We start from the raw sequence: 143,138 nt of genomic DNA on the forward strand, positions 1-143,138 counted from the left end.
GTTCCATTAATTTCTACCTTTCGAATTTGGTCAAGCCTGAAAGATCTGTTCGAATTGATCAGTCATTACGGCGAGTTGCCCAAGGTGCTCAGAGAATGAAGTCTCCTGCTTGTTGTGAGCGGAGCTCACTTTTTCTTAGGGGACAGCAAGTTTAAGCTCACGCAGGCCACGGCACCTCCCTGCAGCGCGTGGGACTCGTGAGCCGACAGCAGCTACCAGACTCCCCTCCACACATCTCCTGGGAGGTCAGGGGCTGCTTCCGCTGAAGAAGGAGCTGGGCCCTGGGGATCCCTGTCTCCTGGACCTACTCTCCACGTGGCGGTGCCCAGGCAGTCCCCCCGTGGGCCGCTCTAGCTGCTGCCGAGAGGAAGTCTGGCCACTGGACGGTCCACCTGTGACCCTAGGTGCGCCCTCCCTGGTCTTTTCCATCAGAAAAAATAACAAAAACAACAGAGAAGCCGAAGTGCTCCTCACCCTCAGCCCAGCTCAGCCCATCCACCGGGCCTTCTCGACTACTCTGTGCTTAGCAGGACACACGCTCATTTTTTTTACATTAAATCCGCAGTGTGAGGCTGGAAAGAGGCGCTCACATCAGCAAGGGCAAGGGTGCAGACCGCAAAGCAAGGGTGATATTTATCGCTTAACACAAGCAGTAAAGTGAGGAATTAACATAACAAAGATAAGAAGCTAGTCCCAGGCCTAGTCTGAGCCACCCCTGCATCCTCTAACTGACCAGAACAAGCCACGCTTCACCTTAGCTCAGGGAATCTTAGACTCCTGCCCCTCAGAACTGTGGGGCTGCGAACGTGTGGCCTCCTTCCCAGATCCAACACAGCGTTTCACTAGAATAAGCCATGATGTTCCAGGGAAGGTATGTCAGGCTCAGTCTACAGATGAAGCAGCAGAAGTTCAGAACAAATACGGCTCTTGACCAAGTTTATTGACCAGGAATTGCTCTTCCAATGGTCTCTCGGCTGTAACACCGTGTGCTCTGCATTGTCTCGTGGGTGACAGAAGCAGAACCTCGCATGCTTGCGGAGGCCAGCACAGGAGGGAATGCCGTGGAAGCTGGGCAAGGTCTAGACAAGGGCACCCGGTGCGTCTCAGGGGGAAGGCCTGTTCAGTAGCGCCAGCCGAGCCCCTGTGGGGAGGCAACCCCAAGGAGACTGGGATTCACAGGAGCTCTGACAACTTTTCCAGCTTCAATCAAGTGCCCTCTAACCTAGCTAACCTATCCGCGGCTGGCTGCGGCCTTGTGCTCAAAGTGTGCAACCTCTCCAATGCCAAAGATCTATTTTTTAATGAAAATTTTGGTAAATATTCAGGGCTTTTGGGAACAAAGCTCAATCGCGCAATATGGCCTACGGATGCAGGACGGGGTGGGGGATGGGGCGGAACGGTGCTGCGTCTGCCAGCTGGAAACACCCCTGGTCGAGTACATGGATTTGATATTGCAGCTGACAAGACTATCACACTCACTCTAGTGCACAATCAGGTCTCAGCCGCAGTCAGTTTGGCTGCAGGGAAATAACTGCAGCTTAGGCCTTGGAGCCATCAAATGGCTTCTTGACACGATGGGGTTTCTCCCTGGCTTGACTGTAATTCTGAGTTGTGCTTCTACAGACAAACTTTTGCGCATCCATTAAAATTCTCACAGAGAAAGGACAAGAATCTGTTCTGTAATTACATGGTGTTTTCTATTTAAACTATTGTCCTTAAAGTGTTTTTGTAGAAGAGCTTTAAAAATTGCAATATTCTCTATGTAGACAGAGCAGCACCCACTATATACCCCACCGAAGCAGAAGAGCTCGGCGGGCAGCTGTGCTGAAGGCGCCACGCTTTAAGCACGCTCGGCACTGCTGTGACGACGAGATGCTGTCCAACAGAGGTCCAACCAGGCCTTCCTTTTGGGTGTTGACACATGTGCTGAGCGAGTCCTAGAGCCACAGTCCTCTGGGGCGGGGCTTCAGGGATCAGTCAACAGGAGCCCCCAGGGCTGTGGGGATGGGAACTCAGCCTGGAAAGGGCAAGTGTGGAGACACACACACCTGAGCCAGCAGGTCTGGAAGCACGTGAGCTATTGGAGGGAGACTCATTAGTACCTCGGTGTCCATTGGGGTGTGGCCTGCTGGGACTCATGGGGCGGGAGGCCTAGGACTGTGTCTGCCCCCACACCACCTGCTGTGCCCCACTGAATTCGGCCTCTCTGCCTGCACAGGACACACTCGATGCGGCGCCAGGCCCAGCGACACTCACCAGCACCCCCCGGAAAGCAGGTCGCCCACTCGTCAATAACCCAGTTCTTGGCGCTATCCCCAAGGGACACCTCCGTAGCGTGTGGTCTGGAGGCCATGTGGTCCACAGGGCCGCAGATATTGGTGGACTTTGAAAGCAGAAGCTGGGTGAGGGTCTGACCTCCAATCCGCCTGAAACAAGGGACACTTGGAACCCGGGAACACTGACAGGCCCGGTCACACCCTCATCCTGGGCCCTCTCGAGAATTCACTGAGCTGCCCAGGCACCCACAAAGCTTCCAGAGACAACTGAGAAGTAGGGTGAAGGCGAACAGTAAGTTTCAATGCCTCCCCAGGCTGCTCCAACTAGATGGGAGAGCGGCTGCTTCGCCAGGTCCGCAGAGCCTAGCACAGAACCACAGGAGAGAACAGGACAGGCCTCAGGGAAGACCTGAGTGAGCTGGAGACCCGCACTCCGCCCAGTGAAGAGCCACAGCGCTGGTCATCCACACTCACCAAATCCGGGAGCGTCAGGCAGGCGCCGCGAGCGGGAAGCGAAGGGTACGGTAACAGCCTGGAGAATGCAGGCGGCTCAGCAGCAGCGCTGGGACCCGAGCAGCAGCTGGAAGAAGAGCGGTGGGTCTCCCCGGCTCAGCAGGGCAGTCGGAGAACAATGAGGAAAACGGTCACCTCAGGGGCCTGTTAGCATCCAGGGGGGACCACGTGCATGATGTAAGGGCCCCAGCAGAGCGAGGGGTAAGGGTCAGAACTTATTTGAAGAAACAGTGGCTGAAAACAGCCCCGAAGTGGGAAGCCCGGAGTCCAGGCCCAGGAAGCAAGCTCCAAAGACGCTCCTGGAGATGCCACGGCAGACACGGCGGGGCGCACTGTCACCCGCGGCAGGCGAGGGAGCAGCAAGAGGAAGACAGCTCGTCACTCCCACGGCACCCGCCCAGCCTCTCAGCGGAGTCTCGCCAGGAACCGCATGCAACATTCAAAGTGCCGAAAGGAAGAAACGTGCGATAAGCGGTGTCGGATACACAACCCCAGGATCGTCACCTGCGCCAACAGGTATGAAGCGAGCATGCCTCTCCCTGCCTACGACAGCCTGCACGCTCCCCCCGCTGCCCTTCGCGAGTGACAACTCACTCTCCGCCGCCACTCAGGCCGCGATGTTGAGAAGCGTCCAGCACGGCCCGACCATGTCCTCCTCCCCCTTGCGAGGCACTTTTAGAAACTCCAAAGGCTGTGCCCTCTCGAGGATTTAGAGGAGTGCCAGAGCTCCATCTTAGTTAACAAAATAAAGCATAACAGTAATTTAGGATGACGACACCTTCGCTTTCAAGCGGAAAAGGAAAATGATCTAGCAGAGCAGGCCAGCGATGTATTCCGTTACGCTTCGCTGTCCACAAAGCTAGGCTGGACTCACTTGTTCAAAGTTGGTTTGGGAGATTTCGTAACGACTGCACTTACAGGTGACGAGAGCTGTCCACACTCACAGTCATCACCGTCTGAAGCTCCTGAGCACAGAGTTGGGTTGGGGTAAATGGCACTCAAGGAACAAATTGTGTAGCCGTAACATTAACTTCACAAGCTTGAAACACCCATAGGGGCTGCTTGTCCGCGTGTGAATCAGAATGATGTCGTCCACACCAGCTAAGAATTCACCTAACCCTCCAGCCTGTCCACACCATTACCCGTCCCCTCAGACTTCCCCACCGCCGCTTTCCTGCAGGCCGGCCGCCTGGCCTGGGCCGCTGACGCCAGTTTTTTCCAAGCGCCGCTTCACTTTTTTCTGGGAAAAAAATCATCATAATAAAAATGATTACAACTTATGAAGTGCTTTTCAGCTTCCCGTTGATTTACAAACATGAATTCATCACTGTCCAAGAACAGGCACCTCCAGCGCAGCCGTCCACTCCAGGAATAAACAGGAAACCTGCAGAGATTTCATCCTGGCTGCCTTCCTAGGCATTGACGGGGAGCAGGCGAAAGACGGTTTTCCACATGAGGGTTTCACTTCTCTCTCACTAAGCTGCAACTTGCTGCCTTTATTTAAGGAGTCGGCAGGTTTGCCTGTCTCCTGAGCTTTCCTCGGGAAGGGCAAGCGTCCCATAAGGTGCGCTAAGCACAATGCGAAGTGCACGTTACGAAACAGGAAAAGAATTTGACATCTCTGATGTGTTCTCCAGAACCATTAATCCCAAGAATTTTATTTTTATTTATTTCTTGCCAATCCAAATGGAACAGTAATTGAGGAGGACGACACCTTCACTTTTAAACAGAGAAGGAAAACCATCTAATTGGGCAGGACGGTAATGTATTTATCTACCCAAATCTGGAGTTCAGTTTACCTTATTATTTTAGTCGGGCTTATAAAAATTACTTATTTTCCTAAGAAAACCAAGGAAAAACAAATTGCACAGCAGTTGGGTTGCAGAGTAAGAGCTTCTCATACAAGCCTTAGGTCAATAAACTTAAACTTGTTCATCTGAGGGTAATCAGGAAAATAAAAGTGTAAGCTACGCTGGGCTCTGGTGATCTTCAGGCCTCGTTCCCTGAGAAGATAAAGGTGTTAAGTACTAGTAATACATGAATTTCTATACAGTAACTTACTCTTTTGCTAAGTTAGAATTCTCTGAACCAAAGAGCGAAAGCAAACTGGTGGCACACTCAGCTCATCAGAGGACGGACGTTCGCCACAAACAGCAGAAGAAAGTCGTCGCCTCCCAAAGAGTCACGGGTCATTCATCACAGCCCCCCACTCTGTCTGGACGCTCCTCCTCCATCACCAGTGGTCGCGCTGGGGTCCTCCGGGACATTCCAGCAGCTCCAGGAGGCGTGTGGGCCTGGGGGGCAGTCAGTGGACACGCTCCGGGCACCTGCGCCCCCGTCAGGTCATCCAGTTGGGAAACTACTCCATCATTTCGCCCAATGAAGAGCAAGAGAAAAGCTGGTAAAGGGATCTGGTCATAGGTCAAGAAACATGTTCTTCTGTGAAAAGCAGACACACATCTCCGCTCGATGCAGAATTGAAGGGTCGTGAAGGAACCTGAAGCTCCTGGCCCCCAACATCTCACCGCACCGATGAAGAGACTTCTAGAAGCAACCCCTCAAAAATGCTGCTTCAGAGATGCCCACAGAGTACAGGGGTGGGGGGAAGGTGGGGGGATGTGTGAGTTGACATGAGGCCCCTCAGGCCGCGGCCAGTGTGAGTGCCGCCCTCTCCACCTGAGGGAGTTCCGGGGGTGATGGTCTAGTCCCGTCTGCACCCTCAGATGCGGAACAGAAACGAGGCGACCTGCTCCCCACGCTCAGACGCGGAGTCGTCGCTGGGTCTCCAAGCTGGGATTCCGTTCCTCCATGACCGCAGCGCCTGCCGATCCTCCCAGTCAGTCATCAGTCAGTCTGTCTGTCTCTCCACAGAGACTGACACATGGGCGTGCCCACGTGGACACGCACATCTAACCCGAGCACTGCGCTCAGCAGGGCTGGGGCCGCACAGCACTGAATCGAGAGCACATAGCTGCGCACAAGGATACATCCCGCAGCAGAAGGCGCAGGACCTGCTCTTCCAAGGTGGCCGAGACTGACACCACACACAGGTCTGAGAACAGCGGACTTACGGGAGGTGGCGAAACCCAAGCAGATCCCAGGTCACGCTCCCTGCCTGCATTTGCTGCTCAGGAACACGGGTGCGCCCTTCTGTATCCCAACACGCGCAGCAAGAGGCGCAGCGCACGGTGGAGGGAAGACATGGGGCCATGAGCAGGGTTCGCCCCGGTACCCAGCTTTAGTTTGCCCGGGCACCCAGCTTTAGAGCGCCCTTCCCTGGCGTGGGCATGTGCAGGCGCGGCCTTTCCCGTGAGATGAGGACCGATTTATCCTGCTCCGAGCCAAGATGCTCTGGGTTAAGGGTGGGGTCCCGGGGAGCCGTCGTCTGTGCGCCAGCAGCTGGCCCAGGGACAGGCAGTGGGGACCACACGCACCTCCTCTGGCAAGTAAAGCATGCGGGAGCAGGCGCGCAGGCTCCGAGCCGGCCAGATGGCACCGGAACAGCCTGGATGTTGGCTGGACGACCCCAGCGCAGGCTGCCTCCATAATGGGGCACCCTCGGGGAGACAGAGGCCCAGGAAGTCCTTCTAAAGGGGGAGGTGCCGCTCTTCACAGCTACAGAGGGACCAGCCCCCAGATATTTTGACCCAAATGTTGCAACCAGGTGAGAGAATTGTGCCCCTGGATTTCGCTACTGCGTAAGACGGGCGGCACAGGGAGCTGATGACGTGTAGTGAGCACCAGAGACTTGTCCCAGCGCCGGTTTCTTTGGGAGAAAGTGAAACTGAAAGAGGCAGCTTTGGGGGGAGACTCACCGCGCCCGGAGCGGCTGGCTTCCCCGGGCAGGGCTCCTCTCCTTCCCTTCTCCTTGCCTCCGCGCGCTTCCTGCCACTGTCAGTACTGAGCCTCTAGAAGCGCGCGTGGGAGCTCCTGGCGCAGGGTCTAGTACTGGGTGCAACACGGCCCCGACTTGGTTCAGGCTTTGGAATCACTTACATTTTGTCCAGAATCCCAGGGTCGCTAACCAGGTGTTACTCCAGGCAGGAGCGCGGAGCGGGCGGCCGGCTCGGAGCAGAGACAGCGCGCTCAGCCTCGTCAGGCCACCTGTTGCCGGGGGAGAAGGGGCAGCCACGACCTCGCGGAGCAGCCTGGCGCCGCCCCGACGCATTTAATCGCGTGCGACCTTTAAAATTCAAAAGTGTTTAAAACGGTTTTATTAATGCACCAGAGATATGTACAAGGTCTTAATAATATACATCATTTTCTTTCCAAACAAATCTATGTTAAGAACACGCCTTGCAGCGACGGGACTGGAGGCCTTATTCACGGGATGATCTGCTTTCAGAAACCGCCCGGAGACGAATTCACCGTAGGAGTGACCGCAGAGCAAAACAGCAAAGAGGGACAACGGCGACGGGCAGGGGTTGGGGGGCACGTGCTGGGCCGGGCGCGCCTCCAGAGCTCAAACCTGGAAGACAGAGCGGGTGGCATCTGAGGGGGTGCCGGCCTTCCGCGCTCTCCACTCCTGACCGCCGGGTACCTGCTCACCCAACCCTGTTCTTGCAGAGCCGTGCCACCGGGAACAGGAAATGGCACATGCCTACATGGGCACGTGGGGCCAGGCAGAGGGCCCTGGCACGTGGGCCAAATGCCTGCCTCAGCACAGCCTGGCAGGGAGAGTGATCTCCGGCCAGAGACAGCGAACGCGTCCCCTGCGCGGATCCCTGCCCGGCTCCCGCAGACGTCCAGGGCCTAGAGCTAAGGCCAGGCCCTCCTCTGCCCGGCGACCAGCCAGCTTTGCCCTGGCTGGGGGCGGGGATGGGGGGAAGATGGGCCCCTCCCTGCGTCCGACGCCTGCCCGGGCCCTCAGAGGAAGGTTCTGGAGCCTATGCTGGTGCAATGAATCACGCACCGCGACCCACGGCTGTGTTTAGCCTCAGATGCGGGTCTGGGCGCATGTCGCGGTTTGAGGGGTTATTTAAAGAAACCCCGACTCCCTGCCTAGAGCCCACAGCTGAAGGTGGAAACGCAGGCCCGGCTTTTCCACCCGCCGCTTGGCAGAGCTGGAAGGACCACAGGCCCGGCCCCCCGCCGCGGCCCGAGGGCACTCACTGGACACCCTGGGGATGCGGATCTCCTCGCTGCTGCTCCCGTCCCCGCCGTCGCTCACGGTCCTGATGGCGACCAGGTAGTCCTCCTCCAGCGGGGCCAGCAGCTCGGCCGATGTGTTGTTTGTCTCCAGAACGTGAGCCTTGCCCTGCCGGTTCTGCCGGTACAGAATCTGAACAGGAGGGCGTGTGGGTCAGGGACACGGCGCCACAGCCCAGGAGCACACGGGCCACGCGGCTTCTCTACATTCGCTTAAGGGAAAAAGGCTCCTTTCAGCCACTGCCTCTGACATGAGCACAGATTTGTCTCTGTTGATTAAACAGCTCGAGGCTGTTCTCTGTGGAGCTGGCAGCGAACAGGCGCTTGTGCCCTCTGGACCCACTTCAAGGGGCTGAGGACGGGCGCCTGCCCAGAGATGAAGCCCGAGGCGAGGGCCTCTGCCCTGGCCAGACCCCTTTCGTGACGCTAAGGGGCCAGCTCCGACGGCAGCCGAAGCTCTGGACACCCCTGGCCTCCTCGCTCTCAGGGCCGCTGTCCACACACACCGCCATTCTGGGAAGGCCAGGGCTGCCGCGTGAAGAAAACACTTCGTGTGCGACACGGATTTCTTTCTTTCTTTCTTTCTTTTTTTTTTTTAATAGAGGCATGTTTTATTTATTTATTTATTTTCTTTTTTTTGTTTGTTTGTTCTGTTTATACATGCACTGGGTACAGTCAGAAGCGCGGGAGGGTGAGAGGATTCACCAGAGCCAGAGCGGGGAGCAGAGCAGGCAGACTGACAAAGTACACTGCTGAGGGGAGCAGCGGGCGGCAGGAGAGGTCTGCGCGCCATGTGGGACCCTCCTCCCGTGGCCGGGGAGCAGCCGGGGATCGAGCCGGCACCGCAGAGGCCGCGGGCAGCTTCGCAACCCAGCGCTCAACCGCTGCGCCACCGGGGAGGCCCACAGATTTCCTTCTTTCTTATGCTCCAGACACACTGCCGGCCTCAGGGTAGGACAGTTTCGGTGAAGAATTTGAAAACAGCGAAGTGTTTTCAAAACAGCCTGGTGGGGGTGTCCCCCAGCGCTACGGCACGCGCCTCCCTGGCCCCCTGGCAACCTAATGGGCGGAAGAGAAGCCGCGAGAAGGGAATGCCCACCTTGTAGCCCAGCACTTCCGACTCGTTCTCCATGGTCTTCACGTGCTCCCAGTTCAGACACAGCTTAGAATTCGCCAGCTTCCAGGCTATGTTAGCCGGGGGCTGGCTCGGAGCTTGGAAAAGACAATCACAGACCTAAGTGAACACGAATCAGCCCGCGGTTCCCCCAACCCGCCGACGCGCGGACGCGCGTCCATCCTGACGGGGAAGCGGGCCCCTCCAAACCTGCGGACGGGGGTGTCCGTGACAAACTCGACGTGAACCACGGCTAGCGCAGGGTGGATTTATGAGTCACCACCGGCGAGGCTGCTTACTTGGGCGCGTGTGAAAGCTGGCGGGCCCCACAGCCCCGCGCCGGGGCCTGCAGGCAACGAGCATGTCCAGCACCCCCAGGCTGCGGCCTTTACAGAAACCGACAGAGTCCTCTGTCGTCTCTTACTCTGAGCCGTGCCGGCGCTCTTGGGGGGAAGGGACGCCATGACGCAAGGTCTCTGGCGCACCTGACTATGACAGGCTGTGAGGATGGAAGGGAAGCTCTTGGAGCTCACGCCGGGCCTCAGCCGGGCCGGCTCTGCTCTCGCTGCTCCCCGTGCTCCTCTCGTCCTGCTTGGCATGTGGTGGGGCCTCACTGCCTGCCAGGCCTGCGGTCTGAAGGCTGCCCCGGCCCAGGCGGGTCTCCCCGGACAGAGCTGAGGAGTGACGGGACCTGCCACGTCTCTTTGGCCCACGATACAGCTGGACAGTGAGGACCACGGGTGCCACTGAGACAGACCACATGGGCAGCTGTGGCCGACTCGATGAGCACCCGAATGTACACCGTGGCCTTCAGTGCCCTGAGGGCATGTCATCTGGAGACAGGAGGCGGGAAGCAGGGAGGGCGGCTGTCCATCAGCTTTCTAGAGTAACGGATCTAGTCGGGCGGAGCAGCCTGCGTAGCAGGCGTGGAGGCCACTGATGGGAAGCCAAGCCCGGGGCAGAGCCGAGGACACCGTCCCGCTCTCTTCATTCCCAAGCTGGTGTTGCTCCACCGCCTCGTCCTGCTCTCAAAGGACTGAGACTCAAGAAACCAGAGGTTTACAACGATCCAGCTGAAGACAGAGGCAAGGCTAGAGCAAGACGTGCCTGCGCCTTCCTCGAATTTCTGAGGTTGAATGAGCACAATATTTTCCTCATTATAACGGAAATGAAAACAATTTTTTGAAAGTTTTTCCTCAACCTCTAATCTTTTAAGTCATGGGGTGGCCACACTGCTTGCCCACAGCCCCTGGCCTCCCAACCCTGATGGACCGGACACCCCTGTTCACCCATGTGCCTGCGCAGGGGCCGGAGGGACGCGGTGGTGTGGCAACAGGCTGCCTCACGCTCAGGTCCACACTCGACTGTGTCTCCTCACGCTGGCGTCCAGACACCCCACCATGCGCATCTTTAGACCACAGGGGTCAGACTCTTCAGCTGCACGTGCCTCCCCAGCACAGAGCGGGGCACACAGAGAGCCGACAGTGCACACGCTCACGTGCCAGACAGATGCACGCTTGGGAGGACCGGGCCCGCCGTGTGGTCTGGGCGGCCATCCTGGTTCAGTGACCTGTGTCTTGGGCCGAGGGCAGACCCAGCCATTCTGCACGCCCTAGATTCGAGACACCTGCCAACGCACAGCAAGTCGCTGGCCTTGTAATGTGCACAGGACGCGGACCGGCCAGACCGTGACACCGCGGCCCCTGCCGGGACTGGGGCGTGGCAGCCCGACCCCGCATGCGCTCCAGGCATGTTGGCTGGCTCATCTGCTCTGCAACGCTGGGTGGGAACAGCAATAGTTTTATAACTATTCCTTCTCAGCTCATACCAAAGTGCCTTTTCTAATCTTTTCCTTGGCTATAAAACGGATAATATAAAAGTCCTCACCAGATACCACAGTTTTAATATCTAGTATACTCTGGCGACACGTTTCTTTTATCTCTTCTTTAAAATGGAGTGCTAACATTTAACAGCATCGTACAGTCGACACGGAGAAAACAAGCTCACTCCTTGGATGTCACTGGCAGTGACGGAGTCTTCTGCTATGTCTGCTTCGTTTTGTTTAGATTAAAAAAAAAAAAAAAAGTTCTGTTTCAACACTTAGACTCTGTCGCAGAAGCTCCCGGCAGGGAGATGGCCTGGCGGTAGCCCCGGGGTTTGCATCATCTCACCCTCTGCCCGACCTGGAGGGCGGCCCGGGAGCCAGTGGCCTCTGGAGGTTATCTGGAAGGCTCTACCCCTTGCTGTCTGGGAGGTAGGAGGAGGCGGGCTTGGGGTCAGAGACGTGAACCTGTGTCCAGTCCCCCAAGAGCTGGGGGTCCCCACGTTTCTCAATCGAGGAGCAGGTGCGCTGCAGCAAGCCCAAGGAGGAGGCCCAGCGTGGACGGGCGGGTTCTGCTGCTGGCCTCAGGCGCATCTGCTCGGGCCGGGAGCGGCCCTGGGCACTCACCTGCATCTCTGCCGACAGGGCCTTGTGAGGACACGCCACTGCCCGCATCTCACAGGGGGCGGGGGGACATGGAAGGCTGGGTGGCCGCCCAGCCGGGAGGCAGGACCAGGGCCCTGGCGGCAAGGACACGGGGCCTCTGCTCGGCTGCAACCCGTCTGCCCCACTCATGCCCAGAACAGTCTCTCTCCTTGAACCCCGACAGTTTCCCTTGATGGTTAACAGAAAGGCTCTGAGATTATCTGCATCTGAGGGACAAAGCACTGGACCGAACCAGATGCCAGGCACATGGCGATGGGGAGGGGGGCCACTCTGACCTTGGCCCTGAGGGCAGGTACTCACGGGACTTCTTGGTGGTGGCGTTGACCGGGGGGCTGGAGGGCCCCGTGCCGGCTGTGTTGAAGGCCCTCACGGAGGCGAAGTAGACAGTGTTGGGTCTCAGCCCTGTGATGTGCGTGGTCGTGACGTTCCCGCCAACCCGCGTCCTGCCAATCATGGCCTCTCCAGGGTCATCTGTCCAGTACAGGACCTGCTCGTGGAAATAACCACAGGCATTCATGGCCTCCACCCGAGCAGCGCGGGACGAGGGGTTCTGAATGCACAAGCCCCACAAGCAAACCACCGAGCCTCACGCGGGTGGGAGAGGAACGAGGCGGCCCAGGCCTGGGGGAAGGTGCCAGCCTGGTTTCCTGGTTGCCCAGATCAAGCCTCAGGCCGGCTGAGCCTCCCAAAGGTGCAAGGCTCTGCAGGGATTGTGCGTGAGTGTCCTGCTGAGGGTCCTGCGGGGCACACTGGGAGCCCCCACATCAGTCCCAGCAGCAGGGAAGCAGCACGTCTGACAAGGGGGGCGCCTCCCGCCCCACGACCCAGCTCAGCTGGAGCACACATGTGGAGAGAAGACACACAACGCCCTGCGTGCCAGAGGCGCTGCAGAAGAAAGAAAGGCTGAAGAGACCTGGGGCCGTGAGAGGCTGGCCGGGCAGGGGAGACCAGAGGGAGGCGCCCGGGGATGCCACCCCACCTGACTTTCTGCTCGGACCAGAAAGTTCCAGAAAAAGCAAAGCAAAAGGGTGCAAGGAAAAACGAGGGGGTTCATGGTCATCCTTGAGTTCTAGCTCCAACGTGAAACCAACCTCATCACCCCCAGAGTGCGTGTCAGCGAGCCTGAGGCCATCACTGGGCCTCAGTCCTCAGCTTGCGAGCAGTAGGGCTGCAGGCCCTGGGCAGGTGCGCGTGGAGCAGCCCAGGCAGGGCCTGTCCACAGCTGCAGAGGGAGAGGCCTTGCCCAGCTCCCCACTCAGGGAGGACAAAGCCACCTGAGCCAGGCGTGGCGCCTCCTTCCACGCCAGGACACGCAGTTTCCGGAAAACCTGTTCTGTTCTCACCCCTGCTGCCTGGCCCTGGTGTCCGCCTTCTAAGCAAGCTCCAGTTCACAGAGCAGGCGCCACCCTGAGGGGCAGGTTGGCAGACCAGAGCCCTCCCCAGGGACAGCCACAGCAGGCGGGAGCAGCACCGGCTCCGGTCAATCGGCCACGAGTGGAGGCTGTGGGCCGGTGGGCGGGAGGGACGGTGCTCACCTCGTAGCCCAGCACGCGGCCGGTGTTCCTGTTCCAGGCGATGGCGTGCCAGGACACCTCCACCTCCGAGGCCGAGGAGCTCTGCGCGGATGCCCCCCGCGGGGCCAGCCGGGGCTCTGCCAGCAGGAGACGGGGACGGTCAGTGCAGCCCGGGGCCGCAGAGGCCAATGGGCGCTCGCGGGGCCACTCACCGTCCTCCCCCGAGTAGATGATGGAAGCGGGGCTCAGGGGCCCCTCGCCCTCCAGGTTGTAGACGCCCACCTTGACCTCGAAGGGAGAGAGCGGGGCGATGCTCTCGTTGCAGTAAACCAGCCGCGAGGCCTCCACGGTCGGGGCGCGCTCTGCGGTCCAGGCCGCGGCGCCCACAGGCCGGAACAGCACGACGTAGCCGAAGCCCTCGCCGCTCTGCAGCTCCTCCGGGATTGACTGGGGCAGAAGGGCCGACCTCTCAGTGCTCAGAGAAATACCGTCCCGGGCTATGAGAATTCTACTGACTATTTGCATTTCTTTTGTAGAGACAAACAAGATACTTGTTTAATGCGGTACCGGGGAAAAAAATACTTTTATTTAAAATGCCAATTAGGAAAATGATTCCAGCTAAAAGCACTGAAATTCGTACGTGGAAATGGAAGAGGCTGAGGTGTTTGTATCCCTTTCTGTGATTACTCCTAAGTCCCTGTAATAACATGGTTTAGAAGATTGCAAGCTTTTATAAGTTAAAACAAAATTTTGATGTGAATTTTTAAACTCAGCACAAATTAACTTACTACTTCAAGGACTGTGTTTTCATTTCACAGCACTTTTCAAATATACTTGTAAGATCAGGTAAAATGATCGCTGTGTGGCATTTGCTAAGGAGGAGAGTTTTGTTCAAACACAAGTATAAAGGGCCTCCCAGTACTTGTTTAAACATGTCAGATAATCACCTGAAATAAGCAAATGAAAATGAATCTGTGCTTCAATTCAGACAAATATCCCACCAGTTTACAACAAAGTTGTATTCAAAAATCCACAGACGGCCTCCCTGGTGGCGCAGGGGTTAAGCGTCAGCACTATGAAGCTACCCGCAGCCACTGCGGCCTGAGTTTGATCCCTGGCCAGGGAGCACCCACAGGGCACAGCAGACCTCTCCAGTCTCCCCTCTGCTGCCCTCAGCAGTGGATTTCAGTGGATCCGCCTGTTCTGCTCCCCACTCTGTCTCTGGGGAGTCCTCTTACCCCCTGCACCTCTGGCCTGCACCCCAGCTCTTGTATGCATAAATTAAAAATAAATAAGTCTTAAAAAAAAAAAATCCACAGACTTCACTTCATTGTTCCCATGGAAAATGTCCCAAATTTTCTTCCTTTTTCTAAATATACTGATAGGATACGGTGCTCTTGCACATCATTTCCAGGACCCATCTCTGAGGTCATCCCCAGCCCGGGATCCCCACTCACAGCACCCCCTTATCTTGCCACTGGGCACATTTGATCACCAGCTGGGTGCCAGCACCGGAGCCATCTTGGTGTCCCCTGCCTGGGCAGAGCTGCGCTCTAGAGTGACTAACAGACGCCCAATTCTTCCCCTGCTGAACACGACGCATGTCGGGGATGGGGTGTGATGCAGCAGGAGTGCAGAGCGCGTGGAGGCACTGGATAACATGGAAAACAGGCAGCGTTTGGCTGCGGGTCGAGCATGAACTGGCAGGGAAGGAAGTGGGAAAACGGAGGCCCAGGCCTGCGGCGGGGGGCCTAGCAGGGCCTGTGGGACATGGGGCCCTCGCACTCAAAACGCCTGGGAAGCTCCTCAGGGGCGAGCTGGGCAAGGCCGAGGCCCCGTGGGCACCACCGCTCTCCCGCCAGCAGGCAGCCGGCTGCGGTAATGCTGGGGGCGTGTGGCCCCCAGGGTCCAGGAAAAGCTCCGTCCCCAATGGTCATCCAGAGGACAGAGAACTGCCCCAGCAGGGGCTGGACAGGGCCCGGAGCGCGGCATGGAAGAGCCATTCCGAAGCCACTGGGCCGCACCAGGGCATTCACCAGCCCCCGCGGGGTTCGTTCGGCGCCCCGTTCGCCACTAAAATCAGAAAAGGGCCCCCAACCACGGTCCTATGAAAGGCCCAGTATGTGGTCACTTGTCACCCCAGAGTGCCCCTGGAGTCAAGGCAGGGCTGCCGGCAGGCGCCCCCTCCAGCCTCCCGCCCCCGTCACCAGAGTCCTGTGGGGCCAGGCACCGAACAGTTGGGAGAGGAAAACCACTGGCTTCGTCGAGAGTCAGAATTCTGTGGGACGAAGCCAAGCCGAAGGTTGCAATTGGTAGGAGAACGAGACTCTGCTCGGCAGTTGCGACGACGCCCGCGAGAGCGGTGCCTCTGCCTGCGCCCCGTCTCGACGCAGAGAGGACTGGAAGGACCCGGAGGACAAGGGCTGCTCCACCCGCCTCAGCCGGCTCAAGGTCAAGGCCAAGCAGGGTGGCGGCTCCATTGGTGAGAAAGACGCGGCTTCCCGCCCCGGCCTCGCGCACACGGGGACGGGCCTGGCCCTGCTCTCTCCGACGGAAACAAGACGTTCCCTCGGTTCCCTCTACGCCCCCCGACCCTCTGTCTGTACAGATTCTCGACACGATCGAGTCACTCCCCTAATCCGCCCGGCATGCTTCCTGGCCAGCCACCTCTTTTCCTGCAAAATGACTCAGCTGGACGGAAACTTACCTCCCACGTGACGACGAGCTCGGAGCGGCCTCCTCCGCCCCCGTTGACGTTGGTGGGGGCCACGGCAGGGGCTGGGAGCAAAGCAAGAGATGGTGTCAGCCCCGGGCCCGGCCCTCGCCTCCCCAGCCCCACGCAGCTCGTGGCGGGCGGACGCTGCGTTTTTAATGAACATAAATTATGTTTACACAAACCCAAAGTTCTAGAGACAGGACACAGTTGTGCTTGATACATGAGCACCCTGGCTCCAAAATTAATTAAAAATCGAGTAACATCGTGTGTCTGACATTATTATGCACCATCTACTAATTGGCAAAATGATGTTCCGTTCGGATGTGGCGGTGACGCTGCTGATTTAGGGCCTAATTATACACTTGTGCTGTAAACAAGTTGCCGAGGCAGTTTATTAATTAATTATTTTTTCCATAAACAAACTAAAATACTTTTTCTTTTGGTTAGTCATCAGGACATTCTAACATTGAAAAACAAACCCTTAACAACGCATCGAAGTTCCTGTTCAGTGCGGGAGGGGAGGGCTCTGAGCGGACGCCGGGCCGGGGAGCCTGCCAGGCACTGAGTGAGTCAGGGGCACAGTCCCCCAAACCGCCCCGCGAGGACCCGCAGCGAGTGCCGGATGGTGGGAGGAGACAGGCAGCCCCTGCACGCGGGAGGCCACGGAGCCAGGCTGAGCCACGGCCACACGGAGACGTACGCTTTCTGTTGTTATTTTTTCAGGAAAAAATGGCAAAAATATCCTAAATCTGCGATAATGGAAAAGTCTGCAGGATATGCTTTTAAGTGTTGGATTATATGCAATTACATATATTTGACTGTATTTAAGTCAACATGGTGGGCGGGAATGCCTGCAAATGTCTGTTGCAAAAATTGAAATAAGTAAAGTCTGTTCATTCCAGATCTCCTCCCACCCTAGAGACCCTTCAGATCCATGCAGATGGCTTGTGTGATTTATCCCGTTGCAGAGAGATGTCTGACTTGCCAATGAGGCAGTGAAGGAACCATCTTGCTCTCGCCAGCACCTGTCAGACACTCTCCATTTTCATATTCAGAATTATTTGTCTTCCTTAATCCCCATCACTTATTCAGAAGGTCACCGTGCGCCTCCATCCTACTGGCTAAGCCTCAACGCCGCGGCCAGAGGCAGCGTGAGTCCCTGGGGCCTGGGGCCTGGTCTCCACCCAGCGACCGTGACACTATCTCGGCCACTATGCAGTTCAAACACATAAAGGAATGGTTTCCAGCTGCTCTTTCAGTTGCCCTTTTTACAAAGCCCAACTTCTGGGTAGGAAAGTTCCGACACAGACTCCATCTTCACATGCGCCACGGAACCCTAATGCCACATTGAGAAGTGGGGTCTGGAGCCCTCTGACCTCAGGTGGGCTGGGCTGATCGCGGACATATGTCTCCTTACGCTCTGGGGTGTCAGCGGCTGACACAGGGGAGGAGGTCAGCCGAAGGCCACCCCACCGGCCACCAGGACGTCGCCAGGGAGCGGTGCCCCCTGCTGTGCTTGGTGAGGCTCCTGCCTGCCCGGCTCCGCCCGGCCTCCTGCTCGCCTGGACGTGTGCTGGCTCCTGGGCGCCTGCACACGGCTGCTGGGGGCTCGGCAACCTTGGCCTCCTCTAGCCATGGGCTTCTCCCCGCAGCTCTGGGCTCCCAGCAGGAGACCCCTGAAAACCTGGCCTGACAGAACATGCTGGCCCCAGGCTCAAGATGACAACAAAGCAGGAACCCCGTCCTTTGGCGAGGGCGAGATTTACGGTGTCTGGCAGCTGAGCGAGCGTCACGTGGGCACGTGTGTCTGTCCATCTAAGGGGTGGCACCAGGCCGCCCTGCACTCCCTGCCCGGCTGAGGACATGCAGGGGTCTGCTGCGAGGAGCTCAGAACCCCCCTCCCCCATGACAACAGGGCTCAGCAGGGAATGGAGGGGGCCTGGGAAGACTAAGAAGGTGTGATTTCTGAACTGCTCCCTTTGGGGTCCCTGCCGGTGCCCTGCTCCATGGCGTCTCTGTTCATTCTTGGCCAACATTGTAATGAAATCAGCAGCAGGTCACGTGCATTTACAAATCTACAGATTCTCTGCTGGGTTTCGGCTAGAAAACAGATGAGAGGAGAGGAGAGCTTCTAAAGGCTCTTCCTTTTGCCGCGCCTGCTTAACGATAAGCATCTCTTACTGAAGGCAGCGCTCGGGAGATAATGCACCTTGCTTTGCACGCATAAAAACGTGAAAATGAGAACCACCAGATCACTGCCTCTGATGTTGAGCCAAAACATGACAAGACTTGTAACAACACTCCTGCTTGTTTTCTTTAAGAACCAGACCACAGGCTGATTCTATGTCATGGCGACTGTGCTGCTGAGAACACGGGAGTGGACACGGGAACTGGCCATACGGACTCGATGGAGTACTACACAGCTATTAAAAAGATGAGCTAGTGCCTTTGGGGGCAAAATGGATGGACCTTGAAGTGATTATTTTAAGTGAAGTAAATCAGAAAGTGACAGACACTCATCTGTGGACTATAAATAAGCAAGAAAAATACACTGGCAAAGAGCAGCAAAAACAAATCTGGGCATAAAAAAAAGGTCCAGTCCACCATAGAGAATAGGTGGGGGTAGACGGGGTGGGAGAGATGAGGGGATCGTGTGCACATGTGGAGGAGCAAAAATGCAGCCCCAAACGACAGCAATAAAACATGTATTTCATTGAAAAACAAACGAACGACCATAAAGGCCCTTCCAGGCTTTAGAAGACAGGGCCGCTCACCGGCCGCCTTGGTCCTCAGCAGTTCTGAGGGTCTGCTCGGCTCGCCGATGCCAATGCTGTTCCCGGCAACCACACGGAACTCGTACTCCACCCAGGGACTCAGGCCCACCACGGTGGCGTTGTACGTCTCCCCACTGAGAATCTCTGGAACTAGAACGAAGGAGACACTTCAGGAACCTAAGCCGGCATGAAATCGCTCACTCCCCCAGAAGCCCACCCTGTGCACTTCCCGCAGTGACCCCAAGAGCATGACTGACCTGTGGACACGGCCTGCCAGCCCACGGAGAAGGCGGTCCGCGCCTGGACGGCGAATATCTGGACAGGGCTGCTGTTGTCGGGACCCGGCCTCCAGCTGAGCTGAGCCCTGGTGCTGGAGACATGCTCCACGCGCACGCCCTCAGGGGGGCCCGGTGGACCTGGGGACAGATTTGTGATGACTGTCGGGAAGGGCTGGGGTGGCTTATTTTTACCTATGGTGCTTAGAAAGTAAGACGCCGAACGTAAGCGTCCCTGGCGCATTAACTGTGATAAAGCTGCACTGTTGTCACTTAGCTCACACGGGGGCGGGGCGTGAGCAGCACCCCAGGGGACCTCATCTCAGAAGCCCAGAGCAGTCCTCGCCCAGGCTTTTGGGAGCCCATGCAGGTGACGCAGCTGAGCCAGCCAGGCCCAGGGTCGCCGCCGTCCACCCCGTTTACCAAGGCGCCTCAAACGGACCCAAGCCCCAGTTCAGGGCTGGCCCCGGCCCAGGTGCACTTGCTGGTGGACACACAGCCCAGGCCGTCTGTGCGCTCCCACCAGTGCCTGCGCCCGGCTGGAGACGGGAGAAGCCCAGATGCCCCACCCCATGGGGGATGTGGGGTGGCAACCCGCTCCCCCAGAGCTCACCCCGGACAATGACGTCGGCCGCCGCAGACAGGCTGTCCAGCGGGGAGCTGGCTGTGCACACATACTTCCCGGAGTGGCTTAGCTGGATGTTCCTGATCATCAGGTCCCCGACAGAGGCCTGCAGCGGGCGGGGCGGGACGAGACTGATCACGCCGCAGCCTGGGCAGCCCGAGGACGCGCACCCTGGAGGCCGGACCTCGGCCAGCCCAGCCTGGTGGCCACACCCGGCCCCCCTCACACCTGCGGTCTCTGCTGTAGAGCACGCATGTCTCCAGGAGAGACAGGACATGGAGCCACGTGCCGCGAGTGCTTGGGGCCGCCACGCAGATGAGCACGAGGGTGAAGGATGCTGATTTGTGTGAGAGGATTCACCTCACTAAGCACTTAAAACCCAGCAACTTACCCCCCCAATCCTTTCAAAATGAGAGGCGCCTCTCCGCAGGTCTATGGCGGCGCCGTTGAAGGACCATCGGAAGGCGACGTCCACGGAGGGGTCGTGGGAGGCCTGGCACGGCAGCACGATGCTCTCCCCCACCGTCACGTCCATGCTGGGAGGCGGGGCGCTGAGGACCGTCCTCTCTGTGGGGGGACAGACGCTGGTCAGGGGCCGGTGGGCCAGGTCTGGGCCACCGATGCGGTGGGTTCTGTGAGCCCTCGGAGAGTGAAAAGACGACTTGGAGCCAACACGTCCCAAAGGAAGCTATTCAGTTCCCCGTCAAACATTTTTGCACTAATCATGTCATAAAATCCTGGACAGTTTCATTCACGCTTTATGCGAAGCTCACGTGGACAGAAAACGGCGGCTCTCAAGGGCAGCGCTGGCGCGGGAGGAGCCCGCTGTCCTCAGACCTCACTGCTTCTTCGTGCCGAGGCTCCGGGCGGTGTCACCGCGCCCGCTGCCGGAGACACGCTGTGTCCCCGAGGCCGTAAGGACCCGCGTGTGCAGGGAGATAACCGCGAGCTTATACTCACAAGGGAGCGCAGGATAGATTTTTCACTTTTGCAGAGTCGTGACAACCGTCTCCCACCCTAGTTAAAAACCCGCTGTGAAGCGGGAAAGCGACAGGCCTCCTGCTCAGCCCCGAGCCCGGTCTGCTGCGCCGACCACCCTCACCCACGCCAGCCCCACGCGGCCGCCTCGAAACCTGCACGCCACAGACTCACGCTTCAGAGGACAGCCCCGTGGGGCCTCAGCTGAGAATCCTACATTTTCCTGCTTGAGAGACATGTGGTGATCGGAAATGTTCGACTTTTTTTTTTTTAATAACCAAGCAATGCTGAGTTAGAGGGTGAAGAACTGACCGCGAGGGCAGTGGCTCGCCACGCAGATGCCCCATCGCACCCGATAACTTGCCGTAAGAGATGAGCGTCCAGGGCTTAGGGATCTGGACAAACTACTGCGCAAGAAAATGGCACATGAAGTTTCCAAGCAGTGAAAGGGACCCCTGGCAAATCTCTCTCTCAAGTCTGTGTGCAAGGAGAGAAACTAGAAGCTTCATTTCCCTCCTAGTTCTTCAAGCTGCTCCAGGCCCGGGCGCGGAGACTGAAGGTCTGTGTCTGGGATCTGGGAGCCCTGAGCTCCGTCCTCACAACGCTGGGCTGGGCGCTGCTCCAACATTTTAAAATGCCAGGTTTCCTTAACAAAGACCTGGGGTGGGAAGCAGGAAGTAATAATCTCAGGTTTCAGGCACACGCTGGGAAAAGAGCCGGGGAGAAGACAGCACATTTCTGAGGACAATGGAGAAAGCAGAGTTCAGGCTGCGCACAGATGGGCCTTCACGGGCGCGCGCCTCAGCAGTTACTTGTCTCCTCCTCGTTAGATCAGATGCATGCAATATTTATTCTAATCATTTCTGGGAAAAAGTCTGAAGAGTGGTTTTGTGGACAAGCTCAGTTTTAACCACAAGTCTTCACGTCTCTGCCCCAGAGTGAGAACAAGAGGTGGTGGGCTTCGGAAGAGCCTTCTCGTCTCGGGGGTGTGAACCCCGCGGTCTCTCCGGGAAAGTCGAGCTCAGTCTCATTCACACTTGTGGGAGGAGCCAGCTAATTGCACGTGCTGGTGGAGCAAAACTGCTCTGATTCACAGTTTTACATCATGCAATTAAGGCAATTTTCAAACATTAAAGATGACAGCCCCCCTTTCCACATGGTGGAAAGTGGGGAGCGTCCCCGCCACCCCCAGCTCATGGTTGTGCGGGATGGAAAGGTGGACTCAGGGGCCAGCAACGCCGCCCTCCTAGCCCATGAGGCTCACGAGCAGTCACTACTTTGTTCAGTTATTAAATAACATTGATGGAGAACTGCCATGTCCTGACATCGCTAAATATTAGAAACAGAATGAGGAGGAAGAGGAAAAGAAGCCAACCGTTCACCTGGGAGACTGCAGCCCCGAGAGCAAGGCCCAGATCAGCTCCGAGAATGAGGTGGTGGTGGGTGTGCCTGGGCTGGAGGAAAGGCTCCAGGGAATGGTTCCATTGTACTCCAAGGTTTCCCCGCAGGGCCTGAGGGGTCATTTCACCTGGGAGAGGAAGGCAAAGGCTGGCCAGGTAAGGCGCTGGTGGGGGGCAGGGGGGGACGGGTGGGGGGGTGTGCCCCTGCAGGCCAGTCCTCCCCAGAGGAAGCCTGGCATCTTTCGAGCTTCTTTCCTTGAAATAAACCAGAGGGACAGTTTCTATTTCATAGCATTTTATTCTTCTTGCATATTCTTTAAGTAACTCTAGAAATTCTAGTCCGATAGTTTAAAAAAAAATCACTGTGCATATAAATTTCCTCAAACTGTGAATTTCCTGGCCCGCCATGACACTGACTCAGCCGTCTGCGCGGGAGCCCGGGAAGTGGGCTTCTGACAGTGGCTTCTTCAGGTGATTTTCACGCAGTTTGTTGCTGGACCATGTTTTGAGAAATATTGCCTCAGGTTTTGAAATCTGAACCTGAAATTTCTACTTAAGCAAAACACAAGCCAGCTAACACACTGCCACCAAGTCTCGCTCTGCACCCAGGACGGCGTCCTGTCTAATACAGGGTCACTGGTTAGCAGCGCCGCAAGGAAGTCTAGATGGATTTCCAAGCCATCCGACTGGAGCTAATTCTGTGCACTGGATCTGCCGTGAGTTTCCCAGCACAGTTTATTTAGCATATTCAAAGCTCCAAGAACGACTGTTTTTAGGAAACAGCATAACTACATTTACCAGTTTATGAAACATTTTTAATCTATGTGACATCTCTTAATTCATTCTGGGGTACAAGCAATTCAGAGAAACAATATTTGGAAATTTCACTCCACGGCTGAGGAGTTAACACACAGTTCCTATGCACGTGCGCGTGCGAGCGTGTGCAGGCAGCTGGCATACACGCGACATTGTATTGAGTCAGCCCTGTAAGTCTGACCTCTAAAACATTTGGGAAAAAATGTTGATTTTTTTTCTCTTTTTAATTATTTTTTTAAAGATTTATTTTCTTTATGTATGCATACAAAGGCTGGGTGCAGACCAGAGATTTTTTTAAGAGGAGAGTCTTGTTATGCTAACAAAGTCCCTCCTTGACCTGAGGGATTTGCTTCCAGCTTATCTGTGGTGGCATCGGGGATGACAGGAATGCGGAGTGTCTGTGGCTGGTGGGCAGCTGGGAGCGCCTTTTCTGTGTGTTTGTGACTTCGAACTATTACACAGGAAGGCAGCAGTGGAGGTCGGGAGCTGCCCTGAGGAGGCGCATTTCCACTCAGCTGCCTCGGTGATGGGGCGGAGTGCCAAGAGGTCACAAGTCACGGAGCCTCACATTTCAGAACTTCAGCAGTGACCACTCTAGCCTCTTCCATGAGATGAACGCCACGTGTAAACAGCTCGATCTAACGATCCTTTCCTCACGTACAAGAAAAGTCTAACAAAATAGTGAGCTCATGATGAACAGCCGCTCGAAAGCCCATCCCTCAAACAGCCAGTGATGTTTCCAGAACATCGTCAATGCCAAGCACCTCAGGAGACATCGGAACTTGTGGTCTCAAAATGTCTGTCAGAGCTGCTGGGCCTGGTGTCTCGGCACACCCAGGACACATCCCAGTCCGGTGGCCCGGCCGGCGGCAGGTCTGCTCCCTGCTGCCTGTCAGGAGCCAGGGGCCGAGTGTGTTATTTTTGGTCACTTTGTACTTGTCTTGTGCACCTTGAACTCAACTGAAATCTCAATCCGTGGGTGAAAGCTCCGTGTCATGGCTCAGAGTAAATGCTCACCAGGTGACTGAGTTATTGGCTCCCCCAGAAGATGGACAATGTGTAAGAAAAATGACCAGGCCTTGTCCTTGGAGCAGACAGATGATGCAGCCTCTGCCCGTCCATGGCATTGGAGGGAAGTTGCCAACACTGATATAAAGGGGACGAGAGCAAAAAGAGCACTTCCACAGGCGCCACAATCCTGTTTTCTCTCACGGGGTAACTTGTGGAGACTAGAGATACCTTTAAAATGTAGCACATCTTCCCTGGGCGTCTCCCATCAGCCCGCCAAGTCCTGCTCCCAAGGCCGGAATTCCTTTCCCCACTCAGATGCTTCCGTGCGGCCCTGCCCCTAGGCCCCAGGACTCCACCGCACCCCCGGGCGCGGCCTCTCCCTCTGTCTTCACTGGGTGGACATCTCTGTTGGGAATGGAATTCTTACTGGTGTGTCTTTTGGTCCTGGAAGCACTTTCTGGATTCCCTGGTCCCAGTTACCATGTCAACAGCCAGCCTCACTGCTGCTCCCTTGAAGGCCGGGCCTCTTTCCAGCAGGCTCTCCCCGCCTTTGCTTTCCCTACCGAGTGCTTGTCCAGGCCGTCCTGGGCAGTAAGCCTCACCGGGCTCAGGGCTCCTGCAGGACAGCTGCTGCCCTTCTGGGTCTTTAATCTGGCAAGTGTTTCCTTCAACACCGCCCTGGCTCTCCTCCTCCCTCCCGGGACCAGCGGTGTAGATGTCAGCCGAGGGCGCCCTGCTCCTCCGTCCACCCAGCCCCCTCCACCCGACGGCTGTCCCGCGCTCTCCCCGCCCCGTCCCATCTTCCCTCTGGTCCGAGCCGGGCGGAAACCAACCCAGAATCTTTAACTTTAGAGTTTGTATTTTTCAGATGTCCAACTGATTTTTAACACATAGTGTTTCTTTTCTGAAATTCTCCATGCCAGCCTTTATTTTTTGACCACATTAATCATAATTAGTATTTTTTTTCAGCATGTGGCAAACCGTTCTCATCACGGCAGCACCACGCGACCCTGCGACTCCAGGCATCGCCCCGAACACGGACGCGAGGCTCCCGCGCCCGCCCACAGCAGCAGCGTCCAGGCGGGGGCGCGGGGACCCGGGGCCGGACACGCAGCCTGGAAGTCACAGACATGGCCACTTGCTAGACAGAGCAGCGGCTTTGGGGACAAAATGGATGATCTTGAGGTGCTGACGCTCAGCGGAGTGAGTCAGCAAGAGAAAGAACATTCTGGATGGTCTCACTCACGTGTTGTTACACATCACCAGAGGAAAGAAACTGGCAAACATCAGGAAGAATTCATGGACAGCGTGGGACAGAAACTGGTTGCCAGAGAGGGCTGCAGAGGGAGGGGCGGGGGAAGGTGAAGGGTGGTGGGAGTGGGCAGGCACGCGGAGGGTAGAGCTGTGCTGCCCAAACCCACAATGCAAACAAGTGGCAAATCAATGACATTCGCACGGAAATCGTGATTATTTAAGTGCCTACTCCTCGGCCTGGAGCCCACTGTGCCGGCCGCGTCCCCCGGCCCCTGGTGATTGGCCGTGGCCCCCAACTCCCTGGAGCACGTCACTGAAGGCATCTCGGGTCAGAATGAAAATGTTTTTATTTTGTATGTTTCCCCCGAAGGTCTGCTTTTCAAGCAGATGATTTCAGAAAGAGTAGGATTCAGCCAGATACCGTTATGCGTGGCGTCTGAACCCTTGTCATGTTAGGGGCTGGTCAAGTCTGCTGTCCCTGTGCCGGGACCAGGCCCAGGCATGTCTCCGCTCACGGCACGGAAGGTGCTAGCTGCCCTCAGCCTACTGGGATCCTTCTGCACCGGTTCTGGTCTCCCTCGCGCAGAGCGCGCACCAGCGTTTCTGCTCAGCTGCTTTCTGCTGCCCGGGTCTCACATCCCTGGTTCGCGCTGCTTAGGAACTTTCCAGAGATGCAAACCCCAAAGGCACTGGACCCACCAACTGCACCTTCTTGGCCCCCCACATCGTCACAGACACCCCGGCTGTTGTCACAGCTCCTTCAAAGGGAGCTCTGTGCTTCTTTTCAAAGATCGGTTGATGCTGGCATGATGCTGGTGATGAAGCTACTTCAGCCAATGAGGATGGTTTCAACACCATTGCTGACGGTCTGTGACAGACTGGACAGGGCTATTCGGGCCATTTATCAATAGGCTTCTAGACAACAGCTTGGAAAACATGGTAATTGACACCAGTTGCAGAAAACAGTATTATTTTGAACGGAAGAAGAATCCCTTACCATAGAAACAGACTAAATGTCCACGCAATCGCTTACCCAGAGCCATGCAGACAGTGGCGACCCGGACGTCCTCCGCAGTCAGTGGAAAGCCTCGTGAAGACGCTGAGCTGGCCAGTGGAGGACTCCTGCCGCGAGAGGCACAGGGTCTCACCCGCAGATTTGCAGGAGCCTTGCAGCTTCCAGCAGGAGACACAATGGGATCCAGATGGCCACTTTTGAGGCTCCGGTGGGCTTCTCCACCTCAGCATTATTAACATGTTGACACTGGGCAGGCGAGTCTTTGTTGCATGAAGAGTAGCTAGATTCAGAACGAGGTGGGAGGCGATCTGGGCTCTGTAGGGTGTTTAGCAGCGTCCTTGGCCTCATCAGCCCACCTGATGCCACAGAACAACCAACTTTCTCCACGTTGCCAACCATCTCCAGGGTAAGACCAACGAGAACCTCTGTGCTCCGGCAGGACCCGGGCAGGGCTGGCAGCCACGGAATGGGATTTGGTAACTGGCATAGCAGGAAGGGCTTGGATTCGAGATAATTCTTGATGCTGAGGCCACCTGCTGGACAGCTGGCCCTGGAGCTGATGATGTCAGATTGGCCAACAGGTCTTCCTGCACCAGAGGGAGCAGCGGGGCAGAAATTCCTTCCGCCCTTCAGCCCCTCTGGGCTCCGGGAGGAGGGGATGACTGGGCGCCTGGAGTCCCTGTCACGGCAGGCGCCCACACCCCTTGTTGTCCCAGGGAGCAAGGAGCGGAGCGGCTGGGCTGGCTAGAGCAGGAGCGGGGTGTCCCGCGTGTGGGGCGCGCCAGGTCACGGCCGGAGCTGCCTCCGCAGCCGGCCTTGGGGACTAGGGGACAAGACAAGATGCGGAGAGTCTCCCAAATGCTCCCCAGGGAACCACCCAGGCCCATCCTCCAGCCCGAGGGTCAATGGCCAAGGCTCGGCACCTCCCTCTGTCTGGGAGCGCACAGCCCAGAGCACACACTCCCGGACACTCCTGACAAAGCACAGCGGTGGGAACAGAGACACCCACTGGGGACGCCAAGGAGGAGGCAGGAAAAATCAACCAGGACAGCACAATTAGCGATATTTTCAGGGAGAGGGAAAGAGAGCGAAGTGTCACATAAAGAAACAGCTGGAGAATCACAATGAGAATCACTTAAAAATCAGACACTTTAAAATTTAAAAAAAATGGTTAAATAAAAACTCAGTAGAAAATCTGGAAGACAGAGTTGAGGACATCTCCCTGGAGGTCGCGCAAAAAGAGCATGAAACGGGGCCTGGGCGAGAGAAGCAGACAGTGCGTGACCAGGGACGTGTGTGTCAAGACCTCGAACACACTCTCGCGGTAGAGCTGCAGCTAAGCAGCTTTAAATAAGTGAAATTTTAGAAGTACACACACACGCATGTGCACACTTAACGTAGAGTAGCGGTTTAGGGATTCTGACTAATAAATAACAGGGATTTCAGCAGAAGGAATGGACTAAATAATTCAGACATTCGGAGCGAGGACCTAGAGCTTCCGCGGAGACGCTGCGCCCGGCACAGGCAGGGCTGGGGATAATGAGCCGCCGCCGTCCTGGGCTGAGCAAACAAGGCTGAGGGCAGGAGGGGAGACCCGCAGGGGAGCGCAGGGCCGGGACATCTCAGCTCTCGGGCAGAGTGGGCCTCAGAGCTCTGGCAAGTGATGACTTTCAGTCTGGAATTCCATTTCCAGCTGAACCATCGATCTCAAGCTTAGAATACAGGCGTTTCCAACATGAACGATCTCAAAAGTGGCATCTCTTCAAGTTTTTCTCCAAAAACGCACAGAAGACGCATTCCACCAGGACGAGGGGGAACGCCAAGCAAGAGCGGGGCCTGCCGTCCGGCCTCGGGCTGACACCCAGGGCGGGCTCACGCCTTGGGACAAGTCAGGGTTATGCTGCGTAAATATTTGCCAAAACTCAACAAACGCACACTGCAGAATGACGGGTGGAGCCCCTCAAACAGCGCTCTCTGCCCGGGACGCAGGCTGGGGGCAGCTCAGGGCCGGCAGCCACTGCCCGCTGCTCCCTGGGCCCCACAAGGCCGCGGAAGGCGCGCGCAGCCACCGCCGCACAGACTCACCGGAACATGAGGAGGAGGACGAGGTGCGGCGACTCCCTGACACGCGAACCTCAGGTGCCTCGTTTGTGCACGCCCTGCCTCAGTCTCCCCTGTGTAAGAGGGAGAAACTGCTACCTGCCTCTAGGTGCCGTTCGGAGAGTTTGAGAACATGCGTGAGGTGCCGGTGGGTGTGGGGCCGAGGCGACGGGGACAGCAGGGGGACCAGCCCCCACAGAGCAGCTGACTCGTCTGCCTCCCCCACAGGCGCCGGGGCCATCCCCACGCCCACAGCCCACGGACCCATGGCACCACGGACCCACGGCACGTCGTAACCCAGAGGAGCCCGCCCCAGTTTTCATGAAAGAACCACAGAACAAAATCTGGACCGACCATGGGTCTCATCTGGTTAAAAAAGCCCTGGCCCATGAAAAGGCGCGCGCCCACAGAGCACGATGCCCGCCCCTCAGGCCGCGTCCCCGAGCTGCCCCACAGCGGCTCTCCCGGCCCGGCGCGCCACCACCCCGACCGCAGGCTGCGGACCCGGCACACGGAGACCGAAGGGCACGGGCCTGGGTGTGCTTAGGGAGGCTCCTGTTGCTTTTTTTCACTCGAATAAATCGCAGATTCAGGCCACACTGACCCACTCGCCATTAGTTCACTAGCACAGAGGCGAAGAAATTTCATCCTGACCAGAAAAAAAAAATCACTACAGATTTGCCTTTTCCTTAAAACTCATTCACCCGTGATCCCGACATCAACACCGCCTGCCCGTTCCAGGGCCTGAGGGCCTCCCTGCAGAGAGCGAGGCCACAGAGCGAAACACTCTGGAGAAACAGAGACCCCGGGGGACCCCGGCCGCTCTCCAACTGATGCATTCCAACGTGTCCCTGGTTTCCCCGCCGCTCGCTCGGGGTTCACTCAATAAAGCTGGGTTTCTCCTTAAGCCGCGCTCAACTCGCCAATCCCTTCAACGGCCTTTCAAAGCCATAAAGCCTCCAATTATCCACCTCCTCCCTCCTCTCCGCCAGTGGCCGCCCCGCGCGAGAAGCGGACAGGCCGGCTGTCTGCGGCATAATGGAGACCTCCATCACCAAGAATAAACAACGAAATGAGCAGCAATAAACTTAATTTGCACATTAGATATGCTTTTCCAAGTTCCGACATTTCAGTGGAAAATAACGCCGGAGCAATGAGGCCTATCATTGAACATCCGGGCCTTCTCTAGAGGGGAACGCAAACAAATGTTGCCTACGAGCAAGATCAAGATCGTTTTTACAGCCTGCTGTTCCTCTGCTTTTTAATAATTTTCCAAACTCCCGATCGAATGACTCCCCTTCCCCCTGACCTCCACCCACCTCCTGGCTCGTCCACTTGCTGCCGCCTCCCTGAACCCTGGGAACACAACCCCGGCCCCCCCGCCCCCCTGAGCACGGCCCATCCGGGGCGTGGCCAGCCTCTCCCAGCCTCGGCAAAGCAGGCGCTAATTGCACTCACGATGCTTCTCAATGGGAAACTGCCTTTCCTGCTGCATTAGTGAAACAGAAATTCCCGACATACCGTGCAGATAACTGCTGAATCCTCTTAGCACAGATAAGCCGTATGGGCTAAAACCTAAGCTGGAAACATCTTACTCTTGTAACTATTATCTTTTTACATGTTATCTAACAACAGCATTTCTTGCATGACTGAGGCTGATAAGTAAATTCAAAGAGAGATGATTGTTTTATCAGCTTTACGGAAATTTCTCATTTGCTCCTTACCACCCTATTACCAGGAAGGTCACTATATGCTGATTCTGGCTTGAGAGGTAAAATTATGTTTGACTCCATGATGACAATCAGATAAATAGAGATGCGGACACACACACACACACACACACACACACACACTCTACAGCCAACCACAGGGCTGTGCTCTCAGCAGTTGAGAAAATGGTTGATTCAATGCACAATATAGTAATTATTCCTCAGAGAGTGAAGCTTCGAGTTTGTAGGCTGTAAAGTAACTCTGGGGGTGCTGTCCTCGACATGGGGCGTGAAAGGAAATGGAGGCAGCGGTCCAGGGAGGAGGTCGAGGGACGTCAGACCCGCATTCACACAGCAATGTGCTGAGAGAGACCCTCGGGGATGCAGGTGCAGCAGACGCAGGGCAAAGCAACCTCCCACCCGTGCTGCACAGGCACTTGGCGTCTGTGCGATCGCACTCCTGGGTTAGCACTTCTCTGCCGTCACGCGCGGTGCTCCCACTCACGCCGCTCACCCTGGCTCCTGCCAGCGACAAGGAAGCACAAGACCTCAGAGTCCCCTGAAAATGGGGTGAGGTCAGGCCAGGAAGGCAAAGACAAGCAGCCGGGGTGCCGTCAGGGTGTGAGTGGCGATGGCTGGGCGCTGCGGGGCTGACCCCGGCACCAGGAGCCTCCCTGGGCTGGCCCTGCCACGGCGCCGCCTGCATGTCCCCGGCTTCCATCTGTGCCCCGGCTGCGTCTGTGGGGAGAGACGGCCACAACCGGAGTGGGAGGAGCGCGCTTCCCCTGATGCTCTTCACTGCGGAGCCATCTAAGAAATTTAAACCCTGAAAAATTAAAACCATCTCCATTTTAGAGCGGAGGGGCCAGCTGGGATTTCCGGTCAGCATCCACGGGGGCCGTCTCTGAGTCTTTACTGCGCAGATCACAAAGCCAAAGGCCTAAGAAACATCTGGGAAGGAAAACCCGCGCAGCTCAGTCTGTCTGGAAACACCCTTTTCTTAGTCTGGGGCCCGCGCCGCCTCCACGGTGCACTTTAGCAACAAAGCCACAGCCCCGGGCACCGGCCAGCGGCCTCCCGCGACTGTCTTTCCTACTACTAGCCGCACCCCCTCTGTTCCGTATTGCAGTTGCACCCGGCTTTCTCCCCCCTTGGGAGACGCCCGCTCCGCCACTTCTCCGCCACCCAGTCCCGTCTTCTGCTGGAATAACATGAACACACACAGCCGGCTCCCTCTTTGGGAATGAGGTCACCAACCTCACCTTCTCCCTCCGTAATGGGCGAGTTATTTCTCCAAACATAAAGCAGTCACGCTTCTCAGTACAGGGGGGTCACCCAAATTCCGCTGCAGAACCCCCCCACTGAGCATAGCTGCAGCACGCCCCCGGACGCCAGGCCCGTCTCTCTGCACGCCCGATGGCGACACCATCCCACAGGAATGAGGGCTTTCGAATGGGCCACCCGGGGGGGATTCCGGCCAGGCTTGTTGCTCACATCCCCCTGGAGCTCGTCGAACAACTGCCTGCCTCATGTAATGCGCCCGGGACAAGGCGGGTGGACTCGCTTTCAGGGGGAAAGGGGTGACTGTTGTCCCTGAGACATTGTCAAGGACCGCTGAAGCACAGCAGCAAACTGCTTTTTATAGAATGTATTTATTTTAATGGAAATGATGATAAAGCACCAATTGCTGAATTTAATCATTTGGGCTTAATTAGCTGTTCAAACTACTTTATGAAGACGGTCGTTTTTATCATGCAGGAGGCAGAAAGCTGACAGCTCCCATAAACATGCGTGTGTCAAAGCTGAGGTTCAGCACTGCAAAGTGGCCAGGACGGGGGAGACTCGGCGCCAAGTCCGGGGCCCCAGGGGGCGCAGGGGCGCGGCTGTGCTTTACAGCGGAGGCCAGGACCGTGGCTTCCTGCCCAGGCGTGGCCGCGTCTGCTGCGAAGGGGCAGGTGCCAACTCCCGGGGACCAGGGGCTTTCACGCCTCCTCTGCCAGGATGCTACCAGAAGCGTGTGCCGGGGCCTGGGCTGCACCAGCGGCACTCCTGGAGCTGCGTGGCCAAATGGTCAGTCACTCCTCAGATACGAGGGCCTCTCAGAGAAGACCAGCCCAAAACAGTATCCAGAAGTGACTGTGTCCCACCCGGCGGCATCTGTGGCAACTCAGACGTGAAGGGTGCAGGCGGCCATTCTAATGCTGGGGATCAAGGGCTCAGTGGACACCGGGCCGGACGCGCACCCAGGCTCCCCAGGACAAGACAGCAGAGTACCTTTCACCACCAGGCTCCCTGTGCTCCTTGCCACGCCAAACTGGTTGGTGGCCACACACGTGTACCCTCCAGCGTCCGCCCTGGTGACGTTGCGCATCCGGAGGCTGCCGTCTGCCCCGAGGGACACTCTGCAGAGGAAACACAAGCAAGGGGGCAATGCTCAGCGCCACGAGTCGCCCGCTGACCTGTGTTTCCAGACATGCCACGGCCATAGACGCACCCCACACGGAGGGCTCGCTGCTCCCCCACGAGCACCCACTGAATGGGCAGGTGGGAGCATGCGGTGGCCCCGCTGACCCCGATGGTGGCACCCACACTGTCGGCCCCATGCCCACTCAGCAGGGCCAGGCGCTCCGCTGCCCGTTGTCTGACTCCCAGGGACGCGGCTGTTCACCAAGCGCCCTGAGAAGCCGCCCCATGAGAGCCGAGCGTGGCTGCACAGAAACGGGGCCGTGTCCACCTGGGCGCCCCTCTGGGCGCACCCGCACATGCGGCTGCTGCCAGGGCGCCTCTGTGGGCTCGCCCGTTGGGGACTTTGTGGCCTCCCTCCAGGCAGGACGGAGGCTGCGGGGGTCAGACAAGGGGCTGCGCCTCTCCAAGCACTGGTGGGGGCTACGCCCCATCACCCATAAAAGGTCCCCTAACATTCCCAGGAGACTCAGAGCACCAGATGCCACGCGGGCAAGCCCTGATCACCACACATCAGCTTCAATCAGCAAAGATTACCTTTATTTCTAAATAAGGATTGATCTTGTTTTCATAAGCTTGATATGCAAAAAATCTACAAGAATAAAAATGTTATATTTAAATTTTAATGAAAATCACCAAATTGATTTATCATGTATTAAAAAGAGATGATTAACAAGACCATTCTCCCTGGCAACCTAGGCTAGAGCCAGGCAGACATCGAACTCTAATAATAAGATTTTCGGACATGATAAATAGTATGAATATTTCAACTTTCTTTTTTTTATTACTGAGAGATGTTAAAATATAGCAAAAAAAGAAAACCCTCCTTCTTGAGACAATGTAGATGGAGTCAAATCACTTACCGCAGTGCTAATTTTATGGTGAATAATTAAACAACAAAAAAGAAAAGTGTGACTTTCCAGTTTGCACATATCAGAACACGGCTCAACAGAAATTATTTTTACAAGTGTTTTCTTCTTCCTCCCTGTGCGATGGGCAAGTCCTGTGGAGGAAGCTGCACATGAAGCTGATCTGGAACATCCCGGCCAAAATCGGAACACCAGACTGGGTTTTTCTACTCTTTTTTTGGGGTATTTTAGAGCACACTTTGAAATGGAATCTGAGGAAAGGACATATTAATAAAAAACATTCAAATATTCTCTCCCCTTTTAGCAAATAACCTTTTCTGGCATTTAAATACAAAACACGACCAGAAATGTCGATAAACTTGGCTCTCTGAAAAACGGGGCACATTCCAGTGATGAAAGTGCTTGAATGACCCGCAGAGAGAGCAGCGTTCTGGGGAGGAGAGCAGAGGACGGTCGCGTAAACACCGCACGTGTTTACGCCAGGACTCGGCTGGCAGTGCACCGCGAGGGCCAGGGTTCTCGGAAGTGTGGCCCGCAGAGTGCATGCGTGTTGGGGTGTGGTGGGGCCCCCACAAACTCAACAGCAACTTCAGTGCGCAGCTGGGAGTGCGGCGACGATGAAACCTTTCAGAAGTGTACCCAGGAAATATCTCCTCAGTGCCCGTGCCTTCGAGCACAGTGGGAACGTAGGAGGGGGACGCTGACGCCAGAGGCGCTGTCCCGTGCCAGACTCCCCACGGGAGCCTCGGACATGATGCAATGGGGCTGCGGTCTCTCCACACGGGCCGCTCCTAAATAACCTCCGTGAAACTGAAAGTCACTGAGTCAGACCGTGGGGTTCACCGTTACCATCAGCCCCAGCTTACACACCAGGAAACAGAGGCACAGGGACAAACAGAACTCACCCCGTGCCTCGAGGGGGTCAGGGCCCGGTTCTGTTCATGTCCTCCTGCTTCTCTGCAAGTTTTGAAAGCGCCGTTAATATGATTACTCAGAGCATGAACCTGAGCAGGGCCAGAGGGGGATGGACGCATGAACAGGCGGACAGAGAGGCGGGTGGCTGTACCGACTGGCTGACAGGCCGACACAGACATACTTTCATTTGCATATAATGACCTTTAATGTTGGAGGGTCTTGATCTGACTTCAGGGAGCCCCTACCTCCCTGAAACACAAGCTATGACGTGTGCACGCAGTGCGTTTCCTCAGTTGGAAGCTTCTGTGAGACCTTAAAGGCGACTTTGGTATCCCTGCTATGGGAGAATTTTACCCATAAATTTTTTAACATATGAGGTCAAACAGTGGCGATGCTGATGCCAGGGTCCTTGCCTTCTCCACCCTGTGCCACTGGGTGTTATTAACAGAGTAGCAGGTAGAATGTGGGGGTTAAGTGCCTGTGAGGGACTCTGAGCCCCAAGAGTTACCACCTGTCTGTGGGGCCAAGTGACCCAGGCCCAGGCCTTCTCATCTTCCCCTGGGGAGTCAGGGAGAGCCTCGTCACACCGGGCAGGCTGCACAGAGGGCTTGGGCTGCTTAGCTCGGCGTGGGATTCCTGGTCAGCAGTCAGGAGGCGCTAAGGAACCAGCCTCTCGCCCTGCCAGCTTCACCGGCACAGGCCCCAGGGGGTGGGGGTGTTTCCTTCAGTTTGAACAAAGGGCCTGAGAGGCTGTGCCGGGCTTTCTGGAAGGAGCCTGAAGCCAGCACCCAGCGCCAGGCTCCACGCTTCAGAGCCAGACTTCCGTGTGGCCCCCGCGCTGCCTCCAGCCTGGGACTTGGCCACACACAACCTCCCAGTTTTATGCGGCAACTGGAGAGAAGGTCGTGGTGGGACGGAAGGACCGACGTGCCGGCTATTAATCTCACTCTCGCTCCCCGCTGATGCGAGCAGTTGGCCTTTGCTCTTCTCCCAACTCAGCCCAGCAGTCGGGACTCTTGCTCTGGTTCTTACCCACGCCTGGAGGCCAACCCGGTGTCCGCCTGGGCTCGGGAGGCCCTGCAGGCTGTCCTGCAGGTGGAGTGGCCAGGCCAGGGGCACCCGCGTCGTCGGTCTCAGCTCACCGATGACGCCCTACCTGGGCGTCCATCCTCAAACACTCACTTAACCAGAGTATCTCAATTGTTCACACGGATCAAATGGAAAATTCCCCCCAAATTACCAAAGCTCACTATTCCATTCAGATGATTAAATCACAAATGAGGGCATTTGCATTTAAGATGTGCCGTGAAAAATTAGCACGAAAGTCATTTCCACGTGGCGGTGTGTCGTGACCATGGGCAGCGGCGGCGCTGACAGCGCCTGGTGAGGTGGCACAGTTCCCTGACTGCACCCGGCCACGGACAGGTACAAACTGACATGGGCTGACGTCAGAGGCGCGAGGAACCTCGCGGAGACAGAGCCACCAGCACCCACGACGCCAAGGCCGGCTGACACGGGGGAGGAGGCCACAGGGGCGTGGTCATCGGACCTTCCCGCCCTCGCACCGCTGGGGGTGACAGGAAGAAAGCAGCAGAGCCGCCCACTGGCCTTCGTCCGGCCCTCGGCCTCTGCTTGAGGCGCTCCTGAGGACACAGCAGCTGGGGACGTGTCGGGAGGCCAGTGCGGGCGGGACTGTCACGGCCGCGCTTCTGTGTGCCCACGAGAGAGCTGGTCACGGACGCTTCACGCACAGCAACACTGACGCCGGCTCAACTCCGAGGCTAAGTGGCCATGTGTCCAGTCTTTCGTTTACCCACATCTAAAACACAGGTTTCCACGTGATCTAAGTGCACGGGAAGCGCTGACCCCGTGTTTGGCGTTGACAGTCGCCCCTCATCAAGTTTGAGGACACAGAAGACCAGCGGCAGCGAAATTTTTGAGCTAAGAGAAATTAGGACATTGGGTAATTACAATTTCTTATTTCTGAAACTAGAGCAATACTGCTCTTTTTATAGCGATATTATTAACTGGAATATTGCTTCCAGTTCTGTCTAAAGATAATACTGTAGACCATGAAATTTTAATTGACTATCTAATTTTTCTAATATCTCAAAAATGTAAAATAGATTGGATTGAAATGAATGAGATAAGAAGTGGAAAAATGCGTATAAATTTTGACTCTTCACAGTTTAGATTTTAGATAAAATGTCCCACTGGAATCCATTTTAAATCAAACATTGATAGAACAGTTTCATAATTTCAGCACTTGGCTACCTCTATCTCTGCTGATCGCACTCTCATCTAATAAGCTGTCTTTTCACAAGTCCTCGTTTAAACAAGCCACAGGGATGGCCGACCTGGTCTCCACAGCAGTAAATACCAGGCTCCCTCAAGTCCAGGGGAAGAGTCTCCTTCCCCTGCTTCATAGCAATACTTTAAAAGGCTGTCGTGCCAATCACGCCCAGGGCATCTCTCCCGCCTCTGGCCAGGGCACCTTTAAAGATTTAATCAACAGATTTGTGAAAACCTATCTCATCTGACCATATAAAAACATCACAGTAGGGAAAAAGAATACAAAAAGAGACGACGAGAAAGAGGCTGAAAGGAATATTCTGGAGAGAGATGGAGCTGCCCCCCCAGACCAGCCGGAACACTCCAGAAAGTGCATTATCAGACGCACTCGACTCCTCCGCTCCATCTGCATTTAGTGGATCACAGACGTTCTCCTCTGGGAGAGCGGCGTGAGGGCACGGGCGGGGGCACGCACATGCCTCCCAGGCCCGCCCGTGGAAACCCAGCATCGGCCGGATCCTGCAGAGAGCCGGCGCTCGCTCCTGCCCGCCCCCTGGAGCCTGCTCCCAGGTAGCCCCAGTCTGCAGACAGTGCCCAGCCTGGGCCTGGGGGCGGAAGCCCTGGGTCTCTGGGCTCATGGCCAGTCCCTGGCCAGAGGGTAGGACGTGAGCTGCAGGCTGCTGCCTCCACCTGCCCTGCTCGGGGGTGTCGTGGGACCTGGCAGGGGAGCAGCTTGTCCACGGCACACCTGCCACCAGTCCCCTTTTCCACAGCGCTCTCCCCCAAACAGTACAGGTGACTAATTCTTCCATAAAAGTGAGCTGTCTGCAGGCGCCGAGTGGCCTTGACAGCCAGGCCTGGTCTTCTGGTCCCGAGTCGGGGCTTTTTCTACCAAGTCACGATACTGACCTGCTTTCAAATGTTTTTTTAAGACCTTTTAACGTAGAGTACTTTTAGGTTCAGAGCAAAACTGAATGAAAAGTGCAGCGATTACCACCCCCACCCCCGCACGCACGGCCTCCTGCCGTCCCAGTCCCAGCAGAGGTGACGTGTTAGCGCCCTGAGCCGGTGGATACACCATCATGCACAGTGATGTCTGCTGTCAGCTTCCTGTGGGTCTGGAAAAACGCGCAATGAGATGTCTCCAGCACCAGTGTCACCACCGCCCCGAAGCCCCCGGGCTTCCCGGTTGTCCACCCCGGCCGGCGTCCGCTGGTCTCACCGCTGCAGGCCGGCTTTCCCCAGGGCCGCACGCTGGGGTCAGCCCTGGCTTCAGGGCTCCTCTGGGAGGCTGTGAGGCCGACAGTCATGTCCTCACAGCTCTGAACAGGACTCCACCTTCTGGTGGGACAGGTTTGGTCGCCTGTTCCCCTGGTGAGGGGCCCCTTGGTTGCTTCGGGTGTTGGCAACTGTGAACAAAGCTTCCCTCAACTATGGTGAGGGGGTTTGGGCACATTTTTAAGTGGAGTCCCGTGGGTAAACAGGCAGGCGGGGAGGTCCAGACAAACACAGAAGCACATTGCCTTTTACAAGAACCCCGAGTGTCCCCCGTGTCTGGGTTCCACCCCCAGGGCGAGGGATGCTGTGCTGGCCTCCCCAGGCCTGGGCTGCTGGCGCTCTGGGTCAGGGCACTCACGTCCAAGCTCGCACTTCCCTGACACAGCACGCCGCAGGTCCTCACAGGCCCACCTGCTCGCCCACACCTGCTCTGGGAAGCTCTGCCCCGGCTCTGGCCCATCAGTTTGGAAGAAGCTGCCTGTTTTGTCATGGGTGAGTCCTGTGAGTTCTGTGTGCATCTCAGCGAGCAGTCTTCTGCTACATGCGTCTCCTGCAAATACTTCCTCTCGGTCCGTGGCTTGATTTATTCCAGTAACTTTGTCTTCCATAGAGCAGAAGTTTTCAATTTGAAGGAAGTCCAGTTTCCCATGCCCTTGCTGCGGGCCTGATGGGTGCTACAGCTAGAGGCCATATCCAGCCCCAGGCCATCTGGTTTCCCTTCCGCCTTCTGGAGATTCTGTAATTCTGTGGCATTTAGGTATGTGGTTCATTTTGAGTTAATTTTTGTGAGCCACCCTCCCAGAGCAGGGCCGGGCGAGGGCCAGCAGAGAGAGCCGTGCGAGGGGCAGACTCGGCGGCCGTGGGCTTCTGCTCTCAGGCGCAGGCGCGCAGGGGGCGTTGCCAGAATCCGTCTGCGGCCCCGTGTCTCTCCGGCAGGCAGTGAGCGCGAGTACTTGGAACAGGCTTTCTAGGGCTCTCTCAGTCATCTCTGGGCAGTTACCCGTTACTGGGAGTAAGAGTCAGTGACGATGACATTTCAGAGCAGACAGAACCGTACACAAGGCTTATAATGCCGTCTAAAAAAGTACATTTTCCCACAGAGGAATTTCCAAGGTCAAGAGCTAAAAATCATTCCTCCTTGTATTCGCTGTAAAAAGCGAACCGTCTTTCCACATCTCATCTTACTCTGAGTCTTCCGTGCGCAGCTGCATGTTCTAGCAGAGAGAGGAGCTCAAGCCTCCCCCGGCCCCCCCGCCCCTCAACCCCACTGCGAGCTCACTTCTGCTCAGGCCACCCAGGGGAGGCTCCAGAAAGGCCGTGCGCCACCCAGATGGAGGCGCGGGGACGCCTTGCCCGTGGCAGCTCGAGGCCCTGCTCCAAGGGAGCGGCAGGTGGGCAGGAGGAGAGGCCTCTGAGGCCTCTCCTGCCTGCGCACACTGTCCTTGGGGCACACACGTTCATCCCACTGTGACCACTGGGCCGGGCCCTGGGCCGGGCCCCATCGTGGGCACACCTGGGCCAGGCTGTGCAGGCTGGAAGACATGGGGGGGGGGGGAGTCGGGTGCGGGGGTGGAAGGTCTCCCTCGAAGGGGCTTTCCTGGGTCTACTCGGATCAGGAGAGGCTCCCCAGGGCAGGACAACCATGAGAGGGTCCACAACTGGTCAACTCCTCCCCGTGCTCAGCAGGTGCAGCCGGCCTGGGACTGGTGCAGCCGCCGCCCCCGGCAGGCTCACGGGAGGCAGCGCCTTGTCCGGGCCCCGCTGGCCTGCTGTGTGTGGAGGTGCAGGGCCCCACCCTCAGCAGAACAGGGGCAGTGATGTCCCCTGGGGGCAGAAGCCCTCCCAGCCCCTCACAGTCTGACACACAGGGGCACTGCACACCCTCTCCTGTTCCTCTTCACCTGGCCTGGGCCTTCACTGGGCCTCAGGGAGGGGCTGGGCGCCCCTGGGCTCTGGCACATGTTCCTGGGACCAGGCTGCTGGCCGGCCTCTCCCTGGACTCACTGCATCCATGGCAGGTACCCCAAGGGACGGGACGCAGAGACCCAGTGACCTCCACGGCTCCCCCCTACTGGGCCATGTGGCGCACTGCGTCCTGGGGACACCGGCATGACCCCTTCCCAAGGCCGGGAGCTCCCGGGGCGTCCTCGCCCTGACGTCCTCCACATGCGACCTCCGCGGCTAGGCCAGGGAACGGCCTTCACTTGCGCGGGGCCAGGACTCTGGGATCACACAGACTCGCGTCACAAGTCACGGCTGCTCCCGGGAGACGCAGCGACACAGCGTGAGGCCCTCCTGGGGACGCCCAGTCGGGAGCACGGCCCGCTGCGGAGCACTCACAACGGTACCGCCAAAGGGACGCGTTTACCTCCCGCCTGGTGTCAGGCTCTCTGCTCCTCTTTTCCAGGTCAGAGTCGCGCGAGGAAAGGCCTCTGGCTTGCACTCGATGGCAACATCCCCACCGACTTGGACCACCGAGATTTTTTTAATGGGGTTTTTGGAGAAATCAGGAGCTGAAGCTAAAAACAAAATTACAAGCAAAGTTGTCAAAGTGCTCCCTTAACCAGCAGCGGGAACCTGGAGCAGGAAGGGACTCATGGGAAACCGTTGCCCTGCCCGGGCCCTCCAGGCGCCAGTCTGACCCCCGGGCCTGTCGCCCGTGCGGTGACGCTGACACTCGCGCCAGGGGGCAGCCTGGGACCAGAGGGCAAGCCCCGCAGAGCAGGGCCATTCCAGGCACGGAAGAGCCACCCTCTGCGCCCTCCCTTGCTGCCAGGACCGGGCCACGCGGGGTGAGACGCTCAGGGCAGCTGCCCGCCGTGGCCTTTCCAGCAAAGGGATGGACGGGTCCTCAGGGCAAAGACAGGGAGCGCGATGGTTAGGGGAACCGCTGCACTGACTCCGCCCAGGAAAGCCCTGGAGTGTGTGAGTGTGTGTGCGCGAGTGTGTGCACGTGTGAGCGTGACCCAATGAAACAGCACGAGATAACTCGGACGCAGGAGACGCAGTGCTGTGCTCCTCCAGGCAGGCCCGTAACAAGCCACACCCGAGCTGTCCACCGCCCCCAGAAGCAGGCTGGCCGAGCAGAAGAGTAACTACTTTCACGGTTTCACCTTCCCGCCCACAGGAGTGATGGGAACAGCAGGAAATGGGGGGACGGCTCAGGTGCATCTGAGTCCTCCTGCCCCGGCGCGTGGGTACCGAGAGGCTGGACACCCTCCGAGTCCAGGATGCTGGACCGTCCATAGCCCTGCCGGCCTCCCCACCCCGGCCTCCCCTCACCCGGCCTCCTCCCACCCCAGCCTCCCTGAGGACATCGCCTCAGCTCAGGACGAGGCAGTGGCTCTGAGGGCAGGTGACGCCCAAGCCTGGGCCGTGACCATCAGGTGCCTCACAGCGGGTCTGTCCGCAGGGACACCACAGGCTCTGCGAAGGCAAGGGTCACTGGGTCCTGAGAGGCGTGTTCTTGGACGCACTCCACAGTGACCTTGCGTCGGGAGCAGTGACCCAGAGAGTGAGCAGGCGAGTGACACCCGCCACGCGTAAGTCCGTGGAAGTTTGTCTCTTTTCTATCAGCCCTTCCTCTCGCCGCCTTCCGCCCCACCCCTGGGAGCATCGTGGGAGGACTCACATCAACGACTCATTTACTGTGTCAGACACCGCTACGGGCGTCCCCAGATATCACCCTCAAAACCTTCTGTGTCCACGTTCTCCGCCTGGGGCCTGGGTGGCCATGTCGGGGCCCGTCAACAGCGTTAGGGCCCTAGAACCTCGGCCTCCCTGACAGGCAGACAGAAAGGGGTCCGCCCCCCACTGCTCCCCGCCTGGAGGGTGGGTCTGGCTGTAGCTCCACCCTGGAACTGGGGGCTGCAGGCTGGGAAAGGCTTACAGTGCAAGGTCCACCCGTCACCACGCCTGGACTTGTTGCCAAGAGATACAAGAAACCCATTTGTTACATCCTAGAGGTCGTGTTTTCCTGTTATTTTATTTGCAAGTGAAAATATTCCCAATGGATATTTGACCGAATCCAGACCCTCACGCTGGGTCAGCTTCAGGGACCGCTGCGGGTTCCAAGGCACCCCAGGGCGGCTGCTCCAGAGACCCCAAGCTCGGCTAAGCGGAGTCATTATCACTTTCCATTTTGAATAAAGCTCACTCAGACACTTTCCCATTATTTCAAGGGAAGCAATTTCAAATTTACAGAAAAATTGAACCCTGATTATGTATAATCATAGCTTGCTAAAATGTCATTTTGAAGTTGTTGGTTATAAATGGGTGACTCACCTAATACGCGCAGCTCCGCGTTCGCATAAATGATCTGGTGGCTGTTCTCCGCGGCGCACTGGTAGATGCCAGAGTCCGACATGTTCAGGGAGGTGATGGTCAGAGTTCCGTTTTCTATTTGGATTCTTTCCTAAGAAAAGAGAAGCCGTGTGAAGATCTAGCCGGACACAGGGGGGCACGCTCCTAACCGGGGCGCTCTGACATGCTAGGGTGTCCCAGAGACAGTGTTAGGTGAGCAGCAGGCCCACGGCAGCTCCCTGGAGTTTAAAAACTGGAAATAGGCTGACATAACTTTATGTTATCTCCTTTTTTTGAAAATTGGCTTTCTGCGTGGATGCAGGTTAATATTCTGCTACATGGTATGTACCCTCATCTGAGACACCCCACTGCCTGAGACTGCAGAGAACCTGGCTGACCATGATGTCGGTCAGGGTCAGACGATGACCAGACGCCCTCGACTTTCCACCCGAAGGCCCTCAGCGCACTCGCAGCGTGGCAAGTTGGTGATTTCCTAACCGAGTCATGTAGCTGAAGGAACCAACGCCTCCCCTCAGCCTGCCGGAATCTGAAACAGCCAAAATCTGTGGCAGAGCCCCATTTGGGATATAGAAATACAATTTGGGGTGCACAAGACAAAAGGATTCAACAGCGCACACAGCACTCAGACTGGACGCGCCAAGTTGCCTGTTGCACCCTCTCGAGTAGTAGCCACAGGCTGGGAAGCAGACCTCGCTCCATGCCGGCGGTGGGCGAGGAGGGAACCCCGCTACCGGGAGGGACAAGGAGCGGCCACCCCACAACAGGTGCTCTCGGGCTGCACTGCACGTGAGAGGTGAATCAGAGAATCAGCATGACTGTTCTGATAGTTTGATGGGAAAGACAATTGTTTCACTTTCTATGTATTGCAGGAGAAAGCGTGCTCGAGACTGATGAGCACGACAAGTACCCCGTCGCCCCGTCCCTGTGGGCGTAGAGGAAAACACCAGTTTTCATAAAAACAAGAACTGGGTAACAATGACTAAGAGCCTGTGTCCTGGAATCAGACACTAATTCCAACACTGACTAGCTGATGGGCGATCCTGAGCAGTGACTTAGCCTCTCTGAAGCGCATTTCCTTCATCGCCATAAGGAAACAGGACGGGCGACTCTCATGAGGCGGCAGCGAGCATACAAGGTGATGCCCGGAAACATTTCCCACAGGGCTTGGCGCGTGTGAGCCTTTCACAGACACTAGCTATGACGGTGGTGGTAAGTGATGGCGGTGGAGACAATAATGACGGTGATAATGACAACGATGGTGATGGTGCTGCTGCTGCTGCTCGTGGCGCTAATGGCAGAGGTGGTGGTGACGGGGGGGGGGGGGGACATGATGTGCTCATGGAGATAGTACTTGAAGGTGCATCTAGCACTGGCTAGTGTGCAAACTTGCTCAAGTCGTCTTCTCTACTCTTAGTGTCCTCATTTTAAAAATAAAGACAATAGTCATGGCTACTCTGAGTTCAAGGATTCAGCAGTGTCTGTAAAGAGCAGACAGGTCGCTCTGGAACACCGCCCGGGGCCCTCAGGAACAATGCCCTGCGCACGGAGGTGATGGGTAACGCCCACGCAGCTGCTTACCTCTGGGCTGAGGCGTTCCCCGTTCTTTAGCCACGTGTACCAAGGCCTGGGCTTCCCACTGGCTTTGCATTCCCAGAACAAACTGTCATGGATAGACAGGTATGTGTTGTGGATTTTTTGTTCCCATTCTGGAGGGGCTGTTTCAAATGGAGACAAGAGCAACTATTTGACAAGTCAATCATCCAAGACATCATGCTGCCTCCCCAGGACTGCAGGCATCAGCAGAACCAACATGGAGCGCTCCTGCCCACACGGGGTGTGAGGGGGGACACCGGGGCCTCCATGTCGGACGACAGCAACCCCGTTGCAAACGTCAGCGGCCTCTGGCTAAGACTAGTGTCACTTGACATTTGGTGGTACCTACATGACAACTCAGGAGTGGGGGGAATGGTCCATATAGAACAAGGACAGAGTAATTCCTTGCTAAATATGAACACAAAAGTCAAGTTAGAAAACGTATACCAAAGGTGACCCCACAGCGGGCACAAGGCTACTGCCCGAGTCGGCATAAACTACCAGCTGATACCCGGTGTACCTGGCACCAGTCACAGCTGCAGCTTAGTGGCTCAGAGCAGAAATAAAATAGGTTGCCCGTCTGCCCGTCTCATTTCAGTAGTACGGCAATACTATCCCCTCCCCCCAAATAAGAACTTTGGAGTCACACAAAGCCTCAGCACCTGGCCTGAATTCTGGGCACAGGTTTTCCAAAACTTGATCTTCTAGTCTGAGAAAGATCTACATATTACCAAGGCAAAAGGCAACCAGCAGAACTGATGTGAAAGTGTCATTTAGGTGGAAGTTGGCGTTGCCCTCACTATGGTTCATGGACACAGGCAGGGGTAAGTTTAATGGGTGAAGATCGACATTTCTCCTACAGAGATGATGGCAGGCTGCCTGGCGGTGCCCAGAGACCCTCCCTTTGCAGGGCCTGGATATGGAGGGCTGGGTGACTCGCCCCGGAACCTCAGGCTGTTACCTGGCAAATCTTTAACACGTATCATTATGGTTAATTCTCCGTCTGACCCTTTATAGTAGATGCTGTTTTAGATCTGTTTGGTGACGGGAGCAAGAAGACATAGCAAACAGAAACCAAGCTGTGAACTCTCGAGCAGCCCCTAAAGGGCCTGAGAATGTGGCCCGAGGTTCGGTGTCCGGGAGAAGCAGAGTCCACGGGGAAGTCAAGAGTCAGAGCAAGGGTCAGGGACTGACGTGGTCAGCGACATGGGCCATGGCCAGGGAGTCCTCATAGCTGCCTGCAGGAAAGAAGGGCAGCGTCCTTCACGACTGCCGGCCACAGGCGCCGGGGCGTGCAGGGTCACCGCGGGGTACCTGGCTGTGCGTGCATAAGTACCACGCAGGGCCCTGGGGGACCCCAGGAACCTGCCGGGAAACAAGACCCGCTTCCTGCGCCCGGGCCAGGACTGCTGGGTCACACCTATGCTGGCGGGACCCACACGCTGCAGACGTGCTGCTGAGTCCACTCACGTCCACGTGCTGTATGATTCGTAGGTCGTCACGCGCTGCCCTGACGCGTGGCCGGCGCAAGTCCTCCGGGAGAGGGTGTGTTCTCACAAGGGCTCCACAGGGAGCTGTCTGGCTTGCTGTTAACGTGACAACCGCACCCCAAGCTGCCTCCTCCACAGGCACGCTCTGGGCATCCCAGGACTCCAGAGAGAACACGCTGAGGTCGCTCCCCGCCTGGACAGGCTTCGCATCCCAGGGCCAGCGCAGGCGCGGGTGGGGCAGTTGCTTTTCCTGGAGAGTCCCCACACAGAGGGCTCTGGGCGGCCACTGAACACACTCATGCAACGGGACTGAGAGATTCTTTTCTGGAAATGCTCCCGCATGAGTCGGCTCTCACGGACCAGGGCCGCTCTCTGCTCCTTCGGCGACACACTGACAAACCAAAAGGCAAACGAGAAGCCACGTGCTGGTCTCCTGGCGAATCACCCATTACTCCCCAGGGCCAGTGGCTGCTCCCGGCTCACGGGCGACCTGGGTGAGGACCATGTGTGAGGCCTGGCGGGAGTCTCCTCAGAAGGATGTTCGGAACTTTTTCCTTTGGATCTGACAACTATTATCTGTGAGATTCTGCTTTGCTCATCTGCCGTTTCTTCCCTATAACATCACTGAAAATTATTTCTAATTTTTATCATAAGAATTATATGAATCAATCTTTGTAAAATCTTCCACGTAAGCTAACAGTTGCTATAGGAGAAATGCCTTTATTTTTAACTTCCACTTTACAGATACTTCCATTTCTGGTTAATCTTTTGATTATATCTTTTGTCTATTTTACAGAAAAATGAGATCCTACTAACAATAAACCAAAGTCTTTTAATATCTGGTGCCAGTAAAAAAAAAAAAAACCTCCCACTTGCATCCTTACTATTTTATTTAGAAAGGATGCCAGATTTCAAAAGCTTTCCTCTAAACAGGAGTTGCTACTGGAAATAATACACATATTTAGAAATATATTACATATAAATAAATACATATGCAGAGGGATAACCAGTAGGAAATCAGATCCTATATATAAAATAGCAGTTTTCATTCCAGGTTAAAATTGGAAATTCTGAAGGAAATGGAAAGTAATATAATGGAGCTCAATATGTGCTCCCCATAAGACTCCCCGCTGGCCTTCCTGCGAGGTAATTACAATACCTTACTCTTTCCTAGTTATCAAAAAATAATGTTTTTTTTCTCCAGTTACTTTATCATTGATTATAAACATGTCATACAGAAGAGCATTTTTCACTATGTATTAATACAGCGTTTCACTAGTATCACTATATTAAACTTAGCGAAGAAATTAAGAGTATTTTAAAAAGCTCCAAAGATTTTGTTAACACTGGGTCATATATTATGGTTTATTTGCTATTTTTTAAAAAAGAATTTTTTTCACGTAAGTGTATGTTTTGTCCTGGATGAAAGAAAACATAAAGGCAACTTCCAGATGAGATATGCTTCCATCATCGCTCCTAGTCCAGGCGAGATCCTGGAATGTGTTACTTTAATGAAGTAATGACTGCATTTTTCTATTACTGCCTGTGAGTTGACAAAATCTCGGAAACATAAACGTGGGAACGGCTCGGCAGCGCGAGGCTGCATCTGGCGTTTTCCCCTTTGTCTGTAAATTCTACTCAGGATTATAACTGTGATGGGGGCAGAGCGTGCTGTGTACAGGGACTACCCCGGGCTCCACGCCACTGTGTGTCATCAATGGCGATGGCTTTCATCTGACACTGCGGGGTCTCCCGCAGTAATGGACACTGGCAAGCACGCGGCACAAACACCCGTCCCTGCTGGCCACGCGCAGACCCTGCGCCCGGTGTGCCCTCTCCTAAGCATGCTGGGGCCCACCTAACAGCTCACACTCCTGAACCCCATCTGCTCACCGTAGGAAATGAGCTGGCCCTTGGCGAGGTTGCTCCCGCGCAGGTTGCCCGCGGCGCACTCATAGACGCCCTCGTCCTCCGGCTGGAAGCTGGGGATCTCCAGGACGGCGTGGGGCCTGCGGCGCTGCGCCTTCCCGGGCAACGGGCCTCCACTCAGCCGCCGCCAGCTAATGTCGGGGACTGGACTAAACAGCGACACCTCATTAGCACGTAAAGAGCCTGGATCTTCCCGAAAAAAGGATTAGACAAGCAGGTACTGAGCGCAGCCTCGAGGAAATGGGCACTCAGGCCGCGGCCCCGGCTGGCCCGCCCGGCACGCAAACATCCACCACTCACTTGGCCGGCAGCTGCCCCACTCGAGGAAGGTACCGGTCACAGGCCATGGCCAGGGCATACAGCCCCGCCCCCACACTGCTCACAGGCCAAGGGGACCCCTGGGCAAGGAGGTGCCCTTCTAAGGGGCCGGGAGTGGAACCCAGGAAGTGAGGGTGGAGGGAAGTGGCCCTGGGGGGGAGGTGACGCTGAGAGGGTGCCGCTCCCTTGAGTCACTGGTCCCACGGCCGCCTGAAGAGTCCCCTGCGGCAACCTCATGAGCAGGCGGCAGGCCTGGGGCGGCGCCGGAGGATACGGTGGGTCCACAGGAACTGGGGAGCGGCTGTGTGGGCCTCTGCAGCCTGGCTGGACATCGTCAGCTCACGCTGGCCTGTGAGCACCCTGTCTCTTGTGGCACCTGCAGAGGCCGACCCTGACATCACGCGTCTGGAAACTAGTCTCCTGGGAGTATCTCTTAAAATAGCGAAAATGCATTTGCTAACGTGTAATCTAGCAGTAAGGGTTGAAGTTAGAAACTCCTAGCAAGGGAGGCCTGACTCCAGCAGATGTAGTAGTGAGATGTGCTGGCTACCACCGGAGGGCGTGCCCCGGGAAGAGGCACTGGCAAAGCTGACCCCCCTCCTGTATCATCTCCCCTTCCCGCTGTCGAGTGATTCTCCAAACCCTTGGAGATTTTCAGATGCTTTAAATATCCTACTCTAAATATATTCCAGGTACGTAATAATAATAATAGAGAATCATTTTGCAAAGCCAGATGAAAAGCCTTGTAGGAGCACAGGCTTTCTTCAACAAAAGCTGCGTGGGCAACGAAGCAGGGAGCACGCCGGGAGCTGGCGGGGGTGACTCAGCAGAGGCCGCAAGCGGAGAGGAAGCGCCGGGAGCTTCTGCTGGCAAATGGCCGCGGGCCTCCGTGCACACAGGCGCCAGGCCACAGCCACGCGGCCACGGCCACGCACTGCCAGCGCACGTCTCGGCAAACCTCCCCGACTCAACGTCTGAGTCATCTGTTTTTCTCAGAATTAGCATATAATTACAAATATAACTTTCATTTTGATAAACACAAAATAATTATCATGACGAGTTTACTTTTTTTCCTTTGAAAAAGCCCTGCCACTTACCGAATTAGGCTTGTCGCTGCAGAAAATGGTGTGCTCCTGCCAACGATTAACGTGAGGCAATTATCTGCACATTTATTTTATGGGACACCAAACAGGCAAAAGTGAAGTTCTAGAAGGAAATGGATTCACAGGAAGTCGTCACCGAGCTGGGTGAGTCCTGTGTCTGTGGCATCAGCCAATTTTTCAAAATGCGCGTGGTGCACAGGGGAGCACAGGCCACTGTCTGTGGGGAGGACGGACGCCTTGCCCTAGTTCCCAGCGCTTCCCTATAATAAGCACGAACGCATGAACCAAACGTTCTCAGAAAGTTTCCTGACGGAGAGAAAAGCTGGCTCTGCGCTGTCATGAATCTTGCCTGGATTCATGCTCCTTTGTTGCTTTAGGACAGTGTTATTTGGGGCGTGTGACAAACGCATGCACAGCAGGGGCCCCCCGCCCCCCATGTCACCCAGGCAGGAAATGGGGTGAGCACCGAGCATCCCCAGGGCCAGTCACCGCGGATCCTGCCTAGGCCGACAAGCCAGCTCTTACCATGACTAAGTATCTGAGCCTCGGAACCAGTACCTGAAGCCTGACGTCTAATAATGACCGTCACAACATCACAGCACAGGCTGTTCACCAGCCACAAGGCGTGTGGCAGGCGGGTGTGTGTACACAGGGGGTGCCCTTTATTTCATCTCTTTCCCTGGAACTGAGAAGGCTGAGCTTGGATCGATGCCCCTGTGTCTCTGCTCAGAGCCGAGGGGCTAACTCACAGCTCAGCCCAGACTCCAGGCTGCGCAGGGTCCTCCTCCGGCGCCCTTGCTACTCATGATGTTACACAAGCGGACCTCCATTTCAAGTGACCGGCAAAGTGGAGGCCAAAATAACAAGGCCCAGAAATTCCAACTTTTCTGACTTTCCTAAAGGCAGAAAACTCAGCAATGGTGTCGGCATCTCCCTGATCACCCCGAACGCGCAGGGTGAGCGCTTTTCCCTCAGCAGTCACCGCTCCCCACCAGCCGCTGCCACCTGCGCCCCTCCCTGCAGAGAGCTGAGCAGCGAGGGGCCTCCTCCTCCAGGTGATGGGGGAGCAGGGCTCCCCAGGACAATGCCGTCCGTCCCATTGGGGCTGTAAGCACCAACACCCCTCTGCTCCGCTCCCCTCTCATCTGTCTCAATTCTCCACTCTCCTTGGGTTCTTCCTAAGAAGTATTTTAATAAATCACCTTCAAAAATGTCTTCTTTCAAGGTCTGCTTCTTGGAAAACCAACTTATTAGGACCCCCAGCCTGTTCTAATTCTGCTCCACTTTAATTACAGCACCGACGCCACGGAGGCTCTGAGGATACCTAGGCCAGGCATGAGAGTGACAGGGAAGCAATGGCGGGAGGGGAGGGACAGAGGAGAACAGAGCAGGGCAAGTTTCTCATTAAAAACAAAGAACAGACACTACATTTTTCCTATCTCAACTGTGTTTGAAGTGATAAAGCTCCCATGAGCCTTTCAATTACGGAGAAGGTTGTAAGATTTAGAGTTGGATTCTACAGAAGAACTTTCAATTTTGAAGACCGGTGTAAGACTCAGAGCCCTGGACTCCAGGTCTGCGGTGGACACATTTGGATTTTGTCTATATTTTGTTTTCCCTCGAAACCCAACGCTGCATTGAGGTGGGAGGGCCACACCGCAGCTCCAGGACGGAGGACACGCTTCAGTCTCGCCTGGCCCAGGACCACCATGTTACGGAGACCAAGTCCACCCAACCGGAGACCAGCAGGGTCATGCTGGGATGGCTTAGCAAGAGCTACTGAAGAGGGTCTTTCCCCTGGGGGCCTTTCTGTCAGTGGGACTGGACCTTGGCTCTCCTAGGTGATAATTCCCCACCAATGGAGAGAGAGTCCTGGAAAGCCAAACCTAACACAGAGGACAGGAATGTCGTACGCCCAGATCAAGCCATTCCCGATGCCGAAAAAAGCCCTCTTGGAATGCTATAGTTAGAAGTGCTTTCTTTTATGAATCCAACTTGTTGGAGTTGTTTTTCTTGCTGCTTTCAACCAAAAAACTAAGAACTGCCAACACATTCCGAATGGTCGGATTCAGGGCCCTGCTGGGTTACTTCCACCTGTGACTGAATTGCAGGACAGGGGCAGTCCCTTCTGGATGGTGTATGTCACACTTTAGACACCTCAGGGTTCTCAGAACAACTAAACTATCAAAAATAATGATTTGCTCGTTTAAATTTAAAAAAAAAAGCCTTATCAATTGCATTTTGTGGCTTCATTTCATGTTAACTAAATTTCTAACAGGAGCAAAATCAAGCAGTTTTAAAAGATTTCACAGTTGCTAATTAAATGCTGAGATTTTCCAGGTTTGTTATGTAATTGCTAAATATGAATGCCACGATCCCCTTGATTATCACTGGTGGTGTGAGATATAGCCAGAGAGAACAAATGTAAGACACGGATTACATAAAAATACATATGCATTTTAACGAAAAGTTCCCATTTTATCCCAGAACTTCTTCTGAAGCATGAAATGAACCTCCTGGCTTCACACCCATCTCTCCTCTGCAGCCGCCCCGAGTGGGCAGTGGGCGGGAGAGCTGGAGTCGGTGGGGAGGAGACGGCGCTGGTAGGAGCTGTAGTTTTAAATGCTTGTTAACTTTTCCAAGTTAGACCATTCTGTGTAAATAACAACAATAATCATTATTATAAAACTATCATAATGCGGTATGATTTATGCACATGAGCAGAATGCAGCTCTCACATTTATCGGCTGTGCTTTACTTCATCTTTATCAGCACGGATTTTATGAATAATGGAACGGGGAAGAAGAATTGTGCACCGTTCACAGGGTTATTAGGCAGAATACACTGGATCATCCCGCCACGTGTTTAAGAGCTATCCAGCACATGATGCACGGTATAGTGGGCGTTAGTAATTAATTGATAAAATAATGTATCATCATTATTATGTTATCATTACCATTTCAAAAGCAAGAATCCCAGCTTCTATTCGCTGGTTTTCTGTTCTCTGTTAAGAATGCCACGTGACAGGCTGTGAGTGTGGGGTGTGTGTCGCTGGCCGTGAACCCCGCTCTCCTGCCCAGGGCCTGCCCCTCATTGCAGAGCTCGGCTCACTTCTGCGCCAGGACGGCAGGGGTCCCTCGAAGGGCTGTTGAGCCTGGCTAACCACCTGGCACCACCGCGGTGGAGAGGAGAGGAATTCCAGCTCCCCAAAGGAAACCATCCTGTGTAAGAAACCTGCGCATTTCTTGCGAATACCACGCCCATTAGTTGAGCGTGTACTAGGCCCAGGCGCTGTGACAGATGGCCGCCATATGTCATCAGAGCTAAACACGCAGCTGGCAGCTGCTAAAAATTCTAATTACCTTTTTGGAATGGAACTCACGTTTAGACAGGTAATTTCTGCTAAATTATCACCTGCCAATTCTCCTCTACTTAGGGTTCCGGTACAGGCTAATTTATTGCGATTCACCTTCCAATTCTTGGTGTCGCCGCCCCCTCAGTTACCACCCGGGTCGCCTCCCCCCCTCAGCATTCTTCTCAGGAATCATCCAGTTCCCGGGCTGACGGTGACAGAGGCGCCATGTTTGCGGTGGATCATTTTCTTTACGAGCCAGCGGTCTGTTTACATCTAACACATCCCCATGTGCAGGTGCCACGGAGCCGGGCCTATGGGGGCTCCAGAAGGCAGATGACTGCTGCCTCTCCCAAACACACCGACAGAGGAGGGCCATCGTCACCCTAACTCACGTACTGGCGTCTTCTGGCAACATTTTGCTTGTAGCTCCACTTCCCCAGCCTTTTTTTTTCCCCCACTTTCATCTTCACAAATACACGGAGAACCCGAGCCTGCACAGAAATCCCAATAAAGAGACGACCCGAAGCAGCCTCTCAGCCAAGTGTCCTCAGGCGGGTGTTTCAAGGCCTTTTCTTCGTCTGTCCCTATTTTCTGCGTCAAGTTGGCCCGGAATGTGGGTCCTCACAGATGGGAAATCTTACTAGATAAGCAAAGTTTTCTCTACTTTCTTTCTTTCCCACCCCACTGGTTTCCTGCGTGTGAAATAATCAGCACCATCGGGCAGAATTTTCACTCCACCCTTTCCCATTATTATGTTCACTGAGTGAGCACCCCATTAATTGTACCTGCAGACAGAGACTACACCTGGTAATCACCTGGGTAGCTCGACCTGAATTAGCAGCCACATTCAAGCTCTCCACACTCTGGCAGGAACTGTGCTTCGATTTTGTACCTTGAGCCCATAAATAGAATTTTCATTACTAGTGCTATTTGAGAAAGCTTATATTTCTCCCCTGGATTTCTTAAACCTCATTATCCACAGCTTAAATCCAGGCTATACCAAGTTTTAAACTAGGAACTGGTACAGAGAACCAGTTTCCTAAGACGCTTATATTTGGATTATTCTTGACTTGAACCTCATTTCAGAAAATCCTGTCAGCCATTTTTAATCGAAGAGAGGGAAGCAGAATGCAGAACCAGCAAAGAATGCTTTTGTGGCGTCTTCCGGCCGCTCAGCTCACAGCTTTCATTCCCCAGCCTGAAATATTCATGCAAAGAGCTTGGAATACAAGACTGTCCTATGGGGATACAATATGGATAAATTCATGAGTTCTGTCAAAAAGCAATCTCACTGTTGTGGAAAAAGGGAAAACATATTTTCTGAGCGATCTAAATGTAGTCATGATCCCATCCTAGCGGTCAGCGTCCACACGGCGCTTCCCGGGGGGATCTGTGCGAGAAGGCCCAAGTCTGGTGCTTAACTGACAGCTGCCACAGCCAATGGCAAACCACAAAGGTTTCCTCGCGGCCACTAGCACGGGGTCAAGGGAACAGGCACATTTTGTGGCTGGAGGTGGATTCCCTACCTCCTCTGAGCCTCGGTTTTCTCTTTACATTAACTGAAGAGGATACTGGGTCCATAAAAGACTCCCTGAGGTCAAATGAGGCAATAACAAGGAGACAACGTTCTGAAGTGGAAAGCTGGGACCCCAATGAGGCTTAACAAACCGTCTTATCACCACATAGAGACAGGAAGTTCCTATAGTCCAAAACTTCCTGAAGGATTATGCTGCCACTTTCTACTTCTCTTAACTAAAATACAAAAAAAAAAAAAAAAAAAAAAAAAGGATAAAACTTCAAAGACGACAAAGAGATGGCTAATGAGCATTTGGAAACATTCTCACTAGCTCCTGCTATCAGGGATGTGCAAATCAAAACCACAGTGAGCACAGCTCACACCTGTGAGCACAGCCAGCTCGGAAGGACCGGAGGCAGCAGTGTTGGCGAGGCCCCTCGTCCACCGTGGTCTGGCCCAGCTCCCCAGGAAAACAGTGTGGAGACTCCGCAAACCATTTACAATACATCGACCACATGGTCCAGCCAGTCCACGCTCAGGTCGCTCCCCAAAGCAGACGCTAATTCAAAGACAGGTATGACAGTGAAATAAGTCAAAGGAGAAAGACAAATACAGATGATTTTCACTCATATGTTGACTTGAGGACAACACCACAAGGGGACAGATAAAATGAAACCAAAACGAACCCTAGAAATCTGTCTGCGGACCTGAGGTGACCAGAGGGAGGGTTGGGGGGCACGGGGAGGCTGTCGAGTGACAGTGGGCCGTGTGGTGGGTGTGGTGACTCGGCCCCAGGGCACGGACGGCACTCCACCTCCGGGTCGTGTGCAGTAGCGCACACTAACGACACCTTACTAAAATAATAATGAATGCGTACTTATTTACACACGAAGCATCAGCTGGGGTCCCTCCCCTCAGTGTGGGGGGCTGTGAAACACCATGTCCTTCTGCAGTTCGTCGACAGCTTGCCCAATAACCGTCCATCGACACCTAACGTTGCCGTAAGTGAACGACCATGAAGCCACACCGCTGGGTGCAGACAAAATGTTAACTTGATCAAGGCAGGGGCGGTTCGAAAGCACGAGCTTGTGTTCCTTCAGACACGCGAGGCTTGACGCAGTCAGCTCACAAGCGCGGACTTCCACGCAAGAACAGAGGCGCCTCTGAGCACCCGCGAGCTCGCGTTCCCACGCCGGGACGCACAGGGCTTCTCTGAGACGAGGAGACTGGGCAGGGCGTGGCTGGGTGAGGCCAACGAAATTAAATTTAAGTAAGAAGGAGAAGGGCTGTGAGTCCAAGTGGGGGGATGGAGACTGAGCTCGGCACTGTCAGGGGCGACTCCACGGACCCAGCACGGCCACAGGGGCCCTGAGTCTGCCCCAGAGGGGCCTTTAGATGGAAACTGACCACTGTACGCAGAGCCCTTCACTGGATGCGTTTCCTTTTGTTCAAAGGCCAGAAGGTGAAATCTCGGAGCCTCGGGTCCTTTGGGTTTCTCCAGCATAGTGACGTGGTTCTGGAGAGGAGGCCGGGTCAGCTGGAAAGAGGAAGCCAGAAACTTCCATTCTTCTGGCTCAGTTCTAACTTGGATCTGAAATCTTTCTCTCCTGCAACTGCCAATTACTTCAAAGCAAGAACTGCAGGTCTCCTGAGAAAGGTGGTGATAGACTGGGGCGGAGAGGCTGGAGAGCCGCTTCCAGGAGAATATATATCCTTCTTGGACGGGTTTTGGAGACTTTAAATTAGTTTAATTTTAGAAACGCTTCTGTAAAAATCCAATTTCATTTCTTTTTAAAACATAAAGAAAGACAGGCGTGTCTGGTGTTGGATGCCACACGTGCTGGGGCGCCAGTCCTCAAACACCCCCCTTTTCAGAAACCTGAGTGTGTCCTACTCCATTACCCAGTAGTCCTGAATTCCGAAAAATACCGAGGACCTTACAGTCCTTGAGTGTCCTCATCCCGACAGCAAGGAAGGAAACAGCAGGGGAAGCTCAGGGCCAGAGGGGAGGCTGAGGAAACCACCCTTGAGGCCCGACCCCAGGGCAGGCACCAAGTGAGCGCTCAGGCACTGCTCCCTGGCGCAGACGGCCGGCGCACATTTTTAAGAATTTTAAAAAGCATTTTACAAAAGAATATGCATTTTATTATCACAATCTCACTAAAAATAAAACCTGGGAGAATAACGTGCATATCAGAGTATTAACAGTGTCCGTGCTCTTAAACGCAGAGACATCTTTATCTTCTTCCTGCTGCACGTGATTTTATAATTCTCCTAAATGAATGTGCTTGACTTTCACAGTTAACACGAAAACAACATGAACCTCCCGAGGATCCTGTTCTAGTCTGTGTAAGGAGGGTCAAGGGTGCCCCCCTCACCCCCCCAAGCCCCCGCAGGGCCTGGGAGCACACGCACACTGCGCCTGTCTGCTCCAGGCCCACACACAGCATCTCAGCAACCTCCCAGGGTGTCCTGCCCACTCTCCTCCGCTGCACGCCCTGGGGCGAGTGACCACTGGCCCTGCTGCTCCTCTGGCCCCAGGCGTCCGCCCTCCCTCTAGCGCCACCAGACTCTTGTCTCCCTTATCTGGTGAGAGGATTTCAGTAGAAAGGCATGCGTAACAGGAAACAGGAGACAAGCAGATAAAATTAATTAAACCAAAAGCTGTCTCTTTAAACGGTTCAATAACATCGATTAATCTCCAGTTGGGTTAATTGAGCAAGAAAGAGGAAAGACACAAATAACTAATATCAGAAATGAAAAACAGGCTATTATTCCTGATACCACTGGCATGACAAAAGATGGCTTAGATGAGCCAAATCTTTAAAAGGTATAATTTACCAAAATTCTTGCCAAGAAAAAGAGATACCCTGATTAAAACTGCTGAAGAAATCTAATCAATCATTAATAATCTTCAAACAGTAAGCACCAGGCCCAGTTAGTTTCACTGGTGAGTTCCCCAAATTCATAGCAAACAAGTGATAACAATTCTCTATAATCTAATCCAGAAAACAAAAGCAGAGGCAACAATTTCGAACTCATTTCATGAGGCCAGCATTGCCATAACACCAAGAGAGAAAAGCTCAGACCTAAGTCTTTCATTAACACAGATGGAAAAATATTCAGCAAGTGTCAGCAACTGAACCCAGTGGTGTTTTAAAGATTCACACACACAATTAAATACCACTTATTCCAGGTATGCAAGATTTGTTTGATATTGACAAGTTAATTTTGCAATCCACTACTTAGCAGGAGAAAAATCACAGATTCACAAATACAGATGCAGAAAAAGTAAATACTTATTCATAATAGAAGCTCATGGCAAACTAGGAACAGAGAAGAAATCCTAATAGGAAACTAATGCAAGAAAAAAGAAAAAAAGGTAAAGTGAAAAGAAGTAAAGTGGTTATGACAGTGGAGGATGCGGGGTGCTCTGCTGGCCACCCCAAGGGGAGAGAGTCTACGGGTTTAACAAGGCTGTGAAACAACGGTGCTTCATTATAAAGATCAATAAAGTGGGCGTTGTGGGTATTGTTCACAAATGGCAATGTGAAAAATTTCGAAAGATTGAAAATGGATAATTCAGAGCTAATAATAAGCAAGTTTATAAAACAGAAAGTTAATATACCCAAATCTTTTAGATTCCTTTCTGCCAGCAATGAGCAACAGGAATTTGAATTAAATAAATAAAATACTATATACAGTATGATTTACCTTAGGATCAAATAATGAAATACTTTGTTTAAATCAAATATTAACAGAATCCACACGCAGAAAATTACAAACCTGACATGAAAGCAATAGAAGGGTCTAAATAAATGGAGACATATTTTACATGTGTGCAGTAAGACTCAATGTTACTAGCATGTCAAATCTCCCCAACTTGATAACGTGCTTCGGTGCAATCCGTCAGCACCTCTTTTAGCTACTCTGTGGGTGCGGACACCCTGGATCCACAGCACACGGGGAACGTCAAACAAATAACCAGCCAACATGCTTCGGGCGACGGGTGAGCACACACATCCCTGACTTTAGGTCTCACTGTAAAACAACGGAAGTTAAGGCAAAGTGACAATGGCGAAATAAAGAAAAAGATCAACAGTCCACAGACAGACCGACATCATGGAGTCGCCATGCCTTTGACAGAAATGCAAAGACAATACAATGGAGAAGACAGTCTTCTTAAGTGTAGAATGTTTAGAAATCCTTAAGAACAACCCTTTCAGAGAAGCTCACCCAAAATGGACCACAGACCAAAATGTCAACTATAAAACAACTTCTAAAAGATAACAGAGGAGAAAATCGAGACAGTTGTGGATTTAGCGACAAGTTTTTAGGTACAACTACAGCATGATCCTACTAGCAAAAAGGCAGTAGGCTGGTACCACTGCGGTTCAGGGCCCTGCTGTGTGCAGGACCTCGTGACGAGAAGGTGAAGAAAAGACTCAGCTGGGGACACGTGTGCAAGCCTGCACTCGATGGAGGCCTTGTAGACACAGCAGGCCAAACTCAACAATAAGAAAACATGCCGATTAAAAAATGGACAAAAGTGTCTGGACAGACACCCCCCCCACACACACACAAAGGTGGCCAATACACTAGGGAATTAAAAATTAAAACGAGATGCCACTGTGGAGCAATTAAAATGACTAAAACGACAGCATCCAGCGCTGGTGTAGGTTAACAACAGCTCGGTCCTGACTGGTGGGAACACACGATGCTCGGCGAGGTTGCACTGGAAACGTGCTGGCCGGAGCCAAGGCGGCCGACAGAGTCTGGGTGACGGGCGGGAGCTGAGAGGTGACAAGATTGCACGCCGAATGGGTGTGACACGGACAGCACACGCGTAGGTCCGTGTCCACGCAGGCAGCACATGGTCTGGAGCTGCCATCTTCAAGGGCCAGATAAAGGGCATCCCGGCAGCAACAGTCACTCTGAGAACCCAGGGGCCGGTTCCTAGGCCCTTCTCCAACAAAAGAACCCAGACTCCTGGGGGACAGCGCTGACCACAGGACGGGGCAGGAAGTGTACCAGAAAAGCCGGACTGTCGTGGAAGGCCGGAGGGTAAGGAGGCACCCAAACAAATAGACAGAAGCAAGACAACGGGGAACGCCCCGCACGCTGGTGGGCACATCCCGGGCACGGGGCCCAGGGAGCACCCGAGGGCGACACAGAGGAAGGACACCTGGGGGCCAGCGCAAGCATGGGAGGAGTGCACTGGAGTCAGGAGTGAGTGGCGAGTCACGGAGCAAACAGTAAACTGGGAGGGAGAAGTGACAGGCCTCCCGCGCAGACGGCTCCCGCCCGTCAGATCCCGCGCAAGCCGCCCCGCGGAGCGGGCCAGGAAGCGACTTCACAGCAGAGGATCCGGGTGCACGACCTGAGCCGGGCATGAAGGCCCCCCGCGGCCCGCCGTCATCTTGTCGAGTTGCAGCCGCGTCATGGTGTGGGGAGAAGGGCCCCTCCTCCTGCTCTTCCTCCTGGGGCCACAGCCCCAACCTACACAGGACACGAGTATCAGGACAGGACAGGCCCAGCGAGGGCCTCCTGCGGGAGACGCATCACCTTCCCACTAAACGGCCCCGCAGCAAACACATGGGGGGTCGAGACAACCAAGGGGGGCCGAAGAATACAGGCCACGCGGGTAAAGGGGGGCTGAGGAAGGAAAAGGGCGCCAGGCAAAAGCCCCGGGGATGTGGATGACGCGCGTGGTTCAGTCAGCAGCGAGCGTTCGTGCGGGCCCGGCCCCGGACCGCAGGCGCCCCGCCAACGGGAGCGGTTCACAGCGGGAAGCTGTCGGCAGGGACCTCCCTGCACTACCGGCTCCATTTTTCATATCTGAAATTGTTGTTTTAAAAACTCTATTAAGAAAAAAACAGTGGTAAAAGGCTCCACCACGCAAGCGTCTCCTGTTTGTGAGAGACAGAGCAAGATGTCTTCGCTGATAACCTGAAATTAGCTCCCCCGGAGGAATCGAGAGTGACCCTCCGAACTCAATTTAACCAAGGGCGGCCTGGAGAAAAGATAACCAGCCGGCGCCGAGGGCAAACCTCCCCGAGTCTCCCCTCACTGAAAGTCTGCGGAGAAAAAGTGGATCCCAAGGAAAACGTGTAGCCGCGTGTGGCTCCCCCAGCCCGATGTCCACGGCCGGCACGTCCCTCGGGACTGTCCTCGGCGGGCCCTCCTGACGGGCGGGCGCGAAGGGCTGCAGGAGGACGGGGCCGGCAGGGCTGAGGCGCGGAGCTGACACACGCGGGCGCGCTGCCGGCCACATGGGAGGGGGGCGCACATTCCTCAGAAAGGTGAAACACAGACTCTGAAAGGTGAACCCACTATTCTGAGCAAGCCTTCCGGGGCTGCGCCACACGCACTTATGCCACAGGGACCCGCCCGGCCACCCCTGCGTTCCTTAGAATCCTGGGCCAGTGACGCTCCGGTGGTTCCCAGGCCCCGTGAGCTGTCGCCCTTTATTTTATGGGCGCCATTTTGAGCAAGGAACTCTGGTTAGGACGTAGGCAGATGCAGTCGTGTTCCCAGCCCTGACAACAATCTCCAACCTCTCTCTCGCTCACAGCCGTCACCTCTCTGTCACCGATCTACTATCTCTCTACCTGTCATTTATCATTTCTCTATCCTCATCCATCTACCCACTTATCTATCAGCTATCTAACAATCACCTGCCTCTCTATTATCTGTCTGTCTGTCTGTCTAATTCACGCCTTTGTGAAACAGATAGCAAAGCTGGCCATTGAGGCCCAGCCGTTGACAGGAGACCTTAGAATTTAATCCCTGGTCCCACTGAATTCAAAGCTTCCCCCCACCTGAACACAACGCTGCCTGAAGGGCTAGTGACCCCAGTAACAGGCCCCTCTCCACGCCGGTGCATGCGGGCTTTCTCGGTGCGGATGTTCCTTCTCTCCAGGACTGGCCTGAGGCCCGCACCTCTCACCACAGCCAGTGGGGCGGTGTCCCAGGGGCCCCCCGTGCCACTTTACCCCGGCAGTACGATGTGACGAGAACACGCACAGCTCCTAGCGAGAAACTAAAGATCAGGTTTCGTTGTCTATTCTAGGGTGAGCGTGACAGACTGCAGAGGAGAACCTTCCAGCTCTACCCAGTCAGCTCAACGAGGACACAAAGAGCCAAGCTCAGCATTTTTAGGCTCCCAGATAGCAACTATTACCTACCTCTCTGGTTGTTTACAAACAGCTGGTAAAGGTCTGCAAACTCCGAAGGTGTCCAGGTTGGCTGGAAAACACTGCCACTGTCCTGAGTGGTCAGTTCCCTGCCCCAGGACGGGCAGTGGCCCCAGATGGGTAGGAGAAGAGCAGACATCTGTGTCTCATCCAAAGCCCCGGAACCCACAAAACATCTCGGTGAGACTTAAACGTATAGTTTGACATGAATAGCCAAGCTAGGTACCTTTTCCTTTATAAACTAGAACAAAATCAGCAAGACATACACGCATTCAGAAATACAGTCCTTTGGGTGAAGACTCAGCACACAGAGCACATCGAGCCCGCTCCGAGTTTTATTCACACGCTAAGAACATTGCCAGCAAAGTCACCCAACTGAGACTCAACCAATGGGGGGGCGGGAGGGAGGAAGGGTACTGGCCGATTCAGGGGGTGACTTGGGGACCTGGTTCCCTCACTGGCACAGGGCGCCCCCGATAGGGACATGCATGTCAAGCAGCCGTGGGCATCTGCACGCACCCACAAGAGCCTCTCGGGGAGCTCACAACAGTTAATTCACAGCTCCAATAAGAGTTAAGAGTTAAGAGTCCGCCGTGTTAGAGAACTGAGACAAAACTGAGAGTGGAAACCTCAGACCACATTGACTCAAGCCCAACACGGAAGCACGTCACACACTCGAATGCCCCGCAGCACACCAGCGTCCGAGCTGTGGGCGGGGCACTCCCTCCCAGAGCCCACACAGTCAGGGGGTCTGTCCCCTGAACGGGCGCCCCGTCTGCCTTCCAGAGGCCCCTGTCTGTCCTCCTGGGTGACAGGCTGCGACTGAAGCTGCCCCCCACCCTCCCGCACCGTCTACCCCAGATTTCCAGAAATGGCAGAGAGGGCACTGCCACGAGCAGGCCAGTAGCTGTCACTCGTCGGGGCTGAGAGATTTTGGAAAACACTATTTCTTCTCATTAAAAGGCAGTTTGAATTTTAAAAAGGTTATCTTTTGAGTTTTTATTTTGAATATATTAAATGAAAACTTTACTTGTGGCTGAAACATTAGGAATGACAGAGACTAAATGGGAAATATGTCCATCATTCTATTCCCGAGATAAAATCTTTTTAACATTTTGCTGAAATTTTTTCAAACCCTTTCCTAGGAAGACATTTACAGAACTGAGGTTAAGTGCATATGACATGGGGAATTAATTCACATTAAAAGGTAATTTGATGTAAATACCAAATGGCATGTGTGTGATTTTTAAGTCAGAATGAGTGAGTTGCAGATCTGAATTCCAGATTTGCAACTTGTTGACCAAAGCCCTAATTGGTCCTAACTCTATTCCGCTTACCTTCAAAATCATCATCCCAAACAATCTTCCCGGCCACACTGGAGTAACTGGACTGCTTCTACCCTCCTGCTGGAACAATTAGAACACCAGCAGACGTAGTTTTGACCCCAGCACTGGGCAACACAGAACAGAGATTCCTGGAAGGGACCCACGGGGCACACGGTCCACAGGCCCTTCCGCATCAGACGAGGGCAGGAGCGCAGACGGGGACGCAGGGGCTTCACAGGGCTGTAGGGACCCAGGAAAACTCAGGGGCGCTGGAGTTGCTGGAGGGCACCAGAGCAAAGGCTCCAGAACCCAGTTGAGTCTCAGGAGGCTGGAAAGAAACATGTTCAGAGCTCAGGCTGGGCTGAGGAGGTGGCAACAGCAGCTTAGGAAGAGAGATCTGGAGACCCGGGCAGGACAGAGGACAATTTAGAAGAAAACTGGCCTTCGGCTGTGGCCTACCCTAGGTCTACCCTGAGGAAACTAACACTAAGCCTCAGGAACGTGGAGCAGGTTCACACAAATATAACTCCAATCAATAAAACCCAATTATTTCCATAACAACATCACCATTCATCACTCAACAACACAACATTATGTCTGTAATTCAATGTGAAATTACTGACACCATAAAACGCATAAAATGACAACTGTGATGAGGAGAGAAACCAGGTGGTAGAAAGAGACCCCCAGATGACAGGATGAGCGTCAGCTACCGCGGCCCCAGGGCATCAGCAGGCTCTCGTGTGACCGCGGGGCCGGCAGCTCAACACCAGGCCTCAGCAGCTGCTAATTCAAAGGTTCTGGGGAAGCCCAAAGACAATGGGCCACACTGGGAAAACACAGTGTGGGGGATGTGAAAACACAGCAGGAAGCAAACAGCAGAGACAGCCCGAGTCCCAGATGCACACGGAGCCTCACGGGCAGCGGGCAGCTTCGGCTACCTCGGTCCCTTAGCGGACACATCACTGCAGATTCCAACAATAAAGACATGTTCAGAGGCACGGTGTGAAGTCACGGACCACGCACCAGAACCAGACTCAAATACAGCAGATATTCTGGGAATATCGGACTGGAAATGTGAAGTCGCCAGGTTACGTGCGAGGGCTCACAGTGGACAACCTCAAGACCAGATGGGCCATCTGAGCAGAGAAGGGAATTCTAAGGAAGGGCCAAGTATCTACTCGCAATTAGAGACGTTTAATAGAAAGGAGCAAGGCCTCTGGCGGGCTCACGGCGTGCTGGTGAACGTGGCCGAGGAAGGAGCGGCGAGTACTGACGCCGAGAAGAAACTCCCCAAGTGAAAATAAAAAGAGGAAACAAATGAAAGAACAAAAATACCTGACTGTCCAAGGGCTGGACACCGTAACAAAAGGTGGGAGAGACATGTGATGGACAGACCAAACGGCAAAGAAAGAAAATTAAGCAGTAGAAAGAAATCTTGGAAGAAATACTGCTTGAGGATTTTCAAAAGGAGACAGACGCCAAAGCGCAGATGCAGGAAGCTCAGGGGACCTGGAGCGAGAGGAACACCAAGCAATGCCCACAGTCACGAGGCTGGGTGCTCGCAGGAGCAAGGGCCGCGCGGCGGTCACGCCGGGGTGTCCGGTCCACGGCAGGTCACAAGGACCAGTCAGCGCCGCAGGAGCCACCTCAGGTCCTGGAGACGAAGCAGTGGCGAGAAGCAGCGCTGCCCGGGAGCCTGCCTGACCCGCTTTGTCCTCCTCGCTGGTCACCCGCTGACCCCCGCCTCCCCCGCCCCGGCTCTCCTGCTCCAATTTCAAACTGGGCAAACCCCGTCTCAAGGCCAGTACAGCGTAGACCACACAGAGTGGCCAGCGGCTGGCGACCAGACGAGATCACAGCACTTCACTAAGGACTTTGGCTTCACTCCTCCCGGCCCAATGACTAGCCCCGGCTTAACGTTTACCCCACATCTGACAACGGAGGGAACGGCGTGTCTCCGGAAGTAAACAGCGATTTAAATGGATTTGCACAAAGCAGTCCCCATGTTTGGGGAAAAATGACTAAAGCCAAATGCTGCACAGCAGTATTTTTATGAGAAGATGTCAGAAAATATGATTACAATCATCATTCAAGAGTCTTTGTAAAAACACTTGGCAATAAACCTACAAGTATAGATTTGTCATTTAAAAAGCAAGAAGTTTGATTTTGTTATTTTCAGATTGTTAATTATGCCTATCCCATAATTTGTTTTCCCGGCAGTATGTTGTTTTCATGTTTGTTAATTTTGCAAGTTTAGAAGAATTGGTATAGTATTTGTAAATGTCAAATTTTACAATGGACTTAAAAGCGTTTTCAGTGTTTTGCAATGTTTCAACTATAATGCAATTTGTTTTCTGCAAATTATTGGCAAACATTAATAAAAACTCCTTTTGTTAGTAGTTCGTATTTGTGTAACATTTTCCAAAGTAAACACAGGGTTTTCTTATACATTTTTCTCATCTGAAGAAGAGAGAGACGCATCTGCACTGTCCACACAGAGCAAGGAGTTGATTCGCAGGCATCTCAACGCCATCCCGGAGTCAGTGGGCGCTGCAGACTTTCCACTTTAACCTCTGGGATTGAACACGCCACGTCCGTGACTTAAGTTAGTGGCCGTGACGTCAACATTCCTTTTGTCAGAGAAGCCGTCAGGAACGGGTCCCATTAAATCACCTGTTTCCGCGGCATTTTCGATGACGCGCCGGTAAGCAGCTCTCACTCTCTCCCTGCTCTTTCCTCTCCTGTCACGCGGGACGGCTTGGTGCATAAATTTAACCATAAACATATAATTTATCAATTAGATTTTGTACATAATCAGATTTGCTATTTTGAGGGGTTTTTACGATTATTTGTCTTGTTCACATTCCCCAGGTCACGTGTGGCAGTGCCAGCTCGGTGACGCTGTGCAGACACCTGTGTGCCTTTCCGATCATCGATTTCACCACAGCACGTTCCCTGGTGGTCAGATTTCAATGCGTTGATTTTTCCTACCACCAGGAGGTTGATATGAAATGAGAGATGCTTTTATTTATTTCTAAATGATGGCTTTTGAGAACTCCCAATTCACCTCGCACAGCCCAGGTTTCACGGTCCTGACCGGAGTGTTAACTCCTCCTACATCCACATTCCCAGTGAACCCACCGCACTCGCCCATGGCGCGGTCAGAGTTAGTGGGTGGAGCAGTGGACTCTAAACGGGGGTGGGGCAAACCCTCCTGACCCTGCGTTTTCCTTTCTTGCACTCACTCCTCGACCTCACAGAGAGCTGGGCTAAAACAGGGTGTGTGCTGTGCGTATGGTGTGTGGTGTGTGTGTTTGTGTGTGATATGCATGTGGTGTGTGGGGTGTGGTATGTGGGGTGTGTGGAGGCTGTGTGTTGTGTGTATAGTGTGTGGGGTGGGGTGTGAGTGTGTGGTGTATGGGGTGTGTGGTGTGTGGGCTGTGGTATGCGGGGTGTGTGGGGTGCATGTGTGGTGCGTGTAGTGTGTGGTGTGTGGGGTGTGGGGTGTGCTAACATCACCCCTGGGCGTCAGTGCAGGGAGAGGCACACAGCCTTATGAAGTCCAGATCTTCCTTTTCCAGTGACTCTGTGGGGTTGTATGTTCTCAACAAGATGCAGAATTTCATACATTCAGCACCTGCTGCATGCACCCTGCCAAGACCACGCCGATAGCGGCGCGTCTCTCAGGCTGCAGTGGGCTGAGGCTGTGAGGTCGGTGTCCCCTGACACAGGCCTCGTCACACGTAGAAGCTCGGGCTCTGCGTCTGGCCTCGAGCAGGATGGTGGAGCGTCGCTACCTGCACAGCAGGCCAGAGCCCAGGACTTTACATCTGACGTTCACGCTAGAAAGCGAGCTGGGGGCAGGGCCTCCGGGGGCCAGGGGGCAGGACGCATGCTGCCGTGCCCCACGACTGGGAAAAGTGGCACTGGATCTGCAAGTTGGGGGGCAGTTGGCTTGAGTCTCTCGCACCTCTTTAACAAGAAGAAACTGAAGGGGCTACTCACTCCCCCTGAGCCGCAGTTTCTCAGACGTAACAATAAACGGCGCGGAAGCGGCAGGCCGGCGAGGGTCGTGCCACGGCATGTTACATGCCCAGTCAGGGATGCCACATGGAATTTACTTTCATCAGGTTCCTGAGAACCAGCCCCAGCGGTGTTCACAGCACCCATCAGGTAAGGCGTGTTTCAAACTACAGGACTGCGCGTTTCCTACAGCCGGAGGACATGGGATACGCTGCTAATGCTCCATCAGGGGCCACCTTCCGCTGGTCTTCTAGAATTTCATCTAATTCTCAAAGTCCTCTGCTGACATCTTACTGTTTTTGTAAACTTTAGTTTCTGAAAAATCTTGAAAATGGTAAAAGCCCATCATATCTTAAAAGACAGACCGCTAAATAAAAACTATGAGTTAAATTTGCCTCCATTTGTCACTGTCTTAAGAATAAGCCATCACAATTCAGTCACTGGACAGACACCACCAGCCAGCACTGTCTGAGAAGAAGACACGGCGCCTTAAATACAGGACGATGAATACCCTGAGACATTTAAACGTCTACAAAATTTCATCTAGAAAAGAAACTAAAACACGGCACAACCAGCCCTGGAGAACGGCTCAGTGTCTTTCCTCAATGAGGTGCAGGCCTTTGAGGGGAATTTCCACAGCTGGGAACATCACTTCATGTGTGTTTTCACCCGTGGCGTCCACACGAGGAAGTGGCTGGAGTAGAGGCAGCCCTGAGCGCCGCGGTGAGCGTGTCCCCTGGTCACACAGGCCGTATGGACAGGAAGACCCAGAGCCCCGGGGAACCGTCACCCCCGGAACGCGCCAGAGCGGAGGCATCAGGTCCCCCTGGAGGCACATGAGCACCATGGACAGGCCTGGTAGGAGGCCCGCAGGCGCTCTGGTGACCAGAAAGGGCAGCGCTGGCCGCTCTCCGTCCTGCCTGGGCACTGGGTCTAAGAGCTGGAACAGGTGGCGTGAGTGTGGCCGGAGGCCCAGGCGCGCTGGGCGTTCTCCGCACAGATGCAGCGGGGAGGCGGGGCCTGTCCTGCCAGACCCTCATCTGACCCTCAAAGTGCCCCGCTCCAGGCGGTTAGCGCATTCCGAACTGTCCCCCAGGAAAGGAGGCCTCTAGTGAGTCCCATTTTAGAAACGAGCAGTGCAGGTTTGTCATTTGCCAGAATTCCTGATTATTCAGGACGGACGCCCTCCAGGGGATGCCGTATTTCTGGACACAGGTCTCTGGGTTGCCCGTCCACCCCCACACCCACCCTCTGCAGGGCTGGGTGCGCCCCCTGGGCCCCTCTGCAGGGACCTGTGGAGGAAGTGCAGCCCCGGTCACTTTCAGAGCAGTGTGCAGGTCTGCTCATTTCCCAATAAGAAGACCCCACTTTGTCCAGCATTTGAGAGCTACTTGGCACTTAGCTTTAGAGCAATGCTTGAATAACCGGAAGTTAAACAAAATTAAAACAACCAGGAAATAAAACACAAAACAACCTTACTTTCCAAGGGCAAAGCATTCCAGTTTTACAGTTGAATCCTTTGCAGCTTGTATAGTTTCGGGAAAACGCACTTCAATCTTTGGTTCATATTCCCCCATCACACCTGTTAAATATCAAAAGAGCTAGCAGCATTTCTGGAGAACACAAGTTTTCTAGAAGCAAATGCTTTGTTAACCAAAAATCTGATCATTTTTCTCCTCCAAATTTACAGCATTTTTCTACATTTGATTGGGTGACAGAGGGTGAGAAAACTCCGTGATATGATTTTAGGACTTCATTCTCCTCGCCCCTAACTAAATATCTAGGGTTTACAAGTGCCGGGAAAAGTATCCGGAGCGCCCCGGGCTCCACGTTGGCACCCTGGGGAGACAGCGTTTCTCCAGCAAGAACTGAATACACCGCCTGGAACGTGCCTTGGAACGGGGAAAAGGCTTCTTCCCTGGGGTGCCCAGGACGGCCCCCCCATTGTGGAGGCCACGGGCAGCCCTGCTCGGGGTTGGGGCGCTGTCTCAGTCCCTTCACGGAGCCCAGCACAGAGCCTCTTCCTTGAGAGGCTCTGAGAGTCCTGCCACGGGCCCTACCAGACAGTCCCACTGATTGGGTCACAGACACATAAATATGCTGTGTCAGCTGGACCCGTTTACGGCAAAATCACGTTTCTGTGTACTTACAAATCATGTTTCTCTTACAGTTTGAGATTTTCCAATAAAGCTTTATGCACGGGAGCTGAAAGCATGGGACGGAGGCTCACGCATGCCAGGGCTCACGCAACAGGGCGGAGCTGTAGGCGACCCTCGTAAAAGAAAGGGTTTCATCAGGACCAACCCAACATTTTTTTTGAAATGTAATCTTTTTTTTTTTTTTTGACCTACATGCCAAAATTTAGAGCAATACCTTTCTAAAATAAATGATTTTCTGGTGGTCAGAACAATTGCACAAAAGAAGAAATGTGCAACATACATTAAAATTAAAATACCTCCTTTCAGACCTTGTTCATTCCCATCATTCCAAGAGGTTGCGTGAGGAGGGGGGTGTGTGTGGGGGTGGGGGGGGTGACCTCACTCAGCTAAGCTAGTAGGACATAAATTGCCTCTCGTCTACTTTTACCGTAATTTGCTGATGTTGACGGAGGGGGTCGGGAAGGGAGGAATTAAGAAGGGGAGAAGCAGAAACTAAGAGTGGAGAGGAAACGATGAACGTGACGGCAGATTCTCCGGGCATGGCACCTGCCGGGTGTGGACAGAACGCTTGCTGACGGGAGAGCGTGGGCTGGTGAGCACACCTGGCAGGGGATGCATTCTGAGGGGAGCCCATGCAGACGGCCCCACAGGCAGGGCCACGGAAGTTCTGTCCCGAGGACGCCGCGTGGGGCCGGGCGCCAGTCTGCCAGACAGAGCGAGCAGGGCCCAGCTGTCCTGCGCTCCCGAGGGGAGAACTAGATGAGGGGTGGGGTTTCGCGTTCAGCATGTGTCATCAGGTGCGCCAACAGACTCCCTGTCCTTACACTGCCCGCTTGAACGTTTCGTTCAAGAACCAACTCGCAGGCTCTGCTTTGAGGACGTCCTTGGGCGTCTGCCTCTCTGTGCCGTGCACCCGCTACCCCCGACGCTGCTCCCCAACTCATCCGACACCAATCTAATTCCGCTCGTGGGGGGATGTAATTGGTATGAGCCCTGGGCTATTTTCTCTGGGGAAGGTTCCCAGCTAACAGTGGTGTGACTCCCTTTCCTTGGAGGTGATTTTTCTGGTTGGCCTACCCGGTAAATAAAAGGTGATCGAAAAAGATAAACATGGGAAAGAGAGGGGCGACATATGTGCACGGAAACAGCAGCCAGCAGCTGGCTGGCCGCACCCCACGTGCACATGGCACACCCCACAGACGTCGTCGTCGTACAGAAAATATCCCTCAAGCCAAGACCACGGCCCGCGCCAGTCACAGCTACTGCGCCACGAGGCTGATTAGGAGATTTTCTGATACGTTTTGATGAGACCTGCTCTCCACTGTGTCTGTGAACTGAACCCCAACTCACACGCGGGCGGCCACACTGACAAGAGAGGCGGGGGCCCGCAGCCTGCGGAGCGCGGTCCAGAGTCCCGGGCTCTTACCGTCACTGCGCAGCACCAGCGGGGTGGGCGGTGCGCGGACGCTCCTCCGGGCCTCCCGGCTGGTCACCCAGCAGGTATAGTTGCCCACGTCGGAGGGCTGCACCTTGGCGAAGTAGAGGTTTCCTGTCTCCTGGGAGACAAAGCGCCTGCTGTCCTCCTGGACATGTAAGGGGCTGGCGTTGAAGGTCCAGGCATAAGACAAATCTGGAAAACAGAAACACAGGCGTGGGCCCACCGGCCCCTTCTGCCCCGCGGGTCTGCGCCCTGCGTCTGCATGTCACAGCACCACGTGCCGCCCTCCGTCCGGCCCACGCTGTGTTCGTGGGGCCGGTGCCACCAAGCCTGCGTGCAGAGACATCCCACGTCAGCCCCAAGTCATCACCCTGCCTGTCACTAGCCTCGGAGGACGCGATGACAGGGCTCACCAGGACGCACCATGGATGATCGTGTTTCGGGAAGCTGTAGGTGACACAGAACATGGGCTGGAGCTGCCCCCGGGTTTCCGCAGTGACACTCACTACGAAGCAGCATCCGCAACGTGCACACAGGATGCCCGCATCAGGCTCCTTCAGAGGCACCTGCTGGAACCTCGCAGGGAGACACAAGTTCAAGGTCTCCGTCGCCTGTCCTGGGGTCGCTCGCGCAATCATCACACAGTCCGATGGCGTGTCCCAAACCTCTTCAGACTCAGCGCACAACACAGCAAGAACTGAGCTTGTGAAGAGAGACTCGCAATGTGGGCAACTGTGCTTGGGCAGAGGCTTGCAGGGAGCCCAGAACCGGGGTCTGGAGTGGTCTCTGTGCACCTGAGACACCCCAGGACAGCTCCATGCTGACCCAGCACGGTGGGCGGAGGAGCCGCGTCACCTGGGCTGGGCACCAGTCATCCACCTCTGGGGATCTTACAGGCGTCTGTGGTCTGCTGAAGCCAGGCATGGCACACACAGTTTGCAGCTAAACATATATTGCGTGTACCTAGGATGCTATGCAGTGCTAAAACGTACTTCCATCGGGTGTGACCATCACAGACCCCTGTACCCACCACCCGGTGCGTTCCCAGGGAGCACACCCGCCTCCTCAGTCATGCTGCGCCCCTTCCTGCCCAGCCCGCCATGCTGCTGCCCAGCATTCGTCATTACAGATCATTTCCACCAGTACCGGTGTCATAACACTGAAATAAAAACTCGGCATGCACCATCTTCCTGCACTTGGCGACCTTCGCCTGCGACGGGCAGCTCGTGCCCCTCCCACTCCGCGGCACTCCCCACCTCGCTGGCCCCTCACCGCCAGCTCAGGACGCGCGTCAGGGAGTGTGGGCTGCGCCATGGGCTGTTTCTAGCTCTTGGGACCATTATGTTTAGGCTGAACTACACATAAACTAGCCAGAAACTCCTGAGCGAGGGGCTGTGGTCTCGTGGCTGACGCTCTACGCGTATCTCAGGAACCACCTGTGCCTGGAAATTGGCCGGGCCGGGCTGAACTGCTGTGGGGCGGGCAAGACTGCAGCAGGCTCCCGAGGCCCGGAGCGGGTGGGGCCGTGGGTGCTGGTGGGGCGGGGATACGCCGGGTAGAGGCAAAGGTCTCCACCTGCAGACGGCCCTGGAAATCACAGTCCCCGAGAGCACCTGGAGCCCTCAGTCCGCGGGTCCAGGCAGAGGCTGAGGTCACAGGTGGCATCTGCTTGAGAATGTTAAAGCCTGGTGCAGAGGCACGTGGGGTGGAGACAAAAAGGCTGATTATTTCTGATGTGCTCGGCGTCCGCCCTGGCAGGACGCGGGCCTGAAACGTTCTCACTGGCTTCCTGGATCCAACGTCTCTAGAGGAGGAAGCAATACAAATTGGCAGCTACTCCGTCCTGGGATCTGATCTGTATAGAAGAATTCTTGAGAAGGCGGCGTGCAGGGCTGCTGCCATCTTTAGCAGCTCCGTCACTAAGCGGAGAAATAAAGCGCTAACAACACACTCGGGGAACTGGAAGAAGAAAGGAGGTGGAAGGAATTAGGAGGAAGGAAAAATGAATCTACCAAAAATGGTTGTGAGCAGGAGGACGAGCTCCAGTGAGGAATTCCGAGAACAATTCATGAGTGACGCCAATGAAAGGGACTTCACGGCGCAGGACGCTGACGCGACCCTCAGATGAAGCAGCTGGTGGCGCCGCAGCAGCCGCGACGCCACCGCTTCATGGAATGTGAACATGAATAAAGTGGGGGAAGTGGCCCCGGACCAGCTCCGGCCTGGCGGGGACACGGCCGTCAGGCGCGCGAGGGAGGCCCTTCACCCCGCGGAGCCCGTGTGCCCCTCGCCCGGGGAAGGCGAAGCGCGGCGAGAACATCCTCCTCATCCGAGGGGTTCATCTTACCCCGGCCGCTGCCACCCAGCCTGTGCCACACAGGCCGGCCCTTCTCCAGCGGCAGCGCCGAGGGGCTGACGAGAACGGTCAGAAGTGGGGAGGCCCACGAGGGAGGGAAATGTGAACAGCCCCTTTCCTTTCCCGCTGGCTTCCCGGGGACAAGCCTGCGAGACCCCTGGCCGCTGCCACAGGCACGTCCCCAGCAGAGACCCGACCCGCTCCGGCCTCCACGCCGCTGTCCAGTCCCAGGACCCCAGGACGCACTCGCCTGCGGGGCGTGGGCACCAGAGGAGCCTGGCCTGGGCCCTCTCCCCGCAGGGGCCACAGCAGCGCGGAGCCAGGACAGCTCTGGGCCCTCCGGACTCGGGTGCCAAGCTGCAGCTTTCCTGCCCCGCAGGCTCCCCCGGCACCCTCTGCTCGTTCACCCCAACAGCCAGGGCAGTGCTGTTCCACCTCAGCCAGGGCCGGCTTAATGTGTATATTTTTTGATGGGAAAAGAAAAAGCACCTTGCAAATTGGAAGTTTAAAATCCTTCCCATTTGGCTTTTCTTAATTAAATGTATAATTCATGAGCCACTTAAGTTGAAACCATTGAATTTTTAAATATTTTCTCCCCCCGTATGACATTTATCTGTTGTTAATGATGGCGATGCGGCCCGCGATGATCCAGCAGTCACAGCTGGGCTGAGCTGCAGCCCTCCGGAAGCGTCTGCATCCCCCGCGCGGCCCCGCGGCCTGATGACTGCCAGAGACGGCCGCCCGGGGCTGTGGACGATGGAGCGGGCTGCAGACCCCCTCCCCGAGGCGCCCAGGGGCAGATGTTCCAGCCCACACCGCGCGATGACACTCCAGATGCAGACCGTGTGAGCGCAGGTGGGCCAGCACCGGGTGTGGTCTCAGAGAGGAGGCCCCGGGTGAGAGGCGCCAGCCCGCCAGGGTCTGTGGGGGGCAGAGCAGGGCGTGTCTTGGGGCAGCAGATGAACGAGGAGAATACAGAGTTGGCAGCAGCACAACGTTCAGCTCTGGCGGACAAGCCCTCCCTGTGGCCACTCCAGAGCGCGTGCCCTGCACGGCGGCGACTCCGCGCTGCGCTCCCAGGTGAAGCGTGCCGGCTCTCGTGGCAAACCACAGTTCAGTGACGGGTGCTCAGTGGCCAACACCCAATCCAAGGAAAGTCACTCCCTTGCTGGGCTAAGGCACAGGCGTGGGCAGAGCACGTGGACGATGCTATGGGAGAGCTGCCGGCCGCTCCCCCGGGGCCTGAGCCGCTCTGTCCCCCGTGACTCTGGACCACCAGCCCCTCGGGGCCGAGGGCAGAGCCTGCAGAGGAGGCGGAGGCCAGCGTCTCCGCCCACTCCGCGTGTCTTGAGTGTCCGCCCCCAGCGAGGCGGAACAGGCCAGGAGGCACTGGCCAGTGGTGGTGCGTGGACAGGCTCTCCCGAAGCCCACACACAGGCCCTCCGCCATGTCCACAGTCCCTCTTCGCCACAGCGACGCACTCTGTCAGATGGAGACACTTCCTCGACAGTGTGGAGAGCGCTCAGCTTCTCCCTGAAGTGACAGCCCCGCTGCTGTCTCCCCGGCCCGGCCCCTGTTCAGGCACCCTCCAGGCCCGAGCTCCCGCCTCCACTCCTGGGCACGTGAATCATCCGGGCTCCAGAGGTTCTCTGACGTCAGACACCCGCATGCCTTCAAGCAGCTCCCCAACGCCCCCATCCCAAACCTGATCCATCCCAGTAAATGGCTCTTCATTCGTCCAGTTGCTCGCCCCCAAGATTTAGAGTTATCTTTTCGCCCACTTCACGACCTACATGTTGTCTTCCAGAAGTTCTTCCAGCTACCCCCATGAAACATGCTGAGGATCCACCTACCCACTTGCCCATGCTATACCCCGGGTCCGAGTCAACATCCTCGCATGTGCATCATCACAGACGCTTTCGGATGGCCTGCGCTCATGCTGCCGTGTGGCCTAAATTCCTGCCAGAGAAAGCAGCCCGTCCGCTCACAGCTCACAACGCAGATGCATCTTACAGTGAGATCCAGAGGCCCTAATAATTCCCGAAAGTCCTGCCTTAGTGCCTCATCCGCTCTCTTCTTTGCTCATTTTGCTTCCCCCACACAGGCCTCACCGGAGGACAAGGTCCTACCACAGGTCCTTGACGTGTGCTGTGCCCGCTGCTGCCTGAACTCGACTCAATGTCGAATTCTCTCGTCCTTTGTTTCTTCCTCAAATGTCAACAAAGTCCGCTTGGACCTCAGAGACGACAGCAACCCCACCCTCGTAATTATTCTCCCTGAATTTTATTAACATCTGACATGCTTATTTTGTTTATTATACTTGTTGCAAGACTCATGGAGTTAAGGACTTTGTGACATCGCCCACCACTATATGCCTAAAACTCAGAAAAATAATAGGCGTCTAGTAAGTGCTCAGCAAATATTTGCAGAGGGAACACACAGTGCAGCTCCCTGATGGTGGCCGTGGCCAGCGTTGGCAGAGTCCTATGAATCGCCACCGCCAGGCCTATCTGCCTGTCACCCCGTCACACAGAGTGACCCAAGCAGCCCACAGCCAACGCCACTGCCACGTACTCCAGAAACAGCACCAAGGGGGGGAGAGAAATGGGAGGAAGGAGACGTGAAAATTTAACACTTTTTCCTCAATATGATTTTCCTCTTTGTTCTGCAACACAACTTAGAGGAGGCTTTGCTGGAATGATTTTCAGCCCGAGTCAAATTGTCAACATTTCTGTTGACACCAGAACATACTCAGGGTCCACAGCAGTGCTATCTTCCGCCTGCAGACACAGATGCTCCAAACTACAGGCATAAATTCATTTCTTCTACCAACCTAAGCCTGCATCTGAGGGGGAATGGAACATTTCCTCTAAAACAAATTTTAAACCTATGATTTTTATGAGCCCAGGATTGAGAGTTTTATATCCAGACAATAAAGGAAAAGAATGTGCTTTTCTTTCGGTATGGCGAAGCTATTATTCACAGTGAAGGTGATCTTAATTATTTTAGACAACACATATCATTTCTTCGCTGTCATTTTAAAATAAAATTTCATGCAAGGCTGGACTAACGCATTGTGTCCACGGAGATGTATTGACTGCGCATTTTCATGCTCATGCAAAGGCTTCGGTTTCAAGGGTTTTATGTTCGTTTCCAAAATGTGGAGGAAACACTGCTTTCAGCCTATTGAAATGACTTCTGCGGCATCTTTGTTACAAGGAACGGAGGCTGCGGCTGAAACCTCACCCTTGAGGTGAAAAGACCTCACTGCCGGACAGCACAGAGTTTAACTCAAGGCTCAGGGACCTCTTCCCAAAGGAGTCAGCGGTGTAGAGACTGTATCGCGTCCTCCCGTCTCATGGACCTGTGAGTAGAGGGTGACTTAGAACCTCCAAGAGCAGAGTAGATAAAAGACAACGTCTGTCTTCATCCGATGACCATGCTGGGCTCTCACAAGCCCCAAGCAGCCCCCCAGGCTGCTTCCCTGAGATGGCTGTCCGAATTAAGAATAAGAACAACAGGAATAGAAGGGGTTTTCTGTGATAGTTTGAGCAGTGAGGGAAATCAATCCAGTACGAGGGAGAGGGCTTGGGAGAAAGGAAAGTGATATTCAACAAAGACCCTTAAATGTTTCTAGCTGATACATGGTTTCCCCTCCATGTGCTTTGCACAAAATTTTCAGTAAAACTTACTTCTCCGTGAAATATCCTGGAGTTGTATTTTTTTTAGGAAAATAGAAAAAAAAATGGCTGAGACTGGGTCTACAGCAGATTCAGTAACATCCACGGAGCTTATTTCCGGCTAGAAAATAGGATTGAGGAAGTGAAAAATTTCCACTCCCAGAGCCAAGGGAATGGTTCCTGTTTTGTTTTGAAATACTACATTTCTATGTGATAATGCAGAATGGATAGATTTTGCGTTCTGGATCCCATGGCTTAGTGTCTTTCTCTCTCCATCACGGTGCCTTCTCCCCCGGCATTGTCTCCAGTGCGCCCCACTTCTTCCCAGAGGCATTTGTGGTCTCCTTACAATCTGGGTGGAAAGCACCCCCGAAGGTGATCCACTTGGAACCAGCGCCTCGCTGCAGCATTTGGAAGGAAGAACACCTCTGTCACTGCTCCTGTTCGCCTGGCTGATGCTCACTGTTCTATTCCACCGAGCCGTGACTACGTGTGTCTGTAGGAAACCCATCTGCGTATATTTTTCTTTTCCTCTTGTTGTCGGAGTGATCTTCACTGGTAAATTTGTAGGATTCAGCCTAGTTGATAACATTCCTGACTCACAAGTTTTTTTACTAATAAAACATACTGAAACATATTGCTAGACCTGCTTTTTAAAGAAATATTTTGCAAATTTTTTGTGACTACACTAGAGGTAAAGCATAAAAAGCCCAAGGTGTTCTGATCATACCCAGGTCAACATGAGTTCCCACTCCACCCAAAACTGCTGCATACACTTTTTTAAAGTGCACTGCACATCTATCATTTTCAAGAATAGACCATTCCTGGGGACACAAGCCAACTGTCAATAGAACCACAAGGACAGAAATTATACCTAGTACCTTTTCTGACATTTATGTCATGAAATTAGAAATTAATTATAAAAAAAGAAACCGAAAAATCAATGAATTCATGGAAACTAAATAGCGTGCTACTGAATAACAATTGAGTAAGAGGGGAAAAAGGCAAAGCAGAAACTTAAAAAAAAAATCTTCAGAAAAATGAAAATAGCGACACAATCTACCAGAACCTACGTGGCGCAGCAGAAACAGCCTTAAGGGGGAAGGAATGGAAACACAGGTGCACATTCCAGAGCAAGAACAATCCCAAATAAACTAACATTTCGTTTAAAGCAACTTGAAAAAGAGAAACAAATAAGATTCAAAACTAGTAGAGTGAAGGAAATCATGTAAATAAGAAAGGAAATAAATGAAATAGAGCTCAAAAAGACTATACAGAAAAAGCAATGAAACTAAGCCTAGTCCTTTAGGAAAATGAATAAAATAGACAAATCTCCATTTAGGCTAACAAAAAAGACAAAAACATTGATAGTCACACATGACAGAGGAGAAATCTCTACGGAGAGCGTAGAAATACTTAAGACCGTAAGAGATGGCTCTGTACGTGACAGTATGCCAATAGCTGTGATATTGGCGGGGAAGGCGCCCGTCTCTGGCCCTAGCAGTCTGCTAGGCCAGGAAGACACACAGATGAATTGAAGAAAATGGTAACAAGCATGGAAACTGAAACAGTGATAAAATGTTTTCTAAAATAAAAGGCACAGGCTTTACTTACAAATAAATGTTTACAAACTTTCAAAGAACTGATGTCCCTCTTGATCAAACAGTTTTACAAGATAAAAGAAGGTGCTGTAGAGGTCACATCTCAGGCTGTCACTGCCATGAGCTGAGTCCGATCCCCAGCCAGGGAGCTGCCCACAGGGCGCAGCAGACCTCTCCCGTCTCCCCGCTGCTCCCCTCAGCAGTGTGTGTCAGTGGATCCGCCTGTTCTGCTCCCCACTGTGTCTCTGGTGAATCCTCACCCCCAAGTGCCCACGTGCACCCCGTACCTCCAAAGTGTGGCGGGGGTCCGCAGAGCAGCACCACCCCCTGACCTTCTCGGACGGACACCGTGCTCCTTGCTTTGGTTTCAAAGTCATCAATATCTTGGAAAAGAAAGAAAAGAAGATTTAGAATTAGGTTTGTTTTGTTTTTTAGGAAAAGAAATCTAGCCCCAGAGCGGGCCCTGCCAGTGAGAGCTGCGGTCGCTCGCGCCGGGCAGGGTGCTCTGAGGGGTCCTCACGGTGGGTGACTCCGCCCAGAGCATCCACAGTCTCTGTCCTAACGACCTCACCTCCCACATCCGCGTCACTCTGCACACCTTGCTTTTTATTCATGACAAGTGAAAAGCTGGTGAGACAGACGTGCTAGATCTGATAAGTGCACTGAGTGACGGCGCGTACTCAATGTTGAGTAACAAAAATCTTTGACCGGGAGGGGTGCTCCTTCAGAGGTGACCCGCTGGGCACCTGGGCGGGGGCGAGGAGGGCTCATTAGGCCATTCTGACAGGCGGCCTGCGGGACCCTGGGGTTCACTGTGGGTTCTTGGAGGAGGCGTTTGGCAGGGTCAGCAGAAACACGGTCAGTCAGGGCTGTTGCCAGGGCTAGCAGGAGGGGCCAAGCCACTGAAGCCCCAGGTGTGAAGGAGGACGGGGGCCACAGGAGAGCACCCCCACACGGGTGCACACGGTGGGGCGGCACCTCACCTAAGGAGGAACTCGCAGCCTAGTTAGGGCTGAGGCTGGGCCCTCCGGAAAGCGCAGTCAGTGCCGCCCTGGCCAGGAAGACCCCTCGGCCACAGTCAGCCGCCTGGGGGAGGGCAGGAATCAGGACCCCGCTCCCCGGACCTTGAGGACATCCCGTGTGCCAGTGTCGGGCACAGCAGGATGGTGGGCACCCAGGGGTAGCCGTGGCCTTCCAGGGAGCGCACAGGCCTGCGGCCCTCTTCCACAGAGATACCTGAACAGTGGCGCCGCGCAGGTGCTCAGTGCAGTGGCTTCATGGAGCCTGGCGAGGCCTGGCCGTGGGGGCCGGAAGGAAAGTGAGGCTCGAGAGGCTGGTGCTGACCAGACTCCAACATGCAGAGCACAGAGGAGAGGGGTGTAGGGAGCCCCGCCTCGCCCTGCATCGTCCACCGGCACACGCACCCCAAGGCCGGGTCAGCTCGCCGAGGCTGCTGTCTGTCCACAGGCCAGTCTGCTGGGCAGGAAAAGCTGCTGTCCCCCCAGACAAGGGAAGGGTGAGATGCCAGGTCCAGCCCGGCCCTTGTGCAGGCCACCAGGTGGAAAACGTGACTTTCCGCATCGGAGCGAGGCCGCTGCGGCCACAGACCCTCTCCGTGGAGAGGCCAAGGCGAGCAGCCCAGCCCTCCCGAGCTGTGTCCTGGGTCCTGGGGGCTCCGGGCAAGCCAGAGCTCTCGGTGCTGTGATGACCTGCCCACACAGGGTTCAGCGGCACCCAGAACCGCCTCTCCTCCGGCAGCCTCGTGCCCGCCTGCACCCCGCGGCCTACACTTGGCCGCGGCGTCCAGAGTCACTGCGCCCCCCTCCGCCGACCCCCGCACAGCCTGGCAGCAGGACGGACTGACCCAGTGGGCACGATGGTGTGGTCACTGCGCTGCAGCAGGCACAGGCCCAGCCCTGACACCGATGTCCATCTGGAAGGCTCATGTCCCAGCGGGAGGTGAAGAAGCACTTTAAGAGTTACTGGTGTCAAATCCATTTACGAGCAATTGAAAATGTCTCCCCTTTGGGGGGTGTAAAAGGATTTTTACAAACATTCATAAATAAGTGTGGAACAAGTGACTTGTTTCTTGCTTTATTGGGAAATGAACCCACCAAGGGCCAGTTTCTTACAGTGTTTAAGAAAAACCATGGAGCGTAATGGTGAGGAGGGGGCGACGCGCTCGAGCCTACGAGCAGGCCCTGGACTTCGGAGGAAAGGGCTTTTGACAGCCCCGCTGCAGCGCACACAGGCCCGGCGGGGAGGGAGCTCTCACCGGCCTCCTGCAGAGGGAGATCCAGATCCGCGTCTACCTGAGTTTTTATTCTCCTGACCTTCCTTGGCAAGAACTTGCACAGCCAGAATTAGGGGGGCCGGCTCGGGACTGGCCTAAATGCTGTTGTTTTTCCATTAAACTGCTTTACTCTGAGCAAGGCCTTTGGGGTCCCGGCTGCAATCTGCATTTCCATTTCTCCAGCGCAGCCCCCCGGGGAGCCAGAGTTCAGAGACAAGGACTCGGCGCCATCAGGGGAGACGGAGACGGGCAGACGGAAAGGAGAGGCGGGAGGTCAATTAAAATCCATTATTTTCCACAAAAAAATTCTGTCACCTCGGTGAGCTGTCAGAGTGCGCTCCGAGGCAGGCGCGGGCAGAGGGACGCGGCCACGCACGGGGACTGCAGGTGCGGCCACGTGCCCCAGGGCAGCGCGGACGAGGCCGGGGCGCCCCCCTGCCCGCGCTGCCTTTCCACGTCCCCTTCTATTCACGACCAATGACCCTGTTTTCCCAGACACCGTGAGAATAAGTCCTTCCAACCAAAGGTACTTACTGAGAATCAAAGCAATTAGATTGGGGGGAAATAAACAGCAGCAGAGGTGGTGCGCGGACATGCCAGAGCCCCGGAGGAAATGCTGCTGGCCGGGCGGGGCCGCCCTGGGGAGAACAGGCCGCGGGCGCCCAACATGGCGGGTCTGACCGGAGGGGGACGCATCAGCAGCGAGCGGGGCTTGGCAGGACGGGGCTGGAGCAGACAGAGGCGAAGGGGCAAGCGACCCGCAGCCGCTGAGGAAGGCCCGCTCGGCGCAGGTGGTTGTGCTCTCCTCACGCCCTCCCTCCCCAGCCGCACACGCGGAACCTTCCAGGCCAACGCGACCAGATGCACGGGGATGCTGAGCAGGGGCCATCCCGCAGGGACTCAGAGACGGCACTGGGCGGAGCCCCGGTCCTCCTGCCTGCCAGACTGAACCCGGACCTTCCTCTCAGACTCGGCCCCTCCCTGGCGGTGAATAGATCCGCTGCTCGCGCAGGTGCTCAGGAAACACCTGTCAGAAAATAAGTGAGTTTCTTGCCGTTCACTGCCATTTGCCACAAGAGTCCCTTAAACGCAGTTTATTAATCCAGGCATTCACCAGGTCGTGTTTAAATGACCTCCGGGCCGTGACCGCTTGTTGGCCTGAGCGCCCTTCACAGAGGCGTGCCTGGACAGCCGTGCAGCCATGACCCAGCAGGTGCTCGCCAGCACAGGAGGGCAGGTGTGAGCAGAGACCAGCGAGCTCGAGCAGTGAGGTGCCGCAAATCCCAAGCCCTCGCAGCTTCGCGCGTGGCCTCCTGACCGCATCTGATCACAGGACGTCCAGGAACTCAGACAACGTGGTGACGAGTTCCTCGTCCCTCTGGACACGCGCGCGTTCCCCACTCCTGGTCATCGACCTCGTGGTTTCTTCCGGTCGAAACCCTCCCAGATCCCAGCCAGCCAGGTCTGTGCGGTGCCGACGCCGCAGCCTCCCTGCTGCCCCAGGGACGCTCTCTGGCCGCCCGCACCAGCCCCCCATCACTCTCGAGCTTCTCCCCAAGTCCCGTCACTGTCAGAAGGTATCACTGGTTTAATTTATTTCAGTTTCTCCTAAACAAACCATAACTTTCAGGAGAATAGTTTGCCCAGCAGTGACAAGGCCAGTGCTCACAAAAAGCAGGTATTTGACGAATACGTGTGGGAAGAATAATCACAACTGCAGGTGATGAGTGAATGGGAGACTCGACACACGCTGTCCACACTGAAGAGACGTTAAGAGCAATTTCTGTGAAATTGGCCGGGATGTGGTCTGGGAAATGCGCCACCCAAGACCCCAGCACGGCCCCTTACCTACTGCAGCCCGCAGCCTCGGCCACGGGCCCAGCTCAGTGGGGGTCATCTGAGAGGCACCGGCTGTTTTATGTTTATTTGACACATACGGTGAGAAAGGCCAGAAAGTTTAAGAACACGTGTGCAAAGGTCAGGGGCTGGTAATGCAGTGATGGAGCTAAATCTCCCACCAAGCAGAGCAACCCACAGCTCTGGTCACCATGGCGTGACCGCTGAGTGGCCACTGGCCCACCTTCCGCTCCGCTCTGAGACGATCCAGTGTGCACTGAGTGCCAGGCCTGCCGCTCAGCCGGACGGAACCACCTGGCGTGTCTGGCCTGAGGCGCGGGCAGCTGGAAAGCTGTGGGGACTCTCAGGTCAGCCAGCGAGTGGACACCCGAGGGCGAGCACGATGTCCATGGTCCCCCCCACACCCCCTCACCCTCGGCCCCACCTCTGCCTTTCCCGGAGACCTGCCTCTTCCCTCCTGCCGCCCCGTGGGCTGACTTCTATGAATCTCAGCCGCAGACCATGTCACCCTCTCCTGGCCCCGCACCAGGAGGCTGGCTGAGTCTCTGCGAGGGCGTGAGGTGCAGAGGAGACCCCTGGCCCAGGGAGGGGGCTGCACCTTCACAGGCCAGCAGAGGACAGCCCCCCTCAGAGTGAGAGCCCCGGGGTGGCCGCCGGATGTCTGTGTACCTGAGGATGGAAAGAGCGGTGTCCTGTCCCGCCTTCACTAACTTCCCAGCAACAGCCGCAACACCACCTGCTTGCGCACGGAGACCCCGGGCGGGCCCACGGGAAACGGGAAAACTTCCTGAGCGGCCGTCTTTGACCGCTAGGTGTCCTCCTGCCTTGTCAGAGAACTAGCTGTGACCTTTTCCTAAAAACCATGTGAGAAATGCAATCATCAAACCGGTTTCCTGCACTTCTCCCATGATAACGGTCACTTGGAAAACGAGGAGAGCGGCTCTCTGGAGGGATGGCCAAGTCGGGGTCCCACACCCCGCAGCCCCTTCACATGGCGAGGCCCGGGTCCCCGCCGGGGTGCTCAGGGAGCTCTGCACGGGCACACACTGCCCACCGAGAGGCAAGCGTGGGCTGGGGACGAAGGCCCCTCTGGGGGAGCTGAGGCTGTGCCCCGGCCCCTGGCCGCCTCGGCGCGGGTCGCTGGGGGCAGCTCTTGCCAGCTGTGGGGGCTCCTGCACGGAGCCAGCTGCCAGGGCCAGCCCTCCCGAGCTTCCTCCGCAGGGTCCTCTCCTCCCTGGGACTCCCCACTCCTTCCCCTGCCCCATAGCCCTCCGGCCCCCAGGCACACGCCCTCGCAGCGGGGAGGGGGGGCTGGGGGTGGCCCCTGGGGCTGAGGAGAGCCTGCGCCCCCCTGTGAGCCAGTCTCACCGGCCTATTTATTAAGCAGCTACTATTGGCCCAGCACCGCTCCAGGGGCGGAAAATGCCTGATGAGCTCAACAGACACAATTGATTCGTCTCCTGTGGGAAATCAATGCCGCCCTGCATTTTTTTTCCACGGCAGGGAAGTTTTCTGAAGCTTCACATTCAGTCAGTTTCCTTAATGATTTCTTCATAAAGCAGAAAATGAGATGCAGAGTGCAAACAGATTCGTCTTTCTTTGCTTTCAGGGAGCTGGTACCTGAAGCGCCGGTGAGCAGGGGGTTTCTCGTCTCGGCCCAGCCCACGGTTAAAACATCGAAGAGCGGCGAGACACTCCTTATGGTGCTCCAGTAAGCCGCAGCCTCTGCCCTGAGCCCGTCGCGGGGGGCAGCTGTGGGGTGCAGTGGGACCTGCCTCTGGGCACATGAGGGCGCCCCTCTGCGGCGCCCCCCGCCTGGCAGCCCCAGGCCACTCGGCGCCAAAGACTGTGGTCGATATTCCGTGTTTTTAAAAAGGTTCCCTGCTTGTCATCACGAAGTCACAGGCGACCAGGGGGCAGTTTGTGCTTGCGAGGTTCTCTGTCCCAGCAGACGGCGCCTCCGTGAAACCGCTGCTGGGTGGAGGAAGAGCTGGTGCCTCACAGCCGAGGCCCCTCGCGCAGATGCCGGCCGGCCCGGGCGACCTGCGGGGCATCTCCCCTAATTCTCTTCCAAGGCACAGCAGATTTGGTTTGGTTCATTTCAATGTGGAGTTTCTTTAAGACACTCGGCCCGCGTCTTTATCTCTGCGTATTCATGTCTTTAATTGCTGAGCTGTAGACGATGCCCTGAGTGAGTCTCCAGCACCAACACACTTGGAAGTGCTTCTCGACTCAGTAAGGATAATAAAAATTGAATTTTAACAAAAAGCAAATTAATAAAGAAGTGATTTACATATAGAGGCATTCTAAAAAGCAGGGAATGTGGACATATCCAACAAATGCAGTAGGAAAGCAAGTTTTCCAAATAATGTCACTGTTTTCCAGCCAGGATCAGTGACGGCGGGCCCTCTCCCAGGGGCCAGGGGCTCAGAAACCTGAACTCGCTTAAAAGTAGGTCCCAGCTCTCATCTTGTGTTTTCTCCCTGAAAGAATTTCCATCTGATACGACACTGTTGGGGGCTTTGCTGTTTTTCAGTCTGTATTCTTTCCACTGAGACAGCAGCGGCCCCAGCACCGTGTGTGAGCCGGCGTGTCAGTGACAGCGCCAAGCCCAGCACTCGACACCATGGGCCGCTGCCGCAGGCCTCAGGCCCCCTGGCCCTCTGCTCCCCGCCCACCCTCCCCCAGAATCTCAGTCCCACAGAAAGATTTCCAGGGTTTGTTTGGGTTTTGAACCCCTGGTCCCTTGTTCAGTTTCTCGGTAATTCCTCATGAGGGGAATTCAGTGCTACCCACCCCCCACCCGCCCTTCTGTGTTGTTGCAAATGGCGAGGTTTCTCGTCTTGTATGTCTGCGAGGTGTTCCAGTGTAGACAGCACGTCTTTCCAACCCTCACATCTGCCCTAGGGAATTTCGGTTGTTTTCAAACCACCTAAATTGGCTGTTACAAACAGTGCAAGGAACACAGGAGTGTGGATGGCCCTTTGAACTGGCGTTTTCTGCATTCTTGGGGCAGGCACCTAGGAGTGGAATTGCTGCACGATATGGCAGATCCACTCGTAACATTTTAGAAACCTCCACACGGCTTTGCATGGGGGCAGGGCCATCTACACTGTTCCCACACCCACTCCACCGCCACTTCTGATTTTTAATATGGGCCGTTCTCACAGGGGTGAGGTGGCCTCAGCGGGGATCTGATTTGCATTTCCCTGATGACAAATGATGAGCATATTTTTGTGTCTGTGGGCATCTGTAGATCTGCTTTGGAGAATTGCCTATTTAGCTCTTCTTCCTGTTTTTTTGCTTTCTTGTGGGTGAGTTGAATGAGTTCTTTGTAGATCTTGGCTATCAGCCCCTCGTTGGGTGTGTGATGTGCAAATATGCCCTCCCGCTCAGCAGGGTGTCCTCTTGTTTTCTGATTGCTTCTTTCACTGTCCAGAAACTTTTTACTTTGATGCCCTCCATTTGTTTATCTTTGCTTGTGCTTCCCTTGCTGTCAGAGCTGAATGTTTTGGAGTGTTTTTCCTGTTTGCTTCTCTGTATTTTTTGGTTTCAGGTTTCACAGCCAAATCTCTAATCCCTTTGAATTTATTTTTGTGTATGGTTATGAATAATGATCTGGTTTCATTCTCTTGCATGTAGCTGTCCGGTTTCCCTAGCGCCATCTGTTAAGGAGACTGTCCACTCCATTTTACACTGCTGTCTTCTTTGTCCTCAGTACGCTGTGCGAGCAAGTGTGCATTTATTTCATTCAATTCCATCGGTCGGTCGGTGTGTCTGTTTTTTATTCCAGTGCCGCGCTGCTCCGTACTACCACAGCTTTGTAGAAGAACGTGAAGTCTAAGAGTGTCACACCCACATTCTTCTTTTTTGTCAAGACTGTTTTGGTTATTCAGAAGCTCCTGTGGCTCCACGTGACCTTCAGTAACATTTGTTCTATTTACCTGGAACATGCAGTCGAGCCTTTGATAGGGATTGCATTGAATCTGTAAACTGCTTTGGATAAGGTGGCCATTTCGACAATGTTAATTCTTCCAGTCCACAAGCAAGGGACAGCTTTCCAGTTCTTTGTGTCTTCTATTTCATTTAATGGCGTCTTATATTTTTCATTGCCCAGGTCTCTCATCTCCTTTGTTAAACTTAATCCTAGGTATTTCATTATTTTTGATGTTATCACAAATGGGATTGTTTTCTTGACTTCTCTCTCTTCCACTTCACTATTAGCATGGGAACACGGAGGGATTTCTGGATGTTGGTTTTGTAGCCTGCTCTTCTGCTTACCTGATTTATTGTTTCGAATAGTTTTCTAGTAGAGTCATTAGGGTTTTCGTTGTATACTCTTATCTGATCTGCAAATAACAGTAGTTTTACTTCTTCTTTCCCAATTTGCATTTCTTTCATACCTTTCTCTTGCTTAATTGCTTTGACTAGAACTTCCAATACTACATTGAACAGCAGCGGTAAAAGTGGACAACCTCGTCTTGTATCTGATCTTAGAGGAAAAGCTTTCTGTTTTCACCAGTTAGTATGTTTACTGTGGGCTTCCCATATAAGGCATTTATGCTATTGAGATGTTTCTTCTGTTCCCGTTTCTCCAGAGTTTTTATCATAAATGGAAGCTGAATCTTATCAAATGCTTTCACTGCATCTATTGATGTGATCAGAGGGTTTCTAGCTTTCCTTTGTTTGACGAGTGAGTTGTGCCGATAGATTTACAAGTGTTGAACCATCTTTGCATCCCTGGAATAAATCCCTTGGTCATAAGCATGAGTCTTTTAATCTTTGTTTGTTTGTTTGTTTGTTTTTTTGAGTCAGTTGCTAAGATTTTGTTGAGGAGTTTGTGTCCATGTTATTCAGGGATATTGCTTGTAAATTTGTTTTTTAGTGGTTTCCTTGTCTGCTTTTAGTAACAGAGAATGCGGGCCTCATAAAATGTGTCTGGAAGCTTCCGTCTTATTGAATGTTTTGGAAGTGTTTGTGAAGAACAGCTGTAAGTTCACCTTTGAAGGTTTGGCAGGACTCACTGATGAAACCATGTGGTCCTGGGCTTTTGTTTTTTGGGAGACTTTTCATTACTGTTTCAATTTCCGTATGTGTAAGTGATCTATGCAAGCTTCCTGTTTCTTCCTGAGTCAGGCCTGGAAGATTGTGTGATTCTAGGAATGTGTCCACTTCTTCTAGATTATCTAATTTATTGGCATAAAGATGTTCATAGTAGGCACTTCCGATCTTCTGTACTTCTGAAATGTCTGTTGCAACCTTTCCCCTTTCACTTCTGATTCTACTAATTAGAGCTTTCTTTTTTTCTTAGTGAGTCCTTGCTGGAGGTTTGTCTATTTTGTGTATGTCTTCAAAGAACCAGTTCTTTGTTTCATAGATCTTTTGGACTGTCTGTTTTATTTCAATTTTATGTAGTTATTTATGCTCTAATCAAAATAACTTTAAATGTAGCTTTGTAGTTACAATTTTTCAAATTTCAAAAGGAGACAATTTAAAAAAAAAATAGACACTTAGGACTGAGACCCATATCTTTGCCTCAACACATATATCTTTGCTCATGATACATGGTTAGGTATATCATACATGTAGACAGAGCTAGAATTTAAAGACTTCCCTCCAGATTCCTGTCTCGCCGCATCATTTTATGCTGATTTTACACATCCTGAATTTAGTCATCTGCAGGGTTAATTTTCTCCAAATAAAAGTATAAATAATTTAAAGTATAACAGCAATCTAAGAACTTGGGAAGAATATTCTGAAACATAAGTGGCGCTTCATTTATTAAAGAAACAAAGCATTCACACATGGAAATATTTCACCAAGATGGGTCGTCCTGGCACTTCCAAGCCCGATACTCCCAGGAAAGCGTCGCAGCACAGTGGCTGGGGGCGCGGCGACTGCACGGGCCTCCCACCAGGCACTAGGACTGTCCTGGTTTTATTCTGCTTCTGGGCATCTCCAGAGTGTGGCTTTCTCCTCCATCACCCCCATTCCTGCCTGTTATCATCTCAATCAAGTCTGCCCCACGGATTGGTGAGGAGCCGTGAGGCTCTGAGCCAGGACGTGGAAGGTGCACAATGACAAAGTGAAACGGAGCAGACGAGACTGAGCTTGTGCCGAGGGGCTGGGCAGTCCCCGGGAGCCTGGCCACAGTCCAGTAGGGTGGCACAGGGAAAAGGTGGAGAAAGTGGACTTTTAGCAGTTATGATCCCCAGACATAAGTGAAACATTTTTTATTTGAAAAACTAAGCTGCCTCGACCCACACTGTTTTATTAAAGGTGTTTATGAGCACGCCTGCAATCCTTCACACATAAACCACGCACCGCCAAGCCAGGGCCTATACTTGCAAGCTCTGAGACTCGTATGAAGCAAGATTTACCTGCATTACAACAGTGAGAGGGAAATAAATTGGGTGGTTTCATTAGTTTCTGTTCAATGAAATCCTTATTTTATTGCTAAGCTTTGACACTTTTTCCAGAGCCTCAACTATCTTTTCTCTTGCCCACTAAGAAATAGCGGCAGCACCAAAAAATCATCCAGACATCTAGATATTGCATCCAATAATTTACTGGCATCTCAGCCACGCTGCTGCAGTGGAAGGAGAGGAGATAAAAGGAACTTCACCCACACCACAAATAAAGGAGTTGGAATAATAGTCTTTTTTTTTTCTCCCTTCAAATATTAAATTTTATCAATCAGAATCTAACAGCTCTGGGACCAGACATGCTTTGTGGTTAACAATATCTCAATCACACATATTGCTTTTCCAATACAACTTGCAGGGGACTGATTTGTGATAAAGCAGATAGAGGAAATGCAGAGGGGGCAGACATAGAACAAAAAAAATCAGGTTAAAATGAAACTGATGGGATGGACTCAAAGGCAACTTTCAGCCACCGTGTCCGGTTCCGACGCTGTGTTTGGTCTTATGGTTGCCTTTGAAACTTTCACCCCGACCTACTCAGAGGAAGAATAAAGCAGCACAACGGTGCGATCTGTTCAGCTGATGCAGGGCGTTCTTGGGGGGCTGGCAGGCTCTGCACTGCTCTGCGCTCAGCGATCTGCTGCCGCCAGCTGTGCCCCGCAGGCAGGGCGGGGCCACCCAGGCGGCTGAGACCAGCCTTTCCTGACACACGGTGCTCCCTCCAGCTGAGAACCACCCGGGCTGTGAGTGGGAAAGGGCTGCGGCCCTCGACACTTGGATGGTTAATGCAGGAAAATGAGGACACGGACCAGACCCAGGTGGGAACGCAGAGCGGGCATGTGCCCCGGCCGCAGAACAGAAGCGACTCCCCGGAGAACCAAACACTCCGAGCTATAAAAGAAGTTGCAAGAGTCATGAAGGGGAATCATTTTATAACCTTGCTCTTGAAAAAAATATTTTCACATGTGTCACAAAACAAAAAGTGTTAAAGGAAATGAAAGGAAAACTGAACGACAAGAAAGATCAGTTTTACATGCGAATATTTCTCTGTGATGACGACACCACAACATTAAAATAAAAAGGGACGCGCTGGCCCCACTTGTCTCAGCGACCTAGCCATGGTGTGGGGGGCCCATGCGCGGACAGCTGGCCCCCGTGGAGCGAACAGCGAGCACTGGGGGACTCTGGGCCCCGGCACTGTTGGGGGGACGAAAACCGATCAAGCAACTGAAAGGCTCTTCAAAAATCACAAACCGAACTACTGCCCGACCCAGCAACCCCATGGCAGGTACTTCTCAACGACAGAAGCAGACACTGCACAGCCCGGCGCTGTCCACAGTGGCCGAGAGCGCGCGGCCGAGATCACGCCACTTCGGACAAGCGGGGCAGCTTCTGTGGCGACGAGAGACAAGACAGAGCGGGTGAGCCCTGCATGACAGCGCCCGTGCATGGAGCCATGACAGATGCACGGAGCCTGCTCCGATAGGACAGACGCCAGCGCAGGGTGAAGGCATCTGCATGTCCCCCTGTGGTGTAGCAAGACCCGGCACAAGCAAATTCCCAGGACCAGGTCACATCTAAAAGTAAGGATGTCTCGTCACAAACGCACACGGAAGTGAAGGTTGTGGAGGCCGTCCAAGCCCAGGGTGACATGCCTGGGGTGCTGGCGAGACCCCCCTCCGGGCCTGGCTGAGGACGGCCTCCCTGAGCTGTTCCCAGGAGCCTGGGGGCTTCTGGACTCCACTTCTGGGAAAGACAGTGTGTAAATTAGCACCTTCCTTGAAACTCAAACCTTGTCAGCGGTTGGCCCCCAAACTCTATTATTTGTATTTACTTTTGAAGACTTGATTCTAAGAGCTCTTCAGGTGACTGGGTATATATGAACACTGGAAGATAAGTCATCTGATTCCTTAGTGCAAATACGCATTTTGTTGTAATCCCCAGTCAATTTTATAAATTTTACAAGCAAACCTGCACGGGCTATGTGCACAGCTTCCTGAGAGGCAGGCGTCGGGGAGAATGGAAGAGCAGGAGTGGGCACTGCATTCGGGTTCCTCCTGCTCCACACATCAGAAACGCCGGGTCTCCATGGGACAGGCACCTCCGTCCTGCTCCCACCCTCCCCGCCCAGCCCCGCCCATGCACCCCGAGTGCGTGATTTTACTCAAATGAGCCAAAAAGCCTAGACCTTGCGGAATGAGTGCCTAGATGGGAAGGCGAGGCCTGAATTTTTACAGCATGCCATTCTGAGAAGATACATAAGCAGACGCCCAGTGGTGATGATGGAGGGAAGCCACGGAAAGCCTTGGCTCATCTATTCCCTGGTGACTTTAGAGACAACCGTGGCTTGCTGCGATGCAACGGGGGCTGCTCGGAGGCCATTTTGTGGGACATGAATTACTTTTTAGAGCAGATGCAAAGTTTTCTCCTAATGAGACACCAACTGGCGGTTGTGCTATTATTATATTAAAGCACATTCAGATTAAATCCATTGCAACATGCTGTAATGCTATTTCCAAAACGATAATGAGAAACCAATACTATTTCATCAGGTTTCTTTTATTTGAGAAAATCATGCCCTGGATTTTCCTACTTGGTTTCCCCACTTTCTCAGACAAACAAAGAGCCCAGCCAGCCAGCACCCCAGGCTCTCCGCTCCACACACGCCACGGACCCAGAGGCTTCCATTTCCAAGTATGTGTTAAGTGTTATCTTTAAATGAACCCTCCTGGGCCTTCATTCTTTTCAGACATGAGAACGCTGTGTCACGTCTTCGGGGTCACATTTAATGGTTTTCATCAATTACATACTGAAGAATTTTAGATGCATTCTGGACTCATCAGTGTCCACAGAGCTTGGAACATTTGTTTCACAATGTAAGATTTTTAAAAAAAATTTTTTTTTCCTGCTTATACACATGCTGGGCAAAAGACAAACTAAAAACAGCCTATCACCTTCAAATGTCTTAGAGATTCTTGTCTAAGGAGCCAAAGACTTTACCTGGAGAACCTTTTTATTAAGTTGTGACTGAGGTTTTTGATTCATGTGGATTCGGTTTCAGTACCTCTGTCTACAGACAGACACATATTTTAAAATTATTTTGAGGCAGCTTTGAGAACTTCAGGTCTGTTGCATGTTGAGTGACCTTGGCCAGTCACCAGCCGCCCACCTTCACGTCTCCATCTGAAGGCGTAGTCGGAAGAGCTCACGGTTGGAGAGTGAAGATGCGGAGTGCTGCGGGTGTAAAATCATCTGCATTCCTCTGGGAAAAAATACGATGACTGTAAAAGTCTACATGTTTATAGCCCTTTAAAATGAATGATCATTGCATTTTAACCTTGAGCCATCCAGAACCAGCCTACGAGGGGGGGCAGGAATTCCGCGCCCCGTCTCGCGAGCGTGAGCGCTGAAGTCTGCGGGCCCTAAACAGATGTGCCCTGCTTTAACAGTATCCGCGGCATTATTGATGGGCCAGGCTGCCAGACCTAAGGGAGAGTGTGTAGTAATTTCAAACTACATGTTATAAACAAGCGCGAGAGCGTCAGCATCACTCCACATCACCCCAAGTCAGTCCACCGTTCTTGGGCAAGTGCTGAAATCCGGACTGCACCTGCTGACAGCTGATGTCCAGACACCTGCTGGCTCCTGCTAACAGCTCACCCCAAACTATGGACTGTGGGGACCCCCACATACCCTAAGTGCTTGGTCCCCATGCTGACCAAGAAGAGGAGGGTCACGTGGACACCCTCTCACATGCAGAGGAACACTGAGCCGGCGTTGCAGGCCGGGCAGGCATGCATGAGGCCTCTGTGGCCTTGCCCAGAGGCGCTGCTGTGATGGGCACACGGGGTTCTGCGCACTCCTTACGCCATTGTTTACAGACCAGCTGGGTAGAAGGAGGCTCCCAGGTGGGTCCGCTGGGTTCCAGATGGTTTTCCACTCTTGTCCTAGAAAACCAGCCCCGTCTCCTCATGGCTCCAGCGCCCGCCTACCCGCTCCCCTGCGGCCTCACGTGTGCCAGGGCAGGCACTCACCCGGCCCCTCTCTGGCTCTGCCTTCTCCTGACCATCTCCACCTCTGGGGCCTGCAGCATAACAGTGGTGCCCACTGCCAGCCTGCAGGGCCCCCACGCTGCCTCCAGAGCAGTCTCTGTCCTCTCCGGTGCCCCCCGAGGAGGTACAGTGGGGGCACTGACTGCCCCGACCCTCCGTGTGGTGTGGGGCCAGGGCTTCATTCACGGTGTCTCCGACTGCTCACCTGGAAGCGGAGCATAGGCGCCTGCTGGTTCCGCGAGGACTGCCAGGTCAGCGCGTCTCGAGAACGTAGGACGGCGCCTGCTATACACTGTGAACTGCGTCAGTGCCTACGAGACCGTCTTGTGATCGCACTGAAGGCTTCACCGCCCGCTGCGTGAGCACAGGCCGGAGCTGCTACTGTCGGCCTTCCACCCTCAGCCCAGCACAGCACCAGAACCCACCTGCAGCGCCTTCTGGCTGCGTGGTGACAGCGGTCAGCCAGGGGCTCCATCGAGCTGTGCCTCCTCCCGCAGCACTGGCACAGACGGACTTGAAACGGAATTTGTGATTAAATATTAAGTAGAGAGAACCAAAAGTTCCTATAAACGAGCAACATTTACCCCAAATGCCTACTTATTGGCAGTTGTTGTGTGAGAGTCTTCAAAAAAGTGCCTCTCGGTGAAATCTTGGGTTTCTTTCAGAACACCTCTCCTTCTTCTCAAGGATGACATTTTAGAAAGCAGTGACAGTCGTGACGTCCTCTCAGACACAGAGAGACTCACTGGCACACAGGAGGGAGATGGGTCCTGCCCCCTTCACCACCCATATCCTTGAGGAAGAGGAGAAACCGCAGCAGCCACGGCACCGGTCGGAGGCGGCCGCTTCTACGCTGCGGGGGCCAGGGCTGAGGGCCCAGGGGTGTGTGTGTGTTGGGGGGGGGGTCTCATTTGTGTTTATCAAATTCACTCTTGGAATCAGGTTCCTTTGAGTCTGCAAAGGGCGGCTGAGTTGACGGCGCGAGGCCCTCTTGCCGGGTGAACGGGAGATGCTTTCGGGCTTCCGCTGTCAACCCGCAGCCCAGGCCGGGGTGCGCATGACGAGGCAGGAATGGACAGGACGGGAGCAGGGACTGCCCTGCTCACCCAAACGGCGGCAGGCGACTCCTCCTCACGCCAACCTTTCCTCCTTGCTAAAAGGACAAAATACGGTTTCATTTAGGGAAGCTTCTACTTACACATATTTTTAAAGCTGAAAAAAAGGTAAGAAATAATCACGTGAGGAATTTTAGAAAAGCGTGTGATCACAAAGGGGAACAAGGACGCAGCGGCCACACGCGGCGACGGACAGCTGGCGAGTTTGTTTCCGGCATAAACTACTCGGTGTTCCCAGAAAGGACAGCACTCCTGGCTCCGGAGAAACCAAAAGCCACAGCAAATAAATGCGCGACAGGACCTTCCCTCCCAGCAACGCAAACACGTTCCCAGGAAGCTGCTGCGAGGCAGGCACACGGGGGAGGCCCTCGCCAGGGGGGAGGGAGGTGGCCAGGGGTCTGGAGCTTCTGCAAAGAAGCTGTGACCTAGGTTCTGTGAGCTTTTATTTTTCCAACTGGTGGTCTTAGCTGGAAAGCAGAATCATCGAAATAAGAAGATAAATAAGTAACATAATAATACACTCCCGAAGAGTCAAGAGAACCACCGCCTGTGTGCACGCCCCTGTGTCTATGCACTTCTTCAAGGCCCCTCTACTCCCACACGCAGGACAGCCCAGCTGCAGGACATGCCCAGCTACACAACCTGCAACAAGCCCCCCCAGAAGGCCACCAGGGGACTGTCGGACAGGGTGACCAGGCGCCAGGCACTGCACACGGGCTCCTGGTGGGAAGCAGGCCCAGGATGACTCCATGTGCCCGCTGAACGGAAATGGGTCTATGGCGGGGAGAGGATGTGCCTGCATTAATAAAATGTCAAAACAATACACTTTCCAGGTAACAACAGCAGGGACCTTCCACGAGTGGTGGCCTGGTGGCTAACTCTCAGATCCTGTCCCTCCCTGAGGGGTGGGGAGGGGCACCCAGAATGTTCTCCGAGAGGCAGGGCGGAGAGGTGCAGGAGAGATGCAAGGCACCTGCGTCACCCCCTCAGCAGAATCATTCCTTCCTCACACACTCTCCCTGGGACAGGCGTCAAGTATTTCAGTGCCTGAAACCCTGTCCATAAGGGTGCGAGATGTCCTCAAATGTCCCCAAGGGAGTCACTGGCATGACATTTATGTGGCACAATCGGACACTGCGGCTGTCACGTGAGTCTGCCTCGGCAGCGGTCTCCCCCTGTGCCCCACTGGACGGCCCCTTTCCGGGAGCCCCACCACACCCGCGTGCCCACCGCCCACTGCCCACTGCCGTCCCAGGCAGGAGCAGGCAGCTTCCACATGGTCCTGAGCCCGCAGGACTCACGCAGGTGCTTCTGACACAATTCACCGGCTCGTAGGGAAACCCCGGTGCTTGCTTCTTGTTTTGAAACAGACTTCAGTAACCCAGACCCTGGATTCATAAAATGCCCAGAATGGGAACTCTCGACCCCCATAAATTCACCTCCCCCTCGGGGAGCAGACCACGGGCAGCGCTGGGCGAGGACAGCATGTTCTCAGACACAGACTCACGTGCGAACTGGAGCTTCGCCCTCCGACTCAGGACGGTGCCCAGCGCGTTGGTGGCCAGACACTGGTAGAAGCCCGCGTCCTCCGCTGTGTAGGGGCTGCCGATGGCCAGGCCGCCGGCCGCCAGCCTGTGGTGCTGGCTCGTGCTGAAGTCGATGTCTGTGCCATTCTGCTTCCACCTTCATGGGGAAAAACATACTTTTATCTATTTTCAACACATTTTAAATTTAAAATAAGATTTATAAATTAAACATACCTATATCATATGTACCCACAATTTTAATCTATTTTATACACTTTATCATAAAGTGACAACATGCAGACTTGCCCGTTTGTCTTAAACAACGCATAGCTGTCATCCCGGAAACCATTTCTAAAAACCACGGTTACGTGGGGAGAGGATTCTACCAATTTCTCCAAAAATAATTTTCCTCCTGAGTTTCGTGATTTGAACAGCGAGGCTATCTGAAAGGTCTTCTCCTTACAAATTACGAAGGTTCGCCCAAATGTATACGGAGAGGCAACAGAGCTCTTGACGGGAAAAATAAAAATTAGACATTCAGTCAATAATCCCAGCCATCCGATTCCTTTAGCAGCTTTTCAAACAACATACACCATACCTGAGCGCCCACAACAGACACTGCAAAATTGGATGTCAAAAATGATTTAGAGGTAGAAAGCAAAGAAGAATATGTTCCAAGTGGAACAAAGAGAGCCAGGGAGAGTCCGCAACGCCAATTTGAGGCTGATGCAGAACAATAATAACGTGACTGCTTCCGAACGCGACGGTGTCTGTAAGCGTCTTGCTTGGAAAATTAATCACGCTGAAAACACTTCCGAGGTATTTAGAAATGCCAAGCTAGAACCACACTTTAGCAAAACAAATGCCGTCTGAGAGGTTTTCGCGTTAGGCAACAAGAAGCCTCGGACTCCCCCATTCGTCAACAGCACTTTAGCACGCGCGTTACCTAACACGGGGGCCGCGCTCTTCCACGGGCTTGCAAGACCCACGAACCCTCATCTGGGCATTTTCAGATGAACAAACGCCCAGAGACAGCCTCTGAGCTGACCGTCCCCACCCCCGTCCCCCCAACTACCCAGGCATGTCAGACGCGGCACCGCGCACGGACAACGCAGACACAGCGAGTGGGCTTGGGAGCCCTGGACAGAGACCAGCCCGGCTGCGCAGAGGGCCCCTCTCCAGGTCAGCGTCCGGGGCCCAGCAGCTGCGCACCTGCTGCCTCGCGTTCCCCACTCGTCAACGCCTGCGCAGCCCCTGGGCACCTGTGGGCCCTGCGGAGGCCCAGACGGCCAGCAGTCAGGGAGGGGCTCAGCCGGCACTGGCCTGTGACGCTGCCCAGCAAATTCTCCTGCACCTCGACCTCCCACCTAAACCAAGTGGAAAGACGCAAGTCCAAAATAACACACACTTAGCGTCCTGCACTTCCTGACCAGTTTCCTCCCAGGACGTCGTGGCTGGCAGGTGCCAGCGTGAGGAGCCGCACGGGCACCCTCCTGCGGGCCCTGGACACAGCCCCCTCGAGCACCGCCTGCCAGCATCTGCTCCTGGGGCCCGATCCTGGCCTCCACGTTCCCTTCCCCTTTCAAAGCAAAGGAGAGACCGCACTGACTTTGCCAGCTCGCTTTAATTTTGGAATCAATCACTGAAATAACTGCTGTCATCATTACATGCTCCTAATTAAGCTTGGTAATTGTTTTTCAACACAAATTCAAAGTTGTTGGCTTAGCTGCAGCGAATGAATTTTTCACAGGATCCCCATAATCATTCTAATCACTCTGGTACAATGATTATTAAACTGCGCATATAGATCAGGGTTCAACTCGGGTGTGGGCTTCATCCTAATTAACACGTCTGCGGCAATGGAGACGCGGTATTGATGGATTCAAGGACTGTCACGCACAGCTGACGGGCCTGCACGCCAGGAGCGTGTTCCTGTGCTGCAAGCGAGCGAGTGTGTTGGGAATGATTATGCTTAAAAAGAGTATTTTAAGCATCGAAGATTACTTCAAGCATGTACATTAGCAGCATGTTAATTCCAGGAAACACAATGGATTTGAACTAAAATCTTGACCTCTGGCCGGGGAACACCCCTCAGTACTGAGTAGCTGAGTCCTGTGTGCAGTACATAAAGGCTGGGCCACACTGTGCTGTACAAGATGCGTGTGCATAGGTGTGCACGGGTGTGCACAGGTGTTCAAACCCACTTCAGAACTAGGTGGCGGGCCTGCTGAGAGCACCTACTTCTGGGCCACCCGGCCTCTGAGGGAGCACTCCAGAGTCAAGACGCCAGCATCTTGACTGGCGGTCACAGCGCTGACCCCGGCGGGTTGCGGCTCTGGGAAGACCCGGCTGAGTTCACGCTCTGTGTACCTGGGCAGGTCGTGGAGGCCTCCAGCAGCCGCATCCTCCGTTACAAATGGGCACCACGATATATGTCCTGTTTCAATTCGTGGGGCTGCCAGGAGGATGGGAGAGGAAGTGTGTGGAAAGGAGGGTCCTGAGTCCCCCCGCAGAGAAGGGAGGCCCACGCTAAGGGAGCAGAGGACCCAGCAGCTCAGCCGCAGCAAGGCGCTGCCTCCGGCCTCCAGGGCAAGAAGAAACGTGCCAGGAATCCCTGTGACAACTGGCAGCCTTTTCTGAGGGAAAGTGCAGAACTGGGGTGTGTGTGTGTGCATGCGCGTGCGTGCGCGTGTGTGTCTTCCTTTTCCCAGATAACACCTGTGTCTGCCCCCTGCCCCCCTGGGCCCAGACTCCCGGTGGGCGCACTCCTTTCTCCCAGCAGCCATGTCTCTTCTCCCTGCAAAACTTCCTATGCGACCCATCTCGACCCAAGTAAGACAGGCCCTTCCTGGGGAGGCTGCCGGCCCTGCTCGCCCAGCACAGCTGCATCTGTCTCCTCCCGGAGCCCCTGTAAAGGCGCTGGCTCTAGACATGTTGCTTCAAACTGTCTCCAAAGTTCTGCTTTAATTATCGTGAATTCTCGCCATGAGATTTCACTTGCTAAACAGAATTTACTAAAAGAAAGAAAGTCTTGGGGCCTCCCTGGTGGCACAAAGGGTTAAGCACAGCACTATGAAGCTGTCTGCAGCCTCTGCAGCACGAGTTCAATCCCTGTCCAGGGAGCTGACCCACATGGCTCAGCAGACCTCTCCTGTCTCCCCGCTGCTCCCCTCAGCAGTGGGTTTCAGTCAGTCTGACTGTTCTGCTCCCCGCCCTGTCTCTGGGGAGTCCTCTCACTGCCCCCACCTCTGGCTTACAACCCAGCTCTTGTATGTATAAATAAATCATTAAAAGAAAGAAAGAAAGAAAGAAAAAGTCTTAAAATCAAATGCACCCTCACTTTCTGGGTCAGGAAGCCGGAAGAAACGGCTACTCAGCAGCTCCGTGCGGCCTGGCAGAGCCATGCGGGACAAGAGCCTCCCCCTGGAGACCCCAAACTTGCCAGAATCCAGTCATGATGCTGTGCTGCCTCCCCACATACACGTACTCTGAAGTGACTATGGCCATGGGGAGTTTTTTTTTAATTAAATTTAAGTTCTCAGAAAGGGCCCCATTAAAAATAAAATGGCACATTCTGCTGCTAATGTGCATTATCTGAAATGCCCCGGTCTCTGCTTGATGAGCAAGGATTCTGCTCCCAGTCTGACATTTAAACTTTAAAACATAGTTTTTTTCTCTCTCTGTCTTTCCCAAGCTCTTGCCTTTGAGTATTTTTTACTTTAATATTGGAGATGAACGGAACAGGGTGATGGGGGTTGGCAATACAAAGCTAAGCTACCTATTTTGAACCTCTTGGTTGAGATGTATCTTAAAGACAAAAGCCGCTGAACATGCTGGGACGTGTGGCATCTGCATCCGTGTGCTTCCTCACAGACATGACCCATAAGTTGCCCAGAAGCCGCCCAGAAACCACCACGGCACAGCCGCCGGTCATACGCCGGGAGACATCCGGTAAGTACGTGACTGGCTGAGCTGGCACTTAGCAGATGTTGCGTATTTTATATACACTTTTCCTCTCTAGCCTGACCAGCCCCTACGATCCATCAAATCAGTCTCGAAACTACAATTACAGCTTTAAGTATTAGGGGATTCCGAGAAATGCATTAATCCCATTTTCCAAGGTGAGCCACTTATTAAATGAGATAGATCGTATCGCTTAGGCAGCGTGTCACAGAGCCGCCGTGTGCAGGGAGCAGCCTCACCCCAGGAGGGAGCGCGGGGCGAGGTGGTGAGAGCTCAGCTCCTGGCGGTGGTGGACGAGAAACACAAGGGCTGGGTTTAGCATGACAAGGCAGAAGACGGGGGCGCGGGCTGCAGCTCTGTGCACTCAGGGCATCGTGCGCGTGGCCAAGATGGCTTGAAGAACAAAATGACTGTGCTTATAAATACGGTATTTTGATGCAACATAAAATTGGGCAAAACCTGTGGTTTGGCCAAAATAGACTGAAGCGACTTCACGTGCAACGATCCAGCCTCGCTTCTAAAAATCAATGCCCAGAAATGATCTAAAACACAAGCCCCGGCAGTCCCTCGGGCTCCTCCGCCCGCCGTCCATTCCCGCGGCCGCCCCAGTCTCGCCAGCACCCTGATCTCACCGTCTACACGGCGCGGCTCGCCGTCTACACAGGACTTGCGTCTCCACCCGCAGCGAGACCGATTCCGCCCATGCTGCGGCCTGGGGAGGGGAAACGTGCTGCCCGTCCCCTGCGAAGCCACAGGTAACACGCGAGGAAAGACGCGTTTCCTCCTCGCCCAGCATTCCCGCTCACGCTGGGGCGGGCGTCGCGTTGCGGACGCGCTTCCCCAAGCCAGTGCTTCTGGGTGAGCGGCACGCCCGAACGCTGCGTCTGGCTAACTCCCGGGAGGAGACATTTCCACGGTGGTTATGAATGAGGCAACCGAGGCAGAAGCCCTAATCGCGGCGCGGGAACACGGAACGGGCCCGCGTGGAGCCTCTCAGCGACTCCCCGGCCTGGCCCGTGCACCATCTCCCTCCTCCCTCCTCCCCGCGCCTCTCTGTAGCGGATCGTGGGCCTGCGAGGGCCGGATCAGGCCTACTGAGCTAGGGACCCCCGTCACTAACACAGGGCCCGGTCGTGGTGGCCTGGGGCGGTGGGTGGCTGGGATGTGGGGTGTGGGCACCCCTGGGGCACTGGCACACGCTCGCCTTCCTTGGGGGGCCAGCTGTGTGAAGGCCACGGACGGAGCTTCACGTGTAGAGAGGGGGCCAGGGGGGCCGAGAGGGCGGGGGGGCGCAGAGGGCAGAGGGGCAGGCAGAGGGGCAGAGGGTAGAGGGGCAGAGGGTAGGGGGCAGAGGGGCAGAGGGGACAGAGGGCAGAGGGGCAGGGGGCAGAGGGGGCAGAGGGCGGAGGGCAGAAGGCAGAGAAGCAGAGGGGCAGAGGGCGGAGGGGCAGAGGGCAGAGGGGCAGTACCTGTAACGGGGCGGAGGGGAGCCGTGCGCAGCACAACTCAAGATGATCTCGGATTCCGACGCGTCCAGCGGGAACACGGCGTCCTCGGGCTCCTGGGTGAAGGTGGGCCTGCTCCAGGCGGCCGCGCCTGCAGAGAGAGACAGCGCCGTCACCCACCCTGCCCGGCGGCAAGCCCGCCCGCGGACAGCCCGCGCACCGTCCTGACGGCTTTCATTTCAGAACAATCTCAAACGTGCAGTGCTCTGAGGGCGGCACAAGGAAATCACAACCATCTAGAGACGTTCTCAAGCCGCTGCCCTTCAGCCCAAACAAGTCGGCCTTTTCTTCCTCCGACAGGCTTTCTCGTACGTCGCCGCAAAGACAGCACAGGCAGCGGCGTAACGTGGACTGAGGACGCGCAGATGGCCCTCGGGGTCCACCTCACCATTCCCGGGGCTCCACACCCGGGTTTCCCTCACGGTGCTGTCTCTTTGGTCTCCTGAGCGGAGCGGCTCGAGTTTCCTTGGTCTTCCTGGCCGGGACGCCTTGGAAGACAGGCCAATGAGGGAACCGGTTGGACCGTGTCAGCAGCGTGGACAGCGCCCTGGAGGGGCCCTTAGCTACGGCCCCCAGGGCATGGAAAGCAGCATGGAGACCCGTGGAATGGACACCACAGCACGGCCCTCCCTGCAGAGAGCTGCTCAGCTTCTGCCACTTCCCTGCGATCAGACCCAGGGTGCCAGGGGCCTACGTCCCCTCCCGGGTGGGCAGGACTGTGCCTGCCCCACTGCCATGGGCGTGAACTGTGCCTTGTGACGGAGGCGCTTGGCACACAAGTTACTCTTTCTTTTTTGTAGCAGACTCGGCAGCTGAGACCACGCAAACACCCTGGGCCCTGGCAGGCACACAAGGCTTCCACCGCATGTCTCTCCCGGAAGCCGGGCAGTCTCAGTGTGGGGCCACGGTCATTTTTTACAGGAGTGTTGCCCCTTGCTATTTATTTTCAGGCCCAAATTGTCATTGATTTGGTCACAGTGACCATCGAGCTGGCTTCTTTTTCCCTAACAGGTGCCTCTCGTTCTCTGAGCTCTTCCTTACTATCAGACGGAGAACGTTCCAGAACCACCTTGTGCTCCCTCTGCTCTGGACGTGGAAGGAGGTTTTATCTGAGAGCTGGTCTTTTTTGGAGAATGGTCCTTAGATGCCCTGCTCTGAGCGCCAGGCAGGGCACACGCCCTGTTCTTGCTCTGAGGCCCTGTGCGTGTGTGCTCATGTGTGCACGTGTGTGTGCACAGGACTTCTATCTGTGAACACGTCTAGCTCCATCTGTCCATCTCCCCCTCTTCCCACACCTTGCACCTCCCTCTTGACAGTCTGTCACCGGCACAGCCCAGGTGCGACACCACTGCCCCCTCTTGCCACAGGAGCCTGTTGCCCCGTCTGGTGCTCCAGGCCCTTCCCTTAGGTCACACGGTGCTGACTCTGCGCTGGGTCCCCCACCTGTGTGGGACTCTCTTTTGCTCTACTTGACCTTGACACTGTGCAAGGTCAGAGTCAAAATTATTTCACCTCCTTCAGCATCTGACCCTTCACACTGGAACAAGCTTCCACCACACCTGAAATAGAGAGAGGCACCCGGTGCTGCAGTCAAGGCTGCACTCGCTCAACCCCAGGCCTCCAGGCTGTCAGAGGTGGGTACAAAGTACATAACCAACCTCCAAACTGGAGCTACGAGGGAGCACAGGCCCCTGCTCTGATGAGAAGACAATTGAGAAATATCCCTTTGTATAACAGAAAGGATGGATTGTCTGTACACCGCTCCTCATGAGCAAAATGAAAAGAAATTGAATAGACTATGCGAATATGTAACAATAATAAAAGCAGAAAAACTGCATGCCAGAGGTAGACAAAATATCCAATCTACAAGAAAACATAACCCAAGGAACTCCAGGAAATTTCTCAAAAATTGTTTCATGCTGTAAAATATGGGCTTGAATTTAACACACACACACAATTCAATAGCGAGATGAAAAAACAAACAATAGAATCAGATAAACTGGGAGTCAGCAACCTTACGGATACAGCAGCCACCCGAACAGCAGTGCCCGGGAACGAATATATCAGTGCAAATAGAAAGAAAGAAAACAGATACAGGAAGTGGAATTACTGACAAAACGGCAAGCCTGGCGGTAGTTACAATTAATGCAGCAAAAGAATCTCAGGTCACGGAGCGAGTGCAGAAAGGTCATGCAGGAGGAAGCCAGAGGCCGTCTGGCCTGAATCTGTGAAAGCGCCGAGATTCAGGCTCAATCCAACAGCAGATGATGCTGAGGGGCCCTTCGGAGACCTGCGCCGGCTCGGGGCGGGTGGGGGGGGGGCGGCGAGCGCTTGGGCCCGTGAGCCCCGGGGCTGATGGCCGGAGTCACAGGAAGCCCTTCAGCACCGTCAGGCGGACGCAGCAGGTCATTCCTAAGAAGCGAATGTTTATCTTTGAAAGACGCTTGGCATTTAACATTCTTTTTTTTTTTTAATTAATAAATTTTATTTTTATATTCCCCATACAATTGCAATCCCCCCATTCTGACCCCAATCCCTCCCCTCCCGCCCCCCATCCCCCAAAAAGTGTCTCTGGTTCATAGTTTTTGTTGATTTTGATTTTCACTTTCTTATAGTTATTCATTTTCCTGGTCCATTATTTAAGTTTTCTAGATTCCTGCTATGAGTGAGACCATCCGGTATTTTTCTTTTTCTTTCTGGCTTATTTCGCTGAGCATGATCCCTTCCAGCGCCATCCATGTTGCTGCAAATGGCATGTGATTATCTTTTTTGAATGCTGAGTAATATTCCATGGCATTTAACATTCTTCACCACCACCACCACCAACCCACAGGGAATATGGCACAAACGATAAATCCTAAACAAATGACTTAAAAGCTAAATCATCCCACTGACATTGATGCCACATGCAGCGCTCAGGAAGAAAGGAGCATCGGGACGCCCCCAGGCGCGGCGAGTCCTGGAGCTGACCCTTGGGTCAAACCCCACTGAGGGGGTAACACAAACATGGCAGCGCAGGGAAGGTGAGGGGTGGGTGCGGGAAAGTGGCTACACACGTGCCAGCGGCGTGTCATCTTCCCTCGTCTCAAACAGGCAACGGCGCGTCTACACTTCGCATAGGACTCAGACAGCACATGCGCGCTGCCCGCTCAGGGTAGTCAGCGACATTTCACCTGGAGAGGAATCCCTCAGAAAAATAATTGATTAATAATAAAAAAAAACTTTGCTGTTTCAAATCACTTACTAGATTTCAAAATTCTTTTCATGTTTTATTTTTGTGCTAAACTAAAGCAAAAGGCAATCGTCGTGGTAAAACAGTATCTCTGGTGCAGCCCCTTTTTTATTTCTCAAATTTCTTTTTTATTTATATATTTTTTTACATCATTGTTCATTTTTAAACGATGTTTGCCTCCCCCCCAGGTGTCGTCCCCAGAGTCTCCTTCCCCAAGGCCCCGCACACCCTCACCTCAGTCCCCGAGCTCCCCCCTCCCTCCCGCTGATCCCTCTCCTGCCTCCTCCCCTGCAGGACGTCTCTGGTTTCTGCTTGTCTGTTTTTGCTTTGTTGTGGGTGGTTGTGTTTTGTATTGTTATTTTTTCCCTGTGATGTCTAATTCGGTTCCCCTGTATTCCTCCTATAAATGAAACCAGTTGAAATTTTTCCTTTTCCTTCTGGCTTATTTCACTGAGCATGATCCCTTCTAGCTCCATCCACGTTGCTGCGAATGTCATGAGTTTCTTTTTTGATGGCTGAATAGTATTCCATCGTGTCTATGGACACATCTTCCCGATCCAGTCATCTATTTTCGGGTATTTGGGATGTTTCCGGGCTTGACCTATTGTAAAGAGCGCTGCAGTAAACACGGGTGCAGGTGGCCTTTTGAATCAATGATTTTGTGTCCTTATCTGCACCCCTTCTCCTCCCGGCCTCTCCCGCCATGTCGTACTGACACGCGGAGTAACATGGCTGCCGCGCCAGCCAACGCTTAGTGCCCTGGGATAAAGTTCTCCTTTTCTTTGCAAAATCTCTCATAGTGTGAATATCTAAAGCAATGCTGTGTTATGTTAAAGACAATACTTGAGTGCATTTTAATAAAGGGAAGAGACTGCCAGCTCACGGAGCTGGTGCTGGAGTGGTTGGTGGGGGATGAATGGCTGTTCTGCTCTTTTTTTGAAAATTTTTTTTTTTAATTTATACAAGAACCAGGATGCAGGCCAGAGGTGCGGGAGGTGAGAGGATTCACCAGAGACAGAGTGGGGAGCAGAACAGGCAGATCCACTGAAATCCACTGCTGAGGGGAGCAGCGGGGAGACAGGAGAGGTCTGCTGCGCCCTGTGGGTAGCTCCCTGGCCAGCTGGGATCGAACCTGCGCTGCAGAGGCTGCGGAAATCTTCACAGCGCTGTGCTCAACCCGCTGTGCCACCAGGGAGGCCCTGGTCTGTCAGTTCTTCATCTCTGCTGTCATTCAGTTAAAAATACAACCTAAGTATTTTCTCTGCAATTAATTGGCATTTGTGAAATTTTATTTTTAACGGCACTGCAATTTTGGAGATTTCATCATAACCCGCTGTGACTGCTTTATCTAAATCAAAATGTTCATATTGGTTCATACTCTGCTTCATGTTACAAGACAAGCCCGTCCTGTACATGTGTGCACACGTGAGAGCACATGCACACGCGTATCTGTGTGACTATTTCCTAGGACTCCCCCCACGTCTGAGGTGTCTGACAGCGGCCGTCAGTGGTCTCTGGAGGCGACAGTGCTTCCCAGCGGGCTGTGGGCGCTGATGCTTCTGACGACTCACCACACTCTCCAGGCGCCACCAGCTTGGCTTTTATTACCTTACCCCTCACAGCCCCTGGGAAATGCTAATCATCCCGTTTCAGCAAGGCTGGAATTTGACATGTCAAATGTAGTCTGACATCGGTGGCTGGGACCTGCCACCCAGGTGAGCAGGGATCACGACGAGGGGCTTCCTGGGACGAGAACAGGCGGTGCACACACACGCCCCGAACCCACATGCCTCGGAGAGCTCTCGGGCCCCTCGCGAAGAGGAGAGCACTGGGCGCCGGGCTGAGACACTCGGGGGCATCAAGCAGAGGCTTCCCCTGCCTTAAAGACCGAGGAGCGCCTCCTGAGTCGGCGAGACATCAACACAATGCAAGCTGCGACCATGTTCCCGGGGGAGACCACGCGGCCCCCACGCACCGCCCAAGCAGCCGCCGCCTCGCTGCACGCGGGAGCTCAGTGCCCGGACACGGCCCAGGCGGGGGCCGGCCTCGCAGCAGACCCGATTCTCCATCCGTGGGGCGGGCGTGTGCGTGCCCTGAGAGGCCGGTCCCTGCCCTGCCGCCAGGCGCCTGCGTGGGCCGCCCCAAGTCTAAAGTGCGTGCTGCTTTTTCTAGACAAAGGAAACAAGATTCTGTGTTCTTTGTTAATCTGTGAACATGTAGACATTTTAATTTTTATGCTGGTTCCAAAGCCGTGTGGGGAGACCAAGTTAAATTTAGCACGCACGGCTGTCATGTTTTGGCTGACACTTATTTTATTATTTCTACTTTTGGAGGTGGCATGGGAGAAGCCGACTGCTTCTTACACTCCATATAAACACCAATAAGCCACCAGCGCCAAGGACGTCGGCTGGCGAGCACAATCGAGCACAGAACACGCTCGCTCGCGGCCGCCTGCAGGCCCCCGCGCCGCTCTCCACGCACACCCTCAGGTCACCGAAATCGGAACGGGAGCCACGGACGTGGGGGCGCAAAGCTTTCACCAAGACACATGAAGTCACCTTCCGCCTCCCCAGGGACCGTTCCGGCGCTATACATGTTCGCGTCCTGGGCCTGCCCGCGGCTTAAGCCAACAAATTCAGGGGCAGCAGGGCGGAGTCTGGAGGGCGGAGTCACCGGGCCCCAGGGGAGCCACGCGCGCCTCGGCCCGGCCTCCAGGAGCTGGCGTCCTTGGCTGCCCAGGGCCGTGACTCCCGCCGCCTGCTGTCCTGCGTCCTCTGCTGGTCTTCACGGCCCAGGGAGACGTCACCTCACACCCCACTGACAGCATCTAAAGAGACCCTACCCCCCAGTGACACTCCTCCTGGGACTCCGGGGACACGGACTCTGTGGAGGGCACTGTGCCGCCTTCTCTGTCAGATGATGTTCCTGCGGCAGCGCAGGCCGTGGGGGCTCACGGGGGGCCAGGGAACGCGGGTATCGCCGTGCCTCCCGGCGCCAGGTCTGACCCTCAGGGTCCTCAAGGGCAGCCCAGGCCATGTTTCCAGACCTGCCGACCTGTTTGCTCGGCTGTGCAGCACTCCCTGGAGGAAGGCCTTGTTTATTTCATTCGGGATTTTTGCCTGTTTTTCTGGACAGTTCTTTGGAGGTGCTGGGAGGATGAGCTTCAAGCGCTTCATAAAACAAACTTCACCTCTCTCTCGCCTCCAGGATCTCTTGCAATTTGGGCCTAAATGCTAATAAAACGAGACTTCACATCTCAGCGGGCCAGTGGAAGCCGCAAAGCACATCTGTTTTCCACCCCCGACTCTGATTTTCTACAATCTTTGTAAAAGTGAAATAATTGCTTTTCAATTGAATTATAAGAAAATGTTCCTTTATGTGACTTGGGGAAGTGGGTGATGTCCAAGGCCGGCGATGATGGCCATGGCGTGGGCACGCATTCCAGGCAGACATACTGACAAAATCTTGTTTAGCGCATTTTCACCCTGTAGCAGCCCCGTGGGGAGCTGCGTGATCCCACTTGACAGAGAAGGGGGCTGATGTGCAGAGACCTAGGCTGCCGCGAGCACACAGCTGGCACAGTGAAGAGCCACGTTCCCGTCCCGCAAGCTCTCCCTGTCCCGTCAGTGTGGCTTGGCCACTCCCTCAGCTGTGTCAGCGTGAGCATGTGTGTGTGAGCATGCGTGTGTGTGTGTGCGCACACGCGCACGCTTGTGCGCATGTGTTTGAACCTGAGAAAACATAAGCATCAAAGCAATGCCAAGTGATCAAGCAAATCCTGGACATTACTGTAACAGACAACACCAGAAATGACTGGACACCCACAAACATCCAGCAGGCTCTGAAGCTAAGAGGGGCTTGGGAATGGGGAAAGTCGTCACTCACACGTGGCAGCCCACGCCCGTGGAAAGCACAGCGATGCTTCCAGCAAACTGAGTCACGAGTACAATTAGCATGAAGTTAATGATTTATCTGACAGAACTGCACAGCACGTAATATTTCTACCTGGCATCCTTCTTTTAGTTAAATGCCTTTGACGCTCACTCCTGGAGCCGCGCGCTACGCAGACTTTTTGTTACTGAGTAGTATTCGATCAATCATATCAATGTACCAAAAATGATAAGCCCACTCGCCGGCGGACAGGCACAGGGCTCGCTCCAGTGCAGGGCAGTTAGCGGTGCGCGTAAGGCCGCTCTCAACATTCATGTTTAAACAACAGTGACTGGAGACCCCATATTTTCAACGTTCAATCTGGACTCCATGGGCTGATCTTTCATGATAATGTGTATCTTTTGAAAAGCTTTATATTGAATTTCTCCAGGATTACTTTTAAACAAAGAAATTAAATTGGCCATGCAACACCATTATATATGCAAGAAAAAATATTCATAGTTACATGATAAACATTTCACTTTTATTACACTTTTATAGCTGGGGCTGAAATATAATTTTATGCCACAAACATTCATGCACATATCATCAACTTTCTGTTCTTTCACCAGATGAAATGTGTGATATAGGATATAAATACACACACTGTGTATGAGTTACATATTTGAAGTTGAAAACAAAAAGGGGCAGAGAAGACAGCAATAGAAGGGGTGCAGTGCCCGCCTTCCCTCAGAGCAGACTGAGGACGATGCTGAGTTCCCCGCTGCTGCTGCTGCTGCTGCTGCCCCTCCCGGCAGCAGAGATGAGCTAGAGCAGCTGCAGCCCCACGGCAGCTTGGAGGGCAGCGTACCCCGACCCACAGCCACCGCTCCAGACTCTGGGAACAGACTCGGGAACTGGGGCACATTCCAGAAGCTGAGAAGGAAGATGTCCATCCTCAGGCCCACCTCTGACGGGAAAGGAAATACTGAAAATCCATGCGTAGAAAGCTAAGCTGATTTTATTTGCGTCCCTGGGGTCTTGGGATAAAACGGCAGGTGGAATTTTCTTCCCTTCCAGAGTGAAAGGCTGAGACTGTGACAGGGCCTGGATGCCGACGGGGTAGCCCCTGCGTGGCAGGGTCAGCTCACCAAGTCTTGAAGATTCTGTGCGCCCGCGGGTGGCCCCACATCCAAGCCTGGGAAGGAGGAGGAAAGCCGTCCTGGGAGATGCTGTGGGCCAAGCACTGGTGGGCACTGGCCAGGTGCTGTGGCACTGAGTGGGGGGGTGTTGGCAGGAGTAGGTCTGGGGTCTGGGGTCCTGGCATGGCGCACACTGAGGGCAGGCTGTTGTTGACAAGGGTGGGTACGACAGTCCTCGCATCCAACGTGCTAGGTCTGAGCTGGCTGTGGCAGGAGGATGTGGGGTGCAGGGTGGCGGTGGCAGGAGGATGTGGGGTGCAGGGTGGCAGTCGCAAGAGTACGTTGAATGTGATGGGTAATGGTGGGAGGAGTTTGTGGGGTGCTGGGTGTTGGTGGAGTAGTGGCATTGGGGAGTGCAGGATCTTGGTTAGAAGGATGTTTGGCACTTGCCCTGGAGTGGGGTATGCTGGGGTACTGGGGTGCCGTCTGGGAGAGCACGAGGGTATCTTCTGTGGCACGTGCGGGTCAGACGTGCAGTGTACATACAGAATGAATATTCTCTTCCTGGTCTTCTGTAAATGTTATTACTATTTGGATTCTTTATAAAGAATAAGCCTGACTGAGCAGAATAAAATGCTCTCAAATATCAATTTTCCACACTCATGAATAACTGAGCTGTTTAAGCTCTGAGTTGTCAATACCGCCCGGGCCCAGGGAGAGACCCGGTGTGCAAGGTGCACACTGGCTGGAAATGAGGTGCCTGCAAAGCAGAGCTGCACAAACAGCCCCAGACGTATGCACACACACGCGCACACGCAGGCTGAGCAGCACACACCTCTGTCTCAGCAGATGCCGTGTGATCAGAACGCACTGAGGCCACACAGACGGGCGCTGCACTCCTCTGAGAACTTGTTACTCATCTGCAGCGGTGGCCTCACGTCCTCCTCCCGTGTGTGGCATGAAGTGAGCCCGTGGGGTGTGGGGGTGCTTTATTCCCTGAGCATCCCTGGAGCAAAGGGGTCACCCTCAGTGATGTCAGCAGAGGAGACAGGACGGCCCCGCGCGGCTATTAACATGGAAGAGAATCAGGACACACGAGTGCCCGACGCCGGGTCAGGGGAAAGGCCGGCGGGGCGGGAATGTCGCTTGCCGCAGGCGTGCTTCAGGGGACCGTGCGCCCGTAAACGCACAGCGCTGCCAGCAGCCGTAATAAAGCAAAGCCAGAAGCAAAGGCCAAGGACATTACAGAGACGCAGAGGAAAAGCCAAAGGAATAATCCTAACAAGTGGAGAAGACAAGCTGGAGCAGAATTACCACAGCGCGCTCCTGGATGATTTGTTGGTGACTCACAAATGTTCCCACACGGAGCAGGGAACCCGTGGCTCACAAGCGGGCAGGTGGTGTACCCGCTCCTCAGCGGCCGAGACCAGGGTTGAGGTGCCCAAGCCCGAAGTTCCACGCCCCCGAGACTCTCGCTCCGGGAACACGCGCACACTTAGCCTGCTTCTCTGATCTCAGAACCGACGTTCTTTCCAGCGGCTGACCCCCTCGACCAGCGGAAGCCCGGGCAGAAGCTTCAGGGCCCTGGAGAGGCTGCTGAGGACTCGAGTGCACACTGACCCACGCCTCACCACTTCCCCGCCTGCCGGAGCAGCGAGAGCCCGAGGCGCAGCGGCCTGGGTGCAGGCGGGGCCGCATCCTCGCTCAGCCTCCGCCGCGGGTTCTCAGCAGAGGCAGCGGCATGTGTGCCCAGCGCAGGGTCCCTGGGGGCTCCCCGAGGTCACCCAGACAGCTGGGGCACCACCCCCTCCAAGCAGTTCAGGGCGCGGGGGCTGGGGCCCTGCAGCAAAGGCCAGGGAGGACCCAGGCCCCCTGCCCAGGGGAGGGGGATATCACTGCTCAGGGAGACCTGCCACGGATCAGCGCATGCTCCCACGGCAGGAAAGCAGACATCTGAGCCAGAATCCGCCCCCATGAGAGCGGGGCCTGCCACACCCCAAACCCAGGGTGGCTGTGTTTGTCTCAGACAGGCTTAGTCAGAAAAGGGCGGCCTCACCGAACAGCAGCGCACAGCACGGGGCCACGACGGCAGGGGAGCCGCAGAGACAGTCCTGAGGACGTAGGCAGCACCTGAGGGAAACCTCTGGCCATCGACACGGATGTCCCTACGGCGCGCCTGGGCAACCTCAGCAGGCCCATGCCTAGCACTGCCCCTGGCGAGATCCAAACTCCCTCACTCGAGCCCTCCAGGGGCAGGGCAGTGGCTGCCGCCAGTTGCCCAAGGTGCTCAGGTCCAGCTGAGGCCACAGAGCGTGGGCGAGAACCAGAGGGACGCACTAACAAGAGACGCGACCATCAACACGGCCAGACCGGACACGACACAGTGATCAGAAGTGTCACCCAGAGTGAAACCTCACGACGACTCGGCCCTAGAGAAAGGAGCGCTCGGATAATATGCGGCCACGGGGAGGCCACTGCCCGCGTCAGCAGGAGAGGGCAGGAGCCACGGGGAAGAAGCCGGCACCGGTCTCTTTGGCAGACTCCCATACCTCGGCCTTCGGGGGCCCCCAAACTAAAGTGAAGGCAGAAAGGGGTGGGGCGCACAACGGAGCCCCAAAAGCACCGGGGAACATCAACCCAACACGTCTGTGACTGGAGTCCCGCAGGAGGGAACTCGAGGCCAGGACCGACGACCACCACTCAGGGCGAGAAATACCTGGAAGTCACCTCCAACTGAGAAGTCAAGACAAGGAGAAAATCCTAGAGACACACAGGAAAGCAGCAGGACACACAGGAAGAGACACAGGAGCCGACGGGGGCCTTGCTCTAGACGCCGAGTCGGAGGAAGGGAGACGCGTCTTCGATGGGCAGAAAGCAACACCCGCCGGTGCACAATTCTGTACCCAGGAAAGCATCTCTCACGACAAAGGGGAACTTAAAGGCTTTCCTTAGACAAAGACTCAGAAATGTGTTGTCAGCAGGACCTGCACAGGAAGGGCTATTCAGGAAAAGTCTTCAGGCAGGAGGAATGCGATGCTTCCGGAACCTTGAATCCAGACCAGAGAATTCGTGCTGGGAAGGAAATAAACCAAGTCAAAAATGCGACTGAAGTCCTTTCACTTAATTGCTCCGAAAGCAAGATGCGGACGACCCCACTCCACCTCAGTACCTTTGCGTCCACATGCTAAGAAAAGGACCTCGACCCAGAGCGACCACCCTAAGCTGCCACCCGCGAGGAAACACGGCCTTTCATGCAGCCTGCGCCCCAAGTCACCCCACCGGGGTGTGCACCAAGCGTACGCCACCACGCGGAAATAGAAGCGATCGATATCAGACTCTGTTTTCAGGATCGAACGGCAAACACATGTCCAATGCCACCTCTTTAGTTTCGTTAACTCGGGAACAGTTTCCCCACATTTCTTACGTTTATCCCAGTAACATTTTTGAAGAGCAAAGGCTGTGGAGAAAGTTTCCTAATCTGAACCCCCAGACCAAGTCTGATTTGCCTGTTACAGGTCCCGGAGCCAGCATCCCAGTGCAATGCCCACCGGGTGTATGCGTGCACGCCTGTGTGTGTGCACGTGTGTGCAAGCGTGTGTGACTGACCAGTCCCGCTGGACGCTCCGGCAGGACTGGGCCACGCCGCTGTCCTCAGCGCTGGGCGTCCCCACTCGGGAGGAGGCAGGGTCCTCAGCCTTGCTCACTCCACAGGTGCAGAAGCCAAAGGCTGAGGCACGGGACTCAGGTGGTGGATGAGGACTGGGATTTTAGGGCATCACCAAGACTGCATTTCGCACTCCATTTTGGTCACGCCTCACACTTCCTTTGGCCGCCGCAACGAAAGAGCAGGGGTTCGGGATCCGTCCTTCCAAAGTCACCCCTCCCATGGCCACTGGCATGAAGGAGACACCGCGGGACAGGCAGCTTGGGCCCTGGCGCGGTGCAGCTGAGCGCTCTGTCCGGCAACCCAACCCATGTGGACAGACGCACCGCGAGACACGCCGACCGCGGCTGCGCCTGAAGGAGCCCATCTTGGCGGCGTCACCCGGAGCGCTGCAGGTTCCCCGGCCAGCTGAAGGCACTGAGTGGCCTGCAGAACCGTAAAAAGTAGTAGTAATAGCAATAATAATAAGTTGCTCTCTTAAAGCGCCAACTTGGGGCAGGGGTTAGACACTCAGATGTGGCCACGACACATTTATCCACAAGGCTACATGATGCCCGCAGAGTTGCAAACGCTACTGCAGGTCTGCAGAGTAGTTTAATGCCCCAAGATGCATTAAATCTCACTTTTCCCCATTTTATCTGCTTTTGCTTTAACTGTGATTTCGCAAGTGCTTTTCTGCCCCGTCTCCCCCGGCGCGCAGGTGAGTGGGAACCGCGGCAAATGCGGGTGGCCCGGCTTCTGTCAGCTCTACTCAGGACACAGCTTCCTCACCCGTAGCCCACGGACCCGAACGCGGCAGGCGCGGCTAGAGCCACAGCGTGAACTACGGGTGGTGACAAGGAGACGGTCCGGGTTTCGTCGCTGCTTGTTTAGTCCAGCGGCATGGTTGGGTGACATGCCCTGAGCTCTGCGACATAAGTAAGGCCCAGAACTTAGGGTCTGGGTGCTTGTCACGACTCCTCTTTCACTGACGGTCAATGCCCTGGGGACTTGCCCCTTAAATCACCCCCCACCGAGCAGACCCCGCCGCCTTCACCGGAACTGAGAGCAACTGTGCGGAGCAGCTGCCCCGCGCACGCACCTGTGTCGAGGGGTGGGTCTGGGACGCGGACTGAACAGCACCCCAAATGGTGGCCTCTCGCCACAAACCCCGCCTTTCCTCATCCTGGGAGCTGAGGGCGCTGCCTGCATCTCGGCATCTCCTGAGGCTCCACACACCACACCTGCCCGCCACACAGCAGCGGGGCCAGGAGGCTGTGCCAGCGGGAGAGTCAACGCCGGAGCGCCGCGCGGCGCGTTCCAGCCAGGCTGGAAAGGCCAACTTGCCGTCCGTGGGAGAAGGGTCCGGAAGGGCCCCACTGGGGACCTTCCCAGGGGCGCCGTCTACCTTGACGGCAGGTGCCTGAGGAAAGGAGGGAAGATGCCGCCCAGGACACGGCAGAGGGAATTGGAGAACTTTCCTTATCTGCTGAAGGAAATGGAATCTGAATGCTCGGTGAGACCGCCTGAAGGGACGGCAAGTGGACCCGGGAGGTCCCGACGGGGTGGAAACAGCAGCCGTGCTGTGTGGGGCCCCTGCAGAGGGGGGTCTGTGTCAAGAGCTTTGTCTGCAAGGACAGAGAGGACACCCCCAAGCAGAGAGAGCTACCACGAGGCTTAGGGGGTTGGTGCTGGGGTGACGTGAGTCTTCGACACGGAAGGAACAAGCACCCCCCGGAGATAAGAGCGGCCCAGAGGCCTGAACTGTGCAGCTGACTTCTGCCATGACAGCAACGGGGGTCTGACACCCCGACATACTGAAATAGCACTGCCTGTGCCGAAGCCGCTGCTCCCCAACCTAACAGCGCCAGAGTCATCTCAGCAGACGCCACGCCTGTCCCGAGACCCCACACGGGGCCGTAACTACGTCACCTCAGTAAAAAAAAATTCAGTCTATTGGGGCTTTCAGTCTGCATCATGAATTTTTATTAAAAAAAAAAAAAAGTGGCTACCTGAGACCAAATGGTTATTGTGACGACAACATGTGTGCTAAGAGTGGATTCCAGAACATCTCATCAAGTTCTGAAAGTGCTCGAAACACTGGGCTGCCCTAGTCTCGTGGGGCAGACCCTGAGGAGCGGCCCACCCCCCACCTTGGCCTGCAGTGTTCGTGGGGCTCACCAGGGCAGGCTGCAGGAGGCTCAAGCGGATTGTGTGCCCTGGAGCTGGTGCCCAGCAGGTGGCAGCTCTCTCCAGAGCAGTAAGCCCGTCGAAGAGGGTCACAGGGCTGGAGAGGTGACAGGGCTGGAGAGGTGACAGGGCTGGAGAGGTGACAGGGCTGGAGAGGTGACAAGGCTGGAGAGGGTCATAGGGCTGGAGAGGGTGACAGGGTGAGGAGAGGGACAGCCTTGGGCCAGGCACTGGGAGGCTGGGCCTCAGAGGGGGGATGAGCAGGCACGGAGTACCTGAAGTGGGGTGGGCCCGGAACAGGTCAGGGCTGGGTGCGGGGGAAGCTTAGCCGGGCGGGGAGGGCCTCAGCGCACCATGAGACGGGCAGGCTGGTGGTGGCCGCTGTGCGTGGAGCAGCTGCTGTGTGTGGGCCGCCGGCTGCAGGGAGGCGGCTGGACTGTAGGGGCGTTTGACGTGGAGAACTTAGTATCGTGGTATCTCCGACATAAAAACGATACCCGAGATGCTCACCGCCATGGAAAGTGGCCCCTCCCAAACTCCCGGGAGACACCCCACCCGCCCCGAGGGCCAGTCCACCCCGCCCAACGCTGACCAAACAGTATTTCCCCTACACTCTCATCAGTCCTAAAAAAAAATTTCCTTTAGGGTTGAAGAATCAGTTACCTTGGAGGAAGGTTTGATAATCATATAACCAGCCTCGCCCTTAGGCAGTCACAGACGTGCTTCGGCACGCTGACCCGGGTCATCCCTATTAGAGATCGCGAGGATGTCACTGGCTTAAAAATACAGCCGGCGCCGCAGGCCTCAAGGCGCCATCAGCCCACAGTAAATCTGACCAGCGTGGGCAGTGCGTGGGCTGTGCGGAGCTCAACTCCGTCGCTGCGCGGCCCGCAGGAATGTCCACCACGCGCTGCTGGGCCCCTGAGCAAAGCCGGTCAGTGGCCGCCGCTCCGTGGGCTTGCCGTGGGACCGCAGTCGTCTCTGAGGAGACCTGGCCCGCCGCTCCTCCACGCTGGCGCCTTCTCTGCGGTAGCGCGCCCACGCTGCTTCTCGCCCAGCAGAAGGCGCGTTTGAGACAGAGGAAAACTGACGCCTCCCTGCTGTTCGCTGCTCCCCAGCCGAGCGTGGAGGGAGCCCCCCGCCACGGGTGCGCTGCGCAGGAAGTGTTTTGAAATAGTAAACGCCTTTGTCAGTGGACGTGACAGTACGTAAGAGGGAAGACCCGATCACTCTCAGCCTCGGCGAGCAACTCCGGGGTGACTGACAGGGGCCCAGCACTGAGCCCCCCAGAAGCGTGAGCGCAACCTCCTCACGCCCTCACGCTCCCACTGAGGACCTGCCTCTCCTGCCCAGCGACGGCTCTTCTGGGCTGACCAAAGGGCTGCGCAGCCCCTAATTTTACCAGGTTGCAGGGAAATGCGCAGCAAACAACCAAACAGACATGCTCAGCAGAAGACAGGCCACTCTCACGCGTGAGCGAGCGGCCAGCCACCACTCCCCCGCTGGAGTTAAACAGCTGTTAAAGAGCGCATTTGAGAGAGAACGGACACCAGGGAGGAGCTCTCCGGGCGGCGGGAGTGCAGAACACCAGAGACGCGCAGCCCAAGGCTGAGACGCCACCGCATCGCAGCCGAACACCTGCCAGCGCCTGCGCCGCCCCTGGCGGGCCTCCCCGAGGCCGGCACAGAGACACAGTTTCGCTGAGTCTTGCTGATGCCCTGCCAAGGTCCGGCCTCCCTCACAAGTGCTGACGACCCACCGTCCCCCCTCGGCTGCAGACCAAACCTAGTTCAGGGCCTGGCCCGGCTCAGGCTGAACCTAATGAGCCTCCCTTCTGGCAGAGACGGTCACAGACCCTCCGCGGGTGCCTGCGCCGGTGGTGGAGATGCAGCCAAGAAGGAAACAGACGGAAACCCCTGCCTCCTGGACCTGCTAAGGGCATTCTGAGGCTTCAGCCAACGCGGTGGGAGACAGACGTGCAGCAGCAGCTGATCCTCAGACCTGGTGGCACCAGCGCAGGGCCGGCCAGCTCAGCTCGGGAAGGCTGCCCCCTCTGCAGTGCAGCACTATGGTCCTGCTGTCAGGGGGGCAGGCGCACACCGTGAACTCCCAACTGGGCCCTGGAGGGCTAAGGCACATGACCCCACCTCATGTGCCTTTCACACCCTGAGGCGCCCTGAACGCTGGCAGCACGTGCAGAAGAGTCAGACCCTCATGCAGGAGAGGACTCCTGGGCCAAGCCTCGGCCACATCTCTGGTCACTGCGTCTGGGACCAGCCAGGCTGGCGGCGGGGGAGCTGACCAGGCATCAGGACCCCGCAGAGCCAGGACAGTCCAGTGAACTCGCTCCCACTCCATACCCCAGAGTGGTCCCCAGGCAGGCGGAGGTTTGCTATTCAAACCCACACACTCAGGACGGGGGGCGACGTGGAGAAACCCCCCTCCGCAGACTTGAATAAGCTTGAAGGAAAGACCCCGTTGCTGAAATGGGGAGGAAGCATTGTAAGACTGGCCCAAGCTTGCACGTCGCATTCTCTATGACTTCTTCTGCTTCAATATAGCTTGTTTTCCACACCAAATGCCAAACTTGAGGAACAATATGTATTTCAATTTTAATTTTTTATAGATTTCACCAAAACGCAAGAAAAAGAAACTACTGCTCATCATTTATTGATAGCAAAAATGAATCCTATTCTTCTACTACAAAATTTCCTATCGGTCAATTTATAATTAAAATGTTAGTTCTGTTTAAAAGTACTTGATACCAACTTTAAGAATTGAATTCTGCATTTAACGATAGGGACTACCTTAATAAGTTAAGCTGTCATTTATTTAGTCATTCAAATAACATAAATATTCACATTTGAAAATCATATTCTGCAGAAAGAAGTAAAAGGCCAATGAATTATCAATCAAAACTCAAAATAGAACACTTTACCTGCACAAGTGTGGATGAGTGGCAGCAGAGTTACCAGTTTCCATAGCAACCTCATTTCCACTTTCTAAGGTCAAAACTTCTCCCATACAATCAGCAGGAAAAAATGTCTGACTCCCAGACAGGTTCTGAAAGAAACAAGACTGGCGTGAAGGACACATCACAGACACGGGACTCAGAGGCGCATTTGGAGCCGCCCACTGAGTCAGTTTAATATTAAATTATTATTATCAAAAATAAAGCAATCTACATGTCTACTTTTTACATATCTTGCAAAGTTTCCATAATTTCATCCCTATTTCCATAATTTTGCAGTTCAGAACTCAGCTCTACCTGTCATTTGCTATGAAATTTGCTGTCGTGCTTAATGGCGTGCAATTCAATTAAGTGTACTCCATGAATATGAAAACTCCTATTAATATAACTAAGTTGCGTTCTTTGAAATGTAGGAGAATTAAAAACAGAATAAATAATTCCAGTCATTTGCAGTTTTATTTTTGATTTTACACCATTAGGAAGAGAAAAAAAAAAATACTGTCCTAGCACATAGATGCCTGTATATATGTGCACACACGCTGACTTCATACCTTTCAGAAGCTTCGCAGGGTCATCACCAATATTGTTGAGAATATATCACCAGAAGCCATGATCCTTCCTAATGTCACTGGGACTAAAATTAATACCACCCTCTACAATCCCTGCAAGAAATCAATATCTGGAAGTGTTATCTTTCAGGAACAAGACATGGTTTTCCTATGGGGTTACATCATAATTTATTTAATTTATCTTGACATTTAAGCTATCCAAAGATAAATGAAGTCAAGATAAAATGTTTGTTTGGCCTTTACGCCAAAAGAGCATCAATTAAGAGGTTCATGAAACTCATAAATGTAGAGAAGTGGAGAATAAATCACCGAGGTCACCTCTGATGGAGTTATTAAACATCAAATGACAAGACCCTATGAGGAAGTTTGAACCTTGTAGAAACCTATTTTCTTGCAATTCCAAATAACTTTTGGTAGGAGGTGGGCATTAGGTATGAACCGAGTAAACAGTAAAACTTTGAACATTTTCTGAAATGTTTTTAAATTTAATTTTTCCCCCATTTCTTTGTATCACTAGTTAAGTTTGGCCAAAGACACTGGTCATACCGAGGGTTGCAGCCTATGAATGGCAAGCTAAGTGCTTTCAAATGTAATTAAAGAAGAGAATTCGAAGGGGAAACCCACGGCTGTCCTGGGGTGACGCAGCTCTCCCCTAAATCCTCACACGCCTGACACCATCTTCCTGTCCCTGCCGACTCCCCGGGCTGACTCCTTACACGCAGATGCTGCCATATGGTGTGTCTGTTCGCACAGGTATTGGTTTCGCCATAAATACCTGCCTCTGCGTGTTCCCACCTGTGTCTATGTACCTTCCTCCCTCCCACCACCTCCACTCTCTGAAGACACTGTGCACCCAGCGTCATCGGTGATCTGTGCCCACATTCGGACCCCGCACGCCTTCCTTGAGAGACAGACGTGCAGCAAACAGCAGGGCCACACACGTGCACACATGCACACCTGCCTCCCCTGACCACTCTGTCCACGTGGAGGCAGGTACAGCTAGAACAGACACCAGGCCTGAAAAGCCGGCCTCTCCCCCATGGTCCTCTCAGGCCCCGGCCCCAGCCCCACCCGTGTCTACCGGTGCCTCCGAGTCGCCCAGCCGAGGAACACACAGCCCACCACGCTCAACCCTGCCACTCCCAGGCGTGACCCAGCACAACCGCATGCCTGCCCCTGCTTCGCTGCGGCTGTCCCCGACTCGTGCCTCCGCCGCTCCCGATCCTGAGTTCCTATGACGTTTTCCTGAAGATCCAGAGTAAACCTTGAGGTCTGTTCTCCTCTGGGGGCTCACACTGTGCCGAGTTCCCCACCTCGCCCTGAAGAGAAAAGCCCTCGGGAACGTGTGCTCGGAACCCTGGCTGCGCCGCGTGGAGCTCAGCCACGGGGGTCTGGGCGTGGCTTGCACTTGCGGCCAAACTGGGTATTTTGAAGAAAAAGACGGCAGAGGGAGCCCAGACACGCTGCCGCCACTGCCCGCTCTCACCAGCCGAGCCGGGTGATCGTTCACGGCCACGTCATCGACCGTCAGCCCCCAGCCCCCAGCCCCCTCGATGAAAAAGGAAAGGCTTCACCTACAGATCACCTTTCCGTTTCCAGCTCGCTACGCTCACATGGCTTCAGCTCCCCGGGTGACCCCACAGCAACCCGCCCGCCACTGACCGCCCGCGACGTCCTACGGCAAGCGCAGTGCCCAGGAGACACCGACCTGGTGCTCCCCATGAGGACGGCCATGCTGACGCCCCAGTTAACTGTTAGAGAAGTTCCCCCTACGAGTTTCAAGTGCCCGAGGAGGAGGCGTGCCCTCGACGAGAGCCGTCAGGAGCAGCGTGGTTATCTGCTCACAGTAAAACCAGGTGAAAGACCAGCAGGTAAATTTCTGGCACACAATATGGACACAGGAATTATTTCTAGGTTCCTGGAATGCTAAAGATAGTGAAATCCTAAAGATAAAAGGGCCAGCGGCCTTTTAAGCTGAAGTTAGAAAGGCTCCCGGAAGCTCTGAAAGGAGTGTTGAAAGTGCACCTGAGCACGGTGTTTCGGGTGGGGCTTGCGGTCTGTTTAAACACCACGTGGCCAGAGAAGTGGCCTTGGTCTGGGACGCAGCTGGGATGGTCCCGTCCATCCTGGCAGGCCAGCCAGCCCCGAGACCACGCACGCTTCTCTTGTGCTCAAGGGCCGCAGGCCAGAAGCCACGACAGACAGCCCAGCAGACGAGGCCGTGCAGTCCACAGCCCGCTCTTCCAACTTCAACGCCCCCTTACTCTCTGAAAGTTGAAATACCCGAGTAAGTAGTGGGGCGGCCAAGTTCCCTGGGTGAAGCCTGTCCTGGGCCACGGCGCGGGGAGGTGCTCTCAGTCCCCCTGACTGTGCTCTGAGGCCAGAAACAAACGAGGGCTGAGGGCCTGTCGCCTCTGCGGAGTCTGAACAGGTCTGCGACCCGCTGTGAGGATGCTGGACAGAGCTGGGCCCCCGCCTGGGTCCTGTAAGTAAAGTGCCAGGCCCTGCCCCTGCCTCCTCCGGGGCCACAGAGGCGAACAGGCCTCAGCACCGAAACCCTGCCTGGCCTGGATGGCGTCTGCGCCTGGGAAGTGCTGCGAGGGCCCCAGGTAAAGGGCCAAGGCCCATCCCTCCAGCCCTCGGGCTGTGGCTTGCTGGCCCCCAAAGTCACCCAGGCTCAGCAAGAACAATGGCTGGCAGAAAAGGCGGCTCCTCATCCCAAGCAGCTGAGCCTGAACGCCCCCTGCAGAGCCGCCTCCTCTCAGAGCCTGCCCACAGGCAGGGCCCGAGGCAGCTGAGGGGGCGTTCCCTCCCCATCGCTGGGGCGCCGTGGCACCCAGCCCAGCCACCCCGGGCTTCACCAGCGTTTTCTCACTTTGGTTTCTAGAGTCTGTTTTGGGGAGTGGATGCCCCGCTCTGCCTCTCCACGGGATACAGGACGGGCCAGGCCGCCAGGCAGGGGGTGACTGGGCGCTGAGCCGGCGGGTCCCAGCGGTCTGTGCGCAGGAGGCGGTGAGAGGGCAGGCCCCGCGCAGCCATCAGAGAGGACGGACACCCCAGCTCACCCGCGCACTGACCACCCGGGGACCAGTCCCGGAGGCCACGGGCCAACCCCAGCCAGCGCTCTCAACGGGCTCCTGGGTGGCTGCAGGTGCGTCTGACGGCCTTGGGGCAGGAGCTGCGCCCCTCCACACCCGCCGCGCCCAGGAGCCCTCCAGCCCACGTCACACTCACTGCCTGGCCTTGCACGACCTGATTTCTTTCCCTCTGGTTGTAGGAAAAAGCCACGAAGGGGCTCTGGGGTTGGAGGGCCGTGGGCGGACGCGCATTGGTTGGCGGGGGCGGCGTCCCCCCAGGCTGTAGGTTCCTGTCGCCCCAGGGCCGTCTGTCTCTCCCCACAGGACGTCGCCCCCCAGGGAAGATTCTGTAGCCACGTCAAGAGCTGCTGTCCAGTGACACGTTCACTGTCAGAACAAATGTGCTTGGCGCTCACTGCCCCTTTGTTTTTAATTGACCGATTAATTAACTGCATCAGATAAATTAAGAATCCAAAATCCATTTCCTTAGGTGGTCCCACTGTTTTATTTCAGTGTGATAAAAAACCATGGCCGGACAGAAGCGGGAGGCTTGATAATTTTTACCAGATTTTCAACCTCAGCATTCATGGGGTTATTTACTATCAAACTAAATCAATAATAAATTAAAAATGAAATATTTATGTTCTGAAAAAACCTGCTTTCAACTAGGAAACCGCAACTGGCACGAAGTCAGGAGAAGCTGGAGATAAATCGTGCCATCGTGCCCCTTGTTTTCAGAATGCGACGCTGTCGCTTACGATAACTGTTGTGCCAGCTCTCAAAACAGGCCGCCGCCCCGGGACAGACGAGCAGGGTGCCGCGGCCGCGTCAGGCCCCCAAGGAAGGCGCGTGACTCTGCTTAGAGGAGGCACCATTACATGTTAAGTTGTTAACAGCGCGAAATAAATGCAAATACGTTGGTCATGAAAACAGCGGGCCGCGGCCTACATGATCCCTCCCGGCGACCGGGCCTGGATGCGCCGGCAGCAAACACCAACCGCGGGCGCCCGGCCCGGCCCGGGGCAGGGGCAGCAGGGCTGGCTGTCTCACTGCCGAGGAGTCAGGCTCAGCACCTCGCGTGGGCGAGCCCCTTGCCGTCCAGGCTGGACCGAGGCCTGGGGCCTGGGTCAGCCCCCGCGGCCATCTGCGCGTGTCCTTGTCCATCTGCAGAGCGCCGGCCTGGGGTCCCCACGCAGGGGTCATCTCTCAGACACTCAGCGTCGACACTCACCAGGGCGCGAGGCCGCAGGCGCCCCCACCGTGGTCAGGGCTCGCGCTGCTGACTCTAGCCCGAGAAGCCGCTGGGCGAATCTGAGCCCGAGACGCGCGCAAGCTCCCTTGAGGCAGCCGCACCCTCCAGCGGGGACACAGACGTGGCCGGAGGCTCTGGCCCGGGCGGCCTGCTGAGCACCACCTTTTCTGCAAGTGTCATCAGCGCTGACTTGGTTCTGGCACAAGCTCTGACCCGGAGACAGCATTCCTGCCCCTCGTGCTCTTGGCGTTTACTTCGATCCCACGCCAGGAGTGGCTCTGCGGAGGCCGAGGTCTGGGCGCCTGGGAGGGCAGGGAGCCGGCCCGTGCACCCCAGGAAGGGCTGGCAGAAGAGGCCTCTGGGGTCACCTGTTCATGAGGATGGAAGCCACAGAAGGGGGCTGATGGCGGCCACTGCTGTCTCTTTGGGCACAATGTTCAGGACCAGGGTTTCCAGATTGATGGGGACGGCTGCACCCGCAGGCAGCCCTGGGAGGGCTCCGTCCCGCGGAGGTGATCCAGGCGGAGACGCCAGCCCCGGAGCACCGGCCTCTGGGGTCGCGTCCCACTTCGCACAGAGACAGGGAGTGGCAGAAGGAAAAAGTGACTCTTCCCTCTTTGTGTGCTTGGGGCAAAGGAGCCAGACTACGGGACGTTTTTCTTTGCCTCTGCTTTGCTGCCTTTGTCAAATTAAAGAGAACTAAAACGAGACAGATCAGCAAAGGCCAAACCAGCACCTGGCTCCACCGAGAGGACATTTAACGAGCACATGCATCAAATCAGGAACTTGAGTTTCAAAAGTGAGCTACGGAAATTATCTGCAGTAGGAGCTGGGGTGGAGAAAAGTGACTTATTTCAAGCATTTTAAATAGGCCATCATGGAGTGACGTCAGGTCAACATCCGACACCTGTTTATCATTTGACATCTCTGCCAAAAATCCAGTGCAACCCAGGTTGCATTAATAAAAGCATAGTGGCCAAAACAGAGGAGGTGCATTTACCCTGCACTAGTACAACTGCACAGGGTGATTATATTGTCCTCTGAACATCATGATTTAAAAGGAATTTTGACAAATTTAAACCCTCTTGAGGGGGGGCAGGCCAAGGATGATGAAGTGGCTGGGAGCGTATGAGGTCAGGGGAAAGAAATGAGTGTTTAGCCTGGGGAAGAGAGGGCTTAGCAGCAGAGGCAAGCCATCTTCAAATATTTGAAGGGCTGTCTTGTGGAAGAAGGATTAGACTTATTATTTGTGTCTCCGGAGAGCAGAACTGGGACCAAAGGGTAGACATTTCAGGGCAGCAAATTTCAGCTTAATCTCAGCCCAGAGCACAGTAACAGGGAGAGCTGTTCAGCCATGGTAAGGCCCTGGCTCTGAATCCTCACAGCCTGGGTGTCTACCCAAAACACACTGAAACCGACCAGCTTTCTGACTCTGCAGGAAGTAACACAGCCTCGCCAAGCCTCGGTCACGTGATGATCTGAGCAGCCACAGCCGGGAGCTTGTTTGCACAGAGAGTAAGCACAGGATGGTCTCTCCTGACAGCCAACTGGCCGTCCCTGGACACGGAAGGTACCTCTGCACCCAGCCGGTGGACCTCCTTGGCCCTAAGCGCTGCTGACAGCTCAGCTTTTATTCTAACTCGGAGCAGGAAGCTGGAGAGCCCTGGGCGGGTGACGGGCAGCGCAGCCCCACAGCCAGGACCCTGGCCACGCACTTGACAACGGGGACTTCCCACACGCAAGTGAACGCCCCTTTCTCTTCCAACATCTGACCACTTGGCCTCTCTGGTCCATATCTCCATGCAGCCTGCCAGCCCCCCCTCCCCCCACTGCCCGGGGCCGCTGTGTCCACCCCAGCCCCTGGTCCAGCCCATCCACCCGTGCACCCCTCCTGTGCTGAAGACGGCATCCGCCCCGGCACCAGTGAGCATGGGAGCGGGAAGCAGAACCCTTTAGGGTGGGTGACAGGACAGAAAACAGGAGGAGAAAGATCGGGGACTGGAGGCTGAAAGGGCCAGTGACAGTCACAGCGGGGCTTCTCGGGTGCCACCCCGGCCCTGCGCCCACAGCTGAGTGCCGCATCTCCAGTCTGAAGGGTGTGGAGGGCCGTCACCTGCAGCTCAGGGCACAGTGGACTGAGTGGCCCAGCCAGAGAGTGTCAGCGAGTCCCTCACCCAGCAGGACTCTGCAGCCCGCGCCTTTCCACAGGCGTCACAACGTCACCGAAGCTGGCCTGGGGTGCGATTCAAATTTCTTTTTTTTTTTAAGATTTATTATTTATCATACAAGAGCTGGGGTAAAGGCCAGAGGTGTGGGGGGTGAGAGGATTCACAGAGTGGGGAATAGAACAGGCAGACTGACTGAAATACTGAGGGGAGCAGCGGGGAGACAGGAGAGGTCTGCTGCGCCATGTGGGCAGCTCCCTGCCTGGGGATGGAACTCGTGCTGCAGAGGCTGCCGACAGCTTCGTAGGTTGCGTCTTAACCCCTTGGGCCACCAGGGAGGCCCGCGATTCAACTTTCTGAGCACAGAAACACACACACACCCCCTCCCTTGAGAGCCCTCCTCCCTGCAACCACCTGAGCAGAGCTGCGCGGCACTGAGCGAGGGCCCCTGTGCTTGGGGAGCCAAGGAAAGGGTCACGCAGTCAGAAGTCATGAAAGTCGCCAGGTGAGCATGTCCCCTTGGGCAGGATGCCCGTGTCCCATCTGGTTGCCTCTCGGGCAGTCAAGCCGGTTCTCCCAGGAGGAGACAGGAAGGCCAGGCAGGAGGTGAAAGGAAAAGCCCCCTGAGGAGCTCTATGCAGCTTAACTGCACTCACCTGGCTGGAATGACCAAGTGTCGGGGTCTCTCTACTCATACGTGAATATGTTTATGCTGCTAAAGGGAAAACCAGAAGTTACACTGATTGATCAAAATTTTTCACAAACACTTAACAAGGGACGCTGCTCTGAAGTGACACGTGTGGGAGGCTGCTGACAGGGAAACGCAACAGGTCTCCCGCCCTGCCCCTGTGCACAGCAGCTCTTTAGCTGATGGCCTGGGGAGGGCCGGGGAGGGCAGGGGAGGGCAGGGGGAGGGTGTCTCCAGATCGCCAGCCCATGCAGCACAGCCTCTAGCTGGGACAGGACCGCGCAGGGCTGGGGAGGGGCGTGTGGACCGCTCTGCCCCTGGGCCCCGTGATCCCCCGAGGGCCTCCAGCTGCCATCGAGTGGGAATTAACTCAGGGACGTGTTGCCTAACAAGACACCAAAGCCGCATTTACGGCACGTGGGCAACACTTGTCTGCAAAGTTATATTCTGAGGAGAAGGACAGAGAGAAAGCCACTTGGAGAGCAGGAGCCCGGTTCAGCGAGGGCCGAGGCTCCACAACGCACCGCTGAGCAGCGGGACAGCCCGGGATGGGGAGAAGCCGCCGCCGAGCAGAAGCCCTCACAGGAGTCCGGGCCTGCACGCGCGGCCTCAGCGTTCTCGCAGCCAGCCCGCACAAGCTACAAAATTTTTGAAGCCCTCGGCCCTGCGGAGGGCGCTGGCTCGACTTTAAACACGCGCCCTTTGTCCCTTTTCCCTACGGCAGCCACCCCGAAGGCCCAGGGCGGAGCACACGGGCAGCCATGTGGGTTCCGGATCCCACACACCATGCAGTCTACTGGAAGACCCTGGAAAGTTCTAGAAAAAACAGAAAAGACCCTCTGGTGATGTGCTAGATTGTCTTTTCCTAGTGGACAGGAATCCAATCAACAAAATATATTTAATGCCGAGAATACTTGATATCAAAGTAGCAGATTAAAAAGTGAAAAATTCAATGAGCCCATTATTTTTGTATACAAGACATGAAACCAGCTTATTGACTTCACAAATTTCCTCTGGCTGTATCAGCTAAATCAAATTATGGGTTAGTGTTGTTTAGTCATGGCCCTAATTGAATCTCTTGATTATAGGGGAGTAAAACACAGCCGCTCAGGAGGCCCTGGGCTCACACCCGCATCTGACAGGAGGTATCAGCACAAACAAATGTGACTTGGAGAACACAGAGCTCCAAGACTGTGATCGAGAACGGACTTGGCTTCCATATGCGAAGTGTGGATGGAAGAGTCTTCCCCCTGTGCCCTCCCCAGCGCTGACGTGGCAGTGACGCGTGTGAAGTCCAGACCTGCCAGGGGCCGCGGCAGCACCTGGCGCGACGGGGAGGGATCCTGAGGTGATGGTGTTAAGGGAAATCAATCAAAAAGTGAAAGATTTCGGGCGGTTTCACTCTTCTGTGGAGTGTAAAGACCCAAGAGACAGTCACACACAAGCAGCAGGAGAAAGGAAAATTTGAGCTCGGCAAAACAAGTTACCAGAAGGAACGGGGTGGGGTGGGGGGGGGGGTTGGGGCAGAGGATAAAAATAAAAATAAATAAATAAATAAATAAATAAAAATGAAATTAAAAAGATAGTATTTATACTCAGTAAAAAAAAGGAAACACCTCAGGGTAAATCTAACGAAACAGGAGCAGGCCTCGCCTGCTAACAACTGCACAGCACCAACGGGAGAAATCAAAGGCAATTTAAGTAAACGGGGAGACATAGTATGTCCATGTGATGGAAGAAAAAAATAAAGAAGCAATATCCAAAAACGCGCGTTCCCTCCGGGGCTGGCACCCTGTCCCCGGGGCTGGCTCGAGTCTCCAAAGCCACGTCTCCGCAGCCTCAGCAAGGGGGACGGGTCGTTTTTAACACTTCTATTTTACTTGCAAATAATGTTTAAATATACACAAAGCATACGTAGTACATGTACAATACGTGGCCGTTACACTCACTTTTATTCACGGCATAGTATCACACACCGTGCACATTCGATCCTGTGCACACTGTTTCCAGGTACCGGCGCCGTGTGCACACGTGCATGGGCTTCATCGCAGGTGTGACGCAGGAAGCCTCCGTCGCTGTGACATAGAGGGGCGCCCACAGGCCCTCCCGTCAGTGAGGACATCGCAGAGACGGCAGGAGGAGGGCGAAGTCGCAAGAAAAGCGACGGACAAGTGGGAGGAGGCGGCAGTGGGGTGACTGGACGGGGCAGGCGGTGTCGGGGCTGTGCCACGGCGGCTCCTGGACAGAAACAGCTCAGGGCACGTCCGGCAAACGGACACCACCCCACGCCACACTGACACCAAAGCGGGTGGTGGAAGCGTCAGCTCTGACCCCACAGCCACATGCGACCAGCACACCCTCGCCGGCACACGCTCCCTCTTGTCTGCGCGCCCACGTGTGGGGCGCTCTCTCTGCGCCCCGTCCCGCCACACTGCACGGGAGGCTCTGAAAGCCGACGAGCGAAGCTACTGAAATTGGCAACTTTTCCAATCACCGCACGAAATCTGTACACAAGCGCTCTGGGAAAGCACATCACTCCAGAACGAGGTATACCGGTTTAGGGGACTCTCGGGCCCAGGAGAACTGAGTCAGGGTTTGGGGGTGTAGCACAGGCAGAAAAAGTAACAGAATGTAAGAAGGGCTATGACATACAAAAGCAAACACAACCACAAGTCCCAAAAGGCTGGGGCCATGCAGCCCCCGGAAGAACGAGGAGCTCTGTCTCCAATCTTTGCTCCCGCAGTGACGCCGTCCCGGCGAGGGGGCCGTCAAAGCAGCATTCGGGTGTAGCATCGCACGGTGACTGGATCAAGAGGAGGCCGGCTTTGGTTGACAGACATGCACGGCACAGCCCGCGCTCACTTGAAGCACGTCCTGTGCAGAAAGCAACACCGACACTGGAGGCGCCGGCTGTCACGGTGACTTATCTTGTAATATTGCAAGGGCAGTGAGTGAGCACAAGGGCTGTCGCCGCCACGCTGGACGGCTGGTTAGTGGGCATTTTTATGCTGACCTGATTTGAACCTGCTGCTACTTGCACTGCCTCTGGCACGTCACTGCGTGCAGATTACATTTTCTTTCTTTCTCCAGAAACTGGACACTGCCTGGGAACACCAGAACTTCCTGAAAAAACAGGCTTCAAGCTTATCGAATTCAAAGGCTGAAATGAACTGCTTTCTTTGGCCCCAAATCTAACTTTCAAATTTTGCTGTGTGCCAGGTATTTTATTCAAGAACGAGTCCTAAACCATTAGTGGCTCTAAGACCGTGTCTGTGTCTGAGCCCGTGCTGGACCTCAGCCTTAAAAATGTAAGAAAAATAGAATATACTAATAGTCAATTATGGGTAAGGCAAAGAAGTAAAGATTTAGGTAAGTATTTTTTATTTTAAAAAGTATCTACAGGGCCTCCCCTGGTGGCGCAGGTGGCTGAGGGTCGCTCTGTGAAGCTGTCCGCAGCCTCTGCAGCGCCAGTTCAATCCCTGGCCACTGGCGAGGGTTCCGCATGGCGCACAGACCTCTCCTGCCGCCCGCTGCTCCCCTCAGCAGTGTCCTCCATCAGTCTGCCTGTTCTGCTCCCCGCTCTGGCTCTGGTGAATCTGGCCTGTACCACGGTTCTTGTACAAATAAATAAATAAATAAATAATCTACATTGGTTATTTCTGTTTCGTGGACATAGCTGAGATATACGCAAAACATTCTCTTACAATTTTTAATCGCCATGTTTCCTGAATGTTGCAAAAAATTAAAGAAACAGAATTTAAGCTGATTCGTTCATTTCTTCTTGTGCTCATTCTACAATTAAAAAACTATTGATCAGGTTTTAAAGACACAACAGAGCAAATAAGATTGGTGAGAACCGCCGCAAGGTTATAAAAATTAACATTTAATTTTAAACCAAGTTTGGCAACTTAGGACATAATCACGTGCTGGGGGAAGCTGCTGCAAAAGCACCTTTCTCAGTGTAAGGAGAGCCAGAAAGCCTTCCTGGGGGACTCTGAGAGCTCAGGTGTGAGCAGTAACAGGGGTGATGTGCTGGGGGAGGCAGGGGGAGGATGCTCTTCTGCACATGGTGGGATATGACAGGGGAGGCCGGAGGGTGGAGACAAGAGCTGGGGGCTCGAGGAAGCTGAGGGGAGAGGGACGCCAGGCAGGGGAGAGAGCAGAGCCTGCCCGGAGGAGCCTGTCATCGGGGCTGCAGCTGAGGGTTCTCAGCCCAGGCCTGGGGGCACCTTAGGGAGCCCAATCCCTTGTTGTGGGGGGAGGGGCGGGGTCCCGCCCACTGCTCAGGAACATCCGGTCTCCAAACACCAGATGCCACAGCCCGCTCCCCCGTAAAGCAGCCTCTCCTACCTGACATTGGCCAGCACAGCCCGGAAACCACCACCGGCCCAACAGCAGGCGGGAAGGACGGCAGGTCAGGACCCGCTGAGACTACCCCAGGCGCGCAGGACGGCGCCGCCAAGCGGGCAAACCCGCGAAACGCACCACACTAGGAGAGTGAGAAGCCGGTCTTCACCGAGGCGCACGACCCAGCACCTCTCCATGACACAGACACTCGTGAGGGAACGTCCCCAAATGAGAAAGAGCATTTAAGAAAAACCTACAGCTAAGATTAGCCTCAGGGTGGAGGCCTGAAGTGCCCCCTGTGGACAGGCAGCGAGACAGGACGCCTCCCCGCACCCCTACCGGTCAAGACCGTCCTGGGGTTCTAACCCCAGCGATGAGACGAGAACACGAAATAGGGGGAGAACAAGTAAAGGACCTGTTTGCAGACGGCACGATCCTACAGAGAAAGCCCCAAAGAACCTTCAGAAAAGCTTCTAGAACCAATCATGCTGCAAACACACAAGATACAGGTTCGACTCACAAAAATCTGTTGTTTCTAAGAAATAGAGCGGCAATGACTGGGCTGACAAGCAAGTAAGCAAACCCCATTCAGGGCAGCATTCAAGGGAAGTCAGTGCCTACGAATAAATTTAGTCCAAGAGGCGAAAGACGGGTGCGCTCAGCACGACAACGCTGCTGACTTTAAAGACCTACAGCGCGAAGCAACCTCCCACGTTTCTGGACTGGGAGCCCGCGCAGCGCCGGGCAGTCTTTGTCCACCATCTCAGTGACCTGCAGACCCAACGCCATCCCCCCAGAACCCTGTGGCCTCTTCGGGGGCGCTCTCACACAGAGCTGGCGTACATGCTGACAGGCGCGCCCACTCTGGAAAGCGCCCGTGGGACGGATGTGAGTTACAGATGGCAGACGCACCTCAGTTTGACTCACAGATTACCCGAGGCAGATGAAAACAAATGCACACCCAAAGCAGCGCCCCGCCGTTAACCGGGCTTCATCCATCACCGCCTCCAACTGGGAGCAGCCAGACTCTCAGCAGGCGACTGGGCCAGCAAATCAGGAGCTCGCCACGGCCCGGAGCATGGCTCCAACACAGGAGGACGCCAGTGAGGCCCGGGGCAGCGCGGGTGCGTTGCAGAAAGGCTGCGGAGTTGAGTGCCCCCGAGAAGACCACGCCGCAGGGTCCCGGTCGCACGGAGCCCCAGAGCGGGGAGCATGTGCGTGTGTGAGGCCCGCTGGCTGAGGATGACTCAACATGGAACTCGGGGACACAGCGGTGGAAGGGAGGCCGGGAGGTCCCCTGGCCCCAGGGGGGACACGGGGATGGGGGACACGGGGATAGCCGACGGGGGGCAGCTCACTTAAGGGCCAGCCAGCACCCGAGAGGACACCGTGACAGACACGCCGCGGGAGGGGGCCTTCACCTCTGGCCCCCTCGTCTTCTCTGCTTGAAACTTGATTCATTCTCAGGCTTTGGGGGCGACCTCCTGGACATCTGGCTGCTGGGGTGAGTTTTGAGTCATCTGACGATAGAAAGAAGCCCGCCCTCACCCTCCCAGCGCCAGGACCGTCCCGCTGGCCGTGCTGAGACCTGAGCTCCGCGTGCCGCAGGCTGGACTGGGCCGGGGCTCTCAACTCTAGACTTATGTCCTCATCCCTGGATATGTCTGTGATCATGTTTCATGTTATTTCCCCTTCAAAGTTCTCACTTTTTAGTCCATATTTTAGAAATTCCCTCAGACGTTGTGCTTTCATGGACTGTTATCTTCTAGCTACCATCACCAATCTATTTCTGTGTCCCTTCTAGAAAATTCCCTCACCTCCTCTTACATTCTCGTACTGCAAATAGTTTTGTTGTTTTTTAAAAAAAAGATTTATTTTATTTATTTATGCATACAAGAGCTGGGGTGCAGGCCAGAGGTACAGAGGTGAGAGGAGTCACCAGAGACAGAGTGGGGAGCAGAACAGGTGGATCCACTGAAATCCACTGCTGAGGGGAGCAGCAAGGAGACAGGAGGGGTCTGCTGCGCCCTGTGGGTAGCTCCCTGGGAGGGGATCAAACCGCAACTTTAACCCCTGTGCCCCCAGTGAGGCCCTAGTTTTGTTGTTTTGCTGTCAGCTAGCTCTCATAATTTAAACATCTAATTTCTAATTCTGGTATCATTTTTTTCAATATTTTTACTTCTTAAGCTGCAGTCCATGGAATAAAAAGCCTTTCTGGTTTCTACGAACAGGTGACGCCTGGTTTTCGGGTCTGCCCTGCCGTCCGCCTCAGGGCGCCTCTCGGGGGTCTGTGGTCTCTGCTGGGCGGGAGTGGCCCTCGCTGGCTCCCCGGCTCTCAGCGCAGCTGCCAGGACAGCTGTCTTCACGCAGGCAGCACAGCTGTTTTGTTGTGTGTGGTTTTGTGGGGTTTTTTGGAGAATTCCTAAACAAGGATACTTATGAGTCTATATTTGGAGTCTTTCAAATTCTCCACTAAACGGTCACCTGGACTCTCAAGTTTCACATTTGAGGCCTCGGTGCATCGTCTCTTCAGTCCCACCCGGGGGAGCCTGTCACAGGCCACAGAGGGGGCACTAGAGCCCAGGGGAAGAGGGGAAGCCCCCGTCCCCTGCCCACGCCCAGGGGACACTGGGGTGCCCCAGCCCCACCCTCTCTCCCGGGACTTCTGCAAGGGCCCTGCCTTCTCCTCCAGGTTTCCTCCCAGACACGCTCTCGAGATGCGGCCCCTCCGGCCTGTGCACACGGCCGCCTCTGCTGCGCGGCCCTCAGGCTCCACCGAGGGGGAGGACGCTGCTCCTGGCTCCCCAGGGAAGGCACAGCCCCGATGCCTGGTCAGCAGCTCGAGAGAGAAAGCACCTGCTAGCAGGCCAACAGCTACCTGCGGCCTCTTCTGAGTTGCTACCATGTCCAGGCTTCTGTCCTTTCATTCAGTCCACTTACCACGGCCCGTGACAGCCCTGTGTTCCGCCTGACTGCGGGACGGGAACGTCTCTCCTCACATGTACACCCACGTATGCCACGGAGGGTCTGCGCCATGAGGAGCCGGCAGCTGAGCTGGAGTGAGCGGGGGAGTGCAACACCCCGATTCCATGTCGTTACCCCCCTTCATTTCCTTCTTCCCTCCAACATGGGCACCCCCCGGCGGCTGGGTGACCAGCAGCAGCTAATAACTCCAGGAAGGCGCACGGGCCAGGCCTCCCCGGACCCGCCCAGCTGCCGCCAAGCCCCTCACCGCCGCCACCTCGCTCTCGCTCTGCCTCGCCGCCTCCTTCCGTCCCGTCACGGGCGAATCCACGACTGTCCCGTCCTGCCCTCCAGCACGGAGCTTCCAGACCCAGCTTCTTCAAGGCTCCCCTGGTGTTCCTCCCGGGAACCCTCTTGTGTTCCCAGCACCCTGCTGTCACGGCTGCTGCTGAGACGGGACGCTACCAGCGGGAGCCGAGCGAGCAGGGACGGGACTGCTCGGCCGGTGTGTCCTCACCTAACCTGCCCTGCAGAGGCAGCTGGGAAGGCGGCCCCGCCCCGGCGGGCAGAGCCGGGCTCTGAGCAGCGTCTTAGGGACAGGGCACCGCGGTGCGCTGACCGGGGAGCGGCCGCGCGCAGCCTGAGAGTGGCAAGCAGAGGTCCCCAGGCAACCCTCCACCCGTGAGTCAGGACCAAGGGGCCTCGCGGGCCAGCGCTCGCGGCTCCCCGCCCACCTAGGCCCTGCACAGAGGCCCGACGCACCCAAGCGCCCTCATGAGCGAACCGAGATCCGCCCGCTGGTCTTGAGCACTACGCCCTGCAAATGTCTTAAATTATCTCTTAATTTAATCCTTAAGATTTTTGATGCTATTATCTTTCCTCCAAAATCAAGACTTTTCCCTGGAATTCACAATGAAGCTGCTCACGTGTCCAGCAGTCTATTTTATTGCATTAATTACTCCCAGGCTCGCATTTTTTCGTATGATGATTTGTTATTTACTTATCCTCTCACCCAATAATTAGACCATAAACTGAATAAGTCATGATTCTGGGAAAACATACATATGCCTCTCATTTATTCAGCAGGAGGGCATAAAATTCAGTATCTTTTTCAGTAAGATGAAGCTAATTTGAATAACATCAATATTTGTGGACGCATCTGGCTACCGGTTCATCCCCAGGCATCAGCCTGCGCGCTCGTCCCCGCGAGGGCCCTCGCTCCCAGGAGGTGAGGTGGGCTGTCACCTCCCACCCTCCCTTGCAGTCTCCCCTCCTGCCAGCCGCCTGAGCCCCACGTTCTCGTTAGGAACCCGAGCCTGAAGAGACTGTCTCTGGTCTTCGCTGCCCACAGGCCCAGGACCTCAGGCGGGTGCCGGTCGCTGCAGCGCCCCTTCCTCTCTCACCGTTCTGGGACGCCAAGTGCTTGGGCCTCTTGGAAATCTCCTTTGTTGGCTCCTCAGTAAAATGCCCCCGTGTCTGGCCATGTCTGGGCCTGCATGTGAGCATCTGGGAGGACCTGGCCCTGCGGACACGCGGCTCCAACACTGCACCCTGTGGGCCTGGGGGCGCCCCCCGCACTCTGTGGAAATGGGAGGACTGAGCGGGGTCTAGAAGTGGCCCAGAAGGCTGATGGCGGAAGGTGGCTGCCATCTCCCCGCGGCACCCAGAAGGCGGCACAGCCCCACACCCGCCTCCCACACGGCGTCTCGCGTCCCAGCCGTCTCTTCACGGCATGAAGTGACCTCGCGCCCAGACCCAGGCCACCTCTGCCGCCCCACTTCTCAGCGAACTCAGCTCAGCCCAACTGCTGCGGCCCAAGAGCCGAGGGGCTGTGGAGACGAACGTGCTGGAAGACAAACACGCTCCATCCGTGCGCCAAAGACCACCGGGGCGCGGCAGGTACACAGCCCTGGGGCAGCCTCTCCCTGGGGTCCGCCGGCTCCGCTGACCAGTTTTCAACCCCAGCCCGCCTGACTCCACGGCGCTCCTCCACAGCCGCCCCTTCTGTGGATGAGGAGAAGGAGGCACAGCCCAGGCTGAGCGTCCCAGGTCTCCCCACGAGGGAGGCCGAGGCCGGGTGGGAAGGGTGCGGGTGTGCGGCAGCAGCGGGACTTCCCGTCCAGCTCAGTGGGTCCCAACCTGGACAACTGCCAGCTGCTCACCACCTTCTCCCACAGGGCTTAGACTAGACACGAGGAATGCACTCCTGGGACTTCTGGCTACGGAATTTTAAGTGAAAGCCTAATGCAACCCCCTCCTGCAGGCGTCACCTGGGACAGGAATGATCCCCCCCAGTTTCTGGCATTGAGAGACTCAACGTGCAGACACGGCCAGAGCCGGGGCCCTGCTACCCAGGGCAATGGGGGCGTCGAACTCTCAGCCGCCCACACCGAGACGTGGGTTCTCCAGACCCTAAATCGAGAAGCAATTTTTTCAGACAACGATACAGAAAGCGCAGGGCCCGGTGCTGTTCTACCTGCTTCATACAGTTTCTTCTAAGGCTCATCTACTGCTTAGCAGAGCTGGCTATGTTTTAAAGTCAATCTTTTAATAAGAACGCGCATTTACATATCCTAAATCAAAAAGCAATTCTGTTTTTCTGACATTATTGAAAAAGATGATTCATCTATCCCTTAAGACGTGGCTCGCTGTCGTTCGGAAGCCTCTGGAACAGGCAGCAGAGAAAGCGCTTTTCCTCAGGAGGACTCTGGCCGGCCCACTCCCGCACGTGGAGCACGCGAGGGTGACACGCCCGTGGGGAGACGGACACTCCGGTGCCAGAGAGCAGTCCCGGCACCGGCCACAGGAGGCTTAAGACAGACCAACCTGCCATACGGGGCCGTGCAGGGAGGAGCCTGTGAAATCATTACATATTCAAAACGATACTGAAAGGGCAGGGTGGGAGGAGGCGCCGGCCACTGCGTCTGGCGAGCCCCTTGTCTGGGAGCTGACAGCGTTGGGTGGCGACACCAAGCATGTGTGTGCATGGCGTGTGCCTACACTACGCATGTGTGCATGTCGCGCACCTACACATCATGTGTGCATGGCGTGTGCCAGCACACATTGTGTGTGTGGTATGCCTACACAACACGCGTGTTTGTGCTGTGTGCCTGCCCGAGTGTGCGCACCGTGCCCCAGCACAGCGTGAGTGTGCACGCAGACGGACACGGGCCCATTCGTTGTCCATTCGCATTTATCTCGGAGGATCAGCCTCAAAACTGGTAAACAGAGAAGAATGAAAAAGTGACATTTCTGCAGACATTACTCAGATTCCCTTTTCAAAGCTGCTCAGAGGCAATAAATAATGTAAAACGGAGCATTACGCATTCCAGACGAGAAGACAGTGTGAACACGGGCTGGAAAGAACCTGCGCGTCCACAGCCCGGCAGCGGCACGCGGGCCTGCTCCAGTGAGCCAGCGCAGCCGCAGAGACCGCGGCCTGGAAACGGAAAGAAAAAGCAACGGCGGACAGCACCTTACACAACAAGAGAACATCTGACTTGACTTAACATACTATGGGACGTGTTTTCCGCGGGGTCTTGGTAAGTTTCAGACAGGAAAATTAACAACGAACAGTCAGGGCGCTGCTCCCAACACTGCGTTATTCGGCGCCAAGATTTTGCACTTATCCACAAACGCCTGCCTGTCCCTCGAGAGCGCGTGGGCCACGGCCCCTGGCCCCTTTGCTGAGCCCGCTCAGGTGACAGCGCCCTCCTGCAGCCCTGGCCCTCTGGCACCTGGAGCCCGCCGGGCAGGCACCAGTCGCGGAAGCGCTGCCGGGAGCGGCCTTCCCCTGAAGGTCCAGCTGGACGGGGCGGTTATTCTTCTTTTTATAAGATTAGTAAAATAAGAGACAATCTTCACTTTGGCCACAATAAATGTTCACTAATTTTAAGTTTAGTATACTACATGTACTTAATCAGGCCCATTAACAACTTAGTTTATACAATTTCTTCAACTCTGTTAAATGGAACTTATAAAAATGAATTATTCTGCGTCTAACATTAGGACTCTACGAAAAAATAACACCCCAAGTGCCAACATTTGCATGTGTCCTCATAGTGTATCGGAACTGCTTTTAAGTATTTCACGACTTTTTAAAAATAATCGACTTTCTCAGACTTTTCACCTTAGACTGATAGCTTAAGCTAGGCAACTCCAAACTCAAAAACGCAGAGAGTCCATGAGTTTCAAAGATCACGAGCACTTTCTGCACCAACACGGCCGTCTCGTTCACACAAGCCAAGGCGGCATTGACTCAAAGGCTCCCATGCACGTGACTCGCGTCCTCATCGCCACAGCGCATCCTGAAGCTCCCGTGGTGAAGAGCTCCAGCCTCAAGGGAGTGTTCCCACCGGCAGCAGCATGTTAAGACATTCTGGACAGAAATGAGAAGGCAGGACGGGGGCGCTGGAGCAGCTGTGCCCGGGGAATCTGCATAAGGCTGAGCCTTCGTTGCATGTACTGTAGCACTGCAGGCTCCGGGAGGGACCCTCCAGGTGGCCATGGCTGATGGGGGTCCTGCCTCATCGGGGTCCTGCCTCATCTTGGGTGGCATCCAGGCTTCGGGGTCACAGCCCCGACCCAGGCAGCAATGCCTCTGCGGCTCAGTCAGTTCCACACTCGGGCCTCGGCATCCTGCTGGGGCTGCCCTGCAACTCTTAGGGGTACCAGCCTGTCTTGAAGTCACAACTCTCCAAAAATGTGCTCATCACACACGTGAGCGTCCAACATCAAAGCTGCCAGACCACAGGCCAACACGCACCCGCCTGGGGCCCTCGGCACCCGAGGGCAGGCTGACCCTCCGGCCACTCCCGCCTGCGCCCGGACCTGGGGGTTCTGAGCTGTTTCATTCGGATCCTTTGGAGTCTAAAATATGATTAATGACACATTTAGAAAGCAATCTGAGTGTAAGCAGGAAAGGTTATTTATTTTGCCCCCTCACGATGCACACAATAAAAAGTGGCATTTTTGACATCCACATGAATGGCGCCTGCAAATAAATGTTCTTGAATTTGCTACGAATAAATGTGCAGTCAAATCATAATTACAGAGCGAGTTCAATCAATTCAAAATTTAGTCATCAAAGGACAATGGAACTTGGAGGGGAATGAGTGTGCAAGCATCCTAATCGAGCCACAGAGCGCGGTGACGCCGTGTCTCCGACTCTCCTGGGGACACTGAGCTGCCGGAAGCCCAGGCGCCCGAGGAGGGGCCGCAGCACGTGCCAGCACGTCAGAGACCAGGGCCGCCTGGGCCGCCCCCCGCACCCAGCACGGCTCCCCGTGCGGCCGGGCCATGCTTCGAAGGACAGACTCTGTGGGTCCATCGCACCTTGAAACCGCTCCGGCTCACCATGTGCCCAGAGGCCCGCGGGAGGCGAAGGGGCGCTCACGACAGCGTCTGCTGGGACGCACGACCCGCTGTGAAGTACCGCTCCAGCCCGGGGGTGTTAAAGCCAGCAAGGAGCGTACAAGGTTTGCAAGAATGAAAAGACCGTGGAGGCTCTCAACCGCCCACACCGAGGGCCGCGGCCTCCCGGCCTCCTGGCCTCCCCCTCAGGCCCTCGCCGGCACACGCGGGCCATCTTGGTTCGGCTCCGGCACACACACGCTCGCTGGGGGAAGGCTGGTCACAGGCCTCCTGTCTGCTTCCTCACCTCCCCGACCGCGGGGCGTGGGGCTCACACGGCGAGCCCTCTTACCACGCCACTGGGGGTGCGGAGCCCGAGTGCCCCGGCAGTTCACACACAGTCAGGGCTGCGATGCAAGGACAGGACACCCCAAGACACTTGCTGGCATTTTGTTTCTTCCTGTAAAACCTGAGCAGAGGAAAGGAGGGCCGGCCTCTGTGCCCACGGGGCACGGGTGCCTCCAACAAGACTTCATTTCTAATGCGCTACATAGGGCCTCCCTGGGGGCGCAGGGGTTGAGTGTCAGCACCATGAAGCTGTCCACAGCAGCCTCTGCAGCACGAGTTTGATTCCCAGCCAGGGAGCCCCCACAGGGTGCAGCAGACCCCTCCTTCTCCCCGCTGCTCCCCTCAGCAGTGGATTTCAGTGGATCCACCTGTTCTGCTCCCCACTCTGTCTCTGGGGAAGACTCTCACCCCCACACCTCTGGCCTGTACCCCAGCTCTTGTAGGCATAAATTAATCTCTTTTAAAATTTTTTTAAATGCTATTTAACAAAAATACCACATTTCAAAACTTTCCTCCAAAAGCAAGCAGCATCACATGTGGACACGATGAGTCACACCAAGTTAGTGTGGTTCAACAGAAAAGACGCTCTGGCCGCCCAGCACCTGGAGAGCCAGCGAAGCGCCCTCGGTGTTGGCAATGTCTGAGAGGCCACCACGTGCACACCCTCCCCCTCTCCGCAACGTGCAGGCTCCTGAGTCGTTATCGTGACTGGCCCACCCACCGCCTGACTCCCCGCTCCTCCGTGCTGTCCCATCACAGCGAATCCCCAGGGGCACCACGCACACCAGCCCCTCTACAGGCCGTGGTCACACCTGGCCCCCAGCCACTGCGCGCGCAGGCCACAGCCCAGGCAGACGCGCACACGCAGGTGAGACTGAGGACAACTGCACCGTGCGGGTTCACACCACACCCTTCCACCTAGGCGGCCTTCTAATAGTGTATTTGGAACGAGCACAGAGCATTTCAATCCCTGTTTCTCTAGCATATCTGGAGCCACCAAGCAACTGTGAGGGTCCCCCACATCCCAGACACCCCGCTAGGGCTGGAACACAGGACCGGCGCCCCAGCCCAGGCATAGGAATGTGGTGCTCTCTAAGTCGGCCCTGGCTGCGGCCGGGCAGCCATGTACAGGCGCGCCCCAGCAGCTGGCACCACTCCCACGGGGGCAGGCTCCTTAGAGATGCCAGCCACTGGCTCCTTGCGCAGGCCCTGGAAGCCACGGGCCGGGCAGGCGTGCCGGGCTCACCATGGATGCAAACCAAGCCCAGACACTGCTCATAAACCGCACGAGTTTCCCTTCAAGTGCAATGGGATGCATGTGTGAGGCACTCAGAAATCATCTTCAGACATGAATGAGGATAAAGGGTAATTTCCTCTATACGATGCACTTCTTGAGCAGAAGAAGAAATGTCAAATCCCAGTGAGAAAAACGGACAATGGACATGGCTGATCCTCACAAAGGAGCAGAATTATATGGTCCAAATTCCCATCTGGCCCAGTCTCGTGTTGATGGGGAAAGGGACCTAGAACACGATGAAAGAGTGTGCGTGTGTTTTGCTGACCCAAATGCAGAGCGCTCACCATGAGCCACACGGCGTGCATACAAGGGTGTGGGCGCGGGGGCGCTGCCCTCTGAAGGCTGGGGTCAGCAGTCCCCGCACCAGCATGTTTACACCACGTGCCACGGGACGTAGAAACTGTAACGCTGGGAATTTAGCTCCGAGACGTAATTAGAAAAACATGGAAATGTTTCGGCTCCAAGGACATGCAAGCAGTTTTCAAAGCAGTGACTAGGTGGAGGAAGCAAAACGTCTAGTGAGAGATTGCAGGTCCTCGTCAATTTATGCCGCATCCATCTGACGGAATACCCTCCGCATGCAGGAGAATATTTAATGACATTTGAAAATGTTCACACATTGCTAATTAACAAAAACATAATAAACTAGCACTTACAGATGCGTTCCAAAGCCGTACCTCATGGGCACACAAGTGACTGAGCGGAAGCCATGTTCTGACTGATAACTGGAAATATTCTGCATTTTCCAGATTTTTTATTAAAAATGTATACAATTTAGAATCAGAAAAAAAAGGATTAAAATAAATGATGTTTCTAATTTCCCATCACTTGCTATGCAATTCACTGCAGCTACTGAAGAATTTGGTGTAGTTTGCAAATTCTGAACATATTTCATCATCTCAGTGAGTCCACAAGTACCATTTTCTTGATGAAAATGAATAACACTTAGGTAGGCGAGTCGGAGTGTGTGATCAGCAAGTTACGTGAACATGTATATGATAAGAGATGCTATTTGTTTTTGGTTAATCTGTTCCTTTTTACAGATTCTGAAGCCTCTGGACATCCTAGAACACACCACCCTCTATAGTAACTGAGCCATCTTTATTATTCCAAACAAGCATGTCTGTCTTTTTTATGCAATCTTTTTGGTGCTTCCCACTATAGACCATTATTTTATTTAAAAATTATCTTGGAACTAAATTTATTAACTTCTAGTGCTCATTTCGCGAGATCTAAAGCTGACATTGCCAGTCCCCCAATTCGTGAAGAAGAGCACTTAATTGATTGAAGAACCCGCGTAAATTCCAACCTCCAGTCTCACAATACAGGCTCCTGACTTGCTCACAGTCACATCCCAGGGCCTGTCGCAGATAAGGATTAATTATTTATGGAATTAATGTACTGGTGAAAATGATTCTCTAGCATGAACCAAGCAGTGGATATGTTGGGGGAAGAAATCAGGGCCCAGACTAGAGAACCCGGACACTGGCAGAGAAGACACCCACAGGTCCCAACACCACAGGTCAAAGTGTAACCCGGATTCCATGAAACAGTGTTTAAAAAACACTCTACCACCGTGTGCATGGCTGCGGCGGTAAACACACACATCACGTGTCTTCCACCATGTCTTGAGGAGACTGACGAACTGCAGTGTTCTGAAAAGTTATTTTATTCAACTTTGAAGATGGTCCAAATTCCCATCCCAAAAGTAAAATTATTTTTACTATTGCTTTATTTTTGGTATGTTTTACTGAATTATAATATTATTAATATTTGTAATTCAGCGTGTTAAATTATTCATCTGAATTAGGCAGAATTTTTGGATAAATTGAAGATAATTTCATGTAGAAATGAGAACATGAAAGAAAATTATATCCAGGGGCTAAAACTCTGAGAATGAAAGTATATTTTTTAGGACTTTCAAAGATGTATTTATGAATCTCAAAACTTCAATGACTTTACATGATTTTGTGGTATTCCAAGTTTCACTGTGCGCAACGACGTCTCCCTGTCGAGTGAAAGGAGGCGCTGTGGAGCGAGCGCGAGGTGTGCAGGTGAGGGATGTGGGCAGACACCAAACCGCCAGGGGCTTCCCTGCTGGATTCCACTTGGCCATGGGGTATTTGTCTTTTAAATCTCAGGCTCCCTTTCTCTGTAAAACCCCACCGAACTGGGAGAACATTTAGCACACAACACTAATGATAAAGGACTGAGCACAAAAATCTACAAAGAGCTGATGAGACTCAACAAAAACAAAGAAAATAATGCAGTCAAAAAATGGGCAGAAGAGCTAAAAAGAAACTTCTCTGAAGAGGAAATGCAAATGGCCAACAGGCATATGAAAAAATGTTCAACATCCCTTGTCATCAGGGAAATGCAAATCAAAACTACCATGAGATACCATCTCACACCAGTGAGAATGGCACATATTAAAAACACTAGCAACAACAAATGTTGGCGAGGGTGTGGAGAAAAAGGAACTCTCCTGCACTGCTGGTGGGAGTGCAAACTGGTCCAACCACTATGGAGAGCTGTGTGGAGATTTCTGGACCTACTAAACATAGAGCTTCCATAGGATCCAGCAATTCCACTCCTAGGTATTTACCCAAAGGACACAGAAACATCCATTCCAAAGAACACCTGCGCCCCTATGTTTACAGCAGCACTGTTGACAATAGCTAAGCTTTGGAAACAACCCAAATGCCCAAAATAGATGACTGGATCAAGAAGATGTGGTCCATATACACCATGGAAGATTACTCAGCATTCAAAAAAGAGAGACACATGCCATTTGCAGCAACATGGATGGAGCTGGAAGGGATCACGTTCAGCAAAATAAGCCAGAACGAAAAAGAAAAATACCGGATGGTCTCACCCATAGCAGGAATCTAGAAAACCTAAATAAGGGACCAGGAAAATGAATAACTATAAGAAAGAAAATATCAAAATCAACAAACAACTATGAACCAGAGACATTCTATGGGGGTTGGGGGGCGGGGAAAGGAGGGCTTGGGGTCAAAATAAGGGGGCCGCAATTCTATGGGGAATATAAAAATAAAATTTATAATTAAAAAAAAAATTCTTCCCGTCTCTTCCTAACTGCTGAGGGCACTTCGGGACTCAAGGTGGACAAAGAGGGGGGTCAGCAAAAAGAGAGCCTCCCCCCAACGCCTGGTGTCCTGACAAGGCGCAGAGGCTCCGTCTACACTCCTCTCCCGTCCACGCGCGGGGAGGACAGTCTGCACTAAGCCACAACTTGGAGTGGCCGGGCTGTGCTGCCGTGGGCAGCTCTGGGCCCACGTGTTCATTTACCCCAGAAGGGCGGCAGCGGGTCCGCACCAGAGGCCCAGGCACACCAAAGAACCGGCTGCCCACGACACTAAACGCCTGGAAATGTTCCCACCTTATGCAACTTTTAAAATGACTATCGACCCTAGAATAACACCACCTTTCGCCCCCACACCAGTTCGAGAACATTCACTTCTGTCGGCCGTGGAAGACCAGCAGCGTGTCCAGAGCTGACCTGCCCTGGCTGCCGCTCACTGGCCACCGGGATGTGGGCAGCAATCACGGGCCTATCCTGTGCCGAGAGCCCTGCTCCCCCAAGCCCTGCTCCCGCCGAGCCCTGCTTCCCTCTAGAGCCCTGCTCCTCCCAAGAGCCCTGCTCCCCGGGACACTTGGTGGCAGAAGGGCCGCGACGGTGCTGTCGAAATGGAGGGACAGCAGAGAAAAGAAGCCACGGGGCACCCACGAGGAGGCAGCTGTGCCCGAGGCGGCTGTCCCGGCACCGCCTGTCAGCACCAGGGCATCTGCAGAGCGTCTCGGGTCCCCTCCCGTCTCTCAAGGAGACGCAGCCAAAGGGCTCTTGCAAACCTAGCGCAGCGACCCCACGCGGCTGGAGGAGGGCGGCTTGCACCCGGGCCTCACCCTCCCGCCCCAGGAGGGACACACAGCCCCGCCAGCCCCTCCAGACCAAGCCTGGCGCTGGGTGACACCGGGTGACGGCACAGAGGGTTGCCTTGACGTCACCGTAACTCGGGGCCAACAGGCGGCTTCACTGCTCAGAACACCTGGAATGTGAACCCAGACATGTTTATTTCTGGAATTTTCCACTTGATGTTTCTGGTTCATGGTTGACCTCGCGTCAGGTTCACTCACATGTAATGAAGAGAGCATCTCATTTTCAGGCTCCTAAAAGATGAAAAAACTGAATAATGTCTGCGTGTCCAGAAAAAGTGACCGCCACACGCGGTGACGTTAACTCTTGGAAAGAGCTCCCGGAAGTGGGCAGGAAGCGTAGGCTGCACTCCAAGTTTATTTATAAGTATCTTTCCTATATTTTCA

At 54.8% G+C, this 143,138-nt stretch overlaps 1 protein-coding gene across 1 annotated transcript; it reads right to left on the minus strand.

Annotated features, from left to right (window-relative positions):
* Positions 1-5,716: 5,716 nt before the first annotated feature.
* CNTN6 (contactin 6) lies at positions 5,717-116,757 on the minus strand (the record flags this gene model as incomplete). Its single annotated transcript, XM_084246579.1, has 22 exons — positions 5,717-5,841; positions 7,902-8,070; positions 9,037-9,149; positions 11,840-12,026; positions 13,075-13,190; positions 13,266-13,500; positions 15,761-15,831; positions 18,544-18,693; positions 18,801-18,959; positions 19,432-19,549; positions 19,835-20,010; positions 32,001-32,128; positions 39,912-40,062; positions 41,828-41,957; positions 43,445-43,581; positions 46,843-47,027; positions 67,197-67,299; positions 69,303-69,506; positions 77,239-77,334; positions 94,201-94,376; positions 99,652-99,778; positions 116,703-116,757. 22 exons carry the CDS (start codon positions 116,755-116,757, stop codon positions 5,717-5,719), a joined length of 3,111 nt encoding a protein of 1,036 aa, XP_084102705.1.
* Between the last annotated feature and the right edge of the window lie 26,381 nt (positions 116,758-143,138).

Source organism: Talpa europaea (genome assembly GCF_964194135.1).
Source record: "Talpa europaea genome assembly, chromosome: 11".
Classification (NCBI taxonomy): domain Eukaryota; kingdom Metazoa; phylum Chordata; class Mammalia; order Eulipotyphla; family Talpidae; genus Talpa; species Talpa europaea.